The 133,533-nt window shown below is 32.9% G+C and overlaps 6 protein-coding genes and 5 long non-coding RNA genes across 13 annotated transcripts; 5 read left to right on the top strand and 6 right to left on the bottom strand.

Moving 5' to 3' along the window:
- The first annotated feature begins 12,983 nt into the window (after positions 1-12,983).
- On the top strand, positions 12,984-56,466 carry LOC110858835 (potassium voltage-gated channel subfamily H member 8). 2 transcript variants are annotated; one of them, XM_022107722.2, is made up of 15 exons: positions 12,984-13,730; positions 15,324-15,643; positions 28,293-28,501; positions 29,115-29,298; positions 44,882-45,021; positions 45,345-45,579; positions 50,645-50,686; positions 50,789-50,916; positions 51,495-51,699; positions 52,076-52,144; positions 52,224-52,334; positions 52,658-52,857; positions 52,925-53,174; positions 54,674-54,902; positions 55,503-56,466. In XM_022107722.2, exons 2-15 carry the CDS (start codon positions 15,568-15,570, stop codon positions 55,882-55,884), a joined length of 2,460 nt encoding a protein of 819 aa, XP_021963414.1. In that variant the 5' UTR covers positions 12,984-13,730; positions 15,324-15,567; the 3' UTR covers positions 55,885-56,466. The 2 variants fall into 2 exon arrangements, with proteins under 2 accessions (XP_021963414.1, XP_035714854.1); XM_035858961.1 differs by having other exon boundaries at positions 54,674-54,908.
- Positions 56,467-58,500: 2,034 nt separating this feature from the next.
- Positions 58,501-60,699, top strand: LOC118438497. Its single transcript, XR_004836858.1, has 2 exons — positions 58,501-58,710; positions 60,421-60,699. It is a non-coding gene; the product is annotated as an uncharacterized LOC118438497 (long non-coding RNA).
- Positions 60,700-62,159: 1,460 nt separating this feature from the next.
- LOC110858762 (probable ATP-dependent RNA helicase ddx17) lies at positions 62,160-64,354 on the bottom strand. The gene is made up of 6 exons (XM_022107627.2): positions 64,214-64,354; positions 63,561-63,740; positions 62,925-63,097; positions 62,655-62,738; positions 62,449-62,579; positions 62,160-62,380 (listed from the first exon to the last, which is right to left on the bottom strand). The coding sequence occupies exons 1-6, from the start codon at positions 64,259-64,261 to the stop codon at positions 62,283-62,285; spliced, it is 714 nt and encodes a 237-aa protein (XP_021963319.1). The 5' UTR covers positions 64,262-64,354; the 3' UTR covers positions 62,160-62,282.
- Positions 64,355-67,668: 3,314 nt separating this feature from the next.
- Positions 67,669-68,025, bottom strand: LOC118438486. The gene is made up of 2 exons (XR_004836832.1): positions 67,884-68,025; positions 67,669-67,809 (listed from the first exon to the last, which is right to left on the bottom strand). It is a non-coding gene; the product is annotated as an uncharacterized LOC118438486 (long non-coding RNA).
- On the top strand, positions 67,804-69,742 carry LOC118438485. Its single transcript, XR_004836831.1, has 2 exons — positions 67,804-68,543; positions 68,622-69,742. It is a non-coding gene; the product is annotated as an uncharacterized LOC118438485 (long non-coding RNA).
- A 14,347-nt stretch (positions 69,743-84,089) lies between these two features.
- Positions 84,090-87,671, top strand: LOC118438528. The gene is made up of 3 exons (XM_035858976.1): positions 84,090-84,510; positions 84,558-84,834; positions 86,326-87,671. The coding sequence occupies exons 1-3, from the start codon at positions 84,090-84,092 to the stop codon at positions 87,089-87,091; spliced, it is 1,464 nt and encodes a 487-aa protein (XP_035714869.1). The 3' UTR covers positions 87,092-87,671.
- A 6,569-nt stretch (positions 87,672-94,240) lies between these two features.
- On the bottom strand, positions 94,241-101,203 carry LOC118438487. Its single transcript, XR_004836833.1, has 2 exons — positions 100,912-101,203; positions 94,241-95,158 (listed from the first exon to the last, which is right to left on the bottom strand). It is a non-coding gene; the product is annotated as an uncharacterized LOC118438487 (long non-coding RNA).
- A 3,206-nt stretch (positions 101,204-104,409) lies between these two features.
- On the bottom strand, positions 104,410-112,431 carry LOC110858740 (succinate-semialdehyde dehydrogenase, mitochondrial). Its single transcript, XM_022107600.2, has 8 exons — positions 111,977-112,431; positions 110,934-111,104; positions 110,334-110,450; positions 109,845-109,988; positions 108,068-108,211; positions 107,837-107,992; positions 105,242-105,584; positions 104,410-104,572 (listed from the first exon to the last, which is right to left on the bottom strand). The coding sequence occupies exons 1-8, from the start codon at positions 112,250-112,252 to the stop codon at positions 104,469-104,471; spliced, it is 1,455 nt and encodes a 484-aa protein (XP_021963292.1). The 5' UTR covers positions 112,253-112,431; the 3' UTR covers positions 104,410-104,468.
- A 140-nt stretch (positions 112,432-112,571) lies between these two features.
- LOC110858834 (multiple epidermal growth factor-like domains protein 10) lies at positions 112,572-119,542 on the bottom strand. Of its 2 annotated transcripts, none has more exons than XM_022107721.2 (2): positions 118,827-119,542; positions 112,572-115,680 (listed from the first exon to the last, which is right to left on the bottom strand). In XM_022107721.2, exon 2 carries the CDS (start codon positions 115,056-115,058, stop codon positions 113,094-113,096), a length of 1,965 nt encoding a protein of 654 aa, XP_021963413.1. In that variant the 5' UTR covers positions 115,059-115,680; positions 118,827-119,542; the 3' UTR covers positions 112,572-113,093. The 2 variants fall into 2 exon arrangements, with proteins under 2 accessions (XP_021963413.1, XP_035714756.1); XM_035858863.1 differs by lacking the exon at positions 118,827-119,542 and adding an exon at positions 118,037-118,371.
- A 393-nt stretch (positions 119,543-119,935) lies between these two features.
- LOC118438492 lies at positions 119,936-121,524 on the top strand. The gene is made up of 2 exons (XR_004836837.1): positions 119,936-120,124; positions 120,213-121,524. It is a non-coding gene; the product is annotated as an uncharacterized LOC118438492 (long non-coding RNA).
- Positions 121,268-132,625, bottom strand: LOC110858665 (multidrug resistance-associated protein 1). Its single transcript, XM_035858883.1, has 27 exons — positions 131,326-132,625; positions 130,965-131,261; positions 130,759-130,893; positions 130,328-130,468; positions 130,051-130,265; positions 129,540-129,728; positions 129,268-129,482; positions 128,451-128,998; positions 128,353-128,379; positions 128,182-128,266; positions 127,866-128,068; positions 127,589-127,765; positions 127,229-127,513; positions 126,942-127,169; positions 126,548-126,749; positions 126,352-126,480; positions 124,490-124,710; positions 124,310-124,399; positions 124,025-124,237; positions 123,491-123,650; positions 123,367-123,419; positions 122,957-123,106; positions 122,580-122,738; positions 122,335-122,501; positions 122,049-122,117; positions 121,851-121,976; positions 121,268-121,790 (listed from the first exon to the last, which is right to left on the bottom strand). Exons 1-27 carry the CDS (start codon positions 131,359-131,361, stop codon positions 121,652-121,654), a joined length of 4,659 nt encoding a protein of 1,552 aa, XP_035714776.1. The 5' UTR covers positions 131,362-132,625; the 3' UTR covers positions 121,268-121,651.
- Positions 132,626-133,533: the final 908 nt, after the last annotated feature.

Here is a 133,533-nt window from a genome sequence, read left to right as displayed (position 1 = left end):
AACAGCTAATTGTGTCATGTGCGACACATTTCGTGTCACGAATTTGAGTAACAATTTGTCCTCACGAGGAGAAAGTCGTGACACGTTTTGGTTAACAATTTACCAGCTCCGTTTACCAGCTCCGTGAAAGGCTTGATTTTTTCGCACGTTTTCTCCTCCCACAATTTGCCCTCGATACGAAGTCAGTATAGAATTTCATAGGAATGTGAATTACGATAAGATTGCTTAATATATAATGATGCGAATAAAAGTATTTTCGCAAAATTTCGCAGTAATTTAATTCGCCAAAATGATGTGGTTTCATTCTGAGAAAAGTAATGGCAAAATGATGGAGAAAGTCGCGAAAAAGTTTGCGACAATTTTTCGCTTAATAGGGATCCAATTATTATTCGCGAATTTATTTTACTTTTTCGCAAAATTTACCCTGTTGCGAAATTACAAATTGAATGATTGACGTGAATACACCTATTTTTAATAAAACTATCACTCAATCACTATTCGCCTAAATTAACAGCAATTCGCACTCTGTTGCCCTTGAAATAGGGCTTGACTTGTTTAAAATATGACGTGTAAAAGTTTGCACGTGGCATACAATTTGAATACTTTCTACTGAAAATAAATGTGAGAAATTCTGCATAACAAATTTTCGAATGAATATAGCACTTAAATTTTGTGTGACGTGTGCGGAGGTGGACGTGAAAGTCATGGTCATCGTCATCCCGGGCTCGGAAATGACAGTTGACAATCCGTTATCGAAGTCATGTCATGTCCGACAAGTGACAATTTCATTCTCGTTTTCATTTTCATAGTGGAAAAGGCAAGTTGGTAAAAATTGATTGAAATGCATTGTCAAAATTGCACTCTGAAAAATATGAGAGCAAATAAATAGGCTGCTTTTTTACCGAGTGGTTAAAGTTTTGTGCAAAAATATTTGCGAAATTTTAGGAACATATTCGCTAGTGAAAATAAACTATTACCAAATCGGTAAAAGACTGTTACCAAATAATTAGTTACAAGCTCAAATCAAATCGAATAAGCTAAGATCAAATTTCGAAAAACCCGATGTATGTTTACCAGGCTGCCAAAGTATTACCGGATTGGTAACAATTAATTCCAACTGAATTTAGGCTACAAAACCAGGTACTAATAAGAATATCTTACCAATAAACTATATTTCTCAGTGTGTCAAACCCCAAAAAAAGCTTTTACCGAAGTCCCGGTAAAAATTGTTGTTAACAGTTTACAAGCCTATTACCGGATTGGTAGCAACTCAAACTATATAAATACTAAATCCGTTACCAAATCCGTTAACAAATTGTACTCAAATTATTTAGAGGATATTATTTCGCCACGTCACACGTGTTTCCATGATTGAAAAGCACTCGAAAATAATGAGTCCTTGTCATGCGGTCGATAAAAAAGTGACCACAAGAGGAAGTCGAGAATCTTATGATGAAATCTCCGATTTGTGTGAAAGGCTGTGTCAACTTTGGTGTTATTTTTGTCACTGGCTTCGTTTGTATTTTGAAAATAATGCCCATCAAGAATGACAACGTTTTCATTGAAGCAATAAAAAACGAGGGTAAATGCAAAATAGAGAATACGCAGTAGAAATTTCATATAGCTCTTATTTCGAGGTTTTTCTTAATATTCTGTAACTGTTGACTTAATAAACTTGCCATTTTGCACAGAAGACAGAAACTAAATTAAAAAAAGTGCATGAATTAATTAAATTTGAAATATCTTCGTTAAGAAAGTTCAGAAACTCATTTTTTGAAATTTTTTGTTGTAAAATACTCCGCAATTTCCAAAATGTTCACAAATTTTAAAAAGTAATTTTTGAAAAGTTGACTTATATAATTATAATTTCTACAAAAAATAACAATTTTTTGCAATTATGTAAACCTTTATCCGATTTTCGCCAGAGGAAAATATTTGTATTTTATGAAAAATAATATGAAATCTAAAGTAAATTCTTATTTATCGGATTTAATTTCCTCTCAGCTTTCACGAAGAAAGTCGAGAAAGACAGAAAAAATCGGATATAATAATTTTCATTCTTTTCACGCCTCCGTTTTATGGGCGGGTTTCTCCTCCCGATAAGCAAACCTTATCTTTTTTCCCTTGTTTTTCGGGAGGGGCGTAAATAACTCGTAAATCCGGGTGTCTCAGGTGCGCCTGTTTTATAACCCTGAGTAATGAATACGACATGTTCGATAGTAAACGAATCCATCGATTTTGTAATAATTTATCACAGGCGTGGTCCACACCCTGTGATATTTACTACCAGGCCGCGTGGTAATAAATATTGAGGCAGTTCATGCAGTCATTGGTAACTCAAAAATCCAAAAACATCCTTAATTTGTAAATGTTTCAAACATTAAAAATTTTAAGAAAATTTCCCTCAGACAAAAAATACGATAAAAATTTGTTAGATAAAAACGCCAAGAAAATTTGTAAGTACAATTCCTGCTGTTGTTGTATTCAAGATTTTTGAGCTATTTTCATTCAATTGATTACGATAAATTTATGCAAAAAAAATAAAGTGGCAAATCACGCAGTCCTTCCTAACTTTGTAAAATTCATATTGAATTCATATTGAATTCATATTCAAAGTGGTGAAAGGTTGAAATTGCATCTCTATTTAAAGAAGATACTTACTTTTGATATGTAAAATAATGTCAAAAATGTGTCAAGTTTAAGAATTTTTTTTAGTTAACCTACGCATCTATATATCAAGTCAAAAATTTGTAAATGTTTCAAGAAACTAATTTCTAGAAAAACTTCCCATAGACAAAAAAACAATACGAAAAAACTTTGTAAGATAAAAACGTCAAAAATAATTATATGTACAATTCATGCGTTAATTATATGTTTAAGATTGGGATGTCGTTTGTTTTTAATTGATTACTATAAATTTCTGTAAAAATTAGAGACAATTCACGCAGTCCTTTTGGTAACTTTGTAAAATGCGTAAGGTTTGTAAAAAGGGGTAGAAACTTTTAGAAATATTCTTGCTTTATAAAGATGCTTGTTTCCCAGTGTAAACAAATTTTGAGCAAAAATTGCATAATTTTCGAGTAAAAAGTTTACCGAAATTTAGTAAATTTCACTAAATAAATTTGGCAAGTCATAAATGTCCATATTGAGTGAAAGTCACGAGTGGAACGACGTCTTCTTGTAGATATGTTTTCGAGGGAATTTTCTTAACTATAAAAAATTACGGGTTTCCCAAAACCTGGGAGAATTGATCAGGAGGTTGTCTCACTTTTCTGAAATGTGGTCCCTGCGGAGATAATTTGCATTTAGAGAGGAGACGAATCCTTTCAATCCATCCGAGAGGATTATGTATGTCCCCCTTTTCCCTGCACGGAAACAAATCGATAAGCTGACGGACAAGCAGGTCGCGAGGGAACTTTCACCTCAAAAAAAGTAGTAGCAAAATGTACGGTCTCAAGATTTTGGAGGGTTTAGTTTTTAAAATAATTTACAACACGTACACAAATTTTGCGACATGAAATTTTACACTAAAATATTTACATTTTGTAACCTAAAAATAGGAAAATGCACAGTATCAAGATTTTGGAGAATTAAATTTTAAAAATAATTTACAACGCATTCAAAAATTTTGTGAAATTTTATGAAATTTCAAATGAATATATTCATATTTTTTGTTATTCACTACGTAAAAAGATCTTTTGACCCAAATACACTACATTTTGAATAAAATTAATGCCCTTTAGGCACGAATTTTCCTGTACATTTTACAACACCTCAGCGGAAATCATTAGACTTGCACAAAAGAAAAATAACAAACTTTGGAATGTAAAGATTCTAGAAAAAAATATTTAAACTTAAAAAAAGAGGTAGCAATTTTGTAACATGAAATTTCAGATGAAAAAATACTTATATTTTTTTATTCGTAACCTTTTGACCCAAATACATGACATTAGAGCGAATAGAATCACATTTAGGGACACATGTTTGATTTAAAAAAGAGGTAAAATGAGAAACTATACGAAATTTCAATGCAAATTTTTTAATTTAATTTTTATTCGCGACCTTTTGACCCAAATACATCACATTTAGAATGAATACCCCCTCGTATTGGAATCGCTCCCTCTGAGCTGTCCATTTTGTGGTTTGATCTTTACTTCGGCCACAGAGTGAAAGTTGGTGGAATCGGATTGCGTAACATTCTGCGGAGAAAGTGGAATCCGATTAGGTTAGATTGCAATACTAATAATTCGACTTCGCTCTCTCGCTCTATTTCAGCCCACATTCATTTTCCACCGGTTGTGACTGACTGAAAGTGGAATTAATTGATCATAATTGCCCCTGAATTTCAATTCTATGTATGCACGTAGTCACGACAGAAAGCTCTTTTATTAGATCGATTTCTCGGTCAAAATTTTGGATTCGCGTCTTTTCTGCTGTTTTGCTCCGAAAATAGATATTTACATATCGTAAAAAATGGTAGAAAATAAATCTGAGCTTATGTAATTATTTCGTAAATTATACTTGACAAATTGTCGGTACAAAGTATGTAAATACATATTTGAAAAAGCGATATGTAGTTAAATTAATATCTTTTCGAAAAATTGTGTAGTCTTGTAAAGAAAGAATATGTATGAAGAAATAATCCATTTTACGGAATACATAATTTGATTCTTTTGTATCAAAATCAATTTTTTCCTTTTTGCAAGAATAGAAAGAGAAAACGGGAATATATAGAAAGAGGTCTTTCTTCTATGTTTGTATGTATTGTGAAATACTTTGTTTACAAGAATATATGCATATTTACATTTTTTGGAAGGATATTAATTTGACTACAACTTTTAAAAGGCTTATTTTATCCAATAGGGAAAAAATAAATGCTCCGATTTACTCATTTTGTGCACAAAAATAGCTCATTTTACACAAAGGTTTTTACGATTTTATTCCAATTTAGCTTTTCGTTTGTGTTCATGATGAAATTGTTTTGTTAAAAAAATTTCTTGGAAATATTCGTACAGAATGATTAGAAATCAAAGGATGAAAATCATAAGTATGTAAATACGGAATAAAAAATATAATAAATATATGGAAATGCCGTAGAAATTAGGCCTAATCATATCGTCATTTTGAGATTGTTACAATTTTTTTCTGTCCTAAAACGTGTTCAGATCCGATTTTCGTTTATGTTCATCACGAAATTCGTTTGTTGAAAAAAATCTATTGGAAATATTCCTACGAAATTATTAGAAATCAAAGGATGAAAATCTTAAATATGTATATACGGAATAAAAAAATATATGGAAAACCCGTAGAAATTCTGCATAATATAACGTCATTTTAGGATTTTTGTTCTCTCCTAAAACTTGTTCAGATTCGATTTCTCTGTCCAGAAAGAAGAAACGGCGTGGTCGGAATGAGGCAATTCATGCAGGCCTTGGTAACTTTGTAAAATCCCTAATTTTTGCCAAATAAGTTTACAAACTTTTACAAAATAAAGAGACGCCCTTGATCTGAGTAAGTTTACAAAAGTTTGCAAGCTAATTTTCCTTATAGAAATATCTATTTACAAATGTTTATAAAAGTTGGTTAGTTTACAAAATTTACGGATTTTAAAATATTACTTTGTCCTACGTTAATTATTTGGTTAAATGTTTTGCACCTTTGTAATTAACAAATAGCTCGGAACTGCTATAGTTAGACGATTTTAATTTTTTTTCAAATTTGATCATTTCTACTAAAATTTCTTTCAGTCTTGTTTTAAAGTGACAAATTCAAAATATTTTTGTTTTGAATTTTTTTTGTCAGACTTGTGCGTCCTTATCAGTACGGAAATTTTAAGAGAAACGTAAAAGTAATGTAACTCTTGCTCAACCTGTCTTTTAGACAGGTTGAGCAAGAGTACAATATTGTAAAAAAATGATTGTAGCTAGAATCACAATCACAATCTATGATTGTATGTTCTTGAGGTTGAGCAAGAATATTTTATGGGAGGATTGTAATTCTCATTAATTTCCGGCGGCAGATTTGAAATTCCTGCAAGTTGGGTATATGAGTACAATACAATGCTACCTGGAGACGGAGATTTGTAATCCTGAGTTTGACTAAAAGTCTGACTAATTTTGATTTTCCCGCTGTGTTTACAATCGCAAAATACAATCATGTACTCTTGCTCAACCTGTCTTCTAGACAGGGAAGGGTTTAGACAGGGAAGTTTGAATGAAGTTTCCATGATTAAATAATTTTGAATTTGATACATTGACTTAAAGTATTTTTTAACCAAAAATTTTTCTATCCGTAAACTGGAATAAATTTGTAGCAATCTAAATTTGGTAGAGTAATTATTGGACATGAAGTTTTTACCGAATTACTGATTTTTAAAATGTAAGACCATAATCGTCTTGAAAATTAAGCGTTTTTCATGTTGTTATGTATTTTTATTAGCTCAAATTTGAACGGAAATTTCATATCAAAACTTGATAAATTTCAGGGTAAATTTTTAAATATTTGTGGAATGGGATTTCAATCAAGTATTTCAGGAACTAAATTCTGTACTGAAGTTTGTTACTGAATGTATGACTATCTACTTATGCTCCTTGTTTTTAGGATTTAAACGCATTTTATCATTGAAATTTGTTACGTCTGTAAAACTATTATGCAACAAGTCATCTTTTGTTTTCATTTAATGATTCATTTTGTCCATTGTTTTCTAAAAAAATATTTCTCGTGAGAAGACAAATGTTCGCAAGTATGAAAATATTTGTATTTTGATTTAAGAACCCACGCACGCAACACATTTTTCTGTGAAATTCGTCGTATTTTTAATCACTTTCATGCCAAAACTTGATATACTTTGGAGCCAATTTTTATGTTTGTAAAATTAGTTTTGAATGAAATGATCTTAAAGATTTCTGAGAAATTGGAAACAATAGGAGCTCTCAAGGCTAAAAAAATGAGCGAAATGAGCAATGAGCAGAAAAATAAAAAATCCGATTTTTCTGCTCAAGCCTTGAACGTACCACTTTTTTTATCGATCATAATTCTTGAGAATCGTGATCTTTATTTGTGGAAGTTCAATTATTTGTTATCATTTTCATGGTTGTAAATTCAGTCTCATAATTCATAAAATTCCGAAAATAACTGAACGTCAAGAGATATGAGAATTTTTATCATTGTGGTCTTAGCATGGCTTTTAATGGGTTTCAACAACACGCATTGTGAAAATATTGCAGGAGAATTAATGAACAGCATTATCTCAAATAATTCATTTTATGTAGCAGCAATAAACAATTTTATAAGTCAAATATCTCAAATTTAGATTTAATAGTTTCCAATTGAATTTTGAGTTCCAGTGGCTTCGCTGAATCGTAATTTTATCGCATTGAAAATCATTTGATTTCATGTAATGGATGGAAATGACCGCACTTTTGTCCAGAGTTTCGTCTTTCTGAGGGTCAATCCCAAAACCCGACTGGTTTAACTTCTCTTTAGTCTTTGTGTACGTTTTAAGAAATCTGCCAAATCCATTTTTATTTGACTTTCTTCGCAGTTAAGGGTCAAAGCATCTTGGAGACGACCAAGGAATTCAGTGCGGTTGGTCACCTGCTCAAACATTTTTTTGCGATTAAGGATTTGGTCATTCAAAATTACATGTGGATAACAAATTATAATTTACCTTAAATGCGGTGTTATTGTCGACGACATAATGTGTCATGTCAATTTTTATTTGTGGTGTCCAGCGAAATGTTTTTCGGCCGCCTACCTCCACTTGTTACGACAAATTACGGGATTTACAACATTTTCGACACTGGTACTCTTAACCTTGGTCTTGGGACCCATAATGATAAAGAATATGTTTTTACAAAACTTTACTTAAGTTTTAAACCAAAAATTGAAGTAAACAAACAACTGATTTGCTGATGTGGAGCAGAATGAGCAGGATTATGAGAGAAAAAATCAACCCAAAACTCGATTTTTTTGTTGAGCAAGAAAATCTGATTTTGAGCGAAATCGCATGCGCACAGCCGAGCACAAAAGATCAGAATGAGCGATGAGCAGAAAAATCTGCTCTTTTTTAGAGCTTTGAGAGGACCTAATGTAAACTCGGTAATGAAATTCGTTACCGATTTTCAGATTCAAACACATTTTATTATTGAAATGTGTAATGTAAATAAATTGTGTCTGAAAAAATATTATGTAATAAGTCATCTTTTGTTTTCATATTTTGTCCATTGTTTCCTAAAAATATTTCTCTTCACGACAAGACAAATGTTCGCACGAATCAAAATATTTTGATTCATGAAACCACGCACCAAATATTTTGGTAGCAACATTTTTCTGTGCAAATCGCCGTGTTGTTAGTTAATTTCAAAATTTGATAGATTTTGGAGCCAATTTTTAAATATTAAAATTAAAATTAGTTTTAAAAAGTATTATTATTAAGATTTCTGAAAACCCGAGGACAATGTAAACTCGGTAATGAAATTTGTTACATAAATTAAATAAATTAAATAAATTTATTTAAAATACTGATTTTCAGATTCAACCACATTTTATTATTGAAATTTGTAATGTAAATAAATTGTGTCTGCGAAAAATGTGAGAGACAAGTGTTCTCTTGTTTTGTTGCATGAATGTAATGTTAGGATTCGCTTTATCCATTGTTTCGAAAAGACAAATGTTTGCAAGTGGCGAGGGCAAATATTTTGTTTGAGGAGACCACGGAGTACGGAGCGAATATTTTGTCCGGATTTGCTTATTTTTCTTGCGGATTTATTTATTTCAAGAAGCTTTGTTTCCCGAGAAGACGAAAGGGCAGGGTTCCCAATCGTGGTTTTAGTAGGTTTTTGGAGGGCTTTTGCGTCGGAAATATTTCTTTTGTGTGGAACAAATTGGTATTTTTTAATAGATAATATTTAAATTGTAATTCGAATTTGATTGATGTTCCTGTTTGTATATTTTTAATGAGACTATTCACGCAATCTTTGGTAACTTTGTAAAATCCGTAAATTGTGCAGCATAAATTTACAAAATTTTACAAAGTAAAATGACACCCTTGATATATGAATAAGTTTGCAAAAACATTTAAGCTAATTTTCCTCAGAAATTTTTCTAAGATTTTGTAAGTGTATAGAATTTACGGATTTTACAATGTTACCAAGAACTGCATGAACTATCAAGGCCTGAGTGAATTTGCTTCTTGAATTTCCGGTTTTTAAATTTTTTTACCGTAGAATTGTAAAAAAACGGTCCAAATTATTTGGTCGAAAATTTCGGAATTAAAATGTTAACGAACAAATTATGCAAGTTGGAAAGAAAATGCCTTAAATTTTCTGCAAATATTTTTCATTTATAATTTTGCTTTACATATTTCTGCTGATTTTCACATTAAGAAAAATAAAATACAAATTTTTCTCAAAACAACTCTACGTTAGGAACCCTGCGAACCGTGGACGTAACGGAAAATTGCGTCAGATACGTAGAAAAATGTAGCAGAATAAATAGTTCGTCATGTTAAAAATGTCGAACTTGATTCGAAAAGTATTTCACAAATTCGTATCAATCCTTCGATGTGGAGGTTTGTAAACTTTGTAAAGCCTTCTTCCACAAGTTCACGAAAGATTTGCAAAGTAGGATAACAAAGTTCTTGTTCAGACGAAGTTTTTGATAAACTCGAAAATTGGAAAATTCCCAAAAAATAAAAGTGCACTTTTACAAAACATTTAACCTTTTGTAGCAATGAGAGTTAAATTTGTAAATTTACTTATGCAAATTCCTCACTCTTAAGTTTACAACGTAGCAAATTTTAACAAAGTTTAAAAAGGATAATCACGTTGCAAAAGTGTATCGTTAACTTAAACAGATCAATGACGTATGTACATATGTATCCTTATTTTGTATATAAAAGTGTGTAACATTAATAATTATTTTACCAACCTTGCACAGTTTACAAATATTTGAATGAATTATTGAGCCAATTCACGCCGACCTTGATAACATTCTAAAATCATCCGAAAATTCTGTAAACTTAAAACAACCTTTTACAAAATTTACAAACATTTCCAATAAAAATTTGTATAGTAATTTTCGTTAACTTGCTCTGGGCGTCGTTTTATTTTGTAAAAGTTTGTAAAATTATTTTGCAAATTTTACTCATTTTATAAACACAGAATTGTCCCATTTTGTAAAACTTTTCAATCTTATGAAATTATAAATTTTTAAGTGTGACAATTTTCAAACAACTCGGGACAAGAATCTGCTTCACGTCTTGCGACGAAATTTAGTTCCCCTTTCTGTCGTGAAAATAAAAAGGGGGAACTTTTCCAGTAAAATGTAGCCATTTCATTTTTATCTCTTTTACAACTTTGTGGGCAAGGTCGAGGAAGAAGCGTAAAGTTTTTTAAGGGGACGAAAATCTAATTTTAAACTTGATGCGCGTCATTAAAAAAAGATGACGAGGATTCAAGTTCTGTGGTAATTTTGGACTTCAATGAGCCCGTTGATGTTAAAGTGAAGTAAAGAAAAGATCGTCTACTATGCGTTTAGTCAGATTGTAGTTCTGTTCTCCAGGGTTGCGAATATTTTTTTGCAATGTCACCCCCAATAAAGGTTATCAAATAATATGTACATTTTGGAATTTCACAATGGAGTTCTGCCAGCGTATGATGTAAGATTTTAACGAAATTTGTGTGAATCGAACACAAATTTAATTAGTGTGAAATTTGCAAACGACATGATCTCCAAATGGTCACGTTTGGCAGAGATATTTGCACCCGGAGAGGAGAAAGTGTGCCATAAAGTTAATAAATTTTACACTTTCCAAATTTACTACGCGTCGTTTGCAAATTTAACACCAATTAAATTTGTGATTGATTCACACTAATTTCGCTAAAATCGAAGGGCATACGCTGGCAGACCTCCATTGTCAAATTGGACAATTGTTTTTCTTTTGGTCTGAAATGAAAATGAACATACTCAAGCCACCCTTTGCATATCTCCCAAATTTAAATAGCATAACTTGTAAAGTTTTTCTAGATTTGGTAAAACTTTTCCCGGAAAACGATGGGAGTTTTGTTCGCAAATTTACCCAGGAACTAACTGGGCATTTTTTTATTTCACAAACTAATTGTCTTCATCAGGAGCGATAGAATTCCAGAAATCCATAAAAACTAAATTAGAATATGATAACTTGACTATTTTTAGAAAGTTGTGAAATCCTCAAATTTTCCCTGTAACAAATTTTGTAAACTTTACAAACTGTGACATATTTTATATATATATAAATAAACCTTTGTAAGTTTACGCTTATTTCAATTGGCAAACTCTTACAGATTGTTTTCTCAATTTTCCGAGTTTACGGTAAATTGAGTTTACAAGATTACAAAGATGGAAAATTGCAAATAAGCCTGGTATCTGCATTATAAATAATTTGCTAAAAGTCGTATAAATTACATTTTCGACTTCGAATCCTCTCAAATTTTAACTCATTTAATTCAAATCAGCTTCTTCAGTTTGCAGAGTTGTAGAATCTCAAAGTATGCGAGTTATCCATGGGATGCCTTATCGATCCCACACTATTAGAAACCTGGCATAGTCAGTCAGTATTGATTTCTCTGTATTAAAGTTGCTACCGCTTGATATTTAAATTATTCCCGTCCGCTAAAAGATTGTTACCGATGTGGTGAAACTTTAATACCGAGCTACATACTTTTCACTAAATATATGCTATTACTTATCTATACCACTTTTGTAGAGTCATGCGGTATACGAATACTGCTTGGTATTATTTTAATACTGGATTTCTAAGAATGCATCCAGAAAGCTCGATCAGCGTCTTGACCCTTCCACCCTAAAAAAAGGTCTAAATAAGTTCTCGCTGCGCAGCGAAATTCCGGAATTTATCATGAATTTGCAAAGTTTGCAAAAGTTGCGGTGAATGCACCCATTACAAATTTTCCCCGATTTCTCTCCTTTGTTATGCGTCCGGATTTGTCTCGTCTGTTCAGTTTGAGCCCAACTCTCACACCGACGACGAGACACTCCGTTCCACTCTGCATAGACTTCAGTTAAAACAGAGAAATTCTGAAAAAATAAAATAAAATAAAATACACAAAGATTAAGTTGAAAAACTGGAATTTTAAATAACAAATTTCAGATTTTATCAAGATTTGATTGTGTTGTGGCAAAAATATAACACAAATTGAAAAACTGGCAAAAACAAGGATTTCAAACTTAAAATTAAGATTTGACCAACAAATTAATATCATCGAATCAATATCTGTTAACTTTATATGTTACATCTGCAAATCTTAACCTTATTATTTACTTCAACGGTAACAAAATGATCTGATTTTTCACCATGGAATTATTAAAGTAATTAAACTAACTTCGGGAATTGGATGACTTCATCTATTGACTTTAGCCATTTTTAGCCCGAGTCAGGGCTTATGGAACCGTCATGTCCGTCCGTCAGTCTGTCTGTCTGTCTGTCCGGCACGATAGAGCCCAAACGGCTGAACCGATTGACTTGAAATTTTTACCATATGCATATTGGACAAAGTTAGGAAACGAGTTCGAAGATGGGCGAAATCGGTCCAGTGGTTGCCCGGTGGGAGTCATCGGAGTGGGTGGGGTATTATGCACCAAAATTTCAAAATTGTTGTAGAGAGCTGAAATTTGGTACAGAAGTTGCTAATGGCTCCTAATAGAAAAAAATAACTTCAGGTTGGAAAAATTTTCATCTTGAGTGACCCTAGGGGGTGGCCCATACTGATTTTTCAAAATCGTTATATCGAGCTGAAATTTGATATGGAGGCTGCAAAAGTGAAAACCACTGCTGGATAGCACATGCATACAGCTTAGAACTTCAGGATGTTAAAGAAGCCCACTGGTCATGGTGGCCAAGACACATGATTTGTAACTAATTCAAAAATTTGGTACCAAATGGTAGAAACTATATTTAACAAACTTTTAACCATCCACAACACGGAAGTTGGTGATATTATGTCGGTCAATTCGGAAAAAAATTAGAAGCGGGCTCGGACTTATTGAGGCAGGGACTATGTCCCTGACTCGGGCTATATGGAGTCTGCACTGTAGGTTTTAAATTTTAAACTTATTGTTAACGGTGGCAAAACCTACACAAAGTAAAAAAAATGTAATTAAAGTTTTTTGCCGTAGAATAATTAAGTATCTCAATTCACTTAGGTAATTATCTGCGTATTCAAAATAATACAAAATCGGTAGACAAACACACATCCAGTGAAAGTATTTAGTAGGTCGGCGTCCTGTTCAATAAAAGAAATTTATGAAATAGTAAAAATAAAATGAGAATTTCTTTCTTGATTGGAACATTGAAATCAAATTCCAACACGATAAAAAACAGGAAATAGACAAAAGATAATAATCTTTTCCAGAAATCGATCAAATTTCTTAAGACCAATGAATTAACTTTGAGCAAAGAAAGAATTGCACAGCTTTCACTTATCAAGTCGTCGTTCTCAAAATTGTGAAGTTGTCGGGTGAAAGTTGGCGAAGAAAGAAAGAAAGCGCGATATACACAAGTTCTGAAAGGTTGGTGACACAATTTTCGTACTTTTGGACAAAGTGAAAGTCGAAATTCTTGCCAGATTGGACACGTTTTTATTGACATTTTGCCCTGAAGAGAAAACTGAAAGAGAGCAACAGTTTGGTGGCGGCGTGTGGCTCGTCTGCATTTTTATGCGTTTCGTTCGTTGGTAAGTGGATTGGATGAAAGGGAAGAAATATGGAGAAAAACATGGGATTTTTTTTCCTTTGCCGGAGGAAATGAATGGATGTGACGAGTCGGTGAAAGCAATTGCGTTGGGAAAAAGATTAGGAAAAGTGACGGCATTTTTGACAATGACGATTTTAGTTTTTTACATTGATTCCAAAATATGTATATCTTCGGGTATGACTTTAATTTTATTTGTCACAAATAACTTGATAAACACTGATTTATGAAAATTTTTCTTGAAAACCAAACAAGTTTGACGCCGTTTTGATAAATTTATTAAAAATTAATTAGTAAAAAGTGCTAAAGAGTAATGGTCGCGTCTACATACGCAGAGTAAAAATCTATGCGGAATGTTTCTTGATTTGTGAGCTCAAAGCATGATTTTTGCGAAAAATTTTAGTTGGTCATCATTATGTAATTTTTCCTAATATCAGACGTTTAGCGTTGTTAAATTCCCGAGTTTTGTTGCACATTCAGTGCATGGCACACTTTTCACATTTCCTGAAAAATATTTATACCTACGGCTTTAATTGTATTTGCCACAAATAATCAATTTGATAGAAACTTGTCTTATCTTTACAAACTTTTACTTTAAAAAACAAATTTGACACCGTTTCGGTTAATTTCTTAAAAATTAAGTGGCAAAAAGGGCTAAAGATTAAGAAATGAATTAAGGGGAGTTTAAAAGTAGTATATTTTTTCTAGGGAATTTGTACGGATGAAATTATGTAGGTGAAAGGTTATAAAGAAGTCATCATTTTTTATGAAAATGATCCATTTTTTCATAGTTTATTAACCTCTTGACACCTTTAAAGTGGTGTGTGTTATTTTATGATGTCACATCATGAAGAGTAATGATGTAGCATTTAAAAACCCGGTAACACATGATAAACAATGTACTACCGCGTGGGTGGTGGCGTAAGTAAATTGCACTCTTAATCTGATAACATGTGTCCGTCCATGTATGTTCTCCTTGCCAAAAGTGTTATCAAACCGATAACAAACTATTTACAGACAAGATTTTTGATTTATACGTAAGCTAATTTTTATTAGGAGTAAAAAAATTATTTTGCAAACCACAAAAAATTTGCGAACATTTTTTGCGAAATTTTATGTATAGATTTTTTAAATTACGTAAAAGCATCAATATTCAGAGGAAAAAAAATTTGCCAACCAAAATTTAGATTGCAAACCAGCTTGATTTTTTTTAATTGCGTAAAAGTATCCATTTCCGCGTCTATGAATTTATCACAGAAATCGCGTGGGCATTTTTTTGGCTTCAGTTATGCAACTCTAGTTTTTTTCGGTGAATGGATTTCCCTGCACAGGAAAAAAGTTTGCGTATGTATGATCCATTTTTCTGCGAGTGAGATAACATTTTGTGCCTTGTCATGTACACACCAACTGTTCCACCAGATGCGTCGCCAGTCAAACGAACCGACAAAAATGTTGCCAAAATTAAGGCGAAAAAAGAGATTATATTTTTACGCAATAATTATGCAATGAAAAAAATGGTTATATTTTATTTCTCGAATTGCTTCCCATTCTGATTAAATTTTTAAATGATTTTCAGGTCAGTAACGACGAACCATCGTGACGGAGAAAGTTCTGGATTTCATGACAAATTCTGCTGAACAGTTTAATGTGAAACTTCGTAATTTCTAAAAATAAAAACTGAGAAATTCAATTTTCAAAATGTTACAAACTTTTGACTCTTGCGGAGATATTTGTAGAAAATTTGTGGATTTTTTAAAGATAAAGTAACTTGAAGAAATTGGTGAAATTTGACAATTGGTGGTTAAAAATAAGCAGCCACGATGGTGGCACGAAAAGGACTTCTCGCCCCACAAAACACTTTCCTCGACACAATCGCGACCCGATTCGATGGAACACGTAAGTTTTTTCTGCCTTTACTTTCTCTTAAATTTTGGAATGAAATGACATAAAAAATAAGGGGGTTTGAGTGGTCGGGAACGTTGCTGCTATTTGTGAAAAGGACATTATATTCCAATCGCGAACTATTCGCAATCCTACCCAAAAACTGGACACGCATCGATTACATACATAAGTTCATATTTTTTTTATGGCATTCCCCCATGAATACCCTCCGGAAGTGAAAGTATTACAAAGAATATTCGATACACACCCAAAATATAATGCAATTTTTTGCACGAACTGCCAAAAAAGTTTCGCAGTAGTCTTTTTATCAATCCAGGAAAAAGATTTGAGTAGTCGGACGGAAACTGTGGTGAAAAGTGCAAACTTTCTTTGGGATAGATTTCATCCTAATTTTCAAAATTTCTTAACGAAAGTACGAACCGATTAATTTCTGATTGTTTTTTTTACACGTCAAAATATTCTGTGTATTCTTGTAAACATAAGATCCCTTGATTAAAAAATGCATATATACGTAGTTTTGTCATCACCGGATGAATTTAATTCTCATGAAAAATTTAGTGAAAGCGTGAAAATTATTCTTATCCAAATTGGATGGGGTTTTAAATACAAAATTTTGAGAAGGTTTACAAATGTTTAATTTTTCCAATAATTGAGCTCCAAATCAAAATATTTTCGAATATTATAAGCGGAATATGAAAATAGATTTCATACTTACAAGGGACACTCACGACCTGTCGTTTGAGTCCAGGGTACCCACCATGTTTTTTAGAATCTACTAGGACCCCAGATGAAGGATTCATTCATATTTCCGTGTAAAACTCATATTTGGCGACGTGGCGTGGCGCCAAATTCGCCAAAATTGAATGTTTTTATTTTTGAAACCGCCATAACTTTTGAAATCCTGGACGGATTTTCAAAATTTTTGGCAAAAATCATGACAAGGAGTTCAACTTTCTTATTCCATGAAATTTTTTCTAAAATTATTGCTTTTAACTTTTCGCAAAATTTCGTAATTTTCTTCGAAATGGGGGGGTCTGTCGAAAAAATCCTAAAAATATTGCAAAAATTAGAAATTTTTTATTTTTATTTTTTTGTCAAAAATTTCGACTTTTGTGATCATTTTAAGCATACAATTTTGAAAATCCGACATAAACTGCAAAAGTTATGAGGGTTTGAAGTTGGTCGAAAATGCAAATTTTTAAGTTTGGCGCCACGCCATGGCGCCAAATATAAGTTTTACACGGAAATATGAATGGATCCTTCATCTGGGGTCCTAGTAGATTCTAAAAAACATAGTGGGTACCCTGGACTCAAACGACAGGTCGTGAGTGTCCCTTGTTAGATTCACGTTAGTTTTTGTAAAGTACGGAAAACAATGTCTTTTAAAATTTCAAATTTTCATTTTACGACTTGAGCTGAACAAATTCGATTTGATCTATTTTGCTATTTGTGTAACGATTTTTTTTGCGTATTACACTAGCGACAATTAAGTCTAGCATATTTTTTTAATATTTTCCTTTTTTGCACTCAATTTTTTAAATAAATTTTTATTACAAATTACACAATCAATTATTGTAGCACCGAAAATTATAACGTTCCATTAAAGAATGAAAAGTTGGGGTTATCTCAAAATTCGTGAAATTGATGGCATTTTAGAAATTTGCATTTAATGAGATTGAACAGGGGTAAAGTGAGATTAAGAATTTATACTGGATCAAATCGTCATCCTATACCACCTTAAATTAACTCTTGGCCAAATTTCAGTAAAAATAAATAAAAAATTTGTTTTTTTTCAATTTGTTTTCAAAAAATAAGGTCCACCAATAGCATCATATTTTCAGCGTATCAAAGACAACGACATCATCGGCAGTGACATGATCTTTCTTACACATTTTGACATAGAGGAACCGCATGCGATTATAAAGAATGCACGCCTGTTACGGAAGTAAATTGTCCAGAAATATCCTAGAAATTTATCTTTTTTATACTCTTAACTTCACTTTTCATTCTACTTTTCCAAAATTATTGAAATGACTCTACTTCTACCAATTAAAAAAATAGCAACCTATTTACTTATTTAGTAACGTTGTGACTTGCTAAAATGTTGATCAAATAGTGGAAAACGTTTCAGAAAAATTAATCTAAATTGTGGAAATTTTTATACAATTTAATTTAGTAATAGTTTTCATCCGTGTGTTACTTAATGCAACTTTGAAGTAAAAATCAGACTCTTCAGAAATATGGGAGTGGGGCCTATTTGCAAAAAATAAATCTCAATCTTTCTGCAGACGAATTTAATTCACCTAAATTTTTGTATTTAAGTTCTCCACGTTTTTGAATTATTGAAATGGCGTCTGAGCTTAACATGGCGTACACCATCAACAAATTTTTTATGCAATATTAATTAATTAAAATGATTTATACAAAATTGGCAAAAAACACGAATAAAATTCGTTCACAATAATTGCCGATTTTATTTGTAGGCAGTTTAAAACGACGCATCCTTTACCTTAGAATATATTGCACGATTTAATATAAAGTTAAAATTTTGCGGTGAATTTCATTAGAAAATTTCAAACAACGTAATTTTCCCGAAATTAGAATAATATTGCTTTCTCTCTTTATAAATGAATCCACTTGTTGCTCAAGGTTGACAATTTTTTCAAATTTTTATGATCAAGAATTGGATTGATTTTGATGCGATTTCTGAAGTAGAAACGGTATTTTTTCAATTATATGTTTCCCAAATATTAATTTGTACACTTTATAACTTACGCAGTGAATTCTATAATCAAACTTCAAACAGAGAATTTTTCTCGAGATGTGAGATGAGAATATGTAAGAATTTTGCTTCCTCTCTTTGAAAATGTAATCTGATTTCTGATTTGATTTCGAACTTATGATTTTTTTTAAATAAACAAAATATTTTTTGAGAATAATTACTCTTAAACAGTTTTGTATGAAAATCGTAAAACTAAAAAATTACTCAGAAATCTTGAACACTGCATTGAATGCGTCGAATCTAACAACCCCACAAATAAATAGACACAAGTTACCATTTTTATTATAGTCGTCAAAACGGATGAAAATTTGCCACTTTTATTCAGAAACTTCAAAAAGACATTTTCTCGAGATTAGAATAATATTGAGTCCACTTGTTGCTCAAGGTTGACACATTTCCTACCAAAGAAACTTGTTTATTCTGGTTTTTATTTCACTTTTTCACAGTTGGAAATGTTTCCTTACTTGCTTTTCCTTTTTTGAGGGATAAATTTTGCAATCCCATTTTTCATTTGATTATGAACTTATGAATTTTTTAAGTATAAGAATATCATTTAAGAATAATTGTTCTTAAATAATAATAATAATAAATAATTGTATATAAATCCTCCAATTTGTTACAATCATGACAGATTTCGAGATCTATTAACACCATTACTCAGCAGGCATAAATTATTAACTTTTTAATATCAGAATGAAATATTGCCACTTTAGCGTGAATTTTATTTAAAATTTTAAACAGCATTATTTTTCTCAAAATGAGAATAATATTGCTGTCTCTGTTTAAAAATGTGTAACTCAAGGTTGACACTTTTCTTCGACAGAAACTTATTTGCGGATTTTCGGTCTCTCTACTCGTTTTCCTTTAGAGGACGGATTTGTATTCTAATTTTTTATTTAATTTTGAACCTATTAATTGTGTAAAATAACAGTGATATTTTTAAGAATAATTAAGAATCTGGTATGAAAATCATATAATTTATTGCGCCACAGGGGATAAAATATAACCTTAGAATGATATTCTATAATTAGGCATAGATCACTAACTTTTTAATATTGGCGTCAAAACCTACGAAATTTTGCAATTATTTCATGAATTTTATTACGAAACTTGAAACAGAAATTTTATCAGGAAAAGAAAAATAGTGCTTTCTCTCTTTGAAAATGAACTTCTGCTCAAGGTTAACCGATTTATATAAGATGTGGTAAACAAGAATGTGGACATTGATTTGACCCGCAATTTAATTGGATTAATTTTTGTTTCAATTTCGAAACCATTTCTGAAGTTAAACTCGTATTTTTTTTAAAATAATTAGTTCCGCAAGTATTAATTTGTACACTTTTCGACCGGAATTCACCATTCAAAAGTATCTTACCTCCTCCTGACGAAAGCATGAATGTATATTGTACAATATCCATCAGTCAAGATTACCCATATTTTAATACCAAAACTCACTTCGTATCAAATTGCGCAGTGAGTTTTACACTTACAAAATAGAATCTCTTTCTGGAGATGAGAATAATAATGCTTTCTCTTTTTAAAAATGAGTCCACTTGTTGCTCAAGATTGGAATTTTCCTCCCAGTAAAAGGTGTTTATTAAGGATTTGCTCTCATTTTTGTTTAGAGATGTTTCCTTATCCACTTTACTTTTGGGGGGATTCCCATTTTTTATTTAATTTGTGAAAAACTATAATTTTTTTTTATAAATTAAAACGATATATTTCGAGAATAATTAAAAACTTTGTTAGCAAATCGTAAAATTTATCAGTCAGGGGAGGAGACAAATAGGTCTAGTAGTAGTTTTAGTAAGAAAGCATAGATCACGATTTTTTTAAATATTGGCCTGAAAAACCTCAAAGTTGCATGCATTTTATTACGGAAAAATAAAAATTTTCTCGAAATGAAAATATTTTTGGATTCTATTTTTTAAAATAAATCGACTTGTTGTGCAAAGTTAACACGTTAAAGAAACATGTTTATTGCAGATTTCCTTTCAGTTTTTCCAGTTTGAGATGTTTCCTTAGTAGTTTTTCCTTTTGATGAATTTTGAATCTCATTTTCATTTGAGTTTGAACTTATGGATATTTTATGTAAAAAATATCTTTTGAGAATAATTACCCTTAAATAATTTTGTATGAAAATCCCCAAATTTAGTAGGCATACAATAATGACAGACTTCGAGATCTATTTACACCATTAGTCAGCAACCATAAATTATTATTTTTTAAATATCGGCGTGAAACTTTACCACTTTCGCGTTTTTATTATTATAAAATTTCAAACAATAATTTTTCTCGAAATGAGAACAATATTGATTTCTCCGCTTGAAAATGAATCCAGTAGGTTAACATTTTTCATTCCAAAGAACCTTGTTTATTTCGGATTTGCTTTCAGGTTTTTCCTACTTTGAGACGTTTACTTTACTCCTTTTTACACACTTGTATTTGAAGTTTTTATCGAATTTTGAATCCATAAATTGTGTAAAATAGAAAAAGATATAGAAAAAAGCATTGCTTATATAAAGCATTGCTTATATAAAGCTTTGCCAAGATTGGCAGAGCAAAAACTACATTTAAACGGACGATTGAAGACCACCCCAAGAGAAAATGCAGTGCAAAAAATATTCGCTCATATTAAAGAAAAATTTCCGTCACCGATTATCCAAATTTTTTATAATTAAATGATCTCTTAATTTCCAATTACTGACACAAACTGATACCTTTGACTTTATACATAATTTACCATAATTTACCATACATCTAACGACACTTTAAAAAGGATAAATCTATCTTAAACACAAATTACGAAAATTGCAAAAATTTTTAAATTAACGGTGAAATATATCAATTTCTGTAAAAGAAATATTTGCGGCAGACAACATTTAGCCAGACATCAGATTAAATTCGAAATGTTTTTTTTTTCTCGGTTTAAAACATGCATGCAAATCATGTGTGGGTTGATCCATTTTGATATTTGGTTCTCCTTTCGCCTCCACAAATTTGGGAGAATCCTTTGAAGTTGGGCATTTGGTGACCACAATTAAACACGTCGCTCCATCCGATCCGATTTATTTCTGAGCTGCTTCCGTTTACTCCTCGTCTACGTGAAGGCAAGCGACGTCCGCCTCGATAACAACTTTCCTCACGTCTCAAAAGGAGGATTTTCTGGTCAAATTAGTCCCAAGAAATGGGAATACAAATCCATCCCCTCAAAAGGAAAGTGGATACAAGGAAACATCTTCAACTGAGAAAAAACTGAAAGCAAATCCACAATAAACAAGTTTCTTTGGAAGGAAGCGTGTTAACCTTGAGCAACAAGTGGACTCCTATTCAAAGAGAGAAAGCAATATTATTTTCATTTTGAAAATGTCGTTTTATTGAAGTTGCGTAATAAAATTCATAGAAAAGTTACAAAATTTGATATGTTACATTTCCACGCCAATATTAAAAAATAATGACACATGTTGATAAATAGCATTATTAGATCCCGATGCAGCGACAATAAGTAGTAATAAATTTTATGATTTTCTTAGAAAATTCTTAATTATTCATAAAAGATATAGTTTCTATTTTACAGAATTCATGTGTTTAAAATTACATAAAAAATTAAAATATAAATCCGCTCCCTCTAAAGAAAAACGAGTAGAGAAACTAGGAAAACTCTGAGGAAATTCAAAATAACAAGTTTCCTTGTAAGCAAAGATAGCAACAAGTGGACTCAATTTCAAAGAGAGAAAGCAATATTATTCTCATTTCGAGAAAATTTCGTTTTTTTGAAGTTGCATAATAAAATTCACGTGAAAGTTGCAAAATTTCATATGTTTTCAAGCCAATATTAAAAATCTAGGCTTTGTTTAGTATCAACAAATTTAGATCCGACCTTTGTCCACCTTAGACTTCAAGATTTTACGATTTTCATACCAATATCTAGTTAATATCTAGTTTAGTCGCTTCATAAATTATAGCAATTGTGCCATGAATTGGAAACCAGTTTATATTAACTGATATTTGTTGACATATTAATAAAAGATTACTTGACTTGACTGGACTTGACTTGACCAAATTCTTAATTATTATTATCCTTTCTAGTTTACACAATTCATAGGTTCTAAATGAGATAAAAATTTGAATATAAATCCGTCCTCTCAAAATGAAAACGAGTAAAGAAACATCTCCAAGTGAGAAAAACCTACAGTGCAGACTCCATATAGCCCGAGTCAGGGACATAGTCCCTGACTCAATAAGTCAGAGCCCGCTTCTAATTTTTTTCCGAATTGACCGACATAATATCACCAACTTCCGTGTTGTGGATGGTTAAAAGTTTGTTAAATAGTTTCTATTACTTGGTACCAAATTTTTGAATTATTTACAAATCATGTGCCTTGATCACCATGACCAGTGGGCTTCTTTAACATCCTGAAGTTCTAAGATGTAATGTATGTGCTATCCAACTATTCAGCCTCCATATCAAATTTCTGCTCGATATAACGATTTTGAAAAATCAGTATGGGTTACCCCATAGGGTCACTCTGGTTGCACTTTGCTCACTTTTAACTTCATATTCTTTAATTAGAAGCCATTAAGTACCATTGTGCCGGATTTCATCTTTTTAAAGTAATTTCTAAAAATCGGTATGGGTCACCCCATAGGGTCGCTCCAGATAAAAATTTTACCAATATCGCATCATATTCTTTCACTAAGACCCATAAGCAACCTCTCCACCAAATTTCAGTTCGATATGATGGTTTTGAAAAATCGGTATGGGTCCCCCCTTAGGGTCACTCAAGATGACAATTTTTCCAACTTGAAGTCATTTTTATCTAGTAGGAGCCATTAGCAACCTCTGTACCCAATTTCAGCTCTCTACAACAATTTTGAAATTTTGGTGCATAATACCCGACCCACTCCGATGACCCCCACCGGTCAACCACTTGACCGATTTCGCCCATCTTCGAACTCGATTCCTAACTTTGTCCAATATGCATATGGTAAAAATTTCAAATCAATCGGTTCAGCCGTTTTGGCTCTATCGTGCCGGACAGACAGACAGACGGACGGACATGACGGTTCCAGAAGCCCTGACTCGGGCTAAAAAGTGAAAGCAAATCCGCAATAAACAAGCTTCTTTGGAAGAAATCGTGTTAACCTTGAGCAACAAGTGGACCCATTTTTAAAGAGTAAAAGCAATATTGTTCTCATCTCGAGGAAATTTATCTTTTTGAAGTTTCGTTATAAAATATACACAAAGGTCGGAAACTTTGATATGTTTCCACGCCAATATTAAAAAATTAATGATCTGTTAATAACACGTTATTACAAGTAGATTGGGTTGTCTACATATTCAATTCGATGAGTGGTTAACAATTAATTAATTCAGTGGTTAAGAAATTTTACGAGTTTCATACAAGGTTGGTAATTATTTTCGAATTATATCGTTTATCAATTCATGGGTTCAAAATTCGATAAAAAATGATAATACAAATTCATCCTCTCAAAAGGAAAGTAACGAAACATCTCAAACATGAAAAAATTAAAGGAAATCTGAAAATAACTAGTTTCTTTGGAAGGAAAAAATTTTCAAAGAAAAAAGTAATATTAATTTCATTTTGAGAAAAATTCAGATTTAGATTCTTTAATAAAATTCATGTGGAAATGGAAAAGTTTCAAGCCGATTTAAAAAATTGGTAATTTATGCCAGCTGATTAATGATTTTAATAGATTTCATAATGCGGCATGATTCTATGAATAATAAATTTGAGGATATATAAAATTCTAGAATTCTAAAATTTTATTCTCAAAATATGTCGTTTTTATTTAGAAAAAAATCATAGGTTTAAAATTAAATAAAAAAACGGGAATCCAAATCTGTTCCCTCTAACAGTCAAAAGAGAGATGAGAAACATCTCAAACTGGAAAAAAACTGGAAACAAATCCGCAATAAACAAGTTTCTTTGGAAGGAACGCTGTCAATTTTGAACAAGTGGATTTAATATTATTCTAATGTCGAGAGAATTTCTCGTTTTTAAAGTTTCTGAATAAAATTCATGCAAAAGTCGCAAAATTTGACATGTTTTCACGCCAATTTTAAAAATTAGTAACCGATAGTTGCCAATTGTATTTAAAGATCCCAGCAAGACAAAAGTTTTTTTTACGATTTTCATACAAAATAGTTCGAGATTAATTATTCTGTAAAGATTTTTTTATTTAAAAATTCATAGGTTCAAAATTAAATATAAAACGGGAGTACAAATCCATCCTCTCTAAAACAAAACGAGATAGGAAACATGTCAAACTGGAAAAAAACTGGAAACAAATCCGCAATAAACATGTTCCTTTGGAAGGAAAACTGTCAACTTTGAACAACAAGTGGACTTATTTTAAAAAAGAGAAAGCAACATTCTTCTCGTCAAAAATGCTCTTCTTGAAAAAATAAAATTCTCGCGAAAGTGACAAACTTTCACGCCAAAATTTAAAAAAATTGTTAATTTATGCCTGTTGATTAATGGGATTAATAGATTCAAAATCGGTCATTATAGCTTGAGGATTTTGATATAGAATTGCTGAAGAATAACTATTCTCGAAAGATATCATTTTTATTCAAAAAATTTAAATAGTTCAAAATCAAATAAAAAATGGGAATACAAATTCATTCCTTCGAAAGGAAGAAGAGTAAGGAAACATCTCAAACTGGAAAAAATTAAAGCAAATCCACAATAAACAAGCTTGGTTTGACGGATAAGTGCTAACCTTGAGCAACAAGTGGAATCTGTTTTAAAGAGAGAAAGTAATATTATATTCTCATTTTAAAAATACCATTTTTACTTCAGAAATCGCGTCAAAATAAATCCAGAAAGTTCCCGGTTGTAAAAATTTGAAAAATTGTCAACTTTGAGGACTCATTTTCAAAGGGAGAAAGCAATATTATTCTCATCTCGAGAAAATTTGTGTCTAAAGTTTCCTAATAAAATCCACTGCAAAATTTTTATTTGATAGAAGCATTTTCAAGCCATTCTTAAAATATTCTAGATCTTGATTGATTTGTAAATCATTCAGATGTGCCAATCCTTTCTTTTCGGTAGTGCAGTTTGGAATTTTATTTTGGTTGTAAATTCAACAATTAAATTCATGCAAATTTTTTTACTTATGACAGTTTTGCATTCAAATTATGTGCTTACTTTGAAAAAATGAAACCAAAATAAAAATAAATAAATTTCTAAATGAAAATGGGTAAACTGGGAAAAGTAAAAGAAAATCCCTGTTACTTTTGACGAAAATCTGAGAAATATATGGGCTCGTTTTCAGTAAGAGAAGCCAATAATATTATCATCCCTAGAAAAAAAATTTAAAATATTTTGCCATAAAATTCACTCCACCATTTTAACCAACTTGTAGGAAAGTATTGGGATTCGAAAAAACAATTTAAGTAAATTAGACAAGAAATGTGACGTCTAATTCCGAAACAATCTTCCCTAGTAAATTATTATTATGTAAATTATTTAAAATTTTATCGCATTTATCTAATCGACGTCGACGTGGAATTTGAAAATTTACGAAAATTTGCAAATATTATTTTTAAAATATTAACTGAAATTATGTAAGTTACATAATGTAACACATCACCCTAACACCTCTTAATTTTGAGTTGTAGATCAACTTCGTGAAAAATGTATACTGGTGTCGAACTTCTGAATTTTTTGTAGTATATTTTTTGGCAGTTTTGAATTTCGCTGAAATTTTGTCCAAATTTGTTTCATACACAATTTTAAAATATTTTTATAGACAATTTTTTAAAATTTGTTGAGATAAAATTTTCTAGATTTTCGAAATTTGATATTGAAAAGCAACATAATTTGTAAGTTAGGATTCCACTTTTTAATTCCTCACATATGTATGATAAGGACCACAAATTAAAAAAAAAACTAAAAACCGATAGAAATTAATTGTTTTCCTGATACGTCTGTAAGCTCTTTGAAACCAAGTGTTGGTACGTTTCAGAATGAAAGTTAATCAAATTTGAGTTCCGGTGAAATTATAAGTATACTTCTCAGAAATATTAATGTAATTTAACCTTTAGCAATAAAAGGATTAATTTCACGCAAGTAATGAAGACCACAAAGTATTAAAAACCACACAAAATTAAATTGCTTTTCCGTTACGTTTGTTTCTGGGAGAGAGAAAGTTTTGGAAATTAATGAGGCAATTCACGCAGTCCTTGACACCTTTGCAAAATTGGCAAATTTTGTAAAATAATTTTTCTAACTTTTGCAAAATAAGGAGACGCCATTGATCTGAGTAAATTCACAAAACTTTGTAAACTAATTTTCCTCAGAAATATTAGAAGTTAAAGCGGATTTTACAATGAAGCAACTCACGCCAGCCTTCGTAAGTTCGTAATCATGTAAACTTACGAAGATCAGCTTGTGAACGAAAAATATGCCTTTTATCTTCGTAAGGTTTTACAAGTTCGTAAGCAAAAATTGCATTCGAAATGTTCCCAAGTTACGTCAGAAATTCATAAGTTTCGTAAATTTACGCAGTTAGGGATTTACGAAAGTTGACGTGAATTGTCTAAATGCTACCAAGAAATACTTGAATTGCCTCAATGTTTCCGAAAACATGTTGATAAATTACGGGCTGAAAGCTAACCAGATTTGAATTAAGCACTTCCCAGAAACATATGTACATACATATACTTTAACCTTTCTCCAAAAGTAGGAGCGAGGAGGAGAGGAAACCTTGTAAAGTGGGGAAAATCCGTAATAAACAAGATTCTGCGAAATGGTGGAAAAGATGATGAGTTTAACCTTAAGAAAATATTAATAATGATCCGCTCTTTATGAGAGGCTTACGTCGGGTAAATTGGCAATAAATAAGCTTTTTGCGAGAGAAAGTAGACCGAGAAAGGGGGACCGTGCGGAAAATATGGGGTAAATTCGAGCCAAAAATTTTGGCATTATTTGCACGTAAAGTTTACCTGTTGTAGGTCAAGGGTCAAAATTGTATGGTTTTGCACTGTTTGAAATCTGGTATAGTGAGGCTGGTATTAAAGTTGTTACCGCTTGGTATTAAAATTATACCGGTCCGGAAAAATTTGCTACTGATATGGTAAAATTTTAATACCGAAGTATTACTACACGGTATTAATTATCAAGACCACTTTGGTAGAATGAATACCGCTTGGTATTATTTTAATTCTGGATTTCTAAGAGTGAGATACTTTACGCACGGTCCCGAAAAGGTTTGGAAAAGAGCAAGAGATTATTTTGATCTTTTTCTCTTGCGTGAAAATATATTAGGGCAAAAATCAGATAGAAATTTATTTCGGAAATATTTAGAAATTCAAAATTAAGACATCATTTCAACTTTAACGCTTACATTACCTTTTTAATTAAATACGTTATTGCAAATTCATGCAAAAATTAATAACGGTGGTGAAACTAGGAGTGTATGAAGTTTTCCTCAAATTCGAGTTTGATAACGAATAAATGAATAATGATTATGTTGCAATTTTAAATTTTTGTGTGAAATTGTATGTTTACGAAATTTACGGAAATTTGGAATTGTAATTTTGAAATATCGTGCAACTTTGATCTTTTATAAATTAAAGTTTATACATTCGTGTAAAAATTTGTAATGGTGTCGAACTTATAAATCTTCACGTATTTTTTTACAAATTTGAGCTAAATTATTGTCGAAATTATTTTGTCATTTTTTTAAGTAGAGAAATTTAAAAGTTTAGTTTAAAAAATACTACATTTCACTAACTTGACCTGTTGTCAATGAACCACTCAAACAAAAAATTGTAAAAAAAATTATGAGAAATTCTGAAATTCCGAGATTTCTATTCTTTTTCATTCACAGATTCGAACTTTGTCCTGGGAAACGCGCAAGTCGCCACGCACCCGATTGTGTACTGCTCCGACGGTTTTTGCGAGCTGACGGGATGGTCGCGGGCGCAGATAATGCAAAAGGGGTGCGCCTGCAAATTCCTGTTTGGCCAGGAGACGAGGGAGGATCAAATCCTGGAAATTGCAAAATCACTCGAACTCAAGTCTGAGCTGAAATTGGAGGTAATTTTCATACTGTTTGTACAAATGAGACAATTCACGCAGCCAGTGATAACTGTGTAATTTTTTCAAATTTTGTAAAATAATTTGGCAAAGTTTTACAAAATAAAAGGACGCTCTTGATCTGAGGAAGTTTACGAAAATGTGTAACTTAATTTTTCTTAGAAATTTATTAAAATTTAGTAAAAGTTTATAAGTTTACAATGTTATCAATGATTCTTTGTAAACTTGATAAAATTATTTTGCCCGATTGGTGTCCATTTTTAGTCAAATCGATTCTCCTTCATAAACTTTATATTGACAGTTGTTATTTGATGACGAAATTTGTATAATTTGTACGACACAACTTATTAATATTTTTAGTAATATGGGGACAAACCTTGTAAAAAGATGGATCGTGGACCCTCAGTAGTTTTTGAACTTTATAATTTTTTATTTGAAATCGTGGGAAATTTTGACACTACAGTTTATAAAATTGCGCAAAAATTTTAGCGAAAATTATGCCCTTATTATTTTTAAGCGATAGAAAACTCTCTGTAAACTTCTCTCAATTTACTAAACCACTCTTCACTTATTTATAATTTCCTACATGTGCAAATTGTATAATTTTTTGCAGGTCATGTTATACAAAAAGACGGGATCTCCGTTCCTCTGCCTCCTCGATATCGTCCCCATAACGAACGAGAAACGCGAGGTGGTCCTTTTCCTCGCCTCGCACAAAGACATCACCCAAATCAAAAGGCTCCACTCAGGGGACGATGACGACGACGATGACGACCCCACCCATCCATACGGATCAGGTTAGAAAAATAATTGCCAATTTGCACAGGGAGATTTTTTTGCAAATATTTTGTTTTAAATAACGTCTCAATTTCGCATTGCAAAATTATTTGCGAAAGCTACATACATAAATACTCGGCTGGCGTGTAAAAAAATTAAACACTGGTAAGAGCAAACATGTTTTATTTTCTCATAAATTATTTCCATTATTGAAATGAAGGACAGCATATCTAATTTCTTTTATGAATACAATTTACAATTTCAAAAATTTGTAATTCCGGGGTCTGCCCTTATTTATTTGATATGACGTAAAAAATAATTAGATAAATTTGTTATGAAAAATAACATGGGTTTCTTTCATGTCCGAGTAGAAATTTATAAAAATTCTAGAAAGTATGATTTACGGATCGTGTAATGTGACGGAATATGTCCCAGTTTTGATTTGTCAATATAATCAAATGCGTTAAAAACTTAAAAAGCTAATAATTCCGGTCTACAAAAACACAATAAATTAAACTTCACGTGTTTTATTTTCTCGTAAATTATTAACATTATTGAAATTAATTTCACAACATCTGTTTTTTATAAATATTAATTTAACAATTTCGAAAATTTATCAATAGGTGTGTGCACCTCCTACAGTAAATTACAAATTACCTTGCTAAAAAATCGTCCCGTTCGTGTAGTCATAATCTAGCTTTGCCACGTCATAATAGTAGGGATTTGAGACTAAATGGTAGTAAAAATTTGTAATCAATTTCTATAGCGGAAATATGTCAAATTTTATTTCGTAAAAATTTGTGTTACCTTTCCGTCACAAATCGCTATTACCAACGTGGTAATCCCTCATTCATAGCTACACAATTTTGTTATCAACTTATATATAAACTGAAGCATATATAAATATATCTGTGAATTCCCGGGGGTCAAAATTTCCTGAAAATCTGGCATATTTTTCATTCTCAATCCTAAACACTTTCACCAGTATGTAAATATCTAGTTTGAATGACAATCCCACTTCCGTCGCGTGGCTGTGACGAGGACGACCTTCACTTTTAGCAGATAATTGACACCTCACTTGCTCCATGTCCACGTCCACCTCCGCATATTTATTTGCATGTCGTGTACTGTCACTTAACTTAAAACGCATATTTATTCAAAAGTGAAATTTATTGTGGCGGACGGACGTCAACTTTCACTAGATTGTTGCCACGTGTAGAAATTTATCTGTGAATCTCTGACACTTCAGATGACGTGCACATGTCAGAGTACGAATCGCTGTTTTTAATCAAATAGTTTAGAATCAAGGGAGGAAAACTGATTAAAATGGGAATATTTTTTATACTGTCGGGCTATTCGTGTCACATCATGCATATTCCCAGTAGGCAATTCGTTGGTCGAATTCTCTGCGATCATAGCGAATTTACAGCGAATTCGCTGCAGCGAAAAATCGTTGCGACTTCGAGGGCTATTTCGTCTAGAACCCGCAACGACTTCGCCACGATATATTTCTCATCGAAAAATCGAAGAGAATTCGCTGCCCTTCGACCGGATCTTTTAAGGCGATCACAACGGAGAAAACTTAATAAATAAACTTCCTCTAGTGCAAATTAATAATTAATAAATTAGTGATTTAATTCGTGATATCCACGGGTGCTTAAATCTTTTGGTAAGTGGGTAGTCGATACAAATAACCACACTTAACTTAACATATTTCTTATGCATTTGGTAATTTGTAGAAGGAAATACTTCTGGGATCTTTAGAAGATGGTCTAGCATTACTCACAAAATGTGTTTGCTCACTGGGGAAACTGTGCAAAGTTAGGTCCAGATAAGTCATATTTTGTTTGATTAAAACCTTATTAGGCATAAAATGTTACTTAAATCTTCCAACAATTCAAATTTTATAGAGTCTGTGAATGAACCCAAGTGTCATGTCGGTTACGAAGAAATCCGTGGACGCCGTTCTCCCAAAATTTTTTAAAAAAGCAGAGATTGGAAAAAAATGGTAAGCAATTTTAAATTTTACGTAGTAGGATTGTGCAAAATTGTTCTAAACTTCATGACGTCATGTTATAGAAAACCCAACTCCAGCCTGACACGAGTGAATACAGAAATTCAACAATCGAAAATCATACTCCCCTGGGTATTGTAAATTCGAATGTTATTTAATATTTTTATTTGTATTTTATACTTTAATATGTATGTATTTATATCTACTCTAATAAAGTGTTAGTATGATCCCTGGGTCCCTGGGTCCGTCTTCGCAATGCACATTGCCCCATACAGTAGACAAAGAAGGAAGCGGAGCAACCACTGCATGCATGCACTGCACTGCATGAATAAATGAATACATGAACATGTACACCCCACATACATACATCACTCATCAATAGTGGTTATCATGATAAGTGATCGTGATAAACACTATTAATTAATTATTTTAGTTTGAGAAACTCTACCCACAGCGAGTGGCATGTCAATTCGAATGTATTTTTGACGCTGAATCCAACGCCGTCAATGGTTTTGACCTGCGAGGCCCCCGTGACCTCGCCGTGACCGTGGTGTCCAAATCTGGCTTATTCGTGATGTCGCATATCAATTCGAATGTATTTTTGACGCTGAATCCGAATCCGTCAATAGCTTGGCGTTAATTGTAGAAGTTAACGGGGTTTATGGAACTTAACGGGAGCGTGAAGCGTGGGAATTTTAATAGTTAGCTATGTAGTTACTCCCACGCGACGGGAATTTAAGTAATTAGCTATTCAACTACTCCCACAGGGGGGAATCAAATTTTACTGTGACCAGGTTAATTAAAATGCAGTATGACTTGGGCAAACCCTCAGTCTGATGTATGTATGTAGTATGACAAAGTCTCTACTGGGAATTATTTAAAATATAGTATGACGGATTTTTCGCTTTGGGCACACCCCCACTGGAACTCTAGAACCCGGCCTTGGCCGGGCTATACGCTAGTGTTTTAATAAATCTTCCATTGCTTCGACAAGAAAAAACGAATACAAAAGGTGACATTGAATTCGCAGCGAAATCACGACGAAACGAATCGAAATTCTCGACTTCTGGCGGCTGTGGGTGAGGCATTTTTGAAAGTAGAGAGTTGAATTTTTGCACACAACTATCTGAGGATAACATGATCCTGTGTTCAAAATTTTGACCCGCTACGACAAACCGTTCCGGGGTTACTCAAGGTCAAATACGTTTTCAGCAATGTGCTGGACTCTCTGTATGTAAAATTCAGTTGGAGAAAATTATATTAAAATTTGATTGTAATGTAGTAAAAAATGGTGAAAATGGTCAGACCCATAAAATACGGTGATTAAAGAAAAATTAGACATAAGTAAAATGGAGAAAGTTAAATATTTATAAAATTAGTAAATTTTGCATAAATAAAATTGTGTTCCATAAAGAAGTTATGCACGTATTTTTTTTAGTTTTAATTATCAAAATATTGAGGCAATTCATACACTCTTTCTTTAGTAATTTTATAAAATATATAAGTTTTAAAAAATAAATTTTACAAACTTTTACAAAATAAGCAGACGCCCTTGATCTGAGTAAGTTTACAAAAATCTGCATGCTAATTTTCCTTAGAAATATTTGTAAAATTTTGAAATAGTTTGTAAGTTTACGGATTTTACCATGGACTGCGTGAATTGCCTCATTGTGCAGTTGCATCTCTAAATATAAAAAGCTGGGAATTTTTCCCTAAAAATTTCCAGTGCACAAAATCCTGCCGACGTTCGTAGACAACTTTCTCCTTTAATCGACAATTGAATTGAATTCCAGCCATAAGTAGATCACGATTGGAAAAGATGGGACGAAAGGTTGATTAATTTAGTTTCTTGTTGAAACTTTCCTTTTTCCTGGCAGGGTTCCGAAATACTTAGTTTGTAGTTTGGAACTTAAATTCACACGTTAACAAAATTAGTAACCTGACAAGTTAAACTTTGTCATGTAATTTTACGTAAAGTTTTTAATAGCAACTTTGCATAATTTGGAATTTAGTTAGCTTTTTCTAAACTGTGCAAGTTTTTGGTAAAGAATTTTGTTTTACAGAGTTCTATAAAATGAAGAGACTATTTCCGTTGTCTTTATAAGTTTACGATACATTTGTATTTTGGTTTTCCTGTGGAAACGTTCCTACTGAAATTTTTACTAGGTTACAAACATATTTAAGAGTGAAGAATTGTTTCCCATTTTGTGAGATTTGTACGACAGAAGTTATATATTTCAGATTTTAGTTAAACGAATAATATTTCTTCAGATAGGAACAATGCGTCCGAGATATAAAAGTTTTATTTTTTGGCAATTTTTTGTATTATTATAAAACATACAAAAAATTGCACAGAAAGGGTCTGAAATTTAGGACTTATAGAAAAATTTGAAATTTGAAAAATTTTATAATTAACAAAATTAATAGAATTTTTTTAAATTTGTGTTTAAATTTTATTTTCTGGTTTTTTTTAAATTGTTTTATTGTTGTTTTTAGTAATGGAATTTAGCGGTGCCAATTTTTTTGATACGTCCTGAATTGTACTTGTTTTAATGTTCTCTTGTCGCATTATATTTAAGGTACCACAAGAGGTTGAATATTTCAATTTTTTATGGACTTAGCAACATGATTTTTTAGAGAACATGAGTCAAGACATGAAGTACAGCTCCGCATAGAAACAAGGGCATTGGGGTATTTTTAAGAGCTCCCCGAGATGGAGGGGGAGGACTTTGAGGTCATAATGGTTGTTATTTGGAGTCACTATATATTTCTGCAGGGTGTATAATCGGTTTGTGGGCTCATTTGTGTCAGGTAATGAGATGTGAACCATTTTTGTCCTCAGAAACATAAAATAATAGGGAGGGGCAAGTGTAGAAATACTATTTCGAAAAGTATGGAGGACAATATGGAAATGAGACCCATTATGCTCCCCATATAAAACTATTTCGCACGATATGGGAATCGTCGCACATTTGTGCTCCGGATGGTTTTGACGCTAGGACGTTTTAAAAAAAATCATCAATAAAAAAATTTTATCCTCCGTGGAATGCATAAAACTTGCAAGTTTATAAAATTAGACAAAAATAATGCGATAAAACTTGAGGTACATATAAAGCATTTCTTAATTTTATAAAAATGCAACATGTTTTTGAAACCCTGTCGAATTTGGAGTTGAAGTGAAACGTGGTTTTCATCCTTGTCTCGAGAGAGTTTGGCTGGGCATTTCTCGGAATAAATTTATGTGAGCGAACGTCGATTTATGAACAAATTGCTGCCACTTTAAGACAAACTTTTCCTCATTTTGCTTTCCATTTCATTTTGTAATGAGGAAGAGCAAAGCCGACTTGAGAGATTGATGAGGTGCATGCGGTTCACTTGAAGGCAAGAATTTAACCCATTTCGTTAGAGCTCATTCTACGTACTCTCACAACTTTCACTGTGCTTTCACTTTTAAAGTTAAATATTCCATGTTGTGCATAAGGTATTCAAAACTGGGTTTTCCGATTTTTTAAAACTGGATTTTGTGATTGTTTCACACCAGTTTTTCCCAATTTCTAACACCGGTTTTCCGATTTTTTAAAACGGGGTTTTCTAAACTGGTTGTTATTAATATTTTCTAAAATTAGTTAGTTCGATTTTATAAAATATGTTAAAAACCAGTTCTCGATTTAACCGAAACCTGGTTTTAAGTTTTATACTAAAAAATCAACATTTGTGTGACGCTACTATTTACAATTTCTTATTTTTCGTTTAGGAATTAATTCTTCTTAAATATTAATTTCTCTAATTAATGTCTAAATCTAGTTATGCTTAAATTTTATCAGACTATATGTACAAAATTTCCTGTTTAAAACAGGCTTAAAACCGGTTTTTGGAGAAACCCGAATATTTCGGAAAAATCGAAAATTCTTTTTTTTAAATTTTCCATTTTGGATAATCTAATTGTGCCGCGAGCAAAACTTCACAAAGAGGGAAAACTTTAGCGGATAAAAAACGGTAGAAATGTTACCATTACAAAATAGAGTTGATGATGAACGTCAACTAATGTTGTATAATTTAGAAATTGTTGAATTATAAGTACTTAAAACAAAAAATGCTATCCTTTTTAAACCGATATCAAAAATTTCTAAACTTTTGTTCATAGTATTTTAATATCGGCGTGCAAACATATCAATTCCAAAAAGTTAAAAAATAAATTGCAAATAGTGAAAATTTTCATATTTTGTGTAGAATTTATTTAAAATCCTTTGAAAGCCTTTAAAATGTTCTAATATGAATTACCAGAGTGAATTTTAAAATATTTCTGCTATTGTCTGAAAAATTCGTAAATATTTTGGATATTTTTTTTTTAAATACATATATTTTGTAAATATTTGTATTGTAACAATTTATTTTCTCTACGAAATTGAACCTGAAAAAAATCCGGAGCACTAATTCCAAAAAAATCAAATTTCGTATTTTTTTTATATTAATGTTTTTATTTATAAATATTTCGTAAACATTTTATGATTTAAAAAATATTGAATAACGAATTTTGTAATACGATTCACCCCCGAAGTGGCAAAGTTTCACGCCGATATTAAAAATTGGTAGTTTATTTCTGCTGACATGGGGTATAATAGATTTATGTGGGTCATTATTATATTCCTATAATCAATTTTATTTGCATACAAAATTAGGTAAGAATAATTATTCTCAATTGATATCGTTTTTTTATTAAGACAAATTCATATAAGGTTCAAATTTAAATAAAAAATTGGAGTACAAATCCATCCCCTCAAAACGAAAGTAGTGAACCAGGAAATATTTCAAACTGGAGAAAATATGAGAGCAAATTCGCCATAAACAAGTTTCTTTGTACGGAAAAGTGCAAATCTTTCGCAACAAGTGGACTCATTTTTAACAAGAGAAAGCAATGTTATTCGCGTCTTTAGAAAATTTCTCTTTTTGAAGTTTCGTTGTAAAATTAAAGCGAAAGTTATAAAAGTTCACATGCTTTCACACCAATCTTAAAAAATTAGTAATCTCTCCCTGATCAATTAGATGTAGACGTCGTTTTGATTAGATTCATAAATTTTACAATTTTCCTACAAAATTTTTAGTTATTCTCAGAAGGTATGGTTTCATATGTTCAAAATCTGATAAAAAAGATGAATACAAATCCACCCGCTTAAAAGTAAAGTGAATAAGGGAACATTTCCAACGGAGAAAAAAAAATTAAAGCAAATCCGAAATAAACAAGTTTCTTTGGAAGGAATCGTGTTAATCTTGAGCAACAAGTGGACTCATTTTTAACGAGAGAAAGTAATATTATTCGCATCTCTAGAAAATTTTTCTTTTTGAAGTTTCGTTATAAAACTAACTGCGTGATTTGTACCTGATAATTAAGGCTTCACGCCAATATTAAATAGGTATTCTAAATCTGGGCTGGCAGATATTTATATAAGATTTGTGTTGATGTTAAGAGGAGCTACGGATTTTTCGTAAATTTATACAAGTGTTTTCACCTTCTGGTTATAGCTAGACACGAATTTGTAGAGTTTGCACATTTTTAACATGATGAAACATCATCTTCCTCAAAATAAAGTTATAAAATATTATAAAATAAATTAAGTTGGAGTTAACCATTAACAAAAATGCGAAGAAAATATTTTATAATTATTATTTACAATCTTACAAGTTTTGACATCCAAAACATTTCACAATTCACTCGGATATTTGTAATCGAATAAACTATAAAGGGACACAATTCTGTTTACAAATTTATTTACGCATGACGAAGTAAACGATACAAATAGATTTTTGGTAACAAAGGTTGAATTATATTTGGAAATCGTTAACCCAGAAAAAGAATCCACTTCAACTTTCATGCAAAAAATAGGCCGGAATTAGGACGAGGAAGTTCATGGGTCGATTATGGAGTTCACCACGAGGGATTAGGTATTTTATTTCTGTTAGTTTTTTATTTTTTTAAGAATGCACAGCTTTCGACCCGATAATGAAATAAACATAAAATTTTGGAAGGACTGTAATATTATAAAGATGGGTCCACAAGATCTTCTTGGCGATTAAATTTAATTAATCAAAAATATTTTATGAATGAAAAAAGTTACAAAGAAATTTATTCCGTGAATCGTATTCGTGCCATGCTTTAAAATATTCTGGGTACTCACGCCAACCTTTAGAATATGACCAGCACAAGTTTTGCGAAATTTGCGAGATTTTGCAAAACTTTTGGTGGAAAACCATGAGATTTTTGTTTGCAAATTTACCAGCTCCTGGACTTGATTTATTTCTCAAAATTATTTCTCAAACGTATTCTCACTATCAGCAGCGAGAAAATATACTAAAATCAAAGTAACAATATCAAAATATGTGTTTTTATAAGTAGATTTGCGAAGTCATATTTTTTTAATCTACTGTAAATTTTTAGAACTTCGCAAGTGTATCAAATTATTTAGTGTAGATCTTTTATCATTTAAATGATAGTCGAACTTATAAAAATTCAACTTTCGGGAATTTATTTCGTAAATTCACCCTCACCATCACAAACTATAGAAAAATTACAGAAGTCCATGAAAAAAAACATCAAAATTGGCGTTTTTATTGGTGTCTTTGCGAGACTTGCGAAGTCATATTTTTTACGAATTCCCACACCACGCCACAAATTTTTGAGCGTGTCAAGTTTACTAAATGAGTTGCGCTGCGACCCGTTTTGTGAAAATACGCTTATTAAATCATTAACCAAGAAAGAAAAAAAAATCCACTCCAACTTTCACTCGAACTTTGTACGCAAACAATTGACCGGAATTGGGACGAGTGTGTGTGTTTTTGCGTATCTGATGGAATGGTGCGTATGTACGAACTTTCGCCACGTGGGTATTCAAATGAAGTGCGTATGTACTAAATATGTATGCCCGGGGAAAATTGTGTTACGCAAATTGTGTTACTTTTATCAGACGGAATTTAGGCGCATTTTATTTAGGCCGCTGCTTGAGTTTTGTAGATAATTGGGGAGAGGGGGGACCCGGCATAAAGGATGAGATCGATTTTTAAGTGAACTTCAATATAAAATTTGCCTATTGAGGAACTTCACGGAGTCCTTGCTAACTTTGCAAAATTGTTGCACAATTAAAATTCCGAAATTAAAGTTACAGAGAAATTATATATTTTATGAAGGCGACAGATTTGGAAGAAATTCACAAAGTAATGAAGGAAGCTTTCTTGATTTCATAGAATACATTTTTCTTATAGTGAAACAATTCACGAAGTGCTTTGTAACATTATAAAATCCATAAAATTCTGTAAACTTACTGACTTTACAAAATTTTACTAAAATTTCTGAGGAAAATTAGCCTACGAATTTTTGTAAACATCTCCTTATTTTGTAAAAGTTTGTAAAATTATGTTACAAAACGCACAGATTTTGCAAAGTTTCAAAGGACTGCGTAGATTGCCTCAATTTCTTAACTTATTGGAATATAAAACAAAAATTGTACAAATTTTACAAATATTTCAAAGAGAAATTAGCTTACAAATTTTTATAACCTTACTAACAAGATAAAGGGCGTTTCTTTATTTTGTAATAATTTGACAATTATTTTTTACAAAATTACCAAGCACTGCGTGAATTGTTTTATTATCATTAAGCATCACGAGAAAGAGTTGATTCCTTAACCAACAAAATACATGACATCCTTTACGCACAAACCTCTCAAAGTGGGTGCAAATTCCAACTGAAGCGAGCCGATAATTCGATTCATGACGTAGTTACGCACACGCCACGTCTAAGGTGAAAGTAGATTTGAATCGAAATTAAGTCAGGGGTGAAAGTTGAACTACTTTTTTAAGTGGTTAGTCAGCCGTAAAATTGGGATAGATTTTTATACCCTCAAGTTACGATATGATATGGAGAACTTTGTCGTGTCATGTTACGCAACGCGGTAGTGGGAATGACAGCAAACGTTTCTTTGACGGGTGTACATTTGAATTTTTAGAAGAAAAAAAGAGCATGTATGAATTTTGATCCCATCTCAAATTTGGTAAAAGCTGTGTTAAGAAAAAGAAGTATGGACAAGTTTTGATCCATGTTAGATTTTTAGAAAAAAAACATGTATGAATTTTGATCCATCCCAAATTTTTTGAAAATTGTTTTTGAGAAAAAAAGTGTAGACAAGTTTTGATCCGTGTTAGATTTTTAGCACAAGAAAAGAAAAACATGCAGTATGAATTTTGATCCGTCTCAAATTTAGTGAAATTTAGTTTGTTCAGAAAAAGAGAAGTGTTGGCGAAATGTGTACATGCAATTTTTGATCCGTGTTAGTTAAATTTAGAGAAAGTTGTGTAATCCAGCCCAGACACCTCAAAGTTTGTGTGAGAAGAGAGAACATACATATTTATTAATAGACATGGAGAAAGCGTTCCTTTTATGATGTAGTTCGCATATTCGTGTCACCCAGCGGGGGAGGTGTTAGTGTTAACAGGGTCAAATTTCGCAGTTTTTTGCTTGTTAGTTACATACATACGTATATATTCAGTGACTTGGATTTTTTTGACAGTTTTTGTGTAGATCCACAATTTTTGGATTTGAAAACACATCGAAAAAATGGGAATGGTTTAAGAATTTGAGTTGAGATTTACTTAAAGGAAGTTGAAATGCTTGTTAGTTTTTTTAGTGATATTTTTTGACAGTTTTTTATTAACTACGTCATGACATTGACACAACACTTTACATGACACTTAAAATTTGATCCCCAATTTCTGGGTTCGATTAAGTAGACACAGATCAGAAATAGAGTAATTGTACGTCACAGAAAATTTATAAGTGGGCTTATACATAAGCCATACGAATATTATGACGCAGTTTTTGCACAGTTTTTTATATATTCGACTTGTCTGCTTTAAAGGTATAAGATGACATTTGATGCTTGTTAGTCATGTATTTATTGACTCTGGATTTTGTTGTTAAGCTGTAATCCCCAATTTCTGGGTACGATTAAGGAAACATATTGACGCAATTAACTCAGGCCTTTGTAGCCTTGTAAAATACTTCAATTTCATAAACTTTCAAACTTTTACATAATTTTACAAATATTTCTAAGAAAAATTAGCTTCCAAATTTTTGTAAACTTACTCAGATGAGGGCCGTCCTTTTATTTTGTACAAGTTTTTAAAATTATTTTATAAAATTATCCATTTTTTAAAAGTTACAAATGACTACGTGAATTGCCTCATTATGTGAATTTATTCGGGGAGAAAGTCGCGTATGAATTTCATGACGCATTATTAGACACGCAGCATGATACCTCTCGTTTTCTGACACGACTTTCTGCTCCTCCCCAAAAAGTGCGTGTGAACCCAATTTGTGACATTTCCCGATTGGTGACAAGATGTCCGTGAATAATTTGGATTTATTGTTGTCACACTTTCTCCTTTATCCGGACCGAGAGAAAGTTTCGTGTTAAAAATAATCTATACTTTTACTTACACGAAAGTTGACATACTTTCACGCCCAGGGTGACAAAATGGGTGACAAAATGGGTGACACGTGGAATAAAGATATTTAGAAGGTGAGATTCATTTTCTTGTAGAAAATGCCACGATATAATTTTCCAATATTTTGCACATTGGCTATCTGTGTTTAAAAATGATGTGATTTAGTAATAAATTTTGAGAAAGTTTTATGACAAACTGAAAAGTTATCTAAATATGTTTTCAAAATTTGTGAAAAAAATTTGAGGGAAAAAAATGAAAATATGAAGCATGAATGAATATGCTAAAGTTTTATTTTTCACTTAGATAATCTGTGCTTAAAAATGATTGTATCAACTAAACCCTGAGAAGGTAGAGAAATTGAAGAGTTTACTAAATACGCTCTTAAAATTTCTATAAATAACTTGAGACCAAAAAAATAAAAATAAAAATATGACAGATTTCATTACCGAAAGTGTAATATTTAAAATAATCATATTTAATATGGAGCTTTCAGATGAGTCGAAAGCATTAGTCGCGATACGAAGTTCGATTTAAGTTTAAATTAAAATTTAACACACTTGATTTTCCTTACTTAATAAAGGCTAGAATAAAAACTACATTTATTTTCATCCTGTGCTGGTAATATTCTAAAATAATATTTTTTATTTACCGTTTAATTATTTGAAAAATGAAACATTTGAAAATGTTTTCAAAATTTTATACTTGAAACGTGATGCATGAAAATTTATTGTAAAAATTTATACAAAAAATTGAGGCCAAAAAATAAAAATATTAAAAATATACCAGATTAAAATTTCAATATTTTTCACATGGCTAATCTACACATGTTGATTAATGACGGTAGTTGCTAACCAATGAGAAAGTGGGAAAATTTAAGAGTTCACCAAATACGGTTTTAAAATTTTTAAAGAAAGTTTTAAGTCAAAAAATTAAAATATCAAAAACTATGCCACATTTAATTGCCGAAAGTGTAATATGTAGAAAAATATATATTCCATAAATATTTGATAGGTAGACAACTTACGAAGTAATTTCGTCCAAACGAAATTTTCTGTAACAAAATGAAAAGTTGAAAATTTAAGACATTCGTTTCCCGTACTTCATAAAGGTTAGAGTGAATATTAGATCTTAAATATTTACAAAATTTTATCATTGAAACGTTATCCATGAAAATTGTTTGATAATCGAAACATTTGCAAATATCTAGTCTAATCCTAAGGATTTTACACTTGAACGTGATCAATAAAAATTTACTAAATATGTTTTAAAATTTAATTTATAAACAATTTGATGCAAAGAATGAAAATATTTAAAATATACCAGGTTAAGATTGATATATTTGTTACGTAACTAATCCATGTTAATAATGATGTTATCTACTAAAAAACGATGAGAAACTGGACAAAATGATGAGTTTACTGAGGAGTTTATGTTTTCAAAATTGTAATCATGAAAATATAATGCAAGATTTCATTGCTGAAAGTGTAATATTTAAAAAAAAACAAACATGACATATAAATTTACTAAAGATTAAAATATATTTATTTCATTCGAAGAAATTCGGCTCAAATTGGACAATGGAAATTTAAAATTTAAAAGATAATTATTTTCCGTACTGTTAAAATAAAAGACTATTTTCTAAATATTTTCATAATGCGCTTGTAACATTTGTAAATATTTTCGGAATTTTATAGCGTGATAAATGAAAAATATGTTTTCAAAATTTATATAAAAAAAATTTGAGGCTGAAAATTGAAAATTTTTAAAAATGTGCCACATATCATTGCCGAAAGTGTATTATTTTGTAGAAATATATTTGGTAAAGGCGAAATAGATAAGCACCATCCAGCTTATCGTCTTCATCGCTAATTGAAATTCGCCCGTAAAAACAAAGTTTCTGATTTTAAAGAGATGCTTATCCACATCAAATCTATGGAATCTATTTCGATTTTGTGGCTGTAATATTCTAAAATATTTTTTATTAGGTGTTAAATTTAAAAAAATTTGTAATTATTTTCAAAATTTTATTCTTCAAAGTTGGTCCAAGAAAATTTACTAAATATGTTTCCAAAATTTATGCAAAATTTGTGAAAATATAAAAATATGTCAGATTTCATTGGCGAAAGTATAATACGTCAAAAACAGACATATTTTTTAAGTATTTTAAAGATGGAAATAATTTTCATTAGGTGAAATTCGGTCAAGTCGTACAAAGGAAATTCATAATTTAAATGAATTGTTTTCCGTACTTTTTAAAAGCTATTTTCTACCTATTTTTATCTTGCGATTGTACATTTGTAAATATTTTCGGAATTTTATACTTGAAACGTGATCCGTACAAAACATGTTTTCAAATTTATAAAAAAAAATTGAGGCCAAAAACTGAAAATATGAAAAATATGCAACATATCATTGCCGAAGTGTATTATTTTGTAGAAATAAATTTCGTGAAAGCGAAATAGATAAGCACTCGTCTTCATCGCTAATTGAAATTATTTGAAATTCGCCTTTAAATGGAGAGTTTCAAATTTTAAAAAGTTGCTTATCCACATCAAATATTTGGAATCTATTTCGATTTTGCGGTTGTAATATTCCAAAATATTTTTCACTTGGCGTTAAATTGTTGGAAAAATTAAACATTTGTAAATATGCATTTTTAAAATTTCGTAGTTGAAATGTGATCCATTAAAATTCAGATAGAAATGTTTTTCTTGCTTTTATTTAATTTTCGCCAAGGGATAAATCGAAAAAAACGCACAAAATTACGCATTTTGTAATGGATGGATAAATATGCTTAAAAGATTACGAAGCATATTTTGGAATATTTTGAAATATTTTTTGTCTAAAAATAATAATAAATTAATCGATTCGTCAGTTAATTTTGAAAATTAGGATGAAATCCATCCCGGAAAAAGTTCAGTGCACTTTTCGCAACAGAGTTTCCGTCTGACCACTTAAATCTTTTCCTTGATAGATGAAAGAAAAGATTACTGCGAAACTTTATTGGCAAGTTTTCCCTCGTGCAAAAAATTGCATTCATCTTTTTGGCTTGTATATCGAATGTTCTTTGTCATACTTTCACTTCCGGAGTGTATTCACGGAGAGAATGCCGTGAAAAGAGATGAAACCCGATTATGTTCTTATGTAATCGATGCGTGTCCAGTTTTTTTGCGTAGGATTGCGAATAGTTTGGCATGTCCAGTTCGTTCATCTTCTGAGATTGCTTTCTCCCACGCTGAGCGATTAGTTGGGAAGAAAGTGAAGAAAGTTTTGTTGCGATATTTTCCTTAGACTTTCTCAACCTCGTTTCCGGCAAAAAATAATACTTTTTGAGCTATATAATATATTGCTAAATTGAATTAAAGAGTTTTGCGGTTTATTAAAAAAACAGTACAAATTTCGGTATATTCTTATTTTGTGGAGAATGTGCAATTTTATTGCAATTTGTAATATCTCATTTGGATAAATCGACACAAATTTCGGCGAATTGGATCGAATTAAATCAAAAATATTTTAGAAATTTCAAACATAAGGCGGAAATAGATTGTACGGTAAATCACGATTTTATGAAGTACAACGGTTTGTAAATTTTCGAATTTTAATTCTAGATCCGAATTGCAGTTTACTATGTTGATTATCAAAACATCTATTGTCAAAAAAATACATATTCCGCTTTTTGTAAAACGAAAATAGTTTTTTTACATTTGCACTTTCGGCAATAAAATCTGGCATATTTTTCATATTTTCGTTTTGTAGGCTAAAATATTTGATTTATAAATTTTGAAAACGTTCGTTTTTAGTAAACTCATCAATTTGCCTACTTTCTCATCGTTTAGTAACTAACATCATTATTAAACATGGATTTGCTTAGGAGAAAAAAAAATATAGAAATCTTAACCGAATTGGATCGAAAAATATATATGGTATTTTATCTGAAAATTTTGAATAGATAGATAATTTTTTCGCTATTTGCAATTTCTCAAGACACTCAAATCGTACAATGAATACATTGCCAATATTTAGCATGAAATTTTGCAAATAATTAATGGTACTATTTTTTTTTTTAGTAATTTAATATTTTTTTGGAATTCCAGACCCGAACGGGAACCTTGATCCGGAAGCACCCCCCGCAAATTATGGGAGGAGGCGAAGTCGCGCCGTTCTCTACCAACTTTCCGGACATTACATGATGAAACCTCCGTCGGGGAAGCAGACCAAGTTGAAATTGCAAAATGTAAGATATTTGCCATCACATTATTTTGAATTTCAACCCATTTCTTCGCAAATAATTTGAAAATTAATAAAAATGGATTTCTGGGAATTTGTTGTCAAAATCACATTCGCCAAAATTTTGAAAAATATTGCAAATTCCGAGTTTCCCATACTTGGCAAGTTATATTGAGCCGCAGAGGTTATCGCGAATACTTTGCACTTCGCACGAGTGAAAGTCCGCCTCTGTTAAATTCATGGACGTCAATTTCTTAATTCTCACATTTTTACTTTAAAAATTCTGAATTTTTTTTCAAAATTTCCACTTTCTCCCTTATTTTCTCCTAGACGATACTGCAGCCCACAGAAGCTCCGCTGCCCGAGTACAAAACCGCCGCTATTGAACAATCCCGTTTCGTATTGTCGCATTACGGCAGCTTCAAAACTTGCTGGGATTGGCTTATTTTGGTCGCCACGTTTTACGTCGCGGTCCTCGTCCCCTATAATGCCGCGTTTGGCGGGAGAAATGAATCCTCCGTGCCCTCCGTGCCAGATGTCGTGGTGGAAGTTTTGTTCATCATTGGTGAGTCGAAGAACTTCATAAAAAATTTAAAACTGCCCGGCTTAATAAATAGCATATACTGAGGATTATACAATTCACCCAGTCGTTAGTAACATTATAAATTTTGGAAGTTTCGTAAAATAATTTTATAAAATTTTATAAAATATAAAAAAATACGCCTGCTAGTGAGTAAGCTTAAAAAAATTTGGAAGCTAGAAACGTTGCCTTTGTAGCTTTCCAAAGATTCTATAAAGTTACCAAGCACTGCGTGATAATTTTATTGTCTCAACATTTTATTTGAAATGCTGAAAAATTAAACATTATGAAAGATTAAAATAAGAAAATATATAAATCAGGGCGAAAAGTAACATTTGCGTTTAAGCAAAAAAATAAGCGAAAAAGCGAAACAAATAAGCGAAAAAATTTTTTATATAAAATTTGTTGTAATTTTCTTGTAACTTGTCGAGACAAATCAAATTTTAAGATTTGCATGGCTTAAACGTCAACAATTTTGTATTTGAGATGTTATCGACTTAAATGATCCGCAAGATTTGTTGCATTCACTGCATTGCATTTGTGAATAGAATTTGTACTTCGTACAGTTTTGCATCCGATGTTTAATTGTTAAAAGAATTGTCCACTTGATAAACAACCAATATTTTTCGCACCTTTTAAATGGGTTTTTCGGCGAATTTTTACAGTCTTGTAAAAATTAATTTTAAAAATCACAAATTCAGAAATATCCTGTAAATTTTGATTTTTTACATTGAATTTTATTATTTATGATATGGTTTTTCATAAATAAATCGGGCAAATTAAATTAATTTTGAGAAATATAGAAATATTTCAGGTTTATTATAAAGCTTTCTTGATATTTGTGTAATTTCGAATCCGAAATTTAATTATTTAAAGAACTGGATGTTGGTCATAAACTGGAATTAGATTGTACGGTGTTTTCGAAAAAGTGTAAAAATTATTTTTCTTTAAATTACCAAATCCTGATTTCAAAATATTCTATTTTAAGTGAAAACTTTTCACCAGAAATCAAATTTTACCATTGAACATTAATTGGGTTAAATAAATAAATTGGGAAAGATGAAATTAACATTGAGAAGTGTGGCAGTATTTTAATTTTGCACAATTTGTGTAGTTTTGAATTCGATATTTAATTGTCAATTGGCGAGTAAGAAATAAGAAATAAGAGGGAAAAATATCCTGATTAGCTAATTTACCCAATTTTTTTGTGTAATTAGGAGCCACAAACTAGTTAACATGCGCTTTCTCCTTGTGCCACATATGTATGAGGGCAAAAGTACAAGTAGTGAATGCAACAAATTAATGCAACGTGGATTTCTCGGGGCCATTATTCTTCGAAATCTGGTGGGAAATTAAGCAGTTACATATTCACCGCAATATAAAGGATCGTGCGTAAAGGATGAGATCGATTTTCGTGGAATTTTGACTATTAAAATCCATGCTTGTTCATTATGCAAAGCGGTAATGAGTTAAACATGGTCAACATGAACCAGGAATTAAGGAGATTTTCGGGGAACTTTTTGTAACCATAATTTTGGGAATTTTGGCCCAGCATTACAAACAAAGTAAACGACAACTGCCATTCACTCGTGTCAAAAATGGAAGGAAATCGTAGTAAATGTGTAATATTCAATATTAAGACAATTCACATAGTCCTTTGTAAAATAAAATCCGTAAATTCTATACAATAATTTTACAGGCTTTTACAAAATAAAGAGACACCCTTGATCTGAGAAAGTTTATAAAAATTTGAAAAGTTTTGCAAAAGTTTGCAACTTTTTTTTACAGAATTTACGGATTTTACAAAGTTACCAAGCACTGCTGGAAACCTTAACGTGGCGAAATTTTGTTTAACTATTAATTTATTTTTTTTCACAAAATTTTGAAGTTTCCAGGAAATTCAAATCTGACCAGAAAGAAATTAATTCACAGTTTGACACCCGTTTCGTGCTTGAATTTGATGTTTGAACAAATGAATCTAAATATGATTACATGTGTTCTTTAATATATCATTTTATTTATTTCGTCGCCAAAAGTATACATTTTTTATTGCCAAATTCAAAATCTTGGTAACAAAACTGCGTAAATTGTCTCAATAATTACCCTCCGCTCAAAACGATGCCACACTTTATGCAAAGCCCTTTTTTATCTGAGGGAGTGAAACTTGTAGCTTTTGCGTCAAGTTTAGAAATACGGACGGCACGACTTTCTCCTTCGTTTTCTCTCTCTCTCTTTGTCTGATGTGGTTACAGACCAGACTTTGGTTTCGTGGTGGGTGGGGGATTTGCACGCGGGATAAGACGGATTTCAACCCTCACGTGTAATATGATTGATGTAGAGGACGTATAATTTGAATAGATTTCTGAGTTATAGTTATCCCGAAGAAAATTATTCTTCTGACTTAAAATTCAATGTAAGTAGATAAATAAATTTTTACTAAATTGTTAATAAAAATTTTAACAAAGTTTTCACGATTTTTTGATAAAACCTTTGACAGTATTTGATTGATTTATGACTAATTTTATACCTTTTAATAAGTTGTCGATAAATTTTTAGATAATTTTTGATAAACAGTTTTTGATTGACTTTTGACTACAAATAATTTACATGAACACCTTTTCATAAAATGTCGACAAATTATTGGATAATTTTTAAAACATATTTTTGTTAAATTGAATAAATTTTGTCCCTTATTGCGCAGTTTTTGGGATTATTTAGCACGAATTTATATAAGCAGTCGGAGTTAATTTTAGTGATTCACCACATCCTTTAATGTAGACTTGCCTCGTGGTAATATGGACACTCTGCTAATTAATCCTTATTTTTTATCAATTCAACAGTTTTTGCTTGATTTTTGACAAGTTTTTTATAACTTGTCTTTAAAGTACTGTGTAATTATTTAAACAAATTTTTGGCAAATTTGCTAAATTTTGCCCCTTATTGCGCTCTCTTTGGGAGTTTTTCTAATCCGAAGCCTAAATTTATGTATGTAAGCAGCAGTCGAAGTGAAATTTAGTGATTCTATGATTCACCACGTCCTTCATGTACACTTGCCTCGTGGTAATATGGACACTCTGCTAATTAATCCCTCCCTCCTCCCTCCCTCCCTCATGCATTGTATCCTCATGCATCGTGGCCATTGCAACTTTCTCCACTTAAAACGTACTTTCTCCCCGGGAAGGAAATTCCCTCTCGCCTGAAAGGAAAGCAATCCAACCAGCACGACGAGAATTCTCTGTTGCGTTGCGGTTGTTTTGTTCGAGACGATGACAAAGTTGTCCAACTGGTCAACAAACAACAACTTTGTTGGGTGGGGATCCGACAGAAAGGACGGGATTGATTTTACCCGGGTGATTTTTTTCTACCCGGATGGACGGATAAAGATTTCGGGAAATTTCTTTGATCCAAGTTAAGTTTCTCCCGCATGAAAAGCTTCCTTCGAGATCAAAAGGACAACTTTTGTTGGGTGGAAAAGACCAGAATGTTGCTTTTTTGGGGGTAATTTCATGCCATGCGCTGTGCGTGGGTTTAATTTGAACGCGTGAAAAAATTCAAATTGGTGTTAAATCAGGGACATATTGCAAAGTCAAAATTAGTAAAATGTAATATGTAAAATAGTCCCAGTATTGATAAAGTTGGGTTTTCTAACGAATTCCTTTAACGGTGGCAAATTTAGGGTGCTCAATTTAGCGAAATTTGCCAAATTTTGCAAAATTGCTGCTGGAAAACCATGAGATGTTTTGTTTACAACTTTCCTAAGGAAATGTTCATTTCCGAGATCATTATTCGCTGAGGAAATGCGGTAATTGTTAGCACAAAAAATTGATAAGGTTTCAAAGTTTCAATGCTTAGTAAATTTTACAAACTTAAACGAAATGAATAAAGACTTTCGTATAATTATTTTGTCACATGTTTAAACGAAATAAAATGGAATACTACAACGTCCATATAGAATTTACAGAAAAATAAGTTTTTATTTAATAATAAGCATATTAAATGAATCTGGACTGTTAAAAACTTGAAATATGAGTATTATACGAGCAATTTGTAAATTCCAATATTTAAATTAAATTAAATTCCGAAATTAAAGTTTTGGAATTAATTAACGTAAAGTAAAAGTAAAGTTTCCTAAAAAGCTTTTACGTGAACGGGGTAAAAATAAAATTTGATTTTAATTTCAAACCTTTGCAAGATTAATTGTGAACACTCCAGGTCGAAATAATTTTTAAATGAAAATTTAGTAAGGAGTAAATTTTTTAGATGGAAAGTGGGAGTTATGATAATATTTTGTCATAATTTTAGACATATTACGGATCATGATTTTAAATAAAAAATAAATAAATTTTTATAACTGGACGAAAATTTTATAAAAATGTTGCTAAATTTTGCAATGCTAACACATCGATATTGAATTTACAGAAAAACTAGTTCTCTACAGTACTAATTGAATTCTCAAAACATTTGCAACGTGACTATGATAAGTACGAGGAATTTGTAAAGTTCAAAATTGTCATTAAATTAATTTTCAAAATTAGTAGTAAAGCTTCCTAAAAAGCGATAGGGCAAAAATAAAATTGAATTTGTCACATTTGTAAATTTTCAATTAATTGCAATGCTAAAGCGTCGATATAGAATTTACAGAAAAATAAATTATTATAATCTTAATCAGATAACTTGGCAAAGTCATAAAATTTGCAACATGAATATGATACACGGAATTTGTAAATTTTAATATTTTCCTTAATTAATTTTCAAAATTAATAGCAAAGTTTCCTAAAATGTTTGACGTTAATAGGACAAAAAATTCGATCTGAATTTCAAACCTTTCCAAGATAAATTGCAAGCGTTTCAAGTCGAACTAATTTTTAAGTGAAAATTTAGTAGGGAACAAATGGTTTAGGTGGAAGGAAAGGGAGGTTATACATATGTTATCATAATTTTACCAAAAAAATGTATTATGTAAAGTACGGATTAAAATTTTAAATATTATTTTACAATTAGACGATAACTTCATAAAAAGGTTGCTAATTTTTCAAATTTTTTTTTGCAGATATTCTGTTCCATTTTCGCACCACGATTGTGAATAATAAAGGTGAAATTATGTAATTAATAATTTTTAATAAATGGTTAATTAATAAATATGTATTTAAGTAAACAATTAAGTAAAACTTTCTTATTAATTAAAATTTTAAAGGTGAAGTGGTATCGAATCCGACGGCGATTGCGATAAGTTACGCGAAAGGCTGGTTTCTCCTCGATCTTCTCGCCGCGCTCCCGTTCGACCTACTTTTTGCGGCCAACATTGTCAAAGATGTGACCGGGGTGAGTGTCAAAGTTGGACAAATTTATAAAAATTGTTATTATTTCGAAATTTATATAAATAGTGGAAAAATGTTTCATTTTCACTGTGTAAGAAATTTTCAAATTTGAAATTGGAAGCTGAAGTGAAATTTGTGTAAATCATTAAAAAAAAATCTCAATCAAGTTCTAACTAGATGGTGTCGAATTTATGTTTCATGGAACTTTTTGGCACCATTTGGTGATACATCGTTGCGAACGTGATGATGACATGGTCACTCATCATTGATGAGTGACCATAGACGGTGACGATTTTGTTACCAACTTGTTTTATAAATAATACGCCATATATTGCGTTATAAAGAAAATCAAAGGGAAAAGTAGGGTTTTGTTGATGTTTATGCAAATTAAAATTAAAATTATTTATTATAATTACTAATTATTTATTATAATATACAATTTATTTGCACGTCAATTTTTGCAAAATGCCAAATTGTTAGTTTTTAATAATTGAGGGAAATTCAGCATAATTCAGAGCTTCTACTTTTACTAAAAAAATTAAAAGCGGAAATTTCTCGGCTTGAACAAAACGTTTTTTACAGGAATCTCAAATGCATCTCTTAAAGCTGACTCGTTTAATTCGACTGGCCCGCCTGCTACAAAAGATGGACCGTTACTCGCAATTCTCGGCGGCAATTTTGACCCTGCTGATGCTTTCTTTCACCCTCGCGGCACATTGGTTGGCCTGCATTTGGTATGTCATCGCCTCCATCGAGGTCGAACATAACGGACCAGATTGGACTATAGGTAAAAAAAATGTCAAGATTTTTTTTATCAAAATTTCGAGAAATTTCGAAGGAAAATTTTTTAGGAAATAATTCTTTTTGTAGATTGTTTAATAAAAAATTTGTTTTATGTCAAATAAAATTTGGTGATTTTAATATTTTTTTACAATTCTGACCTTCAAAAGCTGCATCTCAGGGCTAGAAAAATTTGAGTTTACTTCAAGAACTAATTTTGGCGATTTTTTTTTTCAAATTTGTGTTTTTTGTGTAACTAAAACGCTTTATTATAAAATTATAAATTCGGTGTAATAAGATATTAACCAGGTCGATTATCACACAAAAGTTAGACTCATAATTTTACCGATTATCGTTAAATAAGTAAAATTTTTAAATTAAAGGCTGGATGCATGCCCTCGCGGAAAAGTTAGAAGTTAACGTTACCCAGATTTCCAATGCCGACAAATACGGTTAGTGATGACTAATAATTAGTGTCTAAATTAATTAATAATTAAGTACGTTAATTCATAATTAATGACTGATAATTAGTGACGGCCCTTTATTTCACGTGCTCGTCCCTCACGTCCGTCGGATTTGGCAATGTCGCAGCTAACACGCTTCCCGAAAAGACTTTCTCCATCATCGTCATGCTGATTGGAGGTAAGGGTACCATTTTTATACCCCGGTGGTAACAATTTGTCTCGGGAAAGTTAAGTTTGTGACCACGTGGCGTTTAATTTCACACCACGTGCGATTCAATACATCACCACGTGTGACTAAATTTCCAGCCACGTGGCGTTTAATATCTTACCACGTGCGATTCATTTTTTAGCCACGTGGCGTTTAATTTCTAGCCACGTGGTAACTGACTTCTCGCCACGTGGCATCGTAATTAAAGAGCAGACCGGAAGTGAAAGTTGGGACCGGAAGTGATAATTGTGACCGGAAGTCTTAGTTGACATTTTTTGCCCTTTTTCTTCCAGCTCTGATGCACGCCATGGTATTTGGAAACGTGACTGCGATCGTGCAGCGCATGTACGCGCGGAGGTCACAATATCAAAGCAAGTGGCGCGACTTGAAAGATTTTCTGAAACTTCATCAAATTCCGACAGAGTTAAAGCAACGAGTTGAAGACTACTTTCAGACCACGTGGGCACTAAATCACGGCATCGATCCGCACGAGGTGAGCCTGAGCCGTTTGTCATGGCGAAATATTGCAAATGAGAAGATTTGCGAATATTTTTTTTTAGACGCTTAAAGGCCTCCCCGAAGAACTTCGTGGTGACATGTCGATGCATCTGCATAAGGAAATTTTATCCCTGCCAATTTTTGAGCCGGCGCCACATGGTTGCTTAAAACTGCTCTCGTTGCATATCCGCACCCATTTTTGTGCGCCGGGAGAGTACTTGACGCACAAGGGGGATGCCCTCCACTACATCCACTATCTCTCAAATGGGTCCATGGAAGTGGTCCAGGGCGACATGGTGGTCGCTATTTTAGGTAAGAAAAATTTTGTAAATTAGCAAACTTGTTGCTCACTAACATCAAAGCATTATTATAAAATAATATTTGCGAAATAAAAACATGCAAATTTTTTGGTGGAATTGGAATTGGAGAATAAAAATCCTACGCGTTTTCACGAAGTTTTGCGAAAATTTTGTCACAGTTAGGTTGAATGAAATTACGAGATTTTTGAGTTATGCTGTGACTGCAAAAGAAATTAGGCGTACTCAACTCAAAGTTTCTTTTTGCATCTGATCTTAAGTATTTAGCAATATTATACGAAAAATCTAGAAAAAATGTGTGCTCTACAGAGTTTTTAGAAAAATACGAACCACAAATAAACGTAAACATATTTTTTTATGCAGTAAAACTATATTCATATTTGAGATTCAAAATTTTTATCATGTTTTGATGGTAAATGATGATGTCCAGCTGGAACTTCCAGCCTGGAAGGTGTCAAATCAAACTCGAGTTTCGGAAAAACCGTTGTTACCATTCCGTACGATATGCAAAGTGGGACCGAGTCAATTTACCGGTAGTTTTTTCATTGATCAAAAAACTTGAAGTTTAACAAAAACAATCAGTTCTTTTAAATTATTGAATCGAATTTATTTACTTCACACACCTATTCAGAAATCATTATATTGTTCAGTTTTTATTTATTCGTTGTTGGATCGAAAGTTGTGCATATTTTATATTTTAAAATTTATAAAGTTACAATTAACAGAAATCTAAATCGAATCTTTGTAAAGTCGAAAGAGCAGGAAACAAAGGCTTGTTTCGGAATTTTTTAACAAAAGTCAGATCGAAATTTTCAATAATTTTTTTAGAGTTTTTAGAGTTTTTGTTCTAAAACGAAGTTATGTTGCCTAGAAATTTAGTAAAATATTGACACCGGAAAGTAATAATTATTTAAAAGTGTTTAACATAATAAAATAATTAGATACAACAACTCTTCAGCGGAGAAAAAGCTATGTAAGTAGCGGCAGCTAATTATTGTGATCGTTTTGTCTGTCCGTCTATCTGTCCGTCCCTGGGCAAGATATCTCCAGAACGGCGTGTCAATTCGAATTTTGTATTGTCATTTTGTAACGTTTTTAATTTCCAGATTTTTTTAAATTTGGAACGGTTTTACTCAATGAAGCAATTTACGCAGGCCTTGGTAACATTGTAAAATCAACCGTAGCTTCTGTAAACTTACAAACTACAAACTTTCAGAAAATTTTGCAAATATTTCTGAGGAACACTACCTCCCAAATTTTTGCAAACTTGTTCCGATTAAGGGCGTCTACTTATTTAGTAAAAGTTTGTAAAATTATTTTACGGATTTTACAAAGTTATAAATGATTGCGTGCATAAATTTCCTGGACATTTTTACGTTTCACAGTTATACTGTAATAATTTTTTTCTAAGTTTAGAATAAAATATGAGAAAAAGTGAAATTTTTGCAGATTTGTTTACCCTGTTTTAAATGAAATTCTATCATTATTCCGTAGGGAAAGGTGACCTCGTCGGGTGCGACATTTCACACCAACTTCGCGGAACTGGAGGGTGCGAGGGGGGTCAGATCATCAAGTCAAGTTCGGACATTCGTGCGTTGACGTATTGCGATTTGAAGAGTATCCACATCCCCGGATTGATCGCCGTGCTGCGAATGTATCCAGAATTCGAGACCGAATTTTCCCACGATATTCAACACGACTTAACCTACAACCTTAGAGAAGGGTACGAGTAAGAAAAAAAATCGTTTTTTAAGTTGGGTGTTCTGGTGAATTTGCAAATTGCAAAAAAAAATGTGGAATGAATTGTGCATTTATTTACATAATGAGCTTACTCTATTTCGCATCGTACTAAATTTAGCAAATAGCTTGAGAAATAGCAATTTTGCTAAATGACCCTGCCTCCCGTGAACACATGTCACTTTTCTGGGTAAATTGTAACTAAAAAATTCTCAGAATTTTTATTTTGCAAAGTGGGCAAAGATTTTAACAAGTTTTGTAAAACGTATGAATTTATTTTGATATTAACAGCATCGAAATGAAATACGTAGAAATTTAGTGAAATATTGACACCGGAAAGTAATAATTATTATAAAGTGTTTAATACAATAAATTACACAGATGCATGTGACGTTCTGTGTGCATACACAGATGCATTTCAGCGTTTCTTTCACTTGCAGATACAAATTTTTACTTCGTAATCTATGTACACCCGAATATTTTTTTAAACAATTAATTAGTATTTGATAACAAAAAATATAAATTTGAAAAAAATTTCCAAGTTTCAAAATTTGTCACATTTTTTAATAACTGCTTTCACTTCCAGATACGAAGCGGACTCTGAGGCGGACATGGCATTTTCTGAGAACGGTCACACCCTCCCGTCGCTCACTCTGCCGTCCATTTCGGAAGACGAGGAAGCCGAGGAGGACGAAGAGGAGGAGGAATCCGTCAGACGGCGCTTGCTGACCGGGCGCTCGGCCTCGTTCTCCTCAAAATCCCCGCTCCTCCCGCGCGACCTGGCCAAGACGAGTAGTAAGCGCTCCCTCTCCGAGTGCGCTTCCACGGCGGATGTGCACTCCGAGTTGATCAGTTTGGCCCAGGAGATGCGCAACTTGGTAAAAAATTTGGACAAGGCGACCACAAAGGCGCCACCAAAGTTAGAGTCGCTCTCTTGGAAGTCGAACCCTTCTTTGATTAAGATGTGAACGTTATAAATTATAAAAAACGTGTATGTACCTGTGTGATATCGAGGAAGAGATTAGGGATTAGGTTAGGTCGGGATTAAGGAGGGAGATTAAGGATTAAATTTAAAAAATCAAAGGAGTGAGGGGTAAGGATTAATTTTTTAAAAATAAGGAATTAAAAATTCAGATTAAGGTGATTAATTAATCCCTAATCGTAATCCTTAATCTTGGATTACCCTGTGTGTGGATATCGTTTACGTAATGGTTCACATGAATGGGAAAATGAACATAATGGTAATTAATTACTTACACCTGAAATTAAGCGTCCCCCAAAATAAAAACGGGATTATTTACATAATTATTACCTTAATCATTATTGTCAACAATATTTGGGATATTTACCTTACGAGATATCAAAATTAAATTTTAAATTTTGTGATATTTAAAGTTATGGAGGGTCGGTACGCGTGTCGTAAAATATTCACTATTAATTAGTTGTAAGGTATGCAGATATGTATAACTACATGTAAACAATTTAGCAGTGTATTTATGTATGAGTGTGAAATCCATGTGAATAAAAGTCTATCATATTTCGTAATTAAATCACTTTGTACTTTTATTAAATCAAAAAATCTCAGTTTAACGTCTCAATTTGAGACAATTCACGTCTTTGGTAACATTGTAAAATCCGTAAATTCCATAAACTTGCTAACTTTTATAAAATTTTTCAAATATTTGCAACATTTCACCCCAAATTGCATTAGTTTAATTTTTGTACATTAACTCGCAATATAGGTCTCCGATTTTGAGAAAACTAGTGCCACTAGATCACAATTGAATATGAAATTTGCAAATGACACAACCTGCAATGCTCAGGAGAAAACACGCAATAAAGTTGGAAAGTGAAAAACGTGTCAACTTTAAGGCCCGTTTTACTCTTTTGGATGCAAGTATCTCTGCCAAACGTGACCATTTTGAGATTATATGTTTCTATTATGTATTTGCTATCGATTGACATTTGCCTGGTAAAAATAGGACAGCAAACGTTGAGACCTACATCGTTAGATCACGTGCGTTTTTTATATTGCCCAAGATTTACGGATTTTACAAGCGTCTCAATAATTGGGCACAAATTCCATATTATTTCGCAAATTATTTCTAGTGCAGTACTTTGTTTTCTTGCAATTACTTTTAATTTCTTGTAATTATTTTTTTTGCAAAACATTTGCGACTCTTTTAAACTTCATTTTAGGAATTTGTCTGACTAGAATTCCGAAATGACAATTTTTCAAAAATTTTGTCATTTTAAAATGACAACGAGATATAGAATAGGTAAGTAATTATTTTACTAAGGTGGAATTTTATAAATTATTGTATCATTTAGATTTTGAAAATTTTACTTCAATTTCATAAAATTAAAAATTTGTAGTAAAAAAATTCTTACATTTCGTTGATACACGTGGAACTTAAATCCTGCCAGTTTCATAGTCACATCCTGTCCAAATTTTGTAGAAAAAGCATACATACAATACCTTTAAAATATATTTCATCTCTGTCATGCTTTTACTAGATACATATTTACAGTAAATTTGCAACATTGCGAAATCTGTGGGTGTTTTTATCCCATATCCCTCATTTTCCCCGTGGAGAGAGAGAGGAGAGGATACCACTATTTTAAACTCAATGTCACCCTGAGTCGGCTTTCTCCCACACGTGGAAGGATTTCTCTTCATCCGAATAAAGCTGAAAGTACCTCCCGCAGGCCAAACTAATTTAAATAATGGGTCCAATCCGGTAAAAAATGTGTCGTAAGGGGAGATAAATACGGTTTTATGAATGTATGTACGACGGGGTTTATCTTTTTCTACGAAAATTTGCATAAAAGGAATTTGCCAAAATTTGTGAAGGGAGAAAGTCGAAGGAACCAATTAAAATAATGAAGGTTATTCAGGCGTAATCTTTTCTGAGCGAGATTACATGATTCACTGATATCTTTGTAACGTGGCAAAAAAGCACCTGGGTAAATTTGGACAAGTTTTTTCGAAAATTGTGAAAGTTACGAAATAAATTGTAAAGTTACACACTTTTTTTTAATTTTGTAAAAGTTAGAAAAATTTTCAGTTTACTCGGTTATAAAGACAAGTGTGAACTAGTCATATTTCTATAATAAATTTAAAATCCATTCATCACGTAATCAAGAATCTTGAACATCTTTGACTAGTGTAAAATTAATAATTTTATGAAATTGACTTTACTACCGTACAAAGGTTGATATCTAGTTTCATAAAATTTTGCAAAATTTAGACAGTTTACAGGTAGGCCCAGACGAACCTTATAATATTTAATAAATTATTTGTAAAATAATAGCTCTTCGACAGGGTTTGATTGAACTGTGATGTGTGATTTTTTGGGTGCTATTACTGGGGAAAGTGAGGCATCATGTTTAAAATATATACATTATAGCACAAACCCAACTTGATATTTGGATTTAGCTCGAAAATCTGAGCATTGACTTGAGCCGAGAAGGACAAAGTGTTGTAGTTCGCATTTGATTTTTATCTTAAACATTTTCGCAAAATTATTGCACTTGCTGTGTTGCGGAACGCCCCAAATAATGACATTCATGTGAATTGTGTATGTGAAAGAAAAGAACTGAGTATGTAAATTTGTGTTGAGTGAGCGCCAGCAATCCTGCAGTTTCACCCGACTTAATTATATTAATATTTGTTTAATTGTGATAATGATAATTCTTGTCTATCTGATTGGTTATTACTAAATGTTCTGGAACATTCTAAAATTTGTCTTATTCTGATTGGCTCAACCAAGGTTAAAATCAAGGTAAACCAGGTAGGCAATGAACTTAAATTGTGGGCCGAGTGGCCAAGAGTTCGTGAAGAGTAATTCTTTACTTTAAGATTCGATCTGTCCTTTCGTGTGGCAACACACACTTTTTGTCTTCTCCTAAATTTTGATACTTGTCAATTTGATATTCGGTGACTATTCTAAATAAAGGTCTTTTCATTTGTTAAACCTGCAGCGTCGACACATTCATTGTTGGGAGCATTTAGCAAACATAGGTCATTATTAGGGAAGAGAACGAGTGCATATAAGTGTAGTCGATTGTACGGCTACATGCTGAATAATGTGCTGTACTTAAGCGACAATTCCTGTATTTTGTAAAGTAATTCTTAGCTTTAAAATTATGAAAGATGTATGGAGAGTATTTTTTTATTACATTTTTTTATAAATTTTCCATACTTTTCATGCTTTAGCAAAATCCGATTAGAAATTTGACCCGGTTGGAAAAAAAGTTGCATTTTACATTCGTTTTAGATGAAAGCAAGTTAAAAAAAGCAGGTCGAATCGTGTATGAAAATACTCAGAATTTTATACTGAATCTGAATATTAAGTCAATTTTAATGCAGAACTATATTAAATTCCATTAATCACGAAAATTCTATTAATAGAAATCACATATTTCACAGAAATAACATTATTATATTACAAATTTTTTATTCTCAGACCTGAAAACCTAACCAAATTTGTAAAATTTAATAATTTTCCTTAGTTTACTTCATTCCTGTACAATTTTTAAAAGCAGCTTCGCAAAATTTCTGGTAAAATGTTACAGAATTTACACATGCACTTTATGGGTTGCAAACATACATGTTAACTGCTCGTGTTACATAAGTAGATTAAACAGTTTAATCTTTAGAGCGTTTATACATAGTTTAATTTAAGCTATGTATAAACGCTCTTAGAAATCCAGTATTAAAATAAACCGTAGTAACGTTAGAAGTAGCTCACCCTGTAATAATGATTTGGTTATAACTTGCCCCAACGGTGCAGAAAAATGCAACAAAATAGATACACAATTTTTATGCAATTATGCACCAATGGTGCAGAAAAATCCAACAAAATAGATCAATAATGTTTATGCAATATTGCACCAATGGTGCAGAAAAACTAAACAAAATAGATCAATAATTATTATGCATCGAGGAAAGGCAAAAAATTGTGCATCACTGGTGCAGAATTACCTACTAACGATCAACCATAATTCTGAAAAATTTATGTCAAAATTGTCTAATAAAATCCGCCGAGTAGTATGCATTATTGGTGCGTTATGCATCAAAGCCCCCAATTCGTTCGCATCATTTGGTGTTTCCGATTGTCAGATACCAACGGTGCTATTAATTTATGAAAAAATGGACTCGGGACATTTTAATTAGCATCAATTGATGCAAAAAGGTCGTTAACAGACAGACGGACAGACAGACAGACGGACAGACAGACAGACGGACAGACAGACAGACGGACAGACAGACAGACGGACAGACAGACAGACGGACAGACAGACGGACGGACAAGAGGAATTCAATAGCTCTCATGCTACGCAGGGTGAGCTAATAATACCAAGGACTTTACCAAAGTGGTTTTGATAAGTGCAAGTTCGGTATTAAAGTTTTACTATACCGGTACGAAATTTATACGGACCGGTATAATTTTAATATCAATCGATAGCAACTTTAATACTGATAAATCATTATCTGCCAGGTTTCTAACTTGTGGTACTTCAAGGGGTCCAGATTTTTCAGTCCTTCTTGTCAAAATTTCAACCTCACAGGTCTTCTTAAGGATGACGAGGAGCTCACGTGGATTCGAGTGATTCGTGTCGCAATGGGGAAAATTGTTGCAAAAAGGTGAAAGAATAGAAATATATTGTTACGAAAGAACCATTAACTAACATCTCTGTGAAGTGTGTTGCCATTTAAAAAACATTTGAACTTTTCACACTAGAGAAATTTTAAGAGAAAGAATTTAATAAAATAAAATTGGAATGAAAGAAAAAAAACATTTGAAGAATTTCTTTGAAGAAGAAACAGTAGTGAAAGTTGCGTGTATGTAGAAAGTTAAGCCATGCATGTAAATTGTACATGCGCCGCTGAAACGTGTCGCACAAAAGTATTGGGTGACAACCTTTCTTAAATTTCATAAACTGATTGCTTCAAATTTTTCGAAATTTGAAAAAAATGCTCAAAAACTGTGGGTTTTTATTGTGTAAATTTTCTCAATAAATCGGCATGTTTTTGTACGATTATTTCGCAGTTCTGCACTGACGAAAAGCTTTGTAAATTTAGCCAAGAATCATAACTTGCAAATTTTTGCGAAATTTGTTAACAATTTTATTGGTGAGAAACGATGAGACTCATGTTTACAAATCTGTGCGTATTTAATTCGCAAAATTATTTCGCAGTTCCGCGTCCCATGCATGCACATTCTGCAAGACGAATTGACCTTTGTAAATCGTGCAAAGAAAAATAAACTTGCAAAGTTTTGCAAAATTTACGAAATTTGCGAACTGAGGAAACGATGAGACTGTTGTTTGAAAATCTATGTATGCGTTTTACATATGTACCTAGATATTTCGCAAGATAATTTCGCAGTTCCGCGTCGCATGCAGAGCACAGTTTCATTTCACTTTCTCCTCGTATAACTTTCACTCGCCTTCAAAAGGATGGGAATTTCGAAGGTTTTATTTCATTTGTGTGTCGTGTGTTGTGTGTTCTTGTTCTCTTTCTGCTTTCTCTTCCGGTTGGTTGTGGTTTGATTTTGTTTGAAGGAGGAGAAAATAAAGGGGAACGAAAATATGTGGATTTAGTGAAGCGTAGGATTCTTAATTAATTACACATCCTTCTCTTCATCTCTTCCTCCTTCTCGGGTTAATTAATTATTTTCTAATTGATGATCAAGGAGAAAGGAGGTGAAAGTTGGGAGGGTAAAATTTACTTGTTGAGCGAAGTGAAGTGAATGAGAAAGGATGTGGAATTTTGTGTACTTTTTCTGTGTATCTGGATTACTTTTTGGGGGTGTATTATGCACCGTGTATAATTTCTGAAAATATGTATAAATTTCCAAATTTCCAAAGAAATTTCCAATTAATAATTTCCAAAGAGGGAATTTTATTGTTGATTATTTTTGCATGAATTATTTTAAGTAAATTTTGTAAATGAATGCAAATTTTGAAAGTTTGAAATTTATCAGATTTTTTCAGAATTTTAAAATTGAAATTTGAAAGATTTTAGAAAGAATACATACTTCAGTATTAATTATTTTTACGATCATTTTTTGCACTAAAATTTGTTACTTGCATTACTTTTGAAAAGTTAAAACTTTTCAGAATTTTTTAAATTTAAAATTTGATTTTACTGACAGAATATTTATGTAATATTTTTTTCCTAATTTTGTGAAATGAAATAGGTGCAAATATTGTGCAATATGTTTCGGTTTTGAAATTATTATATTAATTGCCAATTGTTTTATTCAAATTAGTAAAGATTGCAAAATAAATGTTGCAAAATAGTAGATATGTAGATTGCAAAATATTTTGCAAATTTTGGACCAGAAAAAATTCGAGTCTATCCGTACATGGTGCTTCCACTTGAGGTAGAGCTGGTGGCAGTATTGTACGTAATGTAGCTGCTGGAACCGGTCTGTGTCACGCAGGTTGTGGCACCTAAGAAATTTTTGATTAAAAAATATATTTTCAAAATTTTGGGAACACAAAAATTTCTGAAAATTTACCAGTATTTTGGTTTTGGACGTAAGAAATTGGGTAGTTGGAGGTCGTGTATCCAACACAGGTGACAGCGGATCTAGTTCCATCGCTATTGTTGACGTATGAGGTTCCTCCTGTGCTGCCATAGTTGTAGTAACTGCAATGATTAAAATAGGAATTATTTTTAATTGGAATTAAATATAAGTAAATAATTCTAATTAATTAATCTTACGTCGTTCCACTATTGTAAGTTCCCGGGGCGTAATAGGTCGGTTGAGTGGGAGAGTAGCATGACACCGGGGTGGAGGCGGGATACCTTAAAAAATTGGGAAATATCAAGTCAAAATTCCCGCATGTAAAAATAGATTTATTTTTTCATTTGTAATTTTTGAAAGGCATTTCAAAATTTCTGTGGTTAAAGGATTCTCAATTTTGGGTGTCAAAATCATAGAATGATTTTTCGTGTAAAAAATTAATTTCAAAAAATGATTTCGCTAAATACCTGATAGCAGTGCTCGTAGCGCCGTTATAGTTTCCATAAGTGCAAGAAGTGGTTCTGGGGTAGAAACACGTGCTGCCAGCCTTGTACTGGACTTGATAGTTGGCAGGGTAGTTGACATAAGTTCCAGCGTTGTACGTGGTCCAGGTTGATCCACCATTGCTGCTGCACGTGGTCTAAAAGTGCGTCATTTCATTCCAAATTAAATAGGACCGAATTGCAAAGGAGGCATCCCAGCTTGTGCTCTCAGATTTTGACCAAATTTGTGCCAATCGATCACAAATTTAATTAGTATGAAATTTGCAAAAGACACGACCGACCAATAATCGTTTGGCGGAGATATTTGTATCCAAGGAGGAAAAAACGCGACTTAAAGTTGGCAAATTTTACACTTTCCAAATTTGCCGCGCGTTTTATCCTCTTCGAATGCAAATACCCCTGCCAAAACCTGCACATTAGAGATTATGTACTTTGCAAATTTCATATTAACAAAATTTGTAATCAATTGAAAGTAATTTGGTAAAAATCGTAGAGCATACGCTGGGAGACTTCGATTTTTTTTCACAATTACAAACTGAATTTTGTCAATTTAACTGAAATGTTGGTTATAAATTTGAATTTCGTGGAAATAATTTTTACCGTGGTTGGGTAGTAGACCGTGCAAGCGGACGGGTAGGTGATGGTGGCGCCTTGTGGGTAGTAGATCGTGCTGCCACCATTATACGTGTTGGTAGTTCCGCTGGAATAAACTCCCGCCGACGTGGCTGGATGAGTCATGCTGTACGTTCCATAAGTCTTCGTTTCCGGAACGACTTGACACTAAAGAAATAATTTTTAATAGATTGATAACTTTTGGTAAAATTGGTAAAAATGGTACATTGGTAAAAAATCTGACCAAAAGCTTAATAATTTTCTGGTAAAATTTCTGAGTTAATAAAATTTTTCTGGCAACAAAATCGACCAAGTGAAGAAAAAAATGTTACCGTAAGAAATTGCCAATTGGTAATTTTTGTACAAGCTTGTAACAAATCATTGTTAAAAATGTGACCAAAAGCTTAATAATTCTCTGGTAAAATTTGCGAGTGAATAAAATTTTTCTGGAAACGAAATCGACCAAGTGAGGAAAAAAATGTTACTGTAGGAAATTACCAATTGGTAATTTTTGTACAAGCTTGTAACAAATCATTGGTAAAAAATGTGACCAAAAGCTTAATAATTCTACTCTCGGAAAAATTAAGTAATTTTTTTCCAAAAATAAAATTACTTGAATAAAGAATTTTTAAATTACGAACCATGGCGCCCTGGAGGAACACCGCTGCGAAGATAAGAGCCACCTTCATGGTTGGATTCGACTTGAAAATCTACTCGACTGAAATTTTAGTTCAACGAGAAAATCAAGATTGGATAAAGTTTAGGCTAATTTCCCAGTTTTTATACCCGATCAAATTAATATTTGCGTTGACGTGGCCATTTGTATTCAAATACGATCCAATGTCATTGTCAAGATTACACTCTAAAAAAATACGCGTTGTAACACTGTTAAAAAATTAGCAAAAATTAAAAATACAAAATCAGATTATTCATATTCATAATAAATAAATATTTAATTTTGACGAATTATATGTGCCGATTTGTAACCAGTTTTTGCGGAATTTTATTCAATTTTATCATATTTTTTAAACTAAATTGTTAAAGGTAACAAAACTTTTGTTCGACGCCGTTTACACAATTTCGTAATATTTTACGTCACTAATTAGATAAAAATTAGATAGCACGTCGGGGGAAAGATTATAGCTTGAAATTCAACAATTGAATTTTAAGGTTCCCATGGATGACGCGTTGGCGCGTAATCTCACTCTGCCTCTACCCAATGTGTTCAAATGCAATTTCTAAAATCGGATCAACTCCATGAGTTTTGAGATAAATGCAACTTTTGATATTGTAAAGCTAATTTTTGTTACCACAAAACCTTGGTGTTTTGAAAAATTAGCTATTTTGCTATTTTGCTATTTTTAGCATTTGCTATTTTTGCAGACTAATTTTTTTCAAAAATGAATTTTCTAATTTTTCAAAACACCAAGGTTTTGTAGTACCAAAAATTAGCTTTACATTAAAATATCAAAAGTTGCATTTATCTCAAAACTCATGGATTTGATCCGATTTTAGAAATTGCATTTGAATACATTGGGTAGGGGCAGAGTGAGATTACGCGCCAACGCGTCATCCATGGGAACCTTAATAACAAATTTAGGTTTTGACGACAAATTTGAATTTTGGTAACAAATTTAGGTTCACAAAAAATTTGAATTCCGGTAAGAAATACCTTTGTATTACCAAATTATCAATTTACTGCCACTCGAATACACAATTAAGGGGTGATCTGATACAGTCTCACCGCTACCTGACGGGGAGTGTGTAACTATGTCCTCCCATAAGCTCCCATGTGATAGTTTTAAAAACTTTCAGCGTCGTCAAAAGACAATAAAAGTTCGATTTTTTTGCACCAATCGACGCGTATATTTAGTCCCCACAAAGTTACTGAAGTTTTAAAGGATACGTGGAGTATACATGGAAAAATGCGACTTTTTCTGATTTTTTTTTCGTGAAAAGAATTATGGTGTGACCATGAAAGCGACTTTAAGGTCAAACTTTAGTAACTTTGGGAGTTGAATATTTTGACACATTTTGCAACAAAAAAATCCGATATTAATGCAAAAATAAAGGTGCTCAAATGTTTTGAAAACTTGGTTTTTAGAAATTGCGAAATAAACATGCCCGTCAATTCCAGTTTCCCCAATTTTTGTTATGTTATAGGTCTTTAGTAGTAGAACAATAGTCAAATTGGACTTATAGTCGAAATCGACCTGCGTGACCTTGTTTCGGCGTCGAAAGGTTGGTAGGTCAAAGGTCACCGATCCCCACAAATGAGGTATCATTGGAAAGGTCTCGGTGAGAGGATTCCGAATATATATACTTTGTTGGGTGTATGACCACTCCCTCATGTTCCAGAAGCAGAAGAATGAAAATCTGCAATTCTCCACAATTTAACACAGCAAGTAGATTGAGAGCTAACATGCAGTAGATGGGCACAAACTCAGAAATATTCTTCGGTCTCTGGAAATTCAGGGAGTGGTCATACACCCAATAAAGTATATATATTCGGAATCCTCTCGTCGAGACCTTTCCAACGATACCTCACTTGATAATAAATTCCAATTACAGTTTCGAAAAATTAAGTTTAAAATAAAATGAAAATTGTTTCAGTTGAACGCCAAATGACTAGTGAAAATGTTTAATATTATTAGAATCTAAACCTCGCTCTTACCCCTCCTTAAGTAATTACAGATTGCACGCTTTGGTAAGGAAGTTTAGTAGCAAATATAGATTTGGGAGATACGTATTACCAAATTACCAGTTTACAAGCTCACGTTTTACCACATTAGCAATCTTTCCAAGTTGAGGAATTATTTGCAACCGATTTTCATAATATACATAATTGCTCACATTTTTCAGTAACAATTTTAATTTTTGAACATAACGGGTCACAATATGTTACCAAATTTTTTTAGGGTGTAAATACTAACCGATTTTTTTCTGGGGTTACAAAGCACAACCTTTGCAAAGGTTGCAGGTGCATGCAACAATCTGATGCAAATTATGCAAATATTTAGTGCACTTTTGCCCAATTTTTCCACGATCGCTATAATTAAGTAATAAATATTATGGCAACGTATCTATCTTATCGTTTAGCATAGTTTACTTTTTCTGCGAAATAAAACTGTGTCCTTGAGTACAATTTGATAAAGGAGAACAGATTCGAAATCTGGTCAAATATTGATTGTGCAATCATTATTCAATCCATTATTTTCTACAGGTGTGCAAAATTATTGAATTTATTTGTTTGTAAATTTTATTCAATTCTAAAACCAGAGGTTGTAACGATGTATAATCTGTTTTGCATTTTTTTACTGTTGAGTTTAATCTTCAAGAATTTTCGTTTTTCATATTTAGAAGCTTATTTTCAATTTTTAATCTGTTTAAGAGCGATTTCTTAATTTTGAACTTTAGCGATTTTTACAGCTTTTAAATATTGAACTAACTAAATAGTAAATTTAAAATTAATTGTTTATTTTATGAATCTTTGCATATTTGTACAACCTTTGTTTTAATTTTTTGATTTGTTTGAGTCTTTTTTTTAATTTTTCGAAAAAAAGGAAGAAGAAAATTCATTTTTCTCTTTATGTGTTTTAGCATATTTTAAAATTGATTCGTTGGTTTTGAAGTTTAGTGATTTTTTGAATCTTTTTATATTGCATTAAGAAAAATGTGCTTTTCATTTTATGCGTTTTACATATTTTTAGATTGTTTAAATTTATTTAAGAGTTTTTTTTATTATTTTGAACTTTAGCAAATTATGTTGTTGATAATTCCTATTTACCTTAGTAATTACGAAAGGTTTTCGGAATAATTATTTGTAATTATGGCGTTTAACTTAAAATTTGATTTTAGTTGAACGATTCGATTAAAAAAGTTTTACAAAATACGACAGTGTTAAAATAGTAATTAAAATCTTTTTATACTTATTGTTACATATTTGAAAAATACAAATCTTCATAATATTTTCAAAAAATATATTTTTTATCAATATTTTAACGATGAGACGAATTTTTTTAAAGAAATCGTATCACAAAAAAATACAGAGAATTTATATTTACATTTACAAATTTTGTCAAAATTATTGATTTCATGTTTTTTAATATGTCGCCATTTTATTCATAATTATTAAATACATATTTCAGCGATTTTTCGTTTTTATATATCACAATTATGAAGAAGTACGTACAAATCTGGAACCTGGTTGGAGAGTTGCGGTATTATAAACGGCGTCCTGTAGTTGCAAAATATCGAATAATATATATTTTTGAAAATATTATGTAAAAGATTTGTATTTTACAAATTTACCAAGAAGTACGTGAGTTGCGGTAGGAATTAAGATTTTTCTATACTTTGTAAATTCATAAAAGTCGGTATATAAATTTGAAAAGAAAATCAGATTTCATAATTTGAAAAACGTGTAGACAGACAGATGGGAGAGGCGTATTGATTTTGTAACAGTTTCTGGAAATTTTTCTTAAAAGCTAGCAAAATCATTTTGCAAACTTCATCCTGTTTATGTATGAGATACAAATATTCGTTTGATATTATATTTATTAAAGTTGACGACTTTTCTGATCTAGAAACTTATTTATTTGAGTCGTATAAATTTATAATTTTCTGAAATTGGCATCACCGTCACATAAATATTGTTCGTATCCACCAAGCGTTCATAAAGTGTTTGTAAAATCGGTTTTTTAATTTTTTTTATCGAAACGTATTCTCCCCAACCTTTTTAGTTTTCAAAATTCTGATAACAAATAAATAAGTTTCCAATTTCCAATTTTAATTTGTAAAAAAGTGTAACAAACTATGCAAATAAGAGCAATTTTTAATTTCACTTGCAAATTATGTAACGAGTTACAAAGATAAATCACATAACGGTAAAAATAACTAGCAGATTTTTTTTAACACTTGCAACTTTTTTTTTCAAATTATCACAATTCTTAGAGGAGGATGGACGATCTAGTTAGTCAAAAATTATTTCAATTTTCTGCCAATTTTTTATACGGTGTTAATAATAATAATTGATTTATTGCTTTATAGCCAACAGCCTTTGCACATCATATACGGTGTTAAAATTGTGGAAAAGCCACTCGTACATTTTTTGTCCAATAGTTTGATGCCATCGGTGCTGGTTATATACAAATATGCAGGTAAGTTTGAAAAATCCTTAAATTTTGAAAAAATAATTTTAGAAACTTTTACAAAATAAAAAAGACGCCTTTGATCTGGCCAAGTTTACAAAAATTTGTAAGGTCATTGTTCCTTAAAATATTTGACAAAGTTTGTGAATTTACGGATTTTACGAAGTTGCCAAGGCCTGAATGAACTGCCGCAGCAGAGTTTTCTTTTTATAAATGGTCCATTGCCAATTTTAGATAACTATATTTCTTAATACTATGTGGATAATTTTGTCAAAATTTCTACCACAAGTAAAAAGATACCACTATTTTTTAAGGTACAATTCAAAAAATTGCAAAAAAATTGCTTGCGGTTTTGTCTGTTTCGGAGATATTTTCTATTTAAATATTCGTATTTACTTACTTGTTTTTGTGTATTGTTTCCGCGTAGAGTTTTTTCTAAGGTGTGCTTGCTGTGTGTGTGTGTGTTCATCTGTAGTAGGTATACTCTGCTGCGAAGAAGCCATAATGGCAGATATACCAATGGTATTAAACAGGACTGTTTTGCAAGGAATAAATATTAATTCATAAGCATTATTGTGGAAGAGGGAAATCAGTTGGTTTTTCGAGTTTGGTTTGGTTTGATATTCTGTAAATAAACAACAACACATAAATATTAGTAAGTCACGAGTTCGAATCCCAGCAGCATTTCCAAAAACCCACAATCACCTACACAGACCACTCGAACAACAAGCCATGGTTGAAATTGGATGGAGTTCACCTTTTATTTATGCGTGTGTCTCAATTTGTGCCAAGCAAGTAAATAAGTAGAAAGTATTTACAAAAATAGATTAGGGGTATGATTTAAAATTATATTTATATGTAAATGCATTTATATTTATTTAATTATTGGTGAAAATATCACGTTTTCATATTCTTCAAGAGAGCGAAAAAATATTTAAGTTATGTTTTACGGTTGTAATTTTTAATTGGAGTTAAATCAAATTCGGACAGAATAATAAACACAAAGTTGAATATCTTAAATATTTAATTAATCGTTATTTAATTAGTTAACTTCTTATTACCTGCAGTTTTACAAGCGTAACAAAACTAACTTTACATATGTGGCGAAACCTCCTCTATTTTCTTACTTTGAACAACATACATAGCTTAAAAATATAATTATATAATTAAATTTCACTCTGAATTAAATTTTCATGAGTTCCACGTCGTTTTTAAGTTTTGCTAAAAATCAGCTTCGCTTAAGTAATATCTTAGATAGGCATTTAGGAAGTGCGAAATTCAAAGCGTGCATCAATTTTTGGGAGGATAATGTGCTGGCGTGGTCACCATTTTTGCAGAAAATCTAGTCACATAATTTTACGAATGTATGTTGCGAGCGGAATTTATTTGTCACCGTGTGGTGTCGAATTACCTACTAACAATGGAGGTCTCCCAACGTATGCTCACAGATTTGGACCAAACTAGCGTCAATCGATCACAAATTAATTAGTGTGAAATTTGCAAAAAGACAGGACCTTCAGTGGTCACGTTTGGCAGAGATATTTGCATCCAAAGTGGGAAAAATGCGAGGCAAATTTGGGAAATGACAAATTTGCCAGACTTTTCTCCTCTTTTTATGCAAATATCTCCGCTAAACTTGACCATTGGCAGATAGTTCCATTTGCAAATTTCATCCTAATTATATTTGTGATCGATTGACGCTAGTTTGGTCCAAATCTGTGGGCATACGTTGGGAGACCCTCAATTGTAAGTGCTTGGATTTCTCTTGACAAAGTGAGCTTACGTAGATCTGTCCTCAAACTTAAAAAAAATAAATTCCACTACAAACGTTTTACAATTTTATTTAGACTTCGCTAAATTTATTTGAAACTAGAAAGGATCACATACCAATGACTGTTTCATCCCTTTCGTAACTTTATAAACTTTTGTTGCACTGCGACAAAATATAAATTTGTTTTAAATTATCAGACACAGATCACTATATCAATCTGTGTTTTAATTACATAAGAAAGCCTAAATTCATTTAAAAATAGATTCGACTTCAAATAACATCAAAATTTTCAAATTTTCAAATTTCTTAAATTTTACCATGTTAGCAAATTTATAGCAAGTTTTGCGAGCTGGTTACATGTCAATTATTGCCCAGTAGGCAGTTTCCGAAGTAGGCAATATTTTTCTGGAAAATTGAAGGATTTTTTTCAACTTTTTTGTCAACGAAGTAAGAACAGTTCGCGTGGATTTTAGTAAACTTCGTAATTTACATTTATAAATATTTCCACTATTATTTGAAAAATATGTAAATCTTTTATACATATATTTTCAAAAACATATTTTTTGTCAATATTTCAACGAGACGAAATATTTTTACTAGATTACAAAAAATATCCAAAAATTCTAACTCAAAATTTCAAATTTTGAGAAAATTCTTATTTTTATATTCTTTTCGTAAATATTTTGTCGTTGTGGGCGGGGATGATGGCGCCGTGGGCTCGGTAGGGGGATATGGGCGAGTCTCATCGAGTAAGGGACGTCAGGGTCCTCGGGGGACGGATGCGACACGCTCCTGATCACGGACACCTTCATTTGCGACAGGGGGGTAGCCTAGATGAGAGCGACGACGGGCACGGGGAGGATGAATCTGATGCCTCTCGCTTAGCACTGTCACACCGACAAAATTATGTCTCTTTTTTTCCACTACGGAAACTTTTTATGCACGATAGTTCACTAAACTGCCAGATAGTTTTTCCGACTCACAAGGAATTATTATTATGGTTATGTGCTACAAAGAAGACCGACTGTTCAATACGCACCAAGATATAGCTTGACAATAGTTTTTCGGATTTATTTAACACCAAATTTCAAATGATAACTTGTGTAATAATGTATGAAATGTGAACTTGTACGAGGAATATAATTTTCAAAATGGCAGCCACGCAGACGGCGTGGTGCAAGAAAATAGGGAGAGAAGTGTTGTGGAGGTGTTCACGCTGGGAACACTCGGGCCGGTCTGTCCAGAAACGGAGAGAAGATCCTTCTTTTTACAGTCGAACTCGGCCACGGTGGCTTCCGTGTGCCGAGTAGTAGGCTCGTCGGGTGGGGGATATCCAATCCCTACAGGAGGGGGGGTTTCGGAAAAGCGGTCCCCGCGTTGGGCGCCCGTGGTGGGGTTGTTGAAGAAGGTGGGACGCGCGGCGGCACTCGGTGGGGGCACTGGGCGATCTTGTGTCCAAGTTGTCGACAGGAAAAACACATGAGGAACGTGGCATCCTTGTGACGAAAATGTCTCAACATCATTGGCCACCGAATCTGAAAAAAGTGAAACAACAGTTGGACGACCAACATTAGTATTATGTATGTACATATAAAATCGTTAGTTGTTAGTAAAAATTATTGGCTTTGCGTCTCCAATTTCTCGTCTCATTTTTGGCATTTCGACAAACTCTCTCTTTTAAGGAATAAATTTTGTGGATAAAAATGTGTAATCTTAAAAAATGAAGGAAAAATTTGGAGTATAAAATTGTGGTTAAAATTTTTACGTGAATTTAAAAATTATAAAAAATTGCAATAAAAAATAAAAAATAAAGCGAAAAAATGTGACGTGTATCAAATTTTACCCGCACACTAAAAAATACGTTACATGAACAAAATTAAGAAACATATAAAATAATAATAAAAATAAGTAAAATTTTAGGATTTTCTTTTTCTAAAGTCTCCTGGAGAGTATCGCGACAAGGGAATTTTAGTTCTCGTGCTACGACGTAACATTGAAGATTCTTGTTCGGACTCATTTTGTGACGATTCGGGGTTAGTTTGGGTCTGAATTTGGACTCTTGGGGCAAGACTAACGACCGAAACGCTTGGGGGCATACTGTGTGAATCAGAACAAGAAGAATTAATTGAATTACGCCCAGAACTACAAGTATTAAAAAATTGTGAACTATTATTGTGCGACTTCTCTGAATTTTGGGAATCATCATCATGATTATATTCATCATTTTGGGGTTCAGAAAATTGGGAATTGGGGTGTGAAGAAGGTCGGGAACTCTGTCTCGAAGGTGGCGGGACTCCAACGGAAGAATTTGACCTGGAAGGGGCTCGAAAAATAGGTATATTAGTTAGTTTATGTCTTTGAAGGGGGTTTACATCAAAATCAACAGAAAAATCAAAATCATCATCATCAGAATTTTGGGAATTTTCCTCATCGGAGTCGTCTGACACGTCTTCTGAGACATCGCCAGAGTGAATTTCTCGCTGATACGGTTTTAACTCTCTAACGCTAACAGCAAATTCCAAACGGTTTTCATTTCTTTTTACTCTCATGTCTAAAATTTTATATACATTTTCGGAAATTTCTGACATAATTACGAACGGACCTGACCATTTTGGTCGAAATTTTGCGACTTCACCTTCACGTGTGTCATGATTAACTCTAAGAACTAACTCTCCTGTTTTGTACTTGATCGGCTTGTGTTTTAAATCAAATTTCTCTTTTGATAAATTTTGGAAATCAATCGTTCTAGTACGAGCGGCAGCCCAATTTGCTCTCTGACGTGTTCTAAGCGCAATTGGCTCAAACTGCTCATCATCAACGACTAAAAACGGATTTTCAATTTCTGAGGGCAAAATCGGATCGTAACCGTAAACTAATTTAAAAGGGGAAATTTTGGTTACTTTATGAACGGCTATATTTGCGGCATAGGCGGCTGCTGGAACGAGTTGGTCCCAGTTTTTGTGCGACTTATCAACAAATTTAGCAATTATACCTTTAATTACGGCGTTCTTTCTTTCGCAAACTCCATTCGAATCTGGTTTGTACGGAGCGGTGAATTTTAATTTAATCCCTTTTTTAGCACAGAAATTTTTAAACTCATGACTCGTAAAGCTACTGCCTTGATCACAAACGATCTCGAGAGGACAAGAATGACGGTATAGAACGTGTTTTAAAAGAACAGAAATTGCAGATTTAGTGTCAACATTTTTTGTAGGCCAAGCTTCAACATATCGTGTCAAGTGATCGACTGCTACAAAAATATATTTATTTCTATATGGCCAAGTACACGGAAAAGGACCTTGAAAATCAATACCAATTCTTTCAAAAGGAATTTTTGGAGGAGGGTCTGGTTGTAGAGCTCCACGAGTTACAAAATTACGACGGTTATAAAATTGACATTTTTGGCAAGATTTAATGTAACGGTGGGAATGAATATACATGTTAGGCCGATAATATTTCGACTTTGAAGCGGCATACGTCTTGTAAAATCCTAAATGACCAAGCACACCATCATGAATTTCTTTTAAAATTTTTAGGCGAAGTTTTGCAGGGATGCAAATTAACCACAACGGCGTGTCTTCATCATGAGAAAGTTTACACAAAATTCCGTCACGAATTGAAAAGTCTGCAATTTTTGATTTTAATAATTCAGCAGGGTGTTTCGGATTTTCGTTCAGTGACTCGAGTACCTTTCTAATTTCTTTTAAAGAAGGGTCTAATTCTTGTAGTTTAATTAATTGTGTCACTGAGATACTGCTACTTTTCGTCTTTCTCGTCTCTTGGTTCTTGTGCGATTGTAACGCGAAAAAATGCTCATCAATTTCAAGTGGATCGCATTTAGAATGGGGGGATTTACAGGATTACGCGACAAAGGGTCAACGTCTGTGTGAACTTTTCCTGCTATGTGACAAATTTCGAAATCATACGGCTGTAACCGCATGATCCATCTCGCTAACCTGTCCTTTGGGTCTTTCATTCGTAATAAATGACAAAGAGAATGGTGGTCCGTCACGACTTTAAAGTGACGCCCATAAATATATGGCTTGAAATGCTCCATAGCGTAAATTACTCCTAATGCTTCTAATTCTGTTGCGCCATAATTTCTTTCGCATTTATTTAAACTACGAGAAGCGTATGCAATTACTTTCGGTCTGAATTTGAGTCAACGTGGCTCCTAAACCTAATTTACTTGCGTCTGAATGAATTTCTGTAGGAGAATGGTTATCAGGAAATCCTAAAATTGGGGGGGGAAACTAATTTTTCTTTTAACGTTTTGAACGCATTTTCGCAACTTTCGTCCCAAATAAACGGCTGATTTTTCTCTGTTAATCGTCTCAAAGGAGCAGCAATTTTTGAAAAATTCTCAATGAAACGACGGTAATATGAACAAAGGGAAACAAAAGACTGAACTGCTTTCACTTTCACCGCGTGTGTTTTCTTTTCGTACGGAGGAGGAAAATTTTGTACTGCGTCCGTTTTTTGTGGGTTAACTTCCATACTTTCTGCAGAAACAACGTAACCAAGATACAGTAATTTTGGTTGTGCAAAAGAACATTTAGTTGGTTTTAATTTTAAATTAGAGGCTCTGAGTGCATCAAAAATAAGGGACAAATGGTCAAGGTGCTCATTAAAATTTCGACTAAAACAGACAATGTCGTCTAAGTATACCAACGCTATAGTCCACTTAAGGTGACCTAAAACGTTATCTACCAGGCGACTGAAGGTCGCGGGAGCATTGCAGAGTCCAAAGGCCATGACCCGCCACTGGAAAAGGCCATCAGGGGTCACGAAGGCACTCTTTTCTTTGTCTGCTTCATTCAATTCAACTTGGTAATAAGCTTGATCACAATCCATACTACTAAAAATTTTTGCACTGCCTAATCTGTCTAATGCGTCGTCTATTCGGCTCATTGGGTAACTGTCCTTTTTTGAAACTTCGTTTAATTTTCTAAAATCGCAGCAAAATCTCCAAGAACCATCAGGCTTTGCGACTAACACCACAGGGGAAGCCCACGGTGAATTCGAATGCTCGATGATTCCTTTTTCTAACATTTCTGCACATTGTCTTGCAATTTCTTGACGTTCTTTTAAAGAAACTCTGTAATAATGTATGAAATGTGAACTTGTACGAGGAATATAATTTTCAAAATGGCAGCCACGCAGACGGCGTGGTGCAAGAAAATAGGGAGAGAAGTGTTGTGGAGGTGTTCACGCTGGGAACACTCGGGCCGGTCTGTCCAGAAACGGAGAGAAGATCCTTCTTTTTACAGTCGAACTCGGCCACGGTGGCTTCCGTGTGCCGAGTAGTAGGCTCGTCGGGTGGGGGATATCCAATCCCTACATCGTTTTTTAAATATAAATATCTCACGATCTTCTGCAAATACATATCCTCCAATAATTGCGCTTACAGTGGACCAGATCTAAAATCATTTTGAATATTTCAAAAACTCTGCGATCCTTTGAAGGGCGTCCTGTAGGTGCACATTTGTTGAAAACAAATCCTACTTCTACATGTGTATGTATGAGACTTTCTACCAAGATGGAATTTTTGCTAGGCGGAAAACCTTGCAAATTATTTATCAATGGCAAATTATTACGTTAGCCAGGTAACGTATCCTAATAGTACAGCCAACAAATTTGTTGTCAGTTTCTTTCTATTCCCCATAAGATGAGACATGTGAGACAATGAAAATATGGCCACCCATGTCTTCCATACAGGAATTAGGAAAAAACCATAGAAAAAATGTTGGTTGGACTGGCATATGTGTTTCATATTTTCTTACTTCTGGAAGTTGAAATATCCGACAAATAATTTTAATGGAAGGGGGATCCTTAAAAATTATGAATTTATTTTTTACGTTAAGAAAATAATAATTTTGTATTAGGAAGTTTTCAAAAATTGATAGATGCAAATCAATAGCAGAGCAAATGATTGTACAATTTGTAAGAATTTTGCAAAAACAAATGCGAAGCAAATCCGCTTATCCTAATTTTGCGTAGATTGTGGGTGTTTCTTAATTTTTAATTTTTTTAAATTTCCGAGTTTTACGATAAACCACGTGAATTGTGTAAATCTAATTACAAATTACCTTTCCGACCTCGGTTGATCCCGTGAATGAGAGAGACCTTCTTTCTCAAGCACGGCACCACATTCACCACGCCGGCATCGTGACAAATATGTGAATTCACGTCAACTTTGTAAAATTTGCAAATTTGATTTGTTAACTAGGTAAAAATTTTGTAAAATAATTTTGTATTTACAAAAAGGAGCGAACCTCGATGTAGAACCTCGATCCACCTAATCAAAAGCTTAAATTATGTAGAAAATTCAAAAAGAAAGATAAAGTTTGTAATTGTAAACTATGTAGAAATTTTGACGATAAGTTTTAAAAATTGGCTGGAATTGAAAGGATATTTTGGAAAATTTTCGTGGAAAAATTTCGGTTCATGCTTTTAGGATTTTTAAGTTGTAAAGGCGATGAAAATTATGAATTTACACTGTTACAAAGGTTGGCGTGAATGAAATATTTACGCATTTTTTTACCTGTACAAAAGCCAAATCGGCGAGAGGTCTATTTTTGCCCGGTTTGATGACACACGTGCATCCGACAGCCAAAGCAGCACTCACCTAACGGGCCAGCATCCTGAGGGGAAAATTTCACAAAATTTTTGTTATTAAAAAAAATAGAAATAGAAATTTCAAATATTTCAAAAAATATTTAGTAATAAAATTGTGAAGAGTTTCTTTGTAGCATATACGCCAGACTATTACTTAATTACCTTTTTTCTTTATAAGTACGTTAATTAATAATATAATTATTCTTACAATTGGCTTTAAACTTTGCAATTCTAAATTCGGGCACAAAAATGTGACAAAAAATATGGGTAGAATTTACAAAAAAAATTGAAATTTGGATTACAATGAGGTTGACCAAAATTCAATGAGAAAAAAGGTAGAAATTTATGATATAGAGTTTTAAAGTACTCAAACTAATAGGTTATGAAATCCTAACATCTGCAAAATTTTTTATGCGGGGAATACTTTGGGGTAGGAAAGATTTCAATATTTAGTTCAAATTCGTGCAAATTTTGTGCCAAATAATAATGCTTGCAAATTTTGTACACATTTTTACCGAAGTGATGAAAGCGGCAACTTCGACGGGTTTGCGAATAGTGATCATTGCTTTTCCAGGTCCGGTGGGGGGGGGGGAATAGTTTCCCCATAAGCGCGACGCCCCTCGGCAGAAAACCAGTCGAAAAACGACTCCGAGAAGGCCACCTTAAATCGCAATTCTTTCAAAGGCTTTCTCTGAAAATTGCAAATTAGATATTTTATGTACGCAATTTCAGCGATTTAAAAAAAATTTCCTTTTTGCTATTTAAATCGAATTGATTGGTTTTGTAATCAAACTTTAATTATGTTTAGAAAGTGGTCCATGCTACGGAGAAAAATATGGTATTTAGATTTACACGTAAATATCCTACATCTTGGTCCTAGTGGATTCTAAAAAAAAAATAGTGGGTACCATGGACACGACAAGCAGTCGGGAACCTTCCCTTGTAAGATTTGTGCCATGACTACGCGAAAGGTGCCATCAAAAATTTTGCTAACTGTATACATTTTATGAATATTTCAATGATGTAAGACGAAATTTGTTGTTCAAAGAAATTGGATTACAAAAAAACAGAATAATTTCAGCTCAAAATTACAAATTTTGTGAAAATTCTTATTTGTATGTTCTGTTGGCATTTTTTAAAATATAAATATCTCGATTTTCTGCAAATACCTATATCACCACAAATATCCATCCTTTAATAATTGCCTTGGAATTGTTCCTGATCTAAAATCATGTCCTTCATTTCAAAAACTCTGCGATACCTTAAACGGCGTCCTGTAGTTACAAAAAAATCCGACTTCGGGATGAGACCTTTTTTTACCAAGATGGCATTTTTGCTAGGCGAAAATATAGCTCGCGATAAATTTGTCCATGGTCCATTTAGTTATGGGCGAGCTATGGGCGAGCTATGGGCAGAAATCCTTGTGAATTATATGCGAATCGCTAAAATAATTATGGAATTCAAGCGTGACATTGAGGCATTTCACGTAACCCTATAACCACTCGGTATAAAACAAAGTAGTAATAATTAACTAATTACTTACTTATTTCCCCCATCTCATGGAATTTAGTTAAATGCAATTTTTCTAATTTTAAATCAGGCAAAACAAACGAATTTCACACAAATCTCGGTCAGATTTAAACGTCGAATATATAATTACTGGAAAATCCTGTACGTGTTAATTATTCCGATTCAACATAGAAGTAGTAAAGTAACAGCATTCCATGTCAGCCTTCATAACTCCATAACCACATAAACTTACGAAATTTTCGAAGTTTTGGCTAAAAGGCAAGCAGGCTAGATAAAAGGCATGTTTTTTTTAGTTCGTAAATTGAGCACAACTTCGCAATTTTTGTAATCTTTTTGTAATTTTTGTAATCTAGTAACTTATTTAATTGAGTCGTATAAATTTATAATTTTCTGAAATTGGCTTCACCGTCATCCAAAAATATTTTTTATGTCCACCTTCGTAAAGTGTTAATGCAAAATCATTTTTACAAATTTTATATAGAAACGTATTCTACCCAACTTTTTTACTTTGAAAAATGCTGATAGCAAGTAAATAAGATTTCCAATTTATATTTCTAAATATAAATTTTTATTTTTTTTTACCATAACAAAATAAATAAGAGTAAATTTGGGGTTAAGTTACCAATGAGTGTGATTTGCTCCATCCATTTCCCATCTTTATAAAATTTTGTTGAAGTAGGGAAAATTTTAATTTTTTGAATTATGAGACCATATTCGACGTCAAATCACATAATATTTTGAAAATTTTCGCACTTCTTCAATTTATGCACAGTCGTTCGACGTTCTCACAGCGCAAAATTAGCAATGTTTGCGAGCTGGAGCTAATCATTTCCCAGTTTTGCGAATTAGGCAAGATTTTCTGGAAAATTGAAGGATTTAATGAACTTTCTTTGTCAACCAAGAACACTTGGCGTACAACTATAACAAAATTTTAATTACTTAGGAAATGTTGGAAATTTATTATGAAGTTATGTACGTAGATTCGGAAATTCAGAAATAAGAATGTGGTTTTTTGCGCTGAAACACTTATTTCTAACTTTTGGTTTTGATTTGGCTTTAAAGAAAACATTTTTGAGAAACAGATTTCCTAAATTTTGTAAACTTTTTTCTTACATTTTTGTAAATAATTAAATCATTTAATGCCGAAATCGATTTTATAATTAAATTTAGCATGAAAATGTCATTACAGGGATAACAGAATATTGATTCGGGTATTTTCGTAAATTTGTAAATTTTTATTTCTCCCGTAAAGTATTATTTTTCAAAGATAAGTACTATCCAAGCCATGATTTCCGGCTAAATTGAAACGGCTGTAGCAAGTCTTGCCAAAATCACCTTTCTTAGATTTTTACTCTAAATTTGGTTTATAATGTTAACTAGCTCTGAGCGAAAAAGCTAAGAAAGGTGATTTTGGCAAGGACCGCTACGACGGCACAAAGTCAGGTCGGATTTTGACTTTTTGGGGTAGAAAATAATTAAAAAATAAATTTTACAAGTGTTTCGTTGTCGTGAACAACCAATTTTCACTGAAGTTCTATCCCTCTTCTTAGACTACTTCAAATAGCCCGAGCCTATGTAACTAAGTCCGTCTGTCCTTCGGCAAATTGATAAGTAAGTCTTGCAAAACTTACCTGATTGACTTGTAATTTTGTATGCACTTAATATATCTCAAATAAAGAATTCAGAAGCGATTTCGCCCTCTCCCCCCACAAAGTCGATGCGAAATTTCGAGATAGGCCAACAATGTATTTTGCAAAGCGAGAGGGAAGTTGAGACTGGGAAAAAACTCGAACCGACACTTCTTATTTTGGGTTTATTTTGTATGATTTCCCAAAAACAAAATAACCTTTCATAAAGTTTTCTAAGGAATTTGGACTATTAATATTCGCAGAAAATCGTACAAACTACTATTCATAATCGTCAGAAATGTTCCTATGCAAAATGCCAGTAATTTCCAAAGCCAGTGGGGGTCACCTTGTTGGGTCCCCTGGCATAAAAATCTTTCAATTTACTAATTTCTTATTTGTTATCTGATCTGTCCCAGCAGTTAATGCAAATTTAAGCCTTCTGTGTCCATTTTCGAAAATATGTGGGGGTCGCCAATTTGGTCGATGACATTACGTTAGTACACAACGTCTATGACCATTTCAAATATTCTGTACCAACAACCTTACCCGATGTTAATACTTCGCCGATGAGCCAATCAAATTCACGTGTATAAAGTACGAAACCAATTTGACAGTTTTAAATCTAAATTAAGTTTCAATGATGGTCTACAAGGCCTGAATAGAGCCACGGGTCTCCCTGATAACAGACTTGAGCCATATTCTAACTCGATTTCTAATTTTAAGCATAGTGCAAAAAGTTTCAAGTCAATCGGTTAAGGTTTACGGGACTTACAATTAATTTACAGACAGATGGACTTACATGGTTACATAAGCCCACCCTCGGGAAATAAGTTCATTCATTTCTGAACCATATCACAAAATAGTTGCCAATGACGTATATTTTATCAATTTAAAATAAAATTCTTGAGCCAGGCCGAAAAACCAGCCTTGGAGAGTACTTTCCTTTAAATAAAAATCGGATCGTGTCTTTTATATTTTTGATACTGTCCAACACAAAACATTGATTTTGTGGCAAAATTTATGTTGCCTGTTAATTTAAAAGTTTTTAATCAGTCTTTCAAGAAATTGTTCCCGAATTATTATGAAATTCAATCATTGTTATGGTAAAATTTTAAAATCCTCAGATTTTTTTTCAAATTCAGTTGAATTTGAAAAATTTATAAAATGTGATTGAAAGTTGAAACTATTTTGTCACTATCCATACGCACCTGTTAAAGTACTTATGCTATTAGAATGCCCATTAATTGCAAAAACATTATTCGGTAATGAACTTTGGCATCGAACAAATAAGCAAAAACTTCTAAAACAAAAAATTCTTGCAAAATTTATCTTTTGAAAAAATGTAAATTTTCTGGTTTGAAATTGATTAAAAAATTTAATTGAAATTTAATTATTTCCACATCTTCTTTCCCGCATGTTTAATCTGCATGTTCATAAAATACTAATAAATTACTAAATATATTATTATTCGGTATTGAACACTTGCATCAAATTAAGAAACTTATTAATTTTTCCTTATAAAAATTTAAGAAATTCCTGCAAAATTTTTGTTGGCCAAAAAAGCTAAAAAAAAAAACAAATTTAGTTCTGGAAGTTAAATTATTAACTAAAAAGTTTCAGGGAAATTAATCCCTAAAAATTAAAGTGGTTGAAATTTTGGAGTAATTATTTTAGAATTGCTGCAAAATCCAGTACATAAATTATCATTGTGCCCAAATTTTAACTTTTATGTATTGAGAGTTTAAAATTTTTGCCCAATTTCGAAAACTGGGTAAGTTTCTGAGTTGAAATTGATTGAAATGAAATTGTTCTCACATTTTAAAGGGGAGCCGATTTATATCTCTGCTTGGTTATTATAAACTAATAATAATAAATTACTAAAAGTGTCTTTCGGTTTTGAATATTGACAACGGACTCTTAACAAAAACATAAGAAATTCCTATGAAACTTTCCTTATCCCTAATTCGCAAAAAAAAAGTTAAAATAAATTGAATTCTATTTCCGAAAGCTAAATTATTTATAAAATAATTCTAGGTAAATAAAATCCCTAAAAATTGTGGATTTATTTGTTACCTTGGGAAAACAATAATTTTGCATTTAGAAATTTTCATAAATTTATGTACACAATGAAATAACGAAGCAAATGATGGTGAAAACTAATGCGAAGAAAATTCGCTTATCCTAACTTTGCGTAGATTATAGGTGTTTTTTTAATTTAGTGAATTTTTGTAAAATTTCTGAATTTTACACTTCAAGTCAAGTCATGGAAAAAAATATTTCGCCAGATAATCTTTGAGATTTTGTATTGCATATTAATTTTGAATGAACAGTAGTATCAATTCCTCGTATTGGCTCAAATTCTAAAAATAATATTTTTAATTAAAATATTGCTATCCCTTCCGCGTGACTACTTCCCATAACCAGTGGAGGTCACTCCTATAAAAATTTCGAAATGCAACCCTCCGACACATGCCAATCATAAGTTATTTTTTTATTCAAACGATTATATCAACTTTTACAAATAAGTTCCCAATTTCCAAAATTTGCAAAATAAATAAGAGTAATTTTAGAGGTTAAGAATGGTTAGGTAATAAAATGAGGAAAAGCGGAAAAGCCAGCACTATAGTGTAAAATTAAGGAATTTAACTCGTAAACTTATAAAAATCTCATTTTTCATGGACACGTGCCCAATTTCGAATTTGATCAAAATACCTGCTAATGATTTTATTGGTAAATAATTTGCTTAAAAAGGGCTAAGAATCTTAAAAGAAATAAAAATGTAAAAATAAATTAAAATTTCATACGATTTAAAGTCAAAAATGTAACTGTGATGAGTTTTATAATAATGTTATAACTTAGGTAATGTTTATCCCAAATTTCGCAACGGATCTTTGTAAGCAAATTCGGCAAGAAATTGAGTCGAAATTAAGTCTGAATTTCCTTATGAAAATTTGAAACTGTTGGAAACCTTTTTTCCAATTTTTTGAGGTTTCCAACAGTTTTCAAAACTTCAGAAGGAAATTCAGACTTGCGTCAGCATATATGTAACAAAAAAGTTTTAAAAGACTTGGATGGATTATATGAAAAAAATAAAATAAAATTTTATACGAGTTGTCGTCGAAAATGTAATTTGAATAAATTATATAACGATTACAACTTACATAGGTTCAAGTTTGTTCATTTGTTACTTTTCCTCATTTCTCAATGAATCTTCGTAAGTGTGTAAACTGGAAAATCAATTGAGAAAAATGGTTTCCAAAAATTTGTAAGATTTCAGGACTAAAATAAGATTCTCATAAACTGACAAACTCGTTTTTATAAAATATGTGCCAAATTTGTTAATCAAAATAGATTTTATCCTAAGTAATTTGCATAAAAAAGTCTTCAGAGACTTGGATGAACTATGCAAAAATAAATTTAAATTTGATACCGTTCAAAGTTGAGAGTGTAATTTTGGATACATTTTGTGATTGTATTTACCCCTTAGGTGCAATATTTTTTATTGGAATTTCCATAATTTCGTAATTCATCGCTGCAAATTCTATGTTTAAGCTGGGTAATAACTTGGGAAAAAAAGGTTTGTCAAATTTCAGAAGGAAAATCAGTTTCTCATAACTGGCAATCTCTCTTGTATAAAAATTTGTTCTAAATTTATTTTAATTATGATTTTATTCGGGAATAGGAGTCCGAGTTTAGCAGTGGTCAGAGGAGGTTGTCTCTCATCTTCGCTCTGCAAATACTTGAGTTGGGTTATTTGTGTAGTGATTACTCAGAATCGGCCGGCTTATTAACAGTAGGTGCGGATTGAGTACACGCACGAATGCATCTGTGGGGAGGTGGGGGGAATAAAAAACAGGATAAAAGGCAACGGCAGCAATCCAATTCCCCTGAGGAGCAGGGCTCCAAAAAGAGGACTAATTTGGAAGACGACTTCATCATGGACGTTAACAAAATTATGGAGAAAATGGACGCACAGCACAAGGAAGTTTTGACAAAGCACACTGAAGTATTTGATCGACTTAATAAAATCGAAGGAAAATGCGACATTAATTCGCAAAAGGCTTTTGCAGCAATCGAAGAGCTAAAACGGGAGAAATCCATTGTTTTTTATGGTTTTCCTGAAACTGGGACTGAGACACTCGAGACTCAAATTGCGGAAGTGGAGAAACTGCTACAAAAAATGGGATTAAATAACCCGATTATCGACGATATCTTTCGAATGGGGAAGAAAACCCCGACAGGCAAGCCTCGACCTTTACTTGTGAAAATGGTGCGATCCATTGATAAGAAATTCATCTTGCAAAGTGGGAAGAAGAAGCTTGGCAAAGGGGACCCGATAGTGGAAAGAGACAAAACACAAGCGGAGAGAGCGGTCGAGAAAAAATTCATGGAAAAATTCAAGGAATTAAGGGCAGCGGACAAGGACATACGGATGGATATCTACAAAGGAAAGATGACGATAAAGAAGAACAAAACAATCATCAAAACCTTCACCTACGATTCTACGATGGATACAATTCAACAACAGTGACCTGGACGGCTCATGGAACTTATAACTCATACCGGTAACCAAATTAACACAACTAACTACAATAGTTTAGGCAGCTTAAACATAATTTTTTGGAATATAGAAGGTATAAATCAAATAGCAAATATGGAAAGTAGAGATATAGAAAAATTGACGAACTGTGAAATAATTTGCTTATATGAGACTTGGCACGAAAAGAGAGTTAATTTTGCTGCTTTCTCACGTTTTTCACAAATTGAAGTTAAAGCAATAAGAAGTAGCCCCAAGGGAAGAGCAAAGGGTGGGTTAATTTTATTATTCAGACGAGACCTATTAGTCGTAAATGAGATTATCACTACACATCAAAATTTTGTTATTGTAAGATTTAAGTTGGTAATGAATATTTGATTGTAGCATGCTTATATATTCCACCGGGCGTGATGCATGATCACATCCAACAAGAATTTATTGAGCATTTGGAAGAAATCCATAGAAATTACTCAGCAGATAGTTTAATTGTGGGTGGAGATTTCAATGCAAGAGTTGGCGAATTGTGCCATGAGTCAGACGAACTGATGGTCAGCAATAGAATCAAAGGTCAAAGACACTCAGAGGATAAAATAATTAGTCGCAGAGGAAGGGAGTTATTACTTGACATGACAGCCTCATCCATGCCTCTCTTAAATGGCAGAGCGAAAGGAGATGAAATCACATTTATTGGGGGCCAAGGGAGTAGCACAATTGATTTAGTATTTGTTAACCCAAAAGCGGCGGACTTAACGCAGCACATGAGCGTAAATAATCTTCCATACTCAAGTCATTTACCATGTAAACTTTCACTCAATGCGAACCTCACAAATCAGGCGATACTTTTAAGAAGAGTGAGGTGGGATAACAACAAAAAGGAGAAATATGTCGAAGCAATAAATTCCTTAACTAAACTTCAAACTGATTCAGAAATGTCATACTCAGCAATTTCTGACACAATTTTAGAAGCGGCGAACGCAGCTGGTATGATTAAGACTTCTTGCTATGGCAAGATCCAAAGCAAGCCGTGGTTTGACACTGACTGTAAAGAAAGTAGAAAGGACTTAAACTCTATTTTGCATCAAGCTAAAAAGCATGGATGGAACTATGAGATATCAAATAACTATAGAGAACAAAGGGCAAAATTCAAATATTTGTGTCGAGCAAAAAAGAAAGATTACGATGATGCATGGAGGATGAAGCTAGGTAGTTGTAAAGGGAGCTCGGAATTCTGGAGAGCAGTTAAAAGATTAAGACATACTGTGCCTACACCAAATCTAATTCAGGAGAAGGACTGGATCTCATTCCATAAAAATTTAATGCCTAGTAGAGAATTTGACACCAACGAGTATTTAGGTAACATGGTTGAGGAACTCGACTGTGACATTGGCAGAGATGAATTAGTAAGAGCGATGAATAAGCTAAAAAATAACAAATCGCCGGGGCCAGATTGCATTGTTAATGAGTTGCTAAAAAATCTGCCTGATTCTGGAGTTGATATGGTATTAAATCTTTTAAATAGAATAATGAAAAAGGAAGAAGTACCGCTCGAATGGACTGAATCAGTTACTTGCATGATATTTAAAGAAGGGGATGAATCAAATCCAGCGAACTACCGTCCCATTTCCTTGCTCAATACTATGCTAAAGTTGTTTACACAAGTACTGTATGGGAGACTAGTTATTTGGGCAGAGAAGAACAAGTTAATTCCTGAATGCCAAGGAGGTTTTAGAAGTGGGCGAAGTTGCGAAGATCAAATTCTATGCCTGCAGACAGCAATACATGCTAAATTAAAGCAGGAGAAGGGAAATGCACTTTTCGTAGACTTTGAGCGATGTTTTAACACACTGCCTCACAATAAAATGTGGAACAAACTGTTCTCACTAGGAATGTCTGGAAAAATCATTCGCATATTAAAAAGCTTATATGAAAATGCATCTACTAGAGTGAGAATGGAACATGGACTCACGCAACCCATTGATATAACAGAGGGGGTCATGCAAGGAGAAATTGTATCCCCTTTTCTATATAGTTTGTATGTCTCCGAAATGGAAAAATTGCTCATTAATTCTAATATTCCTGGAGTTAAAATCGAACGTGATTTTTTCTTGCACTTATTATGTTACGCTGATGACACCGTAGTGCTTGCTTCTACCCCCATAAATCTGCAACACAAAATAAACATCTTGAAGGAATACTTCGAGGAGCTGGGACTAAAGGTTAACTTAAGCAAGACAAAGATAATGGTATTAGGTAAGGTAAGGTATAAGGTAAGGTATTATAAATAGATGCGTTCCTAGATATGTTGCTCGTTTAGAGTTCCCCATATGAAGATGCACATAATCAAGCAATGCCTGCACTATATGATGAGGATTTGTAATATGGAAGAGCATCGCTATACTAAGAGATGCTTTATTGCTTTACATAAGGAGGTGAGGAGCGGAGAGTATGGCCCACTGAACTGGGTTGGACAAGTAAATAAGCTACTGGAAGAAATGGGTTATGGAAACTTTATGCACTCTTTAGATGCATCTCTGATCCCAGCAATGCTGGAGCGAGTCATTGATATTTCGCGTCAAGAGGACATAAGTAAAGTGAACTGTTCCACAAGATACAGCCACTACAAAGAACTCATTAACTTGACACCAGGTCCAGCCCCTTATCTTGAGTTCAATTTGCCTTTTAAAAAATTGACTCTAATAGCACAAGCGAGACTAAATTTAACATCCTTCTACCATGAGAAATATGTTCATAAACTAAATGTTGATGAAATCTGCAATATATGTAACTGCAAGGAAGAGGAATCTATCTTTCATGTGCTATGGAACTGTAGGGTTTACGGTGGTAGTAGAATGTGGATACGAGAACTAGAAGGGAAAAAGGATAAAACAATGGGTCTACTCTGCAATAAAATTGGCCATGCTGACTCTATTTACAAATATTTAAATGAGGTCTTAAGAATGCGGATATTGATGCTGGAGGAAGATAATCTATCCATTAACCGAACTAACACAACTAATGCAAATATTAAATAAGTATAATAAATTGTATTCCAATTAAAATTTTATGATGAGATGATGTATTTACGGACTCGATTTACTACTCGAACACCTGTAATAACTTGTAATTCTATGGGCCATACGAATTTCAGAATAAATATTATTATTATTATTATTATTATATTCGGGAATAATATGTAGAGTCGAATTATGTCATGCAAATAATATCTGAAGTACTTACGTCCACAGACTTGGATAGAATAAAAATGTAAAAATAAATAAATACAAATTTGATACGACTTGAAGTCGGAAATGTAATTTTTACGAATTTAATCGTTATACTTATGACTTAGGTTAATTTAACGTCATGGGTTAAGTATGTACTTAAATTCCTCAAAATATGTATGTAATATGTACGTAAAATCTATAAGATATGCACATAAAAAATGTTTTCCACCTGAAATTTCATGTTTTGAATGAGTCATAACTAATCTACATACGTTATACGTAAAAAAATTGCCTGTGTCCTGCCTTAATTTAGTAAAAAAAGATTTTCGACTTTAGATAACATAAAATTTTGCAAATTTTCGCACTTCTTAACTTTAGCACAGTGGTACGACGTTCTCGCAGTTCGCAAATTTGGCGAGTTTTGCGAGATGGTTACATATTAATTATTGCCCAGCTTTGCGAAGTAGACAAGATATTTCTGAAAAATTGAAGGATTTTATCAACTTTTTTTATTGAAGCGTGGATATTTGTAAACTTGGTAATTTTTATAAAATTATTTAACAAGCTTTTACAGCGCTTTTTTAACTTTGCAGTTTTACTTTTGTGAAGTTGTAAAAGTATATTTGTAATTTTTTTTAACAAATCGAATTCAAAAAATGCAGAAGGAAATTTGTTCAAAAAGTTCCACGAATTAGGTTAGGTTGAATTTATTTATTTGTAAATTGTATTCGATTATTCTAAAACCAGCATATTTACATATGTTTTGTTTTTAAAATTTTTAAATTTGTTTGAGGGGGTTTAGGGAGTGTCCATAAATCACGTGATCGACAAGAGGGGGGGGAGGGGTCTGAAATTTGTCACCTATTATCACCAAGGGGGGGGGGTAATGGCCGGCAGTCACGTGACATGCCACGAAAAAATTTTCTTTTAACTTCGGATGTAAATAGTAAATTTGATAATATGTATTTACTTACATCATTAACCTCTTTTATCTTAAATCCGAATACGCCGGCTTTTTAAATTTTTACTTGACAATCTTACGTAGGTCTGGTTTGCGTATATATACCACTCTTCCAAATTGCAGTGCACATTCATAGAACTCTCATTATTCTTTCAGATAATAAGTTTACACAGTTGTCCTTAAGATGTCATGAATGTTAAATTACTTAATATACTTACTGATTAGTGTTACATAGTTCTTTCAATAATTTTAAAATTTAATTTAACTGCGGATTTGAAATGGCCCAGGAATATTATTTTTGGGTTAATTTGTGCCATGTGTTTTCCTGTCGGAAATAGGTCAGTTTGGCGAAAAAACTTTTTGCGAAAAAAAAATCCGCCACAAAAAATCACACCTGGCGAAAAGTTGGTTTAATGTGTATCCTGTCACGTGACCGTGGGGGGGGGTAATGAATTTATCACCATCGGTCACCAAGGGGGGGAGGGGGTCAAAATTGTCCAAAAATCGATCACGTGATTTATGGACGCTCCCTTACTGGATTTGGAAATATAGCGGTTTTTGCAGGTTTTTGGATTTTAAACTGAATTAAAAAATCATTTTTTATTTGACGCATTTTTGAATATTTACACATGTTTTGTGTTCATTTTTTGAATTTATTGTATACAACTGGTTTTCTGGATTTTGAACCTTAGCGATCTTTGCAGGTTGTAAATTTTGACTTGAATTTTTAAAAAATCATTTATTATTTTAAGCATTTTTGAATATTTGCACACGCTTTGTGTTAATTTCGTTAATTTGAAACGATTCGTTAATTTGGTTTTCTAAATTTTGAAATTAAGCGGTAGTTTGTGCAGTTATTTTTTGAAGAAAAATTCATTTTTATTCATTTTTTGCGTATTTTTAAATTATTTAAGTTGTTTGGTTTTCTTTATTTTGGACTTTAACGAATTTTCCTGCGTTAATGAATCCTATCTTTGTAATCATTAAATATTTTCAGGAATAATTATTTACAATTGTGGCATTTAACTTGTACTAGATTTGATTTTAGTTGAGCGAATCGATTAAAAAAGGTTGTGCAAAAAACGCGTGTCAAAATAGCAATAAAATATTTTTACATGATATATTCCTAGGTTTTCAAGCATATAAATATATTTATAAATATTTCTACTAGTATTTGAAAAATACGTAAATCTTTTATAGAATATTAAAAAAATAGGTATATATCTTTTTTGTCAATATTTCAACAATGTGAGACGAAATATTTTTGCTCAAAGAAATTGGATTAGAAAAAAATATCCAAAAATTTAAGCTCAAAATTAAATTTTTTTTAGAAAATTCTTATTTTCGTAAATGTTTTGGCGTTTTTTAAATATAAGTATCTCGACGATCTTCTGTAAGTAGATAAATATCCTCCAACAAGTACACCTAAGTCTGACCAGATCTAAAATCATGTCCAATAGTTCAAACCCTCTGCGATACTTTGAATAGCGTCCTGCAGTTGCACATTTGTGGCAAAAAAAATCCTACTTCTATGTATGAGACTTTCTACGAAGATGGTATTTTTCTAAGCGGAAAACCTTGCAAATTATGTACAGTATGAATTGCTAAAATAATGAAGTAATTTACAAAGGCTTTGGTGGCATTTTAAAGTCTGCAAAATCCGTTACCTCACAAATTTTTACAAATATTTCGATAGAAAATTAGCATATAAATTTGTGTAAACTTGCTCTTAAATTTTGTAAAAGTTTGTAAAATTATTTCACTAAATTCATGCAATTTTCTGTTGGTTATGCCGAGAGAGTTGGAATCCATCGCCGATTTACGTTACCCGAATCAGCCGAACTGCATGATTATTGAATCCCAGTTTATTTTATTTTGACGTGAATGTCTTCCAATTTCCAAATTCCAGACAGAAAATTGAATGATTTTCACGTAAAAATAAATAAACTGGTATTCAATAATTTAGAACACCTTCTGCCGGTCGGCTCATTCGGCTAATGTAAATCGGCGATGAATTCTAACTCTATCGGCAGAACCAACACTACAAGCTATCAATGACTGAGTGAGTTGCCTCAGAATTTAAAATTTTTTTATACTTTGTAGAATCATAAAAGTTTGTAAATTTGAATAGAAAATCCGTGTTTATAATTTGAAAAATGTGTAGACAGATCGGAGGGGCTTATTAATTTTGTAATAGTTTTAGCAAATTTTAAATTTTTTCGTAGAAGGTCGCAAAATCATTTTGCAAACGTCATCCTGTTTATGTATGAATTACAAATATTCGCGCGGACTGCTATCATATTTGTTAAAGGTTACCATTTTTTTATCTAGAAACTTATTTTTTTGAGTCGTATAAATTTATAATTTTCTGAAGTTGGCGTCACTGTCACACAAATACTTTTCGTATCCACTCCACTAAGCGTTCATACAGTGTTTGAAAAATGGGTACAGTGTTTGTAAAATCATTTTTTCAATTTTTTCATCGAAACATATTCTCCCCAACTTTTTTAGTTTTCAAAATTTTGATAACAAGTAAATAAGTTTCCAAATCTCCAATTTTAATTTTTTAAAAAGTGTAATAAAATATGAAAATAAGAGTAATTTTGGAGTAGAGTTACCTTTGACTGTTTCATCAATTTCGTAACTTTATAAACTTTTGTTGCAGTGTGACAAAATTTTATTTTATTTTTAAATTATCACTCGCTCCAAATCTGTATTTTACATGAGGAATTACCTAAATTTATTTAAAAATAGATTCGACTTCAAATAACGTCAAATTTTGACAAATACCACCAATCTTTGCAAATTTTTACATTTCTTAAATTTTACCACTGTCGTGCGACGTTAGCAAATTTAGCAAGTTTTGCGAGCTGGTTACATATAAATTAATATTGCCCAGTTTTGCGAAGTAGGCAATATTTTTCTGAAAAATTGAAGGATTTTGTTTTCGACTTTTTTGTCAACGAAGTAAGAACTGCATTTTTGTAAACTTCGTAATTTATGTTTATAGACATTTCCACTATTATTTGAAAAATACGTAAATCTTTTATATATATATTTTCAAAAATATATTTTTTGTCAATATTTCAATATTTGAGAGGAAAATGAAATTGGATTGCAAAAAAATATCCAACAATTCTGGCTCAAAATTACAAATTTTGAGAAAATTCTTATTTTTATGTTCTTTTCGAAAATATTTTGTCGTTTTTTTAAATATAAATATCTCTCGACCATCTGTAAATACACACATATCCTCCAATAATTTCACCTAAATCTGACCATATCTAAAATTATTTTGAAATAGTACTCTGTGATACTTTGAACGGCGTCCTGTAGGTGCACATTTCTTGAAAAAAAATCCTACTTCTATGCACGAGACTTTTTACCAAGGTGGCATTTTTTCTTTTCGGAAAACTTCAAGAATTATTTATCAAATGTCAAATTATTACGCTCGCCAGGTAACGTATCCCAGTACAGCCAACAAATTTGCTTTCGTTTTTTTTCTATTCTCCGTGAGATAGACATGTGAGACCAAGAAAATATGGCCACCTATGTCTTCCATACAGGAATTAGGCAAAAACCATCATAAAAATGTTGGCTGGACTGCCATATGTGACGTTTTTAAACTTACCCATTTCTTAAACTCACCTATTTTTTAAACTAATCTATTTTTTAAACTTACCTGTTTTTTAAAACTTATATATTACGTGGCTACCGTAATAAGCTAAAAAATATTTTGAAGTTTTTTCATAAATATTGAATACATATTTCATAGATTTTTCGTAAATACAAATATCTGCCATAATGATTGCACCTAATCCTAACTTGAACCAGATCTAAAATCATGTTCATCAGTTCAAAAACATTGCAATACTTTAACGGCGTGCAGATACAAAAAAAATCCATATGCGGAAAATCTTGCAAATCATGTATAGTATGAATCGTTAAAATAATGAAGTAATTTACGCAGGCATTTAAAAGCATTTTAAAGTTCGTAAAATCTGTAAACTTACAAACTTTTGCAAATTTTTACGAATATTTCGAAGTAAATTAGATTACAAATTTTTGTACACTTGCTCAGATAATGCTTCCTCTTATTTTTTTAAAGTTTGTAAAATTATTTCACAAAATTTGCGCATTTTACAAGTTATCAATGACTGAGTGGGTTGCCTCAGAAATTAAGATTTTTCTATGCTTTGTACATTCATAAAATTTTGTAAATTTAGAAAGAAAATCAGATAACTTGACTATGTCAGAAACGTAATGCTCGCTTTTTAGTTTCAGCCTGACAAAGGTAGCATTATCACCTCCTTGTACGGTACTTATCTTTGTAGACAAATCAGAGAGGTTCATCAAAACTTTGTAATAGTTTTTGTAAAATTTTACATGCATTTTGTAAAAGGTTACAAAATCAAGTTGCAAAATTTATCACATTTATGTATGGGTTACAAATATTCGTGTGAACTGGTATCATATTTTTTAATAATTAAATAAACTAGGGTCAACTTCTAATATCTAGAAACTTATTTATTAGAGTCTAAATTTATAATTTTCTGAAATTGGCTTCATCATGTACCAATTTTTCATGTCCAGCTTCGTAAAGTGCTTACAAAATCATTTTTTATGGATTTTCCTACGCAACGTATTCTCCCCAACTTTTTTAGTTTTAAAAGTTCTGCCAACAAGTAAGATTTCCAATTTTAATTTTTAAAAAACTGTAACAAAATAAGTAAGAGTGCGAGAATTGCCTCATGCACTTCGTAACTTTATAAACTTTTGTTGAAATTGGGTAAAATTTTTATTTCTTAAATTATCATTCACAACAAGTCTAATTTTCACAAAAAAATATTGCCTAAAGTTGGTGAAAAACAGATTCGACTTCTAACAACGTCAAATTTTGCAAATTTTCGCACTTCTTTAATTTTCTCAGTCGCACGACGTTCTCATAGCTCGAAAATTTAGCAATGTTTGCGAGCTGGTTGGAAATTAACTATCGCCCAGTTCTAATAATAAAAATGGGGTTTTGCGATGAAACACTTTTCTTTCTAACTTTTGATTTTGGTTGGATTTCAGGAAAAAAAATTTTGAGAAACAAATTTCCTGAATTTTGTAAACTTTTTTATTACATTTTTGTTAAATTTTTGTAAATAATTAAATCGTTCAATGCCAAAATCGATTTTATAATTAAATTTAACATGAAAATGCCATTAAAAGGTTCACCGGTATTTTCGTCCTAACCCAAAACATTGATTCTGTGACAAAATTTGTGTTTCCTGTTAGGTTAAAAATTTTCAATCAGTCTTTCAAGAAATTGTTCCCGAATTATTGTGAAATTCAATCATTGTTATGGTCAAATTTTATCAGCTATCTCCTGAGAATTTTTGAAATTTGGTTGAATTTATAAAATTTATAAAATGTGATTGAAAGATGAAACTATTTTGTCACTATCCATACACACCTGTTAAAATCTTTATGTTATTAGAATGCCCATTAATTACAAATTAATATATGCAAATCAATAGCAAAGCAAATGATTGTACGATTTGTCAGAATTAAAAAAAAACAAATGTGAAGCAAGTCACGGATTTCTCAGGAGTATCTGTTTTTTGCGAAATATTTTCTTGCTGCAAAAAGTTTGAAGAATAAACTTTATCAAATTCAACTGTGAATTTTTTAAAGCAATTAATTTCATTTTTTAACAGACTATAAAGTAAGATTTAATAAAACTGGAAATTATTTCAAAATTTAAAATTTAGAAATCGTATTTCTGAAAAAATTTTAACCTTATTTTTTACCCTCTCGATTTGCATGTCGTTAATGATGGTGGCGACATCGGTATCGGGTTCCAAACCGGGCCCGACTTCCAACTTGGTCACAGCTTGGAGAAATTTGTTCATAAACTTGTCGTAAATTTGTGACTGGGCTAAAATTTTGTTAGCGTTGATACACGTCTAGAAAATTACATGGAAATTTAATAAAATTTGAAATTTTGAAGCAAAATAACTATTTTTTTAGAAATCTGACCTGTACAAAATTTCGAAATTGGATGAAATCAATCCACTCACGGCTAGGTCGATGTCGGCATCGTTAAAAACGGTGAACGGCACATTTCCTCCGAGTTCCACGTGGACACGTTTCATCGTCGAGGAACATTTCGCGTACAACGACTAGATCAAAATTTTAAGTATTTAAGAAATATTGGAAACTTATTAGGAAGTTATGTATGCAGATTCGGATATTTAGAAACTAAAATGGGGGTTTTTGCGATGAGACACTTATATTTCTACTATAACTTTTGACTTTGGTTGGATTGGATTTCAGGAAAGAATTTTTGAGAAACACATTTGGTAAATTTTGCAAACTTTATTCTTAAATTTTATTAAATTTTTGTAAATTGTTAATCGTTCAACGCCGAAATCGATTATATGATTAAATTTTGCATAAAATTTCTATTAAAAGGTTAACAGAATATTGGTTGACTATTTTCGTATTTGGGAGCGTCCATAAATCACGTGATCGATTTTTGGACAATTTTGACCCCCTCCCCCCCCTTGGTGACCAATGGTGATAAATCCATTACCCCCCCCCCCCCCCCGTGGTCACGTGACAGGTTACACATTAAACCTAACTTACTGTAAAACGCATGAAACCTATTTTTCGCCAAGTGTGATTTTTTGTGGCGGATTTTTTTTCGCAAAAAGTTTTTTCGCTAAACTGACCTATTTCCGACATGACAACCCATAGCACAAATTAATCCAATAATAATATTCCTGTGTTTTTCTGAGGTGAGGAAAGTAACCAAGGGCTACCCTCACGACAGAAAAGCGCATGGTTACGGCGAAGCCAAGGTATGCTTTCAAGACAGGGTCCTAAAACTTCTGTCAACGCTACAGCTCGGACGGTTGAATTTACTGAAAAAATTTTGAAACAAAAAAATCAGACAATTACAAAATTTAGTGTCTTTTCAATTTTCTTTTTGCAAAACTCTAGTATTACAAGAATTTTAGGACCTTTGAAATTTTAAAATGAACCGGAAATTCAATTTTACCATACAATGATCATGCCGGCTATTGATTTTATTGTGCGGGCACTGATTACGCACCATTTAAGATACGTTCGAGCAAAATCGGTTGAAAAATGAGAAACTTTTGATGGAGGTATCTGCAGCCGTTTAAGCTGCTTAATCGCATATGATAATTGCACCTTACCTATCTTATTGCTGTTGGTAACGAACAAAAAAATTCCAACTCAAAAACCAGAAAATAAAACTACATTTAAAAAACAGCATTCTTCGGTGAGGGTGCGACTAAAAACTTTTAAACAAGAGCATTGAACAAATTTTAAAATTTAATATTACCAACTTGCCTCACCGTGGGCATTTATGCAGAATCATTTTGGACCCACGGTGAGGCAAAAGTTGGTCAATATTAAATTTCAAAATTTGTTCAATGCTCTTGTTTAAAAGTTTTTAGTCGCACCCTCACCGAAGAATGCTGTTTTTTAAATGTAGTTTTATTTTTAAATCCAGTTAAATTAAATTTTAAAATTATCGAAAGAATTATTTAATACTAATGAGTAAGTATACAAAGTAATTTAACATTCATGACATCTTAAGGACAACTGCATACACTTTATTTCTGAAAGAATAATGAGAGTTCTATTAATGTTTACTGAAATTTGGAAGAGTGGTACATATATGCAAACCAGACCCAAGATTGTCAAGTAAAAATTTAAAAATACGCCGCATAATGAATTTTAGATAAAAGTGGTTCACTATTAAGTAAATACATATTATTAAATTTATTTAAGGCGCGTGATAGTATGCGAAGAGACTTTATTGTTACTCTCTTCACATTTACTGACCTCAGAAATTAAAAGAAAAACTTTTCGTGGCATGTCACGTGACTGCAACTCGAATGCATATTATTTATGTGATATTGATGACCACTTTTGCCCCTGATACTTTTATATATTTCTACGCATGTTGATATACATATTTTTATGAAGTGAGCGAGCATACCAGAACGACAATTCGAATTTTTTCAATACATAGTACCCTTGGTCAGAAAATCTTCAAAAATATTAAAAATTTCAAAAAAGTTGAGTTTGCTATTGGATATGATAGAGCAACTATCTGGGATCACAAAAATATAAATTTCATCCAAATCTGAGCAAAACACGATTTTTGGGGATGATTTTAGTGCGGCAACTCTGGGGGTTTTGGCACTTTTGAGGGGGTGTGGCGGGCGTAAATGGGCTCATGGAGTCTAATCCTCCTTCACTTTTTGCACACTCATATAGTACTACAACATATCCAAAGGACATCAAAATCTGAGACTGACAACATGTGTCACCCTACTCATAAGCCATATTTTTCTTAAAACAATTTCCCTGGGGAATCGGTGCAATGTGTATTATTCCGGTCTCTTATATGGGCATCCACTGTAAACATCGTGTCATTTTTTACAAAGTATATAAAAGTATCAGGGGCAAAAGTGGTCATCAATATCACATAAATAATATGCATTCGAGTTAGAAAGTACTTAGGAAATATTGGAAATTTATTATGAAGTTAGTCATGTATGCAGATTCGGAAATTCAGAAATCAGAATGTGGTTTTTGCGATGAATCACTTACTTCAAACTTTTGATTTTGATTTTGATTTCAAGAAACATTTTTTGAGAAACAAATTTTCTAAATTTTGTAAACTTTTTTCTTCCATTTTTGTAAGTAATTAAATCATTTAATGCCGAAATCGAGTTTAGAATTAAATTTAGCACGAAAATGCCATTCAAAGGCTTACAGAATATATCTTTGGGTGTTTTCGTAAATTTGTAAATTTTTATTTTTTCCCTAAAGTATTATTTTTTCAAATTTAGATAAAAATCGGATAGTGTCTTTTACATTTTTTGATAGTGTCCCACATAAAACATTGATTTTGTGACAAAATTTATGTTTCCTATTAATTTAAAAGTTTTCGATCAGTCCTTCAAGAAAATTTTGCCGAATTATTGTGAAATTCAATCTTTATTATGGTCAAATTTTGTCATCTGTCTTTTGGAATGTTGATGAATTTCAAAAATTTACAAAATGTCATTGAAAGTTGAAACTAGTTTGTCACTACCCATACACACCTGTTAAAATATTTATGCTGATTCAATGCCCATTAATTGCAAAAACCTTAATCGGTATTTAACATTGTCATCGAATTAATAAGTAAAAACTTTTAAAATATAAAAAAATTCTTGCAAAATTTGTTTTGACCAAGTTCGCCAAAAAATAGTTAAAATTAATTTAAAATTAATTTCTGAAAATTTAATTATTTGTAAAAAAAACTATTTGTGAAGGAGGATCTCTAAAAATTCTGGATTTATTTTTTGTAAATAATGAAATTGATTGTAGGTTCAGTGCTGAAATTAATTTTGTAATTAAATTTTTGGAGTAAAATTACATAAAAAGGTTAATTCCTATTGATTAGATTGATCTGCATTTCCATAAATTTGTAAAGTATTTTTTTCAAATTTAAATAAAAAACTGATTAATGTTTTTAGGTTTTTTGATAAGTTCAAAACACAAATTTATTTGTTAAATTTCTTAATTTGTATATCTTAATAATATTGAATTAGTTTTCAGTTAGTCTATCAATAAGTTTTTTGAAGTGGTTAAAACTTCTGAATCGTTACTTCTGAATTGTTGTTAAATTCAGGACTGAAATTATTCTTGTGATAAAATTTGCTTATCCTGCTGATAATATTTTGAAACTTTGTTGAATTTTGAAAACGTAATTTTCAGAGTTGAAATTGATTAAAAGATTTAATCCAAATTTAATTATTTTTACATTCGCTTATGCCAGAATTAATCTGAATGTTCATAAAATACTAATAAATTATTTAAATTTAATCCGGTATTGAACACTTACATCAAACTAATAAGTACACACTTTAAAATATAAGAAATTCCTGGAAAATTTTTCTTGGGAAAAAAAAGTAAAAAAAAACAACAACTTACAATGCAAGTCTTTTACGTGTACAACTCAGATCTGGTTGGGACCAATTTTATTTTGTTCAGCACAAAAAATAAGCATACCCATATTTTTTCATTTTTCATAATGCGCTAATTTGAGTGCGGGGCGCGAATTTGAAAACATTTTTCAGCCAAAACCTCGTTTTTTAAAAATTCTGTAAATTATCGAATTTTAGCGCGAATCCAAAAATTCGAAAACATGTGTCTTCAGAATGACTTACCTGACTTATGAAAAATCCGTATGCATTATTTTTTGAAGAATTAAAAATTTGAACGAGTTTAAAATTTTAATGAATTTCAAAAACTGGCAAAAAAATTGAAAATCTAATTTCGAGACAATTTGATTTTTCATAAGTCAGGTGAGTCATTCTGAAGACACATGTTTTCGAATTGTTGGATTCGGGCAAAAATTCGAAAATTTACAGAATTTTTAAAAAACGAGGTTTTGGCTGAAAAATGTTTTCAAATTCGCGCCCCGGGCTCAAATTAGCGCATTATGAAAAATGAAAAAATATGGGTATGCTTATTTTTTGTGGTGAACAAAATAAAATTGGTCCCAACCAGATCTGAGTTGTACACGTAAAAGACTTGCATTGTTAGTTCTGGAAGTTAAATTATTACTAAAAAAAATGTTACTTGAAGGAGGAGCCCTAAAAATTGAAGTGGTTGAAATCATGAAGTAATTATTTTGGAATTATTGTAAAATTCAGTACAGAAATTAATATTTTGATTAAATTTTAACGTTTATCTGCTAATAGTATAATAATATCTACTAATTTATGTTATCTACATACTAATGTTATGAAATTTGGCTGAATTTCGAAAAGTAGATGAAGTTTTTGAGGTGAAATTGATTAAAAAAACCTAGTGTGTAGTGTTTATATAGCCCGAGTCAGTGAATATAAACGAATTTCGAAAAAATGGTTTCCAAAAGTTTCAGTTAAGGAAAATCAGGTTATCGTAAAGTGACAAAAATCCCATTTTTGTAAGATATTTCGGAATTTGATCAAGCTGTGAATTGTAAATATATAAATTTTGAGTTCGTCCAAAATTTGTTTCCTGGAAGGACGTAAAATCTGAGTAAAATAATTGGTCGATAATAAAATTTCCGAAAAAATTTATTTCTGGCTTCAACTCGTATCAAATTTTAATTTATTTTTACTGCAGTGGATTAAATATTTTATCTATTTGTAGTGCAAAAATAAGGCACTGTAAGATACTTGCAAATATAAGCACTAACAGCTTGATCAAATTCACAAATATTTTATAAAAATTTTCACCAACGAAATTAAAGTTTGGTAAATTACATATTTATTTCTGGAAGTTGAAATATCAGAAAAATAATTTTAACTGATGTGGGATCCGTAAAAATTGTGGATTTTTTTTACGTTAGGAAAATAATAATTTTGTGTTAGGCAATTTTCAAAAATTAATGTATGCAAATCAATAGCAAAGCAAATGATTGTACGATTTGTCAGAATTTTACAAAAACAAATGCGAAGCAAGTCACGGATTTCTCAGGAGTATCGGGGTTTTCGAAATATTTTCTTGCTGCAAAAAATTTAAAGCATAAATTTTATCAAATTCAATTGTGAAATTTTACAAAATATAGGAAATTCCTCACTAAAAAAGAGTTAAAACTACTTATAAATTACTAAACATATTATTATTCGGTATTGAACACTTGCATGGAATTAATAAACTTATTAATTTTTACTTTAAATTTTTAAAATCGTAAAATATCGTATGCAAAATATCTATAATCCGTGGATAACTTAGTCAAATTCTTGCAAATTTATGTTAATAATAATTGTAACTATTGTAGGATGATGATTGCATAAGTGATGATTGCATACGTGATGATCGCTGAAACTGCAAATTTTATACAAATTTTTACCGGAGTGATGAAGCGGCAACACCGACGGGGCTGTGAATAGTAATCATCGCGTTTCCAGGTCCGGTGGGGGAATAGTTTCCCCATAAGCGCGGCTCCCCTTGACAGAAAACCAGTCGAAAAAGGACGCCGAAAAGGCCACCTCGACGGGCAATTCTTTCGAAGGCTTTCCCTGAAAAATTGCAAATTATTTTATAATAACACAATTTGCATTATTAAAAAAAAATTTTCCCTATTTAAAGTGAATTGATTAATTTTGTAATTAAATTTTTCTTAAATTAAGAAAGTGGTGCACGCCACGGCGCCAAATATGCCTTGTACACGTTAATATGAATGAATCCTACATTTAGGGTCCTGGTCTCCTGGTGGGTTCTAAAAAAACACGGTGGGTACCCTGGACACAACAAGCAGTCAGGAGCCTTCCCTTGTAAGATTTTTGTCGTGACTGCTAAAGGTGCCATCAATAATTTTGCTAACTGTATATATTTTGTCAATATTTCAATGATGAGACGAAATTTTGTGTTCAAAGAAATCTGATTACAAAAAAATCTGAATAATTTCCTCTCAAAATGACAAATTTCTTGAAAATTCCTACTTTTGTGTTCTTTTGGCGTTTTTAAAAATGTCGATGATTAATGATCGATGATTATCGATGATAATATCTTGATGATTTTCTACAAATACATAAATATCCGTCCTTTAATAATTATCATGCGCAATCACCTTATCTAAAATCTTGTTCAACAGTTCGAAACGTTGCGATACTTTAAACGGCGTCCTGTACTTACAAAAAATCCTACTTCTGTATGTGACACTTTTTACCAAGATGGCATTTTTGCTAGGCGGAAACATAGCCCGCAATAAATTGATCCATGGTCCATTGGACCATCTGAAAAATGGTCCATGGTCCAGCATGGACCATTTTCGTGCGGTGGACCATGGTACATTGCAAACTGTGGGCGGAAAATCTTATGTGCAAATCGCTAAGATCATTAGGCAAGTCAAGGGTGACATTGAGGCATTTCACGTCACCCTATTACCACTCGGTATAAAACAGATTAGTAATAATTAACTAATTATTTGGTAATTCCGTAATCTCATGGAATTTAGTTCAATTCAATTTACCTAATTTTAAACTATCAAGCAAAACAAACGAATTTCACACAACTCTGTCAGATTTAAACGTCGAATCTGTACTTACTATAAAATCTTGCACGTGTTAATTATTCAGATTCAATACAAGCAGTTGTAGAGTAAAGACATTTTACGTCAGCCTCCATAACTCCATAACCACGTAAACTTGCGAAGCTTTCTAAGAATAAGTTTTTGGTAAATTTGTGGCATCTCGAAGACAATTTGTGCCTACGAAGTTACAAATCCTTACGAAGATGAAAGGCATGTTTTGGTGGTAGTCGGTCAGTTTGGCGAAAACACTTTTGGCGAAAAACTTTCGCCAAAAAATAATCCCATTTGGCGAAAAACAAATTTCATGCATTTCACCGTACGTTAGTTTTATTTTATTTAAAGTACCATTTGGCGAAAATAATGTCGCATTTGGCGAAAACGAGGATTTTGTGAAAATCGTAACTCATGAAGATAGTATGCGCATACTATGATATCTCTAATATCTCTATTTATGCAAAAATGCTTGGACCGAAGATGAAAAACACTGTTCACACCACCAGATTTTCCGATGTACATAATTCTTTTATAGTATTGTAACACACATTTATGCATAAGGAACAATATTTGACATAGAACTGAGGCGGAAATATTAGTGTGTCAAGCAAAGCAGTTGGCTCGATAGGAACCTTCCTTATCTGCCCAAGACATTTTGGATAAGACCATAACAACCGTATCATTATTGGCTCAATCTATTTGTTTGGCCGACAATGTTATCCGAAGAATGAAGAATGATTAATCGCAACAGAGAAGCTAGTTGGAAGCACTCCAGACTACAAGTTTTAATTTTATTTTATCTTACAATATATGAATTAATTGTAATATTTTGAGCGGTTTGACATAAATAAATGCGAAATTTAAATTTCGCCAAATGTATTTTTACGAGTTTTCAACTTTCGCCAAATGTAACAATAATTTTGCCATTTAGTACTTTCATGACAGTTTTTTTTACCACATTGGCGAAAAAAAAATTTTCGCCAAACTGGCTTTCGCCAAACTGACCGTCAATCGTTTTGGTTCGTAACTCAAGCACATTTTCGTAAACTTACGTGGTTACGAACTTGCGAAAGCTTTATTGTAGAATTCATAAACTATGTAAACTCAGAAAATTTGACAAATGTTTTCAAGGAAAATTAGCTTACAGATTTGTTTTAAATTACTCTTATCAGGTCGTCTTTTTATTTTGTACAAGTTTGTAAAATTATGCTACTAAATTTGCGGGTTTTACAAAGTTACCAATGACTGCCAGAATTGCCTTATCTACTTTGTAACTTTGTAACACTTTGTAACGTTTCCTATACAGTTTAGTTGATTTGGGGAAACATTTTTATTTCTTTAATTATCAGTCACAAGAAATCTTTGTTTTACATAAAAATATTGGCGAAATTTATTTTCGAAAATTCGAATGTTCAGGGCAATTTTTCCGATCTAGTAACTTATTTATTTGACTCGTATAAATTTATAATTTTCTGAAATTGGCTTCACCGTCATCCATAAATATTTTTTATGTCCATCTTCGTAAAGTGTTTGCAAAATCTTTTTTTTTAAATTTTTTATCGAATAGGTATTCTCCCCAACTTTTTCAGTTTTCAAAATATTGCCAACAAGTAAATAAAATTTCCAATTTAAATTTGGAAATTTTATTTTGTTTATTTTTTTAACATAACAAAATAAAAAGGGGGTTACCACGATAAACTTTTGTTGAAATGGAATCTCATTTTATTACGAGTGACAACAAATCTATTTTCAATAAAAACTGATTGCCTACATTTACTTACAAACTATATTCGACTTCAAATCACATCATATTTTGCAAATTTTCACGCTTCTTCAATTTTTACCACAGTCGTACGACGTACTCATAGCTCGCAAATTTAACAAGGTTTGCGAGCCGGTTACAAATTAATCATTGCCCAGTTTTGCGAAGTAGGCAAGACAAGGCTATTTGTGAAAAATTGAAGGTTTTTATCAACTTTTGTCTTAATGAAGAACAGTTCACGTGTATATTTGTAAACGTGGTAATTCCTGTATAATTATTTAACAAACTTTGTAAACTTTGCCGTTTTATTTTTGTAAAGTTGTAGAAGCGAATTTGTAAATTTAGTTAAACAAATCAAATTAAAAAATGCAGAAGGAAATTCCTTCAAAAACGGTCCACGAAAAATTAATTTTCATGAAAAATCATGTAATTTTAGAAACAAATTTGTGCCAAATTATGGTTAACAACTTGTTTTGCCAATTATTTGCCAATTTATTTCAAAAACACGTTTCAAATTTATATACAATTTAAAAATGAATAAGTTAAGATTTATTTTTTGATTTCCAAAAATTTGCAGGGACAGTCTTACATTTCTGAATTTTGTTTCGAAATTTTGGTATCAAGAAGGGATCTGATTTCCGTAGGCGACATATTTGAGGTACGTGTACTCATCCAGACCGTGTTTCGAACCTTCTTTACCAAATCCGCTGTTTTTAATCCCACCTGAAATAAGAGGAAAATTGAAATTTTAATTATCCATTGCAAAAATTTATGTATTCAATTTATATGCAAATTTTGAAGTTGTAACAATCCGCACAAGTCTTAATTTTTTGGAGAAAGCAGTATATGTGTTTCGCAAATATTTTGTGAAAATAAATTTTTCAGGAAAAATTTTCAATCTACTTGGTCAAAACAACGTATTTTTTTCAACTAAAATTTAATTGTTCACAAATTATTTACATATATTCTATTTTCAGGCTCTACGTTTAGATGTGCAAAATTGATGTGCAAAATTTTTATCTGAGTTTTTGAGAGAATGTCATCCGAGCCAAAATTATTTTAAAATGTAAGACTTAATCGCCACATCGCAAAAATTGTGCAAATAGTAATGCAAACGATTGTAAAATATAGATATATATAAGCCGGTGACTTATATTTTAAATTAGCAAAAGTTGGCAAAAAAAATTGTTGCAAATAAGATCACACAACTATTTCCTTTCAGTAAACGTAAGCAACTGTTTTGCGAAATTAAATTTTCAGGGAAAACTTACAATATAAATGGTCAAAAAAGATGTTTATAAAATTATTTATAAATAGAACTGTTGCCAATTTTTTGCAAATTCCGTTATTAAGCTTTACTCTTTATGCGAACAATATTAATGTCCCTCTTACCAAACGGCGCTTCGCACGTGGACACTATAGGCTCATTAATCCCGACCATTCCAAATTCCAAGGAATCCGCAAGTTTCCACGAAAGGCGGAGATTGTTCGTGTACGCATACGCGGCGAGACCTTTGTCCGTGTCGTTGGCAAATTTGATGGCGTCGTCTTCACTTTCAAATTTGCAAATTGCGGCGACAGGGCCGAAAATTTCTTCTTCGTACGCGGCCACGTTGGGCTTCACGTTGGTGAGGATGGTGGGTTGGAAGAAACGAGGTCCGAGGGTGGACACGCGGACGCCACCGTGCAACAAAGTGGCGCCTTGTTCGATCGACTCGGTCACGATGCGCTCAATCTGCCAAGAAAAAATGGAACGAGGTAAATTTTTGGGAAAAATTGGGGAAAAATTACGATAAAGTTGGGAAATGTGGGGAAAATAAAATTCACAGGATCGGAAACGACGGAAGAAGGCTAGGAAAAACTCCTTAAAATTCTATGAAAAATTATGCGAAAAACTCGGAAACATTCTACGAAGTACATACTATGAAAAATGTTTCAAATAATCTATCAAAAATCTATCAAGGACTAAATGAAGGCAATACTTTTCTAGTCACGATTTTCTCGAGTATCGATTTTTTTCATTTGCGCAAAAAGTTTCAGAATAAATTTTATCAAATTTAGTTATGGAGATTGCATTCTCTATAAACTAATTCTTAAAAAAAAACTTAGGTGAGGCTTGCTTAAAAGGGGGAAACAAGAGGTTATCATCGTGTAGTGAAATAATATGCTACATCAATGTTCATGTCATGATTTATAATTTTATGTGAATACAATAACAAAATATATGCGTTTCGGACCATTTGCCTCGCCGTGGGCCTGATTAATTGTTCCATACAAATACATATATTATGTATATATATGTGTATATATATGTATGTGCGCCATATTGATGGTTGTACCTAAATATACATAAGTTGCAATCTTCGTTACCATTCGATTCTGCTTATACTGATGGCCTACATGAATATATTTCAAAGATAGGTCGAAGTTTTTAAAATTTAGTGTTCTGAAATATAATATTTCTTATTACAAACTAGCTCAAGCTTCGTACATTACATCACCAATAGATTATGGATAACGAAATTATCTAACTAAATCCTGTATCGTTTCATATGAATTATTACTGCTTATCTGTATCAAATGCACTAAGCGTTAATAAATTTTCAAGTTATTTTAATTACTTGAATCATAAAATGGCCCACGGCGAGGCAAATGGTCCGAAACGCATATAATTTGTTATTGTATTCACATAAAATTATAAATCATGAGATGAACATTGATGTAGCATATTATTTTACTTTACTACACGATGATAACCTCTTGTTTCCCCCTTTTAAGCAAGCCTCACCTAAGTTTTTTTAAAAGAATTAGTTTATTTTTTGTTTTTAAGTCTCTTTAATTTGTCATCAATAATAGATACCAAATTAAATCCTCATTAGTCTGGGTGCGTTGCATATGCATTAATTCTCCAGTGGGTGTGGATGCGTGGAACACCAAATTAAATTCCCCTGTCACCCGTGGACTAATAGGCAAGAAATGTATCAACATCATACATATATGTATGTATATCACACACTTAGAAATCTGGTATAATTGAATTCTCAGTGGTACCTATTGCTTGACGATGACGCCCGGTCTAGCTCCGATTTTGACGAAAACACGATAATTATGTATGCTTAGATAAATGATTAAACACGTGTTTCAGGATTTTTCGTAATGCTCAGTTTAAACAAAGTTATGATGGAAAACGTGAAAGAAAATTTGCATTTTCACCGTGAAATTTTTCTCACATGGGAGAAAACGAAACATGATTACGTCAGAGCATTAGTTGTGAGTACCATTTTTGTAGTCATTTCTGAATACCGCTTGGTACTATTTTAATACTGGATTTCTAAAAGTGCATACATGTACATAAATATTTACATGTTTAGATATTTGCATATGTAAGTGCAGAGCTTACATGTTTCTATTGTGCTGGTTGCTAATAGAAACGAGTGTTTCTTATAAGTAATGAAGAAATATTACAAGTAACGTAACTGGCTGCAGATGCTACCAAGAAAACTTTTTCATTTCTTATCCGATTTCGCTCGGGTTTGTTCTAAATGACGCGTTATAGATTTCCGCACATTAAAACACAGACGAGTCACAACCTTTGCATGGCAAAAGTGAATTTGCCAGTCGTTTGAAAGTTTAAAATCGATTTAAAATGGGTTAAAATAAGATTGCTATCTCCCTCGAATTGACGGGCATCATCTACCCAGCAAGGTCTGCACGATTGCCTTTTACACCATTTTGATACGATTAGCCGTTTTGCCACAATCTTGAGTGGAATTTTGGGAGGGGGGGTCTGTTCGCATACTTAGGCTTCGCCGTAACCATGCATTTTTTCATGTGTTCATGGTTACTATGCCTCACCTAAGAAAAACTTCTAAAAGACAATGATTTATAAGGTTTCATAAATATGAAAACCGTTATTTCAAAATTTAGGGAGCTTATAAAAATTTAGACGATATGATTTTGGAGACAGTTTTATCCTCATTTTTTTACCCTCTCGATTTGCGCGTCGTTAATGATGGCGGCGACATCCGTATCGGGTTCCAAACCGGGCCCAACTTTCAACTTGGTCACGGCTTGGAGCAATTTGTCCATAAATTTGTCATAAATTTGTGACTGGACTAAAATTTTGTTGGCGGTGATACACGTCTAGAAAATTACATGGAAATTTAATAAAATTTGAAATTTTGAAGGAAAATAACTATATTTTTTTAGAAATCTGACCTGTCCAGAATTACGATATTTGGATGCAATCAATCCACTCACAGCAAGGTCGATGTCGGCATCGTTAAAAACGATGAACGGTGCATTTCCTCCGAGTTCCATGTGGACACGTTTCATTGTAGAGGAACATTTCGCGTACAACGACTACATCAAAATTTTAAATATTTAGGAAATATAAAAGTTAAAGATTTATTAAAAAATTGGGTAATTCTAGAAATTCAGAATAAAAATATGAGGTTTGCGTTGAAAACTTTGAGTTTTTAGCTTTTGGTTTTGATTGAAATTTCAAAAATGTGAAAGATTTTTCTTAACAAATTTCATAAATTTTGTGAAGTTTTCAGCAAAATTTTTGTAAAGTTTCATGCCGAAATTGATTTTTGAATTAAATTCATAATTGCAATGGAATCAGGTTAATCGGTCGTTTACTTTTGTACAAAATCGAATCCTATCTTTCACATTTTTTTGATAATGTCCAACACAATTACACAAAGATTGATTTTTTGGCTAATTTTTTATTCCCTATTAAACCAAAAGTTGGCAATTAGTCTATCAACAAGTTTTTTGAAGTGGTTAAAATTTTGGAATCTTTATTTCTGAGTTGTTATAAAATTCAATTATTATCGTGATAAAATTTAATATCTGTTGTCCTGATAATATTTTGAAATTTGATTGAATTTCGAAAACAGGTAAAGTTTCTGAGTTGAAATTGATTTAAAAATTTGATTGCAATTTTATTTAATAGTTGCCTAATTTTCGAGCAACACCATCACATCTTTGCACTTCAAATAGCAATATAAATAGTAGTAAAAATATTATTCGGTATTGAACACTTGCATCAAACTAATCTAATTCCTGGAAAGTCATCCTTGACAAAAAAGTTTAAAAAAATATAAATTTACTTATGGACGGTAAATTATTATACCTAAAAAAATTAGTTGAAATAAGATCCCTAATAACTGAAGTGGTTGAAATTTCGAAATAATTATTTTTGAATTGTTGTAAACTTCAGGATCGAAGTTATTATTGTGATAAAATTTAAAATTTTATCTATCCTGGTAATATTTTGAAATTTTGTTGAATTTTGAAAATAGGTAAAGTTTTTGAGTTGAGATTGACTTAAAAAAAATTATTGAAATTAATTTGTTGCTAGTCATCTAGATTGCAGATCTGAATCTGATTGTATTGTTGCAATTCTAATAAACTAAACTAAAACTCTTATTCGGTTTTGAACATTGACACTGAACTTCAAAATTAATAAAAACTTCAAAACTAATAAAAACTTCAAAATTAATAAAAACTTCAAAATAAATACAAACTCAAAAAATAGAAAATTCCTAAAATACCAGCAAAATTTTCCTTGGCCAAATTGGCAAAAAAATGTTAGAATAAATTGCAAATTTATTTATGATCAGTAAAATAATTTTAGCTGAAGGAGGATCCCTAAAAATTGTGGATTTATTTTTACTTTGTGAAAATTCTAATAGTATTTAGAAAGTTTCATAAATATAGATATGTGTCCAAAGCAGTACCGAAGCAATTAGTTTTGCAACGTTTTTGTAATTTGTTTTGAATTTGAGAAATTCAGAATTGAGTTCAGAATTTGAGAAACTCTGACGAATTTTGTAAAAATGCGAAGAAAATCTGTTAGCAAGCTTATTCTAACTTTACGCAAATTGTTGAGTGTTTCTTAAATTAGTGAATTTTAGTAAAATTTCTGAATTTTACAAAAACTATTACGAAAAACTACGTGAATTATGTAAAGCTAATTACAAATTACCTTTCCGACCGCGGTTGACCCCGTGAATGAGAGACAAGCGACTTTTCTATGCGAGCAGAGCATGTCGCCCACGTCGACGACCTTCTTTCTCGAGCACGGCACCACATTCACGACCCCGGCAGGAACCCCGGCATCGTGACAAATCTGTGCACAATAATTTACTTTGTAAACTTTGTAAGATGTGGAAATTATATTTGTAAACTGTCTAAATTTTTAAAAATTACATAGTTTACAAAAAAGGGGAAAACCTTTATATAACCAGATATTCAAATTATACGTAAAATTCAAAAAAACTAATTTTTTAAGATAAAGTTTGTAAACCATGTAGAATTAGTTTATAAAGTTTGCAAAGATTGGCTTGAATTGAAAGATTTTTTTTGGAAATTTTTCTGAAAAAATGTTGTTAATGTTTTTGGAATTTATGTAAAGCTGGGCGAAAATTATGGCAGAATTTACCCAATTGCAATGGTTGAAGTGAATTATTTTTACCTGTGCAAACGCTAATGCCGTGAGCGGCGTGTCTTCGGCTGGTTTTATGACACACGTGCATCCGGCAGCCAAAGAAGCGCTCACCTTACGAGCTAGCATGCCAAGGGGAAAGTTCCACTAAAAATTTTCAAGAAATTTAAAATATTTCAAAAATAAATAAAATATATTAGTAATACAATGTTAAAGATTTCTTTCGATGAATATGATGACCTATTATTTTAAAAAGTTGTTAATATATAATTATTTCCAAATTCGTCGTTAAACTTTGTAAATTTTGTAAATTTGACCAGTATATTGACAGAATTAAAATAAATTGAAACTTGGATTAGAATGGTAAACGAAAATTTAGTGACAAAAAAGGTTGTGGAATTTATTGATGCAAGATTTTAAAATATTCGAAGATTTAATGAAATTATGAAGTTTGTGAAATTTGTTATCAAGTGAATATTTTGGGGTAGGAAAGATTTTAATATTTGTAAAGTTTTCAAATTTTCCAAATCAAAAATATGCAAAATTTGTACAATTCGTAGATAATTTAGTCAAATTTTGTAGTTAATAATGATTGCAAATTGTGTAGTGCAAATTTATCCTAATTTTTACCGGAGTGATGAAAGCGGCAACACCGACGGGTTTGCGAATAGTGATCATCGCTTTTCCAGGTCCGGTGGGGGGAATAGTTTCCCCATAAGCGCGACGCCCCTCGGCAGAAAACCAGTCGAAAAACGACGCCGAAAAGGCCACCTCAACGCGCGATTCTTTCAATGGCTTTCCCTGAAAATTGCAAATATTTTATGGATAAGATTTGCATGCTTTTTTAATAATTTGAATTTTTTTGAATAGTTAAGAAGAATTCAATGATTTTGTAAAATGGCAATGAAGAAGAAATATAGCAATATTTGTTCGAAAAAAAAATCGCTTATTTTGCTATTTTTTGCAAATTAAGATTGGAAATCTTACTTGTTAGCAGAATTTTGAAAAGGGTAGAAGTTGGCGAGAATACGTTTCGCAAAAGAAATCTTTAAAAAATGATTTTGAATTTTACAAAGCTAGACATGAAAAATTTGAAAGCCAATTTCAGAAAATTATAAGTTTATACGACCCAAATAAGTTTCTAGATTAGGAAACATTCTTTCATTGCTTGTTTAATCATTTAAAAAATAACATTCTTCCATTGCTTGTTTAATCATTTAAAAAATATGATATCAGTTCACGCCAATATTTTTAACTCGTACATATATAAATTTTGCAAAATTGTTTTGCACCCTTTCACAAATTGCAAGCAATAGTTTGCAAAAAAACTATAGCAAAATGCATAGGCCTGTTTAAAAATTTATCAAACTACTAAATCTGATTTTGGATTAAAATTAATTTGCTACCTGCTTTGAAATTATGAAGTATTTCTGAATTTCTGAGGCAATTCACACAGTCATTGGTAACTTATAAAATCGATAAGCTTGGTAAAATAATTTTACAAACTTTTCCAAAATAAAGCGACGCATACGATCGGAGTAAGTTTACAAAGGTTTGCAAGCTAATTTTTCTCTGAAATATTTGCAAAATTATGTAAAAGTTTTTAAGTTTATGGAATCTACAAAGTTACCAAGATCTGCGTGAATTGCCTCAATTTCTTGTTACACACTTACACACTCTTTCGTCATGATTTCCGCCACGTGGTCGGCATTCTTGAGCAAAACTTCTTTAATCTTGAGCAAAATTTCGCCCCGTTCCTTCGCCGTTTTTTGTTTCCACGCCGGAAAAGCGTCGGCCGCCCCTTCGATGGCGAAACTGGTCAATTTCGCCCCACAATCGGCCACCTCGGCGATAATGTCGCCCGAAGCCGGGTTGATGACGGGAAACGTGGTCGCGAGTTCGGAGTCAAACCATTTTCCGGAAATGTAGGATTGCGTTGGCACCTTCATTTTTGCAAATTTGCGAAAAAATTATTGGATGGAGAAGTTGCAAATGTATATTCGCGACTGAGAGTGCGACACTGTGGGGAAGATTAATTTATATAATCGGCTGATTTTTGTTATCTGCTCACTCTTTTTTTGCAAGGTTGAATCCCATTCGAGTTTGTTATGTAATGTGATGTTTAATTTTTTTTGCACGCATGTTCAGTTTGCAAATCTGCTCATAGTAGAAAAACTGGTAGGATCCGCTTGATCGTGATGGTGGTGGTGGCGTTGGACGATTTTGTACGTATAGTGAAGTGGGGAGAACGTTGGTAAAAATCGTTGCTTTATTGGCACAAGCAATTCTGAATTGTGTTTTTAGCATGCGGCACGTTATGGGAAATATAGTAATTAATGGTACACAAAAAACGGTAAGAATGGAATCGCGAACGTTTTGAGATCCATTCATTTCTTGTAATAAAGGGTTGTTGAACGGGCAGAGGTTTTGCATATGGTAGTAATTTTTGCATGGAATTTATTTGCATGTGTAGTGCATGATTTCTTGCGGTAAAGTTGTGCAGAATTTTTTGGATTGGTATTCCATGATTTTTCCCTCTTGTTTTTTTGCAAGTGTGTTCATGTTTTTTTTGAATTTTTGAGATTCCGTGAGTTATCATGAAATCAAGAATTTTATGAGATTATATTTTTGTAAACGATTACGAAATAAAAAAATTTGTAACAAAAAACTTATCACCTCAAGTGTCTAAATAAATTTTAAAAACAAATAAATTTGCGAATTAAATTCGCAACAAAATCTCACAAATTTTTATAATTAACCCATGCCCCCTAAATGTTTAAGATTTTTTTTCTATGCAAATTTCTCTTCATTAAACGTCTTCAACTTTTGCATAGCTTTCTGATCTTTTTGTTGATCCGATTTGTTCCTGCACTTCCTCACAAGATACCAAATCAGTAGACTTGCCAGTAATAAAATGATGACCAGAATAATAATCACACCACCCGCGAAATACACCTGATTTTGAAAAGGATGTGAATACGAGGCTGGGGTCGTGACAAGGTCGTCGTCACCAGCGTTCAGGTCCAGGTCGTCAAGGTCATGACTCATCAAATGCGACGAAATCGTGGCATCCGAACGGATAAAATCCGGCCTCGAAGAATTGTCACACTTTTGAGCATTTTCCTCCCAAAACGAACCACGTGGGCAAGCACATTTTTTGTCAATGCATTCCAACCCTGCATAATTATTGCAGGATATGTAAATTTCTTCATCATCGTAATCATCTTCCTCACTTCCGGTATTGCAAAAAAGTCCATGGGATGCTAAACAGTCGCCCAGCGGGGTTTCCGCGTAACCATGGTAACACTGGCAGAGATCCCGGGTCCCGCAAAAGGCCCGTTTTATGCACTTCTTGCCCGCCGAGAGGTTACAGGGTTGCCCAACTTTTAGAAGGCAGGCGCCCTGTGATTCATCATAAATAGTGCCCGCTCCCGGGTAACAGGAACAAGTCGAATTTTCTGTACACGTCATCCCGAGGTCGGGTAAGCATTCATCCCCACTTCCGGTTTGACAGGGTGTCCCGACTGTGTGGTGGCAGAGGCCAGAATCCCGCGAAATGGCGAATTTGTGTTCACACAGGCACACGTGGTGGAGCACGTGGCACGTCGCGTGGGGAACGCATGGTAACGTGAGCGCGGAAGGAATGTCGACGGAAGTGAAAGGCACGACACAGTCGGTTCCATGCGTGCCTAGACAAGTTCCAGTGTCGAGATCGTAAATAAATCCGTCCCGGCAGGAGCACGTGGTGGAGAAAGGAGCACAAATCAGACCGGATTCGGTATGACAAGGATTCTTTAGGGAGCAATTTCTCCCCCCAAAACCGAGTAGGCAAGTCCCACCGGAAGTTGGGACGTAGTCGGGGAGGCATTCGCACGTGGAGGATCCGGAAGTGCAGGCAGCGTTAGAGACGCATGAATTATTGTTACCTTGACACGGTTGACCTACCGCGATTCGACAACCGGAAGTGGTACTTTCATTTTGATAAACGTGGCCTTCCTTGCATTGACACGTGCCCGATTCCACGTGGCAGGTATAGTCGCCACCCCCGCAAATTTCGTCTTCTTTGCATACCCGCCCGAAAATAGGATAACATTGATGTGCATCTTCTTCCTCTCCTGCTACCTCCGAATAATACCCGGGTAGGCACTCGCACATCCCGAAATGTCCGTCACCAATATTATAAATGCATTCCGCTCCCGCCCCACAACCAAGTTTTATTCCCATCCAAACCTTTAAATCGCACTGTCCGCCAATCGGGGGTACGCATGCGTCCTGCACGGAATCCCAGGCAAGGTCGGCATGACTGCAGGCACATTTTCCCTTCTCGCCCACTTCCGGTGTGTCACATGTCAGAAACTTTTCCGGGTTACATAGCTCCCATTTCGCATCGCATTTCGAACCATACACTCGTTTACATTCTTTCGCGTGGATGTAAGTTTCGAAGCCAGGGTTGCACGTGCACTCGCGCGTGGTGGGGGAGCACGTGGCGTTCGCGGTGCAGATGTGGGTCACGTTGTCGCAGTGGTCGCCGACCAGGGCGACGCCGCGACATGAAGATGACGACGAGGGCGCAGACGCGGAAAATCCGATTGATTCGAGGCGACGTTCTTCATCCTCGTCGCAGACGCAGCGATTGTCGAGACACGTGATAAAGTTGCCGGCACAGTCGGCTTCAGTTTCGCAGTGGTGCTGGGAGGAAAGGGAAAGGATGGAGGGAAATAAGAGGGCGAGAAGGAGGAGAAAGTTGGTTGTCATGGTGATTTTTTGAAATTTTTGAAAATTTGAATAATTTTGAGGTGTTTAACGTCGATGGATATTTTTGGGAATATTGTTAGTTTAAAAATTTTAAATGAGATTCGGACGTCTAACAGAGAAAGATAAAGTTTAATTAATTATGCGGCTATGTGGAGAAAAGTGGTTATAATGGGGACGAAATTTTGAAAAGTGGATAAATTTCACGACGATAAATACTTTTGGGAATTTTTTTTTATAAAAAATTTCAAAATAAGATAGAAGGGAAAGGATTAGTGGAAAATTGTAAAGTTTGAGATCTCATCTAGCCAATTGGGTATGTATAAATTGCAAGATTTACGAAATACGAAATATGAAAAAAATTGTCATGTATTTTTTTACAAAGGTTTTTCTACGGAAGATAAACGGGTAAAATTGTAAGGTTTATGCAATCTCGAAGAACTCTGTACTTTCACTGGAGCACTTTCACCTTGATGAAACGAGAGAGGATTTTTTCTTCTGGGAATTTTGTGCAATCTGGTTTGTGACGAGTGTTTACATGTTTTTTGCTTTGTTCTTTTTCCTCTCGTTTTCAGGGTTGTTTACACCAGTTGGATTTGCATGTCTGCATCCGTCTGAGGAACACCTGGTTAGGAAGAGATCAAAGTAAACAAGACGTATGCATGAGATCAAGTTTTTGCGCATTTACGTATTTATTATGGTTTTATTGCACCGTTTTAGGGCATGCAAAACTAGAAGGCTTTCGTAAAAACGGTTTTCAATATTTCCGGGTTTTTGGATTTTACAGGAAATACCACCACATTTTGTAAATATAGTCTGGTAAAATTTAAAAAGTGTGAGAAAATTTAGGTATTATTTTTGAAGAAAAATAATGAACAGTTAATTCGTATATGACAAGCAAGAAATGGTAAATACATGGTAGTTACAAAACAATTTTCATTGTAAAAAATCCAAGTCCGGTCATCGATTCTTTATAACAAAAATTTTTAACAGGTTTTTGGATGCCCTAAATTAGCACCTTTAGAAATTTTTGGGAAATTATTAGTTATAAAAATTGTTCGATTTTGTGGTTTCGGTCGTTTGGTAAAATATTTTATGGAAAAAGGTTAACTTCATGTGACCAATCTTGTCCGGTTTCACTACCACTTTTGTCATAAGTTTCATGTCAATGAGGTTTTGTGTTTTTCTATCAATTTGTTCAAATTTTTTTCTGTACAGTTTGGCACAATTTAGCACAGTTTGTGACCAATTTTGGATTTCAAATTTTGAAATCAAATGGATCGTAACTAATTGTGACGAAATCGTTTGTTTGTCGGTATCCGACTGAATTGATTTATTGGACGCAAGTTTTTTTTATCCAATTTGTTAACCCAGACAGAATATTTTATCTGGTAAAACAATAAAAAAAACTATTTTACACACGGCTTAAAACTCCAATTTAATTTCTTATCAAGATAATTCACGGTCTATGCAAGATTACAAAATTTTAGAGAAATTGTATCCTTGAAAAAAGTTAAACACTTTAGACATGATAAGGTACAAACTTTTGTAAAATTGCAGAAATTCGCTCATACATATGCATACTAAATTTTTTTGTAAAATCGTTTTGCAAATTTTGTGGCAACGAATGAATTCAAAGTATTACTTGAATTAGAGTTGCAAAATTTGTGAGATTTTATAAAAACTTTAGAAATCTGCATGACCATATTAAAATTTTTATTAGCCAATATTGCTTTTAGAAAGTTATTAACTTGGTAATATTGATGGAAATCGTACTTATCAAGACCCGTAACGAATTGTTTGTTACATATTTTTAATTTCTGTAAGTTCACGCGAATGTAATAGAATCAACTTTATAAATTTTGCAAACTTTGGCAAAATAAAGAGACGTTTAACATAAATTTTGTTACCTGATTTTTCTTCCCAATTTTGCAAATTTATGGAAATATTATAGAGCACACAAACTGTGCGTTGAATATCTCATGGTGAAAGTTTGTAAATTGATTTCATATAAACTTACTTACAAGATTACAAAGTAGACAAACTAACTATTAATCTGATTGGAATTTGCATACTATTTTTGGATAATTGTACTTAAGAAATTGCTAGTTTTTTTAGAGAAGGATGGACACGGATAATATCAGACCAGACGCCCACACATGTACATATTGCAAAAAAGCATATACATAAACTTGTTCACAACTACTTCACATTGCATGCATCGTCTCGTCTTCACTTGTGTAAAGTGGTGTCCAGCAAGACAAAGTTTATATATGCAGCTAAATGTCAAGCGTTATTATTTATTCAAGAGATAAACTGTTAAAAAAACGAGTGTAACAAAGGGAGGTAAATTACACATATGTGCAATTTACATATTTTAATTTACATAAAATATGACTATTATATTGTGAAGTATTCCCCGTTACCAAAAGTGCCTTGATCATTTGTGACATTTGACCTCATCTACACGGTCAATGGGGTGTCGCAGGTCAAAATGGATGTGCTCAGTGTATGCTAAACGTGTTTTTAGATATGTGTGACCTTTGACCTCCTCACAAAAATGAGGAGGTTGAAATAACTTCCTTAGTTGGACATCTCCTTGAAAATATTATCGATTTGAGTCCTCACATGATGTCGTTTTAATTTAAAGAAATCAAGGCCTATGACCTGGCGCTGTGACCTTGTGACCTACATCGCCCGTTTTCTAATTAGGTCTGCTGACCCTTGCTGTGAATAAGTTAGATTTCAAATTTCAAGTCTCTATGTCGTTACATTAACGAGTTTTATCGGACCAACAGCCAGACAGACCGAAACACGGACGGACATAAAGATCTTATAAAGGGATTTCACAACTTGCTAAAATTGGTGAAACTTTACTTTGAGTAAAAATAAATTGGAGCAGAATAGAAATAAATTTATTATTTATGACCAAAATTATAATCGATTCGACGCCGTTAATTTTTTTTCTGAAAAATTATTACCTAAATTTATATTTAGATTTCCATTGTAACTCTCGAAACGAAGAATGAAATGGACACAAATTCAGAAGTCACGTCTCTCCTTAACTGAAACCAGATTGGTGTGAGTATCGACTTATTATAGCGGAAATGCACGTAAACTGATAAGTGAGAGCTGGGAAACACTCTTAAAAATGGGTGGGATTATCATTTGGAAACCAGTTGGTAAAAAGTATTGACAAATTTTCATTTACAATCCGGTATAAAAATTATTGAGAATCTGTCAAAAAATCAGTCAATTTTTCTGGTAAAAATTATTACCAAACCGGTAACAACTTACTAAATAACTTTTCATATCTGTACCTATTGCAAAAGCTATTACCAACAGAAAATTTCCAGTTATCAAAGTAAAATATAAAATATAGACATTTAATAAATATTTTGACGATATGAGACGCATTTTTTCGTTCAAAGAAATTAGTCCTCGAAAAATCCAGAGCTTCAGAAATGCAAATTTTGCGAAAATTCTTAGTTTTATATTTTTTATCTACATATTTACATATCCATTTCGTGAATATTTTGGCGTTTTTCGTAAATTTTTCGCAAATAAGTTACATATCCGCCCTCTGATAATAAAGGATAAATTTATTTGCCTAATTATTAAGTGATGTCATGTTTACTGTATCGTGATGAGTAAGGTGTTGAGTAAATAGAGCGAGATTACTGAGAAGAGAGTGATGAGCCAGGGCAATAAATCGGTCGGTGAGGTGTTATCTGGACCCAAAAGTGTGCGAGAATGTGTGCTAAGCCTCACCTTTTGATCTTGATGAGAAATCCGTGCTTTTTTATGACCCACAAAATAATAAAAGCTAAACTGCCCCTGAGAAGGATTAATTCGTCTGGGCCATTTTTTCCTGGAAGTTAAGTCGGCGTTGTTTAGCACACTAAATTCGTAAATTAATTATTAAACACTTGAAGAAATTGTGGTTAGTTATTTATCACCACGCGGTAATAACCTATGTATTACCACACTGCACAATGGGCGAATTCACGTCAAACTTGGTAAACTTTGTAAGCAAACCGAGAGTAAATTCAGGCTTTAAGACGAGTATTTCGAGCAAATTTATTTATTTCTGTGGTAAAACGTTTTGTATTTTCGCAAAAAAATAATTTTCCAAATGTGATATGTAAATTGTTTGCAAATTCATGTCACCTATCACGCTTGTTTAAGTTGGTAAAAAAATCTACATATGTAAACTTTGCAAATTATAAACCATGCAAAATATTGATAAAAAATTCAGAAAAACTTTTTTATATTGAAATTGGCACGATTTCTGGTAGCAAGTAATTTTGTAAATTTGTCCCTTTTTAAGAAATTTTTGACACATGAGTTCCGAAAATTTTGAAGCAATTCGACGAAAATGTGGAATTAATTGGAAACTTGTTTTGTTTTGTTGTCTGATAAGTGAATGAAACTCGAGCAATTTATTCTGTATGAGTGACACGGATAAAATGTTGGAGCTTACTGATGATGATACAGCGAAATATGTATCTAATCTCGTCGCTTTTGTGTGTCTTTCTCCATGACCAGGTTACATTTATGAGGGGAGATTAAGAGATTAGTTTGGCTCGTCTGGCAACATAGATCGGCACAGTTGTCGTCCATCGGCAATTTTCTGGGTCAAGTTTTTTCTATGCAGATTTTTATTTTTTATGTTGCGTATATTTCTCGTTTTCTTTTTAAATTTCCGTAACTAAATTTCATATTTTTTATTATTATTTGTTTTTGAAAAATTTTGAAGCAAATTTTCATGCTTTACGCTTTTCGCAATTTGTATGTCTTGTTTTATGATTTTTTACGATTTTGTACGATTTTTGATGATGTTTTATTTTCTAAACAATTTTTCAGTATTTTGTAAGAACTATTTTTTTTAGATTTTTTTACGATTTCGTACGATTCTTGAATCGTAATTTTCGCCATTTTTTTACGTCCATCGTCCATGCCGACGTATGCGTGTCGATTTTTCAGATAGATTTGTTTGGTTTTGGATATGCATTTAATTTCTGGTGGCATTTCGTAATTTGTTATATTCCGATGTACAGAGAGCCAAGGTATTTGTATTCTTGTGAAGGTGTAAATCTTTGTAGATTCGTGTTTGTAGATAAAAGCAAATGGTAATTTCATTATGTTTTTGTGCAGCCGGATTTATTTATTTTAAGGGAACGTGCACCCTGGGTGGCATCGATACAGGTACCTAAATGTTAATTATTGCATGGGTAAAAATTCTATGAAAATCGGTGGCATCCTTTATGCATAGCATTACTCCTTGGTCGGCCTCACTTTGTCGTTTAGCACGTGTGCACAAGAAATTTGTAAAAGTTGCGAAATGGACATGGAATTTATGAATAAGTAAAAAAAAAAGTGTTAATTTTTCCATACTGCGTTTCATTCAAGATAAGTGAAGCTGAAAGAATTGAAATTATGTTTTAAAAAGTTGGGAAGTTGTGGAAATTTAAATTTTTGAGAGAGTATTTTTTTTTGTTAAAATAAATGTATTTCAAATTTTAAAAGTTGACTAAATTGTTAGATTGAAACGCCAACAAAAAAAATTGTGATTTTCTTTAGGGGAAATTACTACCAGATTTTTTGAGAGGACAAGCCGAATCTTTTTTTATTATTATGTTTTTTCAAAGTTGGGAACTTGTGGAAATATACATTTTTGAAAGTAATTTTTATTCAAATATTTTTTGCTAAGGAGAGTACAAATATATTTTAAATTTTAAAAGTTGACTAAATTGTCGGATTAAAACGCCAACAAAAAAAAATTTGTGATTTGTTTTAGGAAAAGCAAATAGCAAATTCTCTGGGAAGATAACTTAAATTTTTAAATTTAAATTTTTAATGCGTAAAACAGTAAGATTAATTAATTCAGTAAAACAAAAATATCAACTATTCTCCAAAAAAATGAGATAAATTTACTAGAAATGTGACCACTTTGACGTTGATTCTTGCCAAACTTGGGGGATTTTGATGTTTGAGAAAAATTAGTATAGTTGAAAATGTACCTTAAAATAATGAAATTTGAACGAATTTTTTAAAAATTTAGTATTAAAAATAAAACCAGGGCTAGATGAATCTGGATGAAACTATTTAGCAAATAGATATTTAGGTTGAACAAATTTGGCGTTAATGCAATGCAAAACTTGCAATAAACTGAAAAACGATTCCGGAGAAAGTAAAATTTCCGGAAAGTATGAAATGTTTCAATTGTTTATTCATCCCGTTATTTTTTTAGGAATCGATACATGTACCAAGAGATTTACGAAAATATATACACATTAATTAACATAATTAGAAATTTGTATACTTCTGCAGAAAACAAAACTTAATTAATAATCACGAATCAACAGGACGAGGATACAAAGATATCACATGATAAGTATTTATCTAGGTCAATAATTCATGTAGAAAAAAAGAGGAAATTTTTCATATTTTGAAAATCTTGGGCATCGAAAAAGTAGGAAATTTGTCACAATTTGGAACACTTGTAGAATACTTGACGCCACAAAAAGTCATGGTTTCTGGGAGACCACGATTTTTACGGAGAAACTGATCCCGAAAGTGGACTTTTTTAACACTTAATGGCCGTTTCCATTTCCATTTTGCTTGGTTAATCCGGCATCTCTCGCCATTCCAGTGAAAATAGAGTCCGGTTGAGCCAAGAGATTCGGAACGGTGTCAAACTCGACGACTTCTCCCTTGTCGAGCACCATAACGCTGGAGAAAATAATACTGTAATAAATACCCGGGTATTATGCGAATTATTTTAACAATTACCGTGTCGAATCCATAATTGTGTTGAGTCTGTGAGCAATCGTGATAACGGTGGCGTCCTTGAACTCTTTGCGTATCGTGGCTTGGATGAGGTCGTCTGTGTCGAGGTCAATCGCGGCGGTGGCCTCGCTAGTTTTTAGAATTAAAGGAAACAAATTAATAAAATTCTAAAAAATAATAATCAAATTTTTTTTAACTTACTCTAAACAAAGAATTTTAGTTTTACGCAGCAGAGCGCGAGCCAAACATACGAGCTGTCTCTGACCGACGCTGTAAAAAGGGAATAAAGAATATCAAAATTAAGTATTCACCTGGTAAAAAATGAAAAACGTTTTGAGAAATAAATTCCATTTTTGATGAAAAAAAGTAGGCAAAATAGGTTTGCAAGACTGTCAAAAACGGCAATTTCAATTCAAAATATGTGAAACCCAATTTTGCATAATTTTGTCTAAAAAGTCAACTTTTTGCCTTGCATCTACATAAATACCTCAAATTTTCACCCCCTTCCGCGATTTCATGCGTTAACCCGGCCGGTAATGAGGTGACGAAATCCTTGAGATGAGCCAACTCCAAAGTTTGCCAAATAACTTGGTCAGAATATGACTCGAAGGGGTCCAAATTCATGCGAAGAGTGCCCGAAAATAGAACCGGGTCCTGGAAATTAAAGGATAAATGAATATTATTCGAATTTTTGCAACGTTTGAAAAAAATCAGATTGAATTTTGCCCGTACCTGTGGAATGATGGTGATCCTACCGCGGACATCGTGCAAGCCGAGGCGTCCAATGTCTTCACCGTCAATGGAAATTGATCCCCCGGCGGGTTCAATAATTCTGAAAAGGGCCAAAGTAAGGGACGATTTGCCGGCCCCGGTTCGACCAACAATTCCAACCTGAATCAAAAAGTAGAAATATTATATTAGGTAGAAATTGATAATCTTCATGCAGGAATATTTTGTGGCTTCATTTCATGACCCACGTGTCTCAAAGCACGTGTAAATCTCAAACAAATTGAGTTTTGAAAAATATATATTTCGCAAATATGTCGGTAAATTTTTTCTAATGTTTCGATGATTCATTTTTTTAAATATAGACTTGTAACAAATCTAACCTTTTCTCCGGGTTGAATAGAAAAGCTAACATTCCTTAAAACGAGATCTAGTCCGGGGCGATATCTAGTTTTGTACGCGTTAAAGATCATGGCTCCCTTGTCGGGCCAGGATGGCGACGGTTTTTTGGACGGAATTTCCCACGGGGCTTCCTAATTTTTAGGGGAAATTAAATTGCTAATTAGTTCCTATTAATTTGTTATTTACGTAAAAAAGAAATTTTTAAATTGTGTAAATTTCTAAACATTATTCTACAAAATGTTTACGCCTGCTTACGAGTTCAATTTAAATTTAAATCAAAATTGACCATAAAAATTCAAAATTTGAAGAGAAAAACAGAAAAGCTAAGTTTGTTAAAACACAAATTTCCACAGTTTAAAAATTTAGCATGAGCCAATACCCGAATACTTACTTGGGGAGCTTCCGAGTACTCTGCCATTCTTTCAACAGCGACAATATTCGTTTCTGGAAAAAATAGGAAATCAATTACTGATTATTACAAAATACAACATTACAAAAAAGTTGACGCAACGCACCGACATCGCTCGTGAATCGGACGAGCATGAGTAATCCGCCCGTAATTTGCAGGGCGTAGGATACGGATAAGCCGACAAGTCCAGGCGATATCGTTTCCCTGCCCAAAACAGCAAACAACGCGGCGAAAAGGACCACCGTATTCCCGATGGTTTCAAGTCGCTGGAAAAAGCGTGGAAATTTGTAAGTTTAGAATTTTTCAAGTTTGTAGGGTGAATTTCTGGTTAGGAAATTTGTGCAAATTTTATTCAAATTATGAATACCAAATTAGCACAGTTTACAAAGTAGGAACGAATTTTAAAGTTGAAGTTTTATCAAATTAGGGAAAAATTGACTCGGAAACGATTTCGAAATTTAAAGCTTAGAAGTGTTTGACTTAAAAAGAATGTCATTTTACTATGAAATTTTGAAAAATTAAGACTTTTCTACTAATCGAACATCAAAAAATCTAAATTTAGGAAACAATCTAAATTTTGGAAAAATTTGCAAAATAATCAAAAATTCCAAATAGGTTTTGAGATTAAGCATTTATTTACCACTGCGAGCCATCGATTCGCTACGACGCTACAATAGAACGAAATCTGATTGTGATCCACTTTAGCTTCAGAATCGAGCACGAAGCGCTCTTGTTGTCGATACGCGCGGATGGTCGAAGCGCCCGAAATAGTTTCACCGAAATGTGAATAAATCGGAGAGCGGGTGACAGACTCGAGACGTTTCAATTGACGGGACGACGCCACGTAGAATTTCTGCAGAATTTTTAATAAAAAAAAGTTAATAAGCGCGGAAGAGGGAAGTTCAAATTTTGTCAATATAAGTACCTGAATAAAGTAGTAAATTAACGTTATTGGCACCACGACAGCCGCAAAAATTGGCGTGCTGTATGAAATAACGACCAATGTTGCGAATACCTGAAAAGGAAATTTGCAAAATTAGAAAAATTTAGAACATTAATTTCAAAAATTTGGAAATTCTGACTAAATTTTTGAATTTTTTCTCACGTTGAAAATCCCGTTCATCAAATATCTCAAAAACAGTGGTAAAATTGAGTCCAAAATGTCGACGTCTTTCGCAAAGCGGTTCACAATGCGGCCAATCGGCGTCGTGTCGAAGAAATGCATGGGCGCTTGTAATATCCTCTTTAACATTTTGAGATGCAACCCCGCCGCGGATTTGACCGTTCCGAGCGCCATGACCACTGTTCCAGTCAGAATTGCGATGGCTGGAAGAGAAAAATAACTAATTTAGCAAATTGTTTGCAAAATAAAAAGTTGATTGTGAGTAAATTTGCTCACAAAAATCACACAGGAAAATCTTTTACGAAATGTGACAAATTTTGCAAATCGTGGACTATATGCCATCCTCAATTTTTGCAAGTTTGAAGCTATACTAAAGTTGCCGTACTTTTTTCAAATTTACAAAATTTGTATCGGAAACAATTCAAAAATGGTACAACTTGTAGCAAAAGACGAATGAAAAAACTGAAGACGTTTGCTCAAGTTTGCTGAAATAAAGAACGTCCGGGAATGAATGGGAATGCGCGCTCTAGCGAGTATATTGACAAATCAATAAACCCGCGAACTATAATAATTTAAATTTCTGAAAGCCCACTTCATTAGGGTCAATTTGGTATATCACTCTTAAATTTCAAAAATGGATAAGGGTAGAAGAAGCTTGTTTGAAAGGGAGCTGTTAGCAAAACGAGTGATGGAGTTCTACAACACGACAGCCAACCGAGACTCCAAGGTGACCTGGAACTTTTTTAAGCAGGAAGGAATTCCAAGTTCAAATGTGTATTCCTACATAAAAAAGTTCAAGGATTCCGAAAATGTGCAATTCAAGAAGCCAGCTGGTCGTCCGGCGAAGCTAGCGACCACTCGAGTGAAAAATAGAATTGAAAAAATTTTCAAAACCAAGCCATCAACGTCAGTAGCTGTAGCTGCCAGGAAAGTCAAAATTTCCAAAAGCTACCTGGGGGAAATTAAGGTCCATAAATTAGGAATCAAAGCAAGGACCAAAAAACCTGCACCAAATTACAAGCCCGTACAAGAAAGTCGGATCAAGGATTGCTGTCAAAAATTGTTGAAGAAAATGCGTGGAAAAGTAGTGATCCTGGATGACGAAACGTATGTTCCGGTTGACCCTTCAAATCTTCCAGGGCGTCATTTTTTTCATAGCTCGGATCCCTCTGAAGTGGCTTATGAAGAAAAAGTACAAAAAAAAGACAAATTTCCAAAGAAATATTGCATTTGGCAATGCATCTCCAGTCACGGACATGTATCAGACCCGGTAGTTCTCGAAGGGAATATCAATCAAGATATTTATCTGAAAAATTGCGTCAAGGCTGGATTGGAAGCATTTATTAATAGGTTTCACAAAAATGATAAAGTTTTGTTTTGGCCTGACCTCGCCACTTGTCACTATGCAAAGAAAGTGACCGAGTACCTCAGAAAGAAAAATATTGATTTCGTACCAAAAGATATCAACCCACCTAATGTACCCCAACTCCGCCCAATCGAAAAATTCTGGGCACGTTCTAAGTCAGTATACTCCCGGCTTCAAGATGTGCCTGACACCTTTCGAAAATTCAAAGGACGATGGAAGAAAATCACCTCGGAAGTGGCAAAAACTTCGGGAAAAAATTTAATGAAAAATCTTCGCAAGAAAATCGAACTAGTCGCCAACGGGGGTGTGGCGGCCTTAGCTATTAATTAAATTATGTAGGTACGTATTTGGTATTATACATATGCAAAAAGTTTAAAATTCCGATAACTCATTGTGATTTTATGACCACATTTTCAGACCATTCCCATTCATTCCCGGACGTTCTTTAATTTTGCTATGATTTTTTGCGAGTACACACCTTGCATGACGCCCAGACCGCCGTAAACGCCTAAATAATAATCTCTCGTGGCAGCGTCTTGAGTCCCATTTTGTGTCGCATTTTGTGCAGACCATTCCGACAACCAGAGATTAGCTCCCACCGCAAATCCTTAAAAATTAAATAAATAAATAAAAAACTAGGAACGATTTTTAGAATAATTCTGAAATTTTGAAACCTTGAAAAGTAAGGTAGAGGAAAAATGTGGAAATTGTAATTCCCCATCCGGCCGCTCGAAAATAATCGAGGTAAACGGATGCCTTGACCCCCTCAGTTTCTGACTTCTCTGATTCAATCAACTTATCCATTCCGGCCGCAATGGAGCCCGTTATCGAAGCGTGACTGAGACGGCGCTTGTTATCCACGTCGCGTTCTTTCGCCTGGCGGGGAAAAATAAATTAATACATTGATAACCAATTTTAAATAATTAAATCAAAATATTTAACTTAGCCCAAAAGAGTAAATAAAAAATTTTTGTGTATTCTCAAAATTTCGAACCATTGATTTTTAGCAAAAATTGAAAACTCCACTTTTTCACAACAAGTTTAAAATTTAGTCGAAAATTTGCTCACCAAATCGATAACGCTTGACCCAATCCGTCTCCTTATGCTGGATTCCGTACTGGTGAGAAATTCACTGTCGCTCTGACCGCTTTCACTTGGTCGTCGCTTCCTTTCCCGAATAACGGATAAGGCCTTATCACCCACCGCCGACTCGAGAGATGCGATCAATCCGGACCCGTCAAATTCTGTGGCGTCCTCTGAAGTCATGTGGACGCTCAAAAAGTCGGCAAACGCGCCCTATTTTCAAAATTATTGATTTTAATTTAATTTTCCCCAAGTACGAACAGATTCCTCACCTTTTTATCCACTAGTTCTTGATAAGTTCCACTCTCACTTATCTGACCATCCTTGAGAACAAAAATGTTATTCATGGCGGGCAAATAGACGACCCCGTGGGTCACGAGGACACGTGTTTTCCTCCTCAAAATTCCTTTCGGTCCGAGCAATTTCTCGAAAATGTGCTTTCCCACGTGCGCATCGACAGCTGAGAGCGGATCATCGAAAAGGTATAGGTCTGCATTCGAATACGCCGCTCGCGCGAGTGCGACGCGCTGTTTCTGTCCACCGCTCAAATTAATTCCCTAAAAATTGAGGGAAGAATTAGTGGAATATTTCCGAATTGTGGATAACTAAAAAAACATCGAGGAAATCTTTACCTTTTCTCCGATTTCGGTTTTATCTCCGGCCGGTAATATTTCCAAGTCAGGTCGCAGTGCGCAGGCGTCGATAACTTTGTCGTAGCGGACGGGATCGAAGGGTTTTCCGAATAGGATGTTATCTCGCAGGGTCGCGTTTTGGATCCAGGCTTGCTGCGCGACGTAGGCGATGGTTCCCTGATAAAAACAGAAAATATTGTAAATTTGGCACTTTGTGCTTGTAAGTTGCGCCAACATTATAGCTTAATTATGGCACAAGTTAGGCTCAAATTATTACCCGCGTATTAACTTTTCCACTAATTTTGGTCAATTCTCCCAAAAGAGCGGAAAGCAGGGTGGATTTTCCAGAACCGACGACGCCCACCACAGCGACCATTGCGCCATCCTGGACGCGCATCGTGATATCGCGCAGTGCTGGCGTACTAACGGTGGATTCGTCTTCCCAGGCAAATGTCCCCTTCTCAATTACGATTGGATCGGCTAAAAATGAAATTAAATAATTGGTAATAAAGTAATTGGGATTAAAATTGAAAATTAATTCGATAATCAATTAAAATTTTAAATTAATCGAGCCTTAATAGATAAATATTGACCTTCATCTTCCTCATGACTGACTGCGGTGACGTCAATCTCCTCCGAATTCATGTAACGATCTATCCTCTTGATCGCGACGACGGCCTACAGTTTACATTTTTTTAATTCACACAAAAAATCCATTTATACATTTTTCAAAACATAACCAAAATTTCTTAAAAAAAACTCACCTGAACAAAATTAACGATGATCAAGGGCTAGAAAATAAACAAATACAAAAAATTAAATTTTTCCGTTCAGCGCTCCTAAAATAATAATTCCTACTCACCAAAAACGTCAACGGAACACTCATCGCGTTAAAAAGTGACAACGACACGAAGATTTTATGCGCATCCAATACATTTTCTTCACTAAGTAACACATACGTTCCGAACGTGCTGATCGCAACGAGAAACGGGGAACAGGTCCACAACACGTTGGAATACGCGTTGAGAAACGCCGTCTTTTTCAACACGTCCAGCTCCACGTGGCGAATTTCCGTAATCTGTTTTTCAAAACAGGGTTCCCACGCGTACAATTTGAGGACTTTGATCCCAGACAACATTTCATTCATGAGTTTGACCCGCTCGTCTTTTTTCTTCATTTGGGTGACTTGTAATTTTCTAATTTTCCCCGCAATTATGGCGTTCACCGGAAGCATGAGGACCATGACAAAGAGCCCGGCGAGCGAGGCGGGGCCTAAAATTCCCCACAGGAAGTAGACCGAAAGCCCGATGATGAACGGACCGCTCCAGAGGAAGTAGGCGAATTGGGCGAATTCTGTGCACCGCTGGACATCGACAGACATGAGGTTGACGATTTCGCCCACGGTGGACTCTGTCGAGGGGAAAAATAGTTTAAAGAAGAGCCAGGAAGATTTGAAATTTTGGGGGATATTAAATTGGAAGGTGTGCATAGCGTAGTGATTTAAAATTCGTGGTTATTTGGGCGAACACTGCTTACCGGAATTTCTAATAAGAAATTTAAATTGGGGGAGGAAAATTTTCAAAAAACGGAAATATCAAAATCTTATTTCGATCTATATATTTTTTTAGGATTTTAAAAGATTTAAAATTCCTAGCGAATAAAAACGCAGAAATATTTACCCCGTTTTGCCGAATTCGACAAGAGTAGCGCCTTCCTGTAGATGGCCGACACGAGCGCGGTCCTCCCCCTCATTCCCGCCATGTAGAAACGATGCGTCGCTTGAGCAGTGACGACCGTGGCGAGAAAAGCGCTCCCGAAAAGGATACATGCGTAAAAGACGCCTTTCCATGTCGGCTCCTTTGTCGGGTCAGATTCCACGTAGGAAATTAACAAACTGGAGGAAAAACACGGGTCAAAATTGTAATTAATAAATTTATAAACATTAACTCACTTCAAAATTTGTGGTGACACAAAAACAAGCAAATCTGGGATGAATTTGATAAAAACGCCGAGCAGATAGGGAAGTCCGAACGCCTTGAGGAGCGCATACAGAACGGTGACCTCCTTTTTTGTGGAGGGGGACGTTCCATCGACGAACTTGACTTGCATGTCCGTCTCGCCGGGGTGGCTTTTCGTCCCGCTGAAAAAGGAAGCGTGGAAATGTAAAAATTTTACGACAACTTTGGGAAATTATACCGAAATATGGGAAAGATTTAGGAGATTATTTTTAAAAATTAGCAGCAATTTTGCATAATTTTTCATGAAATGTGACACTATTTTGGAATCGTTTCTATAATTGGAAGAAACTTATTTTCTCTAGTTTAGAAAGGTCTGTCAATTTGAGAATTTGGAAAAATGTACACTTTGTTAAAACAATTTTGAAAAAATAGGTAAAAAGAGTGAAAGTCAAAATCGAATCGATATATTGTACTAAATCGTAAAAATCATAATATTTTTCTCACTTTGCGACCTGTTCCGGTTTGAGGAAGGCTTTATTGAGGTTGTGCGGATAGTAGGTGTCGAACCGGTTGACGATATATTTCGACCGGTCGATGACATTCAAATCCCAGAGGTCCACATATTCCAACGGCTTTCGAAACCCTTTCCACGCCAGAGGAGTAAACCAATGGAAGAGGAGTTGCGAAAAGTAGGACGATGTCATTTCTGGACATGGTTTCTGTATCAAAAAAATTAGGTGTAAAAACCGGAAATTTGTAAAAATTAGAGAAATTTTCGTACCCCTTTTAAGTTAAGATGTCCATAAGAGGGTCGCGCATCGGGAAAAATATGCAGTAAAAATAACCCCGCGACGACAGGAAAGTACACAATTTCTAAAATATATGTCGCCACCGCAGAGGAGGATGGAGCTTGATCAGGTTCCTGGAAAAAAAGAGTAGCAATTTTGCATTAAAATATATAAAATTTTGCCATAAAATGAGGAATATTGGTCCTAAAGTGAAAAATTTGTACTTCAAACTGAGAAACTCTTTAAGAATGAGTAATTATCCTTTAAAATAGGAAAATTACGCAGTAAAAATCAGAAATAAATATTAACTTTTGATCTGAAATTTTGCCTTCAAATTGGAAATTATCGCCCAAAAATTCAAAATTTTGATTAAAAAATTGATAATTATTCCCTAAATTTGACCCCTGTCCCTACAAAAAATTACCTCTCCCACCGCTAAGAGCACCGATCTGAAATGCACTCCTTGCGCCAAGACGAGTAAAAGTGACCACACGGATTGGACCCCGGACGACTGGACGCCGCGTCCCTTCGAGTATAAGAGCAACGCGAGGAACAAGATCTACCGAAAAAAAAACATCCTATAAAAAATCCGTTCAGAAATTGAAACACCTTTCCTTTGACTTGACCTACATATGTCGCAATTTTGATCGCCGGCCCATAAATATCAGCATTAAAAGAGGGCTCAGCCCCTCTCGCGAGGAGAAGAAAGGTCAAATCTACGCCCGCGAGGAGGACGGCGAACCCCATTTTCGCCACGTTCAACGGATTCCATGGAATTGGGGAGGCGGCGTTTGGATTATTCGACGAGGCGCGGAGGTCGAACACGGCGCAGAGCCAGAGAAACAAGGCCGGAAACCAGGTCAGCACAGTTTTTCGAAAGCACGGGGTCAAGTCGGGCGTCTCGGTGTGCCAGGCGAGGTCAGTGTCCTGAAAAGGACAATACAATTTTAAGAACAATGAACAGAACATGACGAGATTTTTAATTTCTTACCCAGAATGTGGACCCGCAAAATCCTTGTAAATCCATGATAAGGTCAATCAATTACTTCCGGTGTGGGTGGACTAATTAACTAACTAAATTGGGTCATATCGAATCGACTTCACTTCACTTTTCACGTTCTGAAATTATTTGCTGAGAATTATTTAAAAACTGAGCAATTCCAGCATGTGTAACGCTCAGCAGGTGATTTGTTTTGGTTTGAAAAGTCTGGACCAAATAATAATACCCGGGTTTTCTGTTTTATTTTATCACGTTTCACTTGGGAGCAAGAGCTCAGAGAGAAATAAATCCGGGTAGAATATGATGGCTGGCTACCACTAATTTATATGAGTAATTAAGAATTAGTTACGTAAAATTGTGGTTATCCAGTCGAATTGATAAGTGTGTACAATGGGTCACGCGGAGTTTGATATCTTTTGCCGTCTCGTTAAAACAAAGGTGAACTCGCCATGAAATTCCAGCCCACAACTAAAAACTGTCTGTGAATGGTTTATTCAACTTGATAATTAACTTTTTTATGCAAATCGATCTGACAGATAAGGCCTTTTGTGGGCTGAAACAAAAACGAGCACAATACATAAGTAGATAAGATATTAAACTTTTATTATAGTTTTCATACACAAAATTCAATAGCTCGTTAATTTGACGTGAATGAATTCCTGTTAAAGTATGATGAAATTAATTACCGAATTGAGACTGGCTGTCAATTAAATAGTTATTTTAATTATTATTAAATAACTCCGAGTTCTTTTAATACTGAGAAGTTGGAGTCAAAATACAATTATTATAAAATTTTGTCATCACGTGTGGTGACTTAATATTTTAAATCTCTTTAAGAAAAGTCGTGACTGCCTCGTATTCAAGAAGAGTCATGTGAAAATTGAACTATTTATGTTTGCACGTGGTAAACTAAATACTGTAAAAACAATGATAAGGTAGTTATGTAGCTGCGTAGTGCGTACTGTTTCGTCGTGGGAAAAGGTTCACTCTCGTGATAAGGTGTTATCCAATCCAGAAGTAAATAAAAGACAGATACATAAATACACACACAATTCAGTACACACTTTGTACATATGTAAATTTGTATGCAGTCTCGTCACGTGGAGATTTATGTACATATGTGGACGACGTTGCGAGAGATACTGGAAACTGGGGGCTTGGCTTGGCTTGTGATATGCACCGGTGGTCGGCCGTCGGGTTATGTGGCAGATTAGGCAGAAACGTTAAATGACGACGGGTAATTTGGTTAATGTGTTGTGCAAAAAAGACGGCCGGCGCTTGTTGCACATATATGTATGCAAAATTTCGTGTATTATTGTCTAAGCTACGAATGACGGGTCGATATCTACAGATATTTATTTAGCAGCAGCAAAACAGCTCAACGTTTTCTTAATGTCCAGCATAGTTTGGATATGAAATAATAACCTTCATGTTTTTTACGATCTCCTGCTGCCAAATAGAGTCTGCATGCACTATAATATAAGCTGCAAGGCCATCCGTTCGTGACTGGAAGAGGAGGATGAGTCGACAGGGTCCATATGTGTGTAAAAGTGGAGGTCCGTGCATAAAGAATTTGATGGGCTACAAAGCATATCAATCAGGTAAATATTATGCAAATTGTTTGCGCAGGTCCTCCCTAATCTGAGGGAGGGGGTTTAAAAAAAGAAACTAAAAGGTGCAATTATCTATAGAGCAGAGAGCAGTTTGGTTGGAGAGGAATATCCCGTGGTTAGAATTGCATGCGATTTAATGACGGCCTACTGCATGTGTGTGTAGCAAAAGTACTTAATATGGGCAGGTAAAAGATGAGAATCTTTGGTGTGTTTTGCAAGCTGTAGGAGTCTCACAGCCGAGTCTGGAGTCTCACATTCCCACATAATATTGCTTGCGGTGATGGATGGATGATTGAGCAAAATTGGGAAGATGAGATTTTTCGGGCTTGTATGTCATGCAGCAGATAGATTCTCATCTTTTTTTGCATGTGGAGTGCCACGTTTCGTTCTAAGATTACGAAATCTCGCAAATTTTGTTTTTCTTGTCATTCTTAAATATGTAGTAGTATTTATACTAAAAGTTATTACTTTTTCGTGTTTTGGTATATCGAAAAACAAAACTGTGTAGATGCGATTGTATTTATTTAGACAATTTTTGCAGAAATAAATCAAGACTCATCTTCTTTTGACAGTAATCCCAATTTGT

This window comes from Folsomia candida, unplaced genomic scaffold (genome assembly GCF_002217175.1).
Source record: "Folsomia candida strain VU population unplaced genomic scaffold, ASM221717v1 Fcan01_Sc022, whole genome shotgun sequence".
NCBI lineage: Eukaryota > Metazoa > Arthropoda > Collembola > Entomobryomorpha > Isotomidae > Folsomia > Folsomia candida.
The sequence above is the reverse complement of the archived record's forward strand: the minus strand, read 5'-3'. Positions and strand labels throughout refer to the sequence as shown.

What these genes read in the sequence shown, in the direction of transcription:
- LOC110858835 (XM_035858961.1), top strand. Translation starts at nt 15,568, where the DNA reads ATGGTGGCACGAAAAGGACTTCTCGCCCCACAAAACACTTTCCTCGAC. An exon ending in GGAAGTTTTGTTCATCATTG is followed by an intron (nt 45,580 to 50,644) that starts GTGAGTCGAAGA and finishes TTTTTTTTGCAG; the next exon opens with ATATTCTGTTCCATTTTCGC. An exon ending in CATCGTCATGCTGATTGGAG is followed by an intron (nt 52,335 to 52,657) that starts GTAAGGGTACCA and finishes TTTTTCTTCCAG; the next exon opens with CTCTGATGCACGCCATGGTA.
- LOC110858762 (XM_022107627.2), bottom strand. Translation starts at nt 64,261, where the DNA reads ATGAAGGTGGCTCTTATCTTCGCAGCGGTGTTCCTCCAGGGCGCCATG. An exon ending in TGTTCCTCCAGGGCGCCATG is followed by an intron (nt 63,741 to 64,213) that starts GTTCGTAATTTA and finishes TTATTTCTTTAG; the next exon opens with TGTCAAGTCGTTCCGGAAAC. An exon ending in ACTTACAATAGTGGAACGAC is followed by an intron (nt 62,580 to 62,654) that starts GTAAGATTAATT and finishes TAATCATTGCAG; the next exon opens with TTACTACAACTATGGCAGCA.
- LOC118438528 (XM_035858976.1), top strand. Translation starts at nt 84,090, where the DNA reads ATGCATCTGTGGGGAGGTGGGGGGAATAAAAAACAGGATAAAAGGCAA. An exon ending in GGGGAAGAAAACCCCGACAG is followed by an intron (nt 84,511 to 84,557) that starts GCAAGCCTCGAC and finishes TCCATTGATAAG; the next exon opens with AAATTCATCTTGCAAAGTGG. An exon ending in GGAACTTATAACTCATACCG is followed by an intron (nt 84,835 to 86,325) that starts GTAACCAAATTA and finishes TCTTTTAAATAG; the next exon opens with AATAATGAAAAAGGAAGAAG.
- LOC110858740 (XM_022107600.2), bottom strand. Translation starts at nt 112,252, where the DNA reads ATGAAGGTGCCAACGCAATCCTACATTTCCGGAAAATGGTTTGACTCC. An exon ending in CGGCATTAGCGTTTGCACAG is followed by an intron (nt 109,989 to 110,333) that starts GTAAAAATAATT and finishes TATTGTGCACAG; the next exon opens with ATTTGTCACGATGCCGGGGT. An exon ending in ACGACGCGCAAATCGAGAGG is followed by an intron (nt 105,585 to 107,836) that starts GTAAAAAAATGA and finishes TTTTCTTGGCAG; the next exon opens with ATTGAGCGCATCGTGACCGA.
- LOC110858834 (XM_022107721.2), bottom strand. Translation starts at nt 115,058, where the DNA reads ATGACAACCAACTTTCTCCTCCTTCTCGCCCTCTTATTTCCCTCCATC.
- LOC110858665 (XM_035858883.1), bottom strand. Translation starts at nt 131,361, where the DNA reads ATGGATTTACAAGGATTTTGCGGGTCCACATTCTGG. An exon ending in GTGTCACCACAAATTTTGAA is followed by an intron (nt 129,483 to 129,539) that starts GTGAGTTAATGT and finishes TTTTTCCTCCAG; the next exon opens with TTTGTTAATTTCCTACGTGG. An exon ending in CCGATTCACGAGCGATGTCG is followed by an intron (nt 123,420 to 123,490) that starts GTGCGTTGCGTC and finishes TATTTTTTCCAG; the next exon opens with AAACGAATATTGTCGCTGTT.